The 141,921-nt window shown below is 40.0% G+C and overlaps 10 protein-coding genes across 19 annotated transcripts; 4 read left to right on the forward strand and 6 right to left on the reverse strand.

The window, feature by feature from the left end:
- Window positions 1-2,358: 2,358 nt before the first annotated feature.
- On the reverse strand, window positions 2,359-16,601 carry sin3b (SIN3 transcription regulator family member B). Its single transcript, XM_022738962.1, has 19 exons — window positions 16,491-16,601; window positions 15,204-15,310; window positions 14,605-14,758; window positions 12,801-13,166; window positions 12,218-12,373; window positions 11,465-11,593; window positions 11,195-11,284; window positions 10,888-11,006; window positions 10,401-10,614; window positions 9,760-9,876; window positions 9,329-9,567; window positions 8,543-8,726; window positions 7,293-8,163; window positions 5,854-6,023; window positions 5,585-5,758; window positions 4,855-4,947; window positions 4,662-4,756; window positions 3,860-4,058; window positions 2,359-3,705 (listed from the first exon to the last, which is right to left on the reverse strand). The coding sequence occupies exons 1-19, from the start codon at window positions 16,599-16,601 to the stop codon at window positions 3,469-3,471; spliced, it is 3,825 nt and encodes a 1,274-aa protein (XP_022594683.1). The 3' UTR covers window positions 2,359-3,468.
- Window positions 16,602-17,711: 1,110 nt separating this feature from the next.
- Window positions 17,712-26,056, reverse strand: haus5 (HAUS augmin like complex subunit 5). The gene is made up of 19 exons (XM_022770428.1): window positions 25,772-26,056; window positions 25,600-25,662; window positions 25,320-25,352; window positions 24,602-24,626; window positions 24,313-24,445; window positions 23,975-24,134; window positions 23,773-23,869; window positions 23,183-23,274; window positions 23,015-23,069; window positions 22,782-22,909; window positions 22,602-22,683; window positions 22,321-22,475; window positions 21,835-21,997; window positions 21,531-21,611; window positions 21,227-21,372; window positions 20,655-20,751; window positions 19,404-19,542; window positions 19,077-19,209; window positions 17,712-18,406 (listed from the first exon to the last, which is right to left on the reverse strand). The coding sequence occupies exons 1-19, from the start codon at window positions 25,867-25,869 to the stop codon at window positions 18,304-18,306; spliced, it is 1,983 nt and encodes a 660-aa protein (XP_022626149.1). The 5' UTR covers window positions 25,870-26,056; the 3' UTR covers window positions 17,712-18,303.
- Window positions 26,057-26,728: 672 nt separating this feature from the next.
- On the reverse strand, window positions 26,729-32,354 carry LOC111227553 (fizzy-related protein homolog). Of its 3 annotated transcripts, none has more exons than XM_022753212.1 (14): window positions 32,206-32,354; window positions 31,408-31,511; window positions 30,625-30,753; window positions 30,376-30,439; window positions 30,120-30,247; window positions 29,813-29,895; window positions 29,483-29,666; window positions 29,277-29,342; window positions 29,094-29,196; window positions 28,700-28,884; window positions 28,371-28,604; window positions 27,734-27,838; window positions 27,528-27,620; window positions 26,729-27,432 (listed from the first exon to the last, which is right to left on the reverse strand). In XM_022753212.1, exons 2-14 carry the CDS (start codon window positions 31,474-31,476, stop codon window positions 27,391-27,393), a joined length of 1,485 nt encoding a protein of 494 aa, XP_022608933.1. In that variant the 5' UTR covers window positions 31,477-31,511; window positions 32,206-32,354; the 3' UTR covers window positions 26,729-27,390. The 3 variants fall into 3 exon arrangements, with proteins under 3 accessions (XP_022608933.1, XP_022608850.1, XP_022609019.1); XM_022753129.1 differs by having other exon boundaries at window positions 30,120-30,250; XM_022753298.1 differs by lacking the exon at window positions 27,734-27,838 and having other exon boundaries at window positions 30,120-30,250.
- Window positions 32,355-40,780: 8,426 nt separating this feature from the next.
- On the reverse strand, window positions 40,781-46,268 carry LOC111216825 (retinal homeobox protein Rx1-like). Its single transcript, XM_022738442.1, has 3 exons — window positions 45,953-46,268; window positions 42,030-42,283; window positions 40,781-41,314 (listed from the first exon to the last, which is right to left on the reverse strand). Exons 1-3 carry the CDS (start codon window positions 46,266-46,268, stop codon window positions 40,820-40,822), a joined length of 1,065 nt encoding a protein of 354 aa, XP_022594163.1. The 3' UTR covers window positions 40,781-40,819.
- A 6,836-nt stretch (window positions 46,269-53,104) lies between these two features.
- On the reverse strand, window positions 53,105-63,681 carry matk (megakaryocyte-associated tyrosine kinase). Its single transcript, XM_022738612.1, has 13 exons — window positions 63,369-63,681; window positions 63,124-63,156; window positions 62,036-62,149; window positions 61,769-61,884; window positions 61,207-61,426; window positions 59,225-59,318; window positions 58,950-59,015; window positions 58,675-58,774; window positions 58,418-58,502; window positions 57,800-57,873; window positions 57,463-57,658; window positions 56,812-56,898; window positions 53,105-55,796 (listed from the first exon to the last, which is right to left on the reverse strand). The coding sequence occupies exons 2-13, from the start codon at window positions 63,130-63,132 to the stop codon at window positions 55,569-55,571; spliced, it is 1,389 nt and encodes a 462-aa protein (XP_022594333.1). The 5' UTR covers window positions 63,133-63,156; window positions 63,369-63,681; the 3' UTR covers window positions 53,105-55,568.
- A 101-nt stretch (window positions 63,682-63,782) lies between these two features.
- On the reverse strand, window positions 63,783-85,318 carry LOC111216955 (zinc finger RNA-binding protein-like). Of its 4 annotated transcripts, none has more exons than XM_022738647.1 (19): window positions 85,211-85,318; window positions 82,281-82,521; window positions 81,805-81,919; window positions 80,474-80,701; window positions 79,753-80,087; window positions 79,023-79,211; window positions 78,527-78,767; window positions 77,999-78,189; window positions 77,562-77,681; window positions 76,702-76,847; window positions 75,909-76,035; window positions 75,587-75,792; window positions 75,011-75,179; window positions 73,539-73,713; window positions 69,749-69,837; window positions 67,139-67,234; window positions 66,820-66,931; window positions 66,178-66,275; window positions 63,783-65,573 (listed from the first exon to the last, which is right to left on the reverse strand). In XM_022738647.1, exons 1-19 carry the CDS (start codon window positions 85,261-85,263, stop codon window positions 65,400-65,402), a joined length of 3,105 nt encoding a protein of 1,034 aa, XP_022594368.1. In that variant the 5' UTR covers window positions 85,264-85,318; the 3' UTR covers window positions 63,783-65,399. The 4 variants fall into 4 exon arrangements, with proteins under 4 accessions (XP_022594368.1, XP_022594360.1, XP_022594352.1 ...); XM_022738639.1 differs by having other exon boundaries at window positions 81,805-81,922; XM_022738631.1 differs by having other exon boundaries at window positions 82,266-82,521.
- A 2,576-nt stretch (window positions 85,319-87,894) lies between these two features.
- Window positions 87,895-99,207, forward strand: LOC111216649 (caytaxin-like). 3 transcript variants are annotated; one of them, XM_022738244.1, is made up of 13 exons: window positions 87,895-87,959; window positions 89,535-89,634; window positions 91,721-91,779; window positions 91,893-92,141; window positions 92,388-92,561; window positions 92,743-92,845; window positions 93,135-93,266; window positions 93,440-93,526; window positions 93,861-93,959; window positions 94,210-94,245; window positions 94,468-94,539; window positions 94,662-94,714; window positions 96,631-99,207. In XM_022738244.1, exons 2-12 carry the CDS (start codon window positions 89,558-89,560, stop codon window positions 94,693-94,695), a joined length of 1,122 nt encoding a protein of 373 aa, XP_022593965.1. In that variant the 5' UTR covers window positions 87,895-87,959; window positions 89,535-89,557; the 3' UTR covers window positions 94,696-94,714; window positions 96,631-99,207. The 3 variants fall into 3 exon arrangements, with proteins under 3 accessions (XP_022593965.1, XP_022593974.1, XP_022593982.1); XM_022738253.1 differs by lacking the exons at window positions 87,895-87,959; window positions 89,535-89,634 and adding an exon at window positions 90,348-90,607; XM_022738261.1 differs by lacking the exons at window positions 87,895-87,959; window positions 89,535-89,634 and adding an exon at window positions 90,348-90,539.
- Window positions 99,208-101,253: 2,046 nt separating this feature from the next.
- On the forward strand, window positions 101,254-105,243 carry LOC111223762 (nicotinamide riboside kinase 2-like). Of its 3 annotated transcripts, none has more exons than XM_022748136.1 (8): window positions 101,254-101,492; window positions 102,351-102,441; window positions 102,995-103,043; window positions 103,315-103,489; window positions 104,206-104,277; window positions 104,384-104,490; window positions 104,642-104,727; window positions 104,921-105,243. In XM_022748136.1, exons 1-7 carry the CDS (start codon window positions 101,467-101,469, stop codon window positions 104,725-104,727), a joined length of 606 nt encoding a protein of 201 aa, XP_022603857.1. In that variant the 5' UTR covers window positions 101,254-101,466; the 3' UTR covers window positions 104,921-105,243. The 3 variants fall into 3 exon arrangements, with proteins under 3 accessions (XP_022603857.1, XP_022603783.1, XP_022603935.1); XM_022748062.1 differs by having other exon boundaries at window positions 101,258-101,492; window positions 104,918-105,243; XM_022748214.1 differs by lacking the exons at window positions 101,254-101,492; window positions 102,995-103,043 and having other exon boundaries at window positions 102,356-102,441; window positions 104,918-105,243.
- A 1,531-nt stretch (window positions 105,244-106,774) lies between these two features.
- On the forward strand, window positions 106,775-115,386 carry LOC111232717 (protein-lysine 6-oxidase-like). Its single transcript, XM_022760386.1, has 8 exons — window positions 106,775-106,817; window positions 107,082-107,150; window positions 112,947-113,055; window positions 113,727-113,864; window positions 114,532-114,688; window positions 114,845-114,940; window positions 115,049-115,164; window positions 115,263-115,386. Exons 1-8 carry the CDS (start codon window positions 106,775-106,777, stop codon window positions 115,267-115,269), a joined length of 735 nt encoding a protein of 244 aa, XP_022616107.1. The 3' UTR covers window positions 115,270-115,386.
- Window positions 115,387-121,967: 6,581 nt separating this feature from the next.
- On the forward strand, window positions 121,968-134,629 carry mydgf (myeloid derived growth factor). Its single transcript, XM_022738576.1, has 6 exons — window positions 121,968-122,198; window positions 126,918-126,968; window positions 127,075-127,136; window positions 127,470-127,551; window positions 129,683-129,755; window positions 132,567-134,629. Exons 1-6 carry the CDS (start codon window positions 122,049-122,051, stop codon window positions 132,644-132,646), a joined length of 498 nt encoding a protein of 165 aa, XP_022594297.1. The 5' UTR covers window positions 121,968-122,048; the 3' UTR covers window positions 132,647-134,629.
- The last annotated feature ends 7,292 nt before the right edge of the window (window positions 134,630-141,921 follow it).

Here is a 141,921-nt window from a genome sequence, read left to right on the forward strand (position 1 = left end):
TTCAATGAGATGATGATAGCGATAAGCCCTGACATCCCATTTTGCTCATGGGTGAAAACCATAGCTGATTTTTGTTTCCACTGCTTGCTGTAACCCCCATGATGTTAAAGTGCTTGATGTGTGTGCATCCTCCCCCTCTCCTCTCTCCCCCGCTCTCTCGATGTTGTTCGTACCCTCTCTCTAATCTAGCTGAACGTGATAGTACCTGTAGTTTGGTAGATGGATGTTCCACTTTAATAAGATACAGAAAAAAGATAATAGAAGAAAATACATTGTGGCTAAATGTGATTTTAAGAGACATAAAGAAAGGAAAATGTCTTAACATTCTGAACCATCCACCCCGAGTCCCTTTTACAGAGTAGTTTGTACATGTCGAGTGTATAACACTGTTCTATGATGGTTTTCCTGATGGTATTTGTATTTCTGTATACACTTTGGTGATCCTGTCATATCTGGGTTTTATAAACCACGATTATTTTTAAAACTCGATCTGCCTCTTGTCTCTTTTCTTATCTTTTACTTTTTAACTGCTTCAACCTACTCTGACCTGTTCTTTTTTTGTCTTTAACCCGCCTAGTTTGAGTGGATGATTTCTGTCCTGCACAAGAAGCTTTGCTGTGAATCTTCCTATTTAGTGCGGGTTTGATGCACATCTGTGAATATAGATTCACACAAATGCAAAGACCTATTTCTGTAGCACTTGATTGTTGTGGTTGATGGTGTCTGTTTCCTCTTGTGCACTGGGCCTTTACAAGGCTTCTTCAGGGTTCACCAAGTTAAGAGCTTTATAATTCCTCATAGATTGCAATTTAATATCAGTTCAGAAAATATATGGGTTAATTCATTTTGAAACATTTAAGTTTTTGCTAAGATCTTCACTTGCCCACGATGACACAAAAAACTGTTTAACAATAGTGCCTACAGCAGACAAAAGAAAATATTTAAGACTTATATATTTAAAACTTTAGTACTGTCTATGGCTTTTTTGAAGAAACAATGTAACGTTTAAGTCATTTCAAGACCATAGTCATTTTCATTTTTGTTTCCTTTGTGGTTTCGTGGTTTTGATTGCTTCATATTTGTTGCTTAATGTCTCTGCTTTATTTTGCAGTGTACTTGAAGACTATAACCATGTTTACACCCAGTCTGGCTGGGCCCCCCCTCTTACCTCTACGAAGACGTGCAGCCTGGTGGTGAAGTGCCGTGCTGCAGGTCCTGTTCTTGAGGTTGAGGAACTCGTCCAAAAGTACTGGCAGTGTTTAGGGATTTGATGGGTTATTTTTCCTCATTCCTGGTGGGCAGACTGAGTCTGACGCTGTTATGTTCAGTGTGCCAACCGTGAAAAATGAATCATCCTGAGAAGCCTGGAAATCTTGCTTCTTGGCAAAGAGGAAACGCCCACAAAAATCAAAGGAGAACACAGCTAACTTTGTGTCAAATCACCATCCAACAAACCCTCATAATCCAACATAAAACACAACAGTCTTTTCCATCTTAGACGAAAAACACCTTGGATCTTGGAAACAACAGTTGTCAAAACAATCTCACCACAAAGTGGATTAGTGGCAGTTCTGGGGCTTTCAGCTCTATCACGAGCTTCCTCAGCAGACTGAGTTTGCCTAACTAAATCTAAACACTAGAGTGGCACTCAGAGCGCACACGTCCTCCAAGGCCAAACAATCCTACACGTCTCTCAGATCTGGATCAGCTTCAAATTGTACAAACTCAATAGATCTCAATGCATAACAACATATTTTTTTCACATCAAGATCCATACATTATTTCCAGACAAATTGGCAGAAATGTGAGAAAAAAAAGCACAATCATTCAATGTTAAGGAAAGTGATTTAAAAAAAAAAAAAAATCCTGGATCTGCCTCAAGGGGAGCCACACCAAAATTTAATGGGTTCTTCCCTGGCCCATGGCCCATCCCTTCACCAAGTTTCAGGAGTTTTGCGTAATCCTGCTGACAAAAAACAAACATAACCTCCTTTGTACCCGTAATAATCACAGTCTCAGCTTTTATCACCAACATGCTTGAAAAGTCCTTAAAGTGCTCAGAAAAAAAGAAATCTGAACATCTACACTTCTTAACAATTCCACCAAACTTGGTGGAGGGATGGAGCGTGGGCCAGGGAGGGCCCCATTGCAATGTGGGGCAGATCCGGATCATTTACTATGAATTAGTTTTTTCTCTGAAGTCTGGTCTATGTTGTTTCACACTGGCCTTAGCAGAGGTCTGTGCTCTACTGAGCACATTTTTATAGTTTTGCATGCAGCCACCTCACTGACTGTTTTGGTATCAACATACTGCAAAACCAATGTATCAATTGAGTTGCACTCAGTCAGTCTGTATGTTGAACTTCTCTCAAGCCAAAAAACAAACAACCTGTCAGTCAACATCTAAGAAGGTCACAACTAGGTTGTTTATTTTATGATAACTGATACAGGATAAATGTTATACATTCTATTTTAACACTGATATTTTGCTTTTATTTTCAATGTCAGTATGCAAAAAAAGACAATGCAAAGTAAACATTTGGTGAAATCATGAATATGATACATAATTTGACTGCTTCATCAATATTAAACCAATTAATTTTAAGGACTCTGTTGCCCTGGTGATAATTTGTTTCGCTACAACACAAAAAAGGGAAAGAAAATACAAAAAACAAACTGCAAACATCAAGAGTTGGCTGACAGCAAACACTGTAAAGAACCACATGATCTTTAGATGTATCAATCAACTCATGTAGATGCATATATATAAAAAAAAAAACAAAAAAAAAAAAAACAGGATCCCTGTTGTATATATGCACATACAGTAATGATGCAATTACTAGAGTTGAAGAGCCTGTACTGGACATACAAACAGACAAAATGAAGAGCAGGATACACATACATACACACGTTTACCATTATCTCTCCATATAAACACGCATGAACCAACCAACCAACCAACAAGCAGAAGGCTCTCTGGCTTTAGAAGCTAAAAACTACACTTGACTTAAAAAAGAAAAGGAAAAACAGACATTCACATTTCTGAAACAAATTTAATGATCTCATAACTTCTTGCCTGATCAACTGTCTCTGTCCATGAGTCTTATCAACTGTTAGTGCCACCAGAGAAGCTAGAATGATGAGGATGATGATCTCCATTTGTGCCATTGTGTCCAACTCGTCCCATCACTCAGGGCCGAGTTCACTCTCACTGATCACTGCACTGTCTGTGTTGGTCCTTTGCTCCACATCATCACTCCTCTCACTGTGCACTCATTCACTGACTCGCTGTGTTTTTCTGCTAGTTTCTTCATCCATGAGTGAAAGTGAGTGAGTGAACATGTTGTGGAGGAAGGTGGAGAAGTGTGACTGCAGCTGTTTATGTCTGTGTTTAGTGTATGAATGTCCTGTAAGTCCATGCATTTACCTGTGTGTTCGCATACTGCACGTCCATCTCTATGCAGGCCTCTACGGTGAGGCCGGGGCTTTGCTACCGCTGTAATGAACTTGGTATCTGTTGACCGTTTGCCCTTTCACCTCGGTCGACAGGCAGGTAGTCTTGCAGGGGATCATGTCCTCCTCCTCCTCGCCCATTAGCCAGTTCTGCACCGAGCGTTCAGCCGAGGATGTAACGTGATTGGCCAGCCAGCCCTGGTGCCACTTGTCAAAGCGTTCGTGCTGGCTCGCTGCCACTCTGTGCTGCGACTGTGGAGGAAGAGAAAACACAAAGCAGGATTTACCCAAGAGAGAATGTACAAGCAGGGTTAGATTTTCCAGATGTCACCCAGATTCACCAGAACACCTTTGACTCATCACAACATAAACTCATGTGTGAAATTAAATGCAGATTGCACCCTACCTTCCTGGCCTTGACCAGCGCTCCTCGGCGGTACATGTAATCCTCAGAGTTCATGACAAACACCATCTTGTGAGTGTTGAGTTTAAAGCGACAGTCCAAACTCCCAGCGTTTTCCACGCCCAGCTGGCGGTGCCACTCTCTCCTGCAGCGCATTGCCTCCACCTGCCGCACCTGCCAGCGACGGAAACGCCGCAGGTTCCTACGAGAACAGACACATTTGAGAAATTCATCACATCTTAAAAAGGTTCATTCAAATCACACTATCTGTCCAACAAAATCTGAGAGCAACTGAATGACATATGAAATAGACCCTGTTAAACTTTACGAATGTTATCTGAGATGACAGGAGCTCTAATGGCAATATGACACTGAAGTCAGATATGTGTGGGAACAGGTGATGGCCCACTTCCTCCGTTGTGCAAATTCCACCTAAAGCAGATGTTTTGCAGCAAATGAATGTACACTGAAAGTATATTAGATACAAAAGAAAGTTTGAATTCCTGCAGACTTTGATCACTAAGTTTTATTGAAAACGCAATGTTTTGTATGACCAAAATATTTTGTTTCTAACAAAACTTGCTGCTGACAGTGTGCAGAAATTCTAACTTTCTTCTGTTGTTGTAGTGCTGTAGTGCAATTTACTAAAAAGTGTAGGAAAACATGTAGGAAAGAGAAAAAAAGCCCCATGAGATCTGTTCCAAGTGCATGGATAGTTTGGTCCTAACCACTTAAAAGGAGAAGTGGTTTGGTCTAAATGTCTTTAAATCAGATATGTACAGACAGTAATGTCAAACTGTCATACCTGGGCAGAAATACGGGTTTGAAGAAGTAGCCCTCTGCTTGTGAGCACAGACTGGACTCTGTTCCTACAAACTGCTCCATGTAGCTCGACAGGCACTGAGGGAGAAAGAGGGCGAGTTCCATCAAGTTTAATAAATTCAATGCAACTTCAATCAGAAAAGCAAGCATTTAAACAATTTTAAAGTTGTGTTTACCTGTACATCTAATGGGTCATCAGCCTGGGCCTCCTCAGTGTCCAGCAGCTCAATGGTCATCGTCACATGGCCCTTGTTTTGGATAAACATCACCTGATGACCCAAGATGTAAAGAAACATAAGTAAAACAACCCAAATCAACTACAGGAATATAAAAGTTGTTTAAATCTATAAACACAACTTTGGTACAAGAGAAAGATGCAGACAGTTATGGCAGCTGATCCAATGATACATTTAAGTACATTTTTTAAAAAACCTGTTCCGCTGCTGTAGTACAACTGGCTGCTTATAACTAGTGTCACTTCTATGTCCAAATGAATACAGATTAAGCCCTAGGTATAACATTGGAGGTGAAATTGTGACTAACTAAGCAATAGAACTGAACATCTTCTGAAAAATGAAGAGAATTAACTATGAAGTAAAAAGATAAAAATGATGTGTGAAAATGATTCACCTTCAGCAGCTCTCTTTTTCTACAATCATGGTCATTATTCCTTAAACCCTCCATTACAAACACAGTTATTAGTGATGTACTTTGCTTTTCTGGGTGTATTTAGTGTTCTGAGATATAGAAAACTATCCTCTAAAATGACACATGTACACAGCATATTTCTACTGCAGAGAAAATGGAGGTTGATAATAGAAAATGATTTGACTACTTCAAATAGCAGCAAAATGTCACAGCCAAATATATAACCCAGCACAACATTCATCAGGACATTGTGCTCACCTTGAAGCAGTTCTCCTCAGCCATGACTCTCTCAGCTTTCCACTGGTAGCTCGTCTCCCAAGCGGCTCTGACACACTGTGAGGACAGGTTCCCCCCAGCTGCCCCCCGCTTCCTCTCAGCCAGGTAAAGATCAACCACCTGCAGGCACACCTCGTCACTCACTAGGTGCTGCAGCTGAACAATAAGAAGGTGGAGAGTTAGAAACAGAAATGTGGAAGAGGACAACCTTGGAAAAAAAAAAAAAAAGGTGAAAGTGAAATTTTGCTTACCTGCCGAATTATATTGTGGATGACCTTGTCAATGGTAAAGCCGATGTAGGCATGGATGGTGAACATCTCTCTCAGTGTGTCTTCATATTGTGTGGAGTCCAGGTTGCCATCCAGCAGACTGCGCACCATGTCCAGGAAGGCTGGGTAATACTCCTCTAATTCCACCTCACCTGTGGAAACAAAGGGATGTCACTTCTGTTACAACAGCATGTAATTACAACGTATTTAATGCAGCTATCGAGTGAGCAGTGTCAGCGTGGGTCTGTTGCCACAGCGAGGACAGGTTTTGGACACCATGTGCTCATCTTTACCATGAGTACAATACTGAAGTTCAAATGCAGTTTTCAACCAAAAGCAGTGATTTTAATTTGGCAGTGTGGATATCAATAGTCAAAACTGATGCCCGGTTTCTGCCATAGTGCTACAAAGATTAGCCAATTAATCCATCAAAAGAAAAGCAATCTGCAACTATTCTGATAATTGATTAAATGTTCAAGTAATTTTTCAAGCAAAAATACCAACATTTCATGGCCTTATATTATAGCAAATTAATTATTTTTGTGTTTTGGATTGTTGGTCGGACTAAACACACCTTGTACCTGGTAATGACGTCACCTTGTACTCAATGATATGTCAGTTTTCACCATTTTCTGATGTTTAATTGATTAACTGAGAAGATTATGAGCAGATTACTTGATGATTTTCTCTTATTTGCAGTAATTATATTGTTGTATTTTATGTTTCTATTTTTTTGTTTTTAAATAGTACATAATTATATTATTGTATTTTATCTTTCAGGTAAAAGTTGCTGTCACTAAGCAGCAGTTCAATGCTTTATTTGTCACATGCAGGTAGTGTACAGTAAGCAAAGCAGTGATATGAGGGTTGCACCAGCAGGGCAGACTGGAAAACTGGAAAAAAAAAAAAGATTTATTTTTCTCGATATTATGAAAAATATTTTTGAATGTTGCAATTCAATATTATTGAATACTGAAGCAAGCCTACTTAGAACACCAAAAACAGATATTGTGCTACCCTCTGCTGTTTCAAATGTTGACGAGGCAAAGAAAAAGAAAAGCATCAGTCTTTCTACAGATCTGGAATATTTTTCAATCAAGTCTTTCCCTTTATCATATAGTACCATGTGCTACAACACCATGTGTCCTGGAATAATTTAGGTGAACTGATATCATCAACAGTTTGATTTGAATGTGCCTTATGAATCAGTGCTCATTAATTACATTAATGAATTATCTCCCTGATGAGGTAATATGTATATTAAAGCTCTTAATCATAGGCCAAGGATGTGAAATAAAATAGCCTCCTCCTCTGAGCTTATTTGTCCTGTTGAGTCACATATGACAGCTGTTTGACCCAACTCAAGTTCAAGACATTAACCATTTCAACAATTTCTATGACCAACCAGTGGCTGAACTTACTGGGCTGTTTGAGGCGGAGCTCCATGGCGAGATCACATGCTTTTTCCCTCCGTCCCTCGGCCATCAGCAGCCTCTCTCTGCTCTGCTCAGCTCGGTGCTCCAGCAGCTGCCGTTCCGCCTGCCGGTAAACCCTGAGCAGCCGCGAACACAGAGTCTGGTGCAGCCGCAAGAAGAAATACCAGTTGTTGTTGACGAAGAAAAGGTTGTAGACGCCGTCCAGCTCCTTCTGGTGCTCTGCTTCAGGGTCACGCAGGTCCACCTTCTCCCCGGCTGCACCTGAACTCGTCTCCATAGGTGTAGATCCAGGGGTGGATGTGGTGGTTCCTGCAGGCTGACTCATGCTACTAGAGGTGGTGGAGGCCTCTGTGTCTGCAGGTTGGGATGGGCTGCAGCGCCTTCGCCTGGACTCACCGTTGAGCTGCTGCTGGGGTTGGGTCTGGGTCTGGGTCTGGGACTGGGCAGGTTGGGGTTGAGACTGACTACCTGTAGCTGCCGCTGCTCCTGATGCATTATTAGAATTACCATTTCCTCCCCCTGCTGCTGGTGCTGGTCCACCTCCTCCTCCCCTCTCTCCTCCCTCCTCAGGCTCAGCCTCCTCATCTGTCCAGTCTTCAGTATCACTGAGCTCACCGCGGCGGGAGAAGAACAGGTCAGGGACAAAGTGCTGGATGATGCGCTTGATGTGGTCCTTGTCGTCTTTGTGGATGGTGGGCTGACGTTTGACGTGGTAGATGATGAGCGAGGCAGCGTCCTCCAGGATCTGTTTGTCCTCGTACGTAAACACCATGTGAGGCTCGCTGGACGAGGCTGAACCAGAGCCGTTACGGCCCTGCTGGCCAACTCCACCTTCTTCTGTACTCTGCTCCTGACGCTGAGATAAACAGAAAAACACAGTTAAATGAGGTAAAATTCAGGAGGATACACTCCGACAGGCGGAGTTGGAAATTGAAAATCGTTGATTTTAATGAACCATTTTAATCGTGTTATTGACCTCAGGGAAATTAATCTCCTATCAACAGATATGACATTTTCCTCTAACAGCAGCACTACACAAAAGGATGAAAAAAAAATACCATTAAAATTATAATCATTAAAATATAGTAAATGATGTCTTATTTGTCCAACCTCTGGTGTGGCTTTACAAGCTAGCCCAAAAATTATACAGGAATGTCATGACACTGCACACTTAATTATCTTTTCATGTTATGATGGCCTCGTGTTAAGCTTGCAGATACGACGAGAGGCTTTACCTCATCATAGACGCTCTCAATCTCATTGAGAAGACTCTTTGAGCGCAGGGCCTTCATGTCATTCTGTTTGAAGTTGACTCCTTGGTGGTCGAGGGACTTCAGGTAGGCCTTCTCGTACTGCTCCCTCCATATCTTATTGAAACCCTGCTGGGCCTCTCTCCACTCCTCCTCCTTGGCTTTCAACCTGCAGAGAATGACACAACTTTCATGTAGATACTTCAGAAAACACAGGCATGTTCATGAATTTGTAATGTTAACACGTGCCAGAGCACTTGCTTGTCCAAATGTACAAAAGTTTCATTCTACAGAACAAAGTATCAATGTAAGGAAACGAGTTTTACAGAATTCATTCTTTACGTAGAAGCCTGCCATGTTTAAAACACAGATTTCCAAGTGCCTACGTGGAGTACACTGAGCACACAGACCATTTTTAACAGCTTTTGCTGGTATGGTTGACCCTTGTTAGCAGGGCGCACAACGATCCCTGCCTGTTGATACAAGGATCCTATTTATGCTATTGCCAAACCAACATTTCCATCATATTGTCACTTGATTAAACCTCCCTGCTGGTAGTGAAAATGTCTAAACTCAATGTGCACAAGCACAACAGTTCAATATGTGCTTAAAGTGTCCAGACAACATGTCCTATATGAAGAAGCTGGTGACATCTGAGATAGTAAGATCATAAACAGAGGAATTCAGCCTTTACATTTCTTTCAGTAAATGTTTAACAAGTGAGGAAATCTTAAATAATGCCAACACCAAAGAGAAAAAAACAGTCCTGACCTCTTCAGCACCACAGGCACAGCGGTGGCGGGACTCCTCTTCAGTCCCTCAATGATCTCAGGGGCTTTGTCACCATAGATACGATACACAGCACGACGCTGGATGACCTCAGAGGTGCCGCCCAGGCAGTCATCTAATCTGAATCGGTCTTGGTCCTCTGGTGAAAGGCGGGACAATTTCTTCTGGACGCTCTCTAACACCCTGATGGTGGCCAAGTTTGTCTCCAGAACCACGTCCAACTAAAAGTGGAGAATTACAGACGCAGAGGTTTGAAAAAGACAGTATGTACTGTATTTGTTCAACCTTATCTCTTCTTTTAAAAGAGCAGGGTCACAAAAAGATAAAAAACATATTGAGTAATTTGTGATGTTTATACAAACCTCTCTGCTTTACAAGACACATACACAGATTCCCTGTTAGGATGTACGTACCTCAAATCTTTCATCCTCACAGCGATGCAGCTGCTCCTCATAAGGAGTCTTCTTCGAGCTGACGAAGGTGGAGTCCTCTGACCAGGAGGGGAATGACACCCAGGTGTCATTCAACACCTACACACATACAGACACAAATCAGACACAAATCTCATTGATTAATCAATATCAACTGTATAACCCTTTCCAAAGGGAAATATTTGACAGGCTATTCTATCATTTGCTATATTAACACTAAATAAAGATAACCTGTGGAGTTTTTGACCACTAGTAGTGCTATAGAGAAATGTTTTTATGACTGGGTCCCCGTTTTGTTAGTACATGTGCACATTCATGAGTGCGCACAAACACAAGCATGCGGCTGACTTTTGATTTCACTGTATTTCACTGAGCTACAGGTGGTGATAATGTGCTGGAAAATGCAGCAATACACAAACAAGTGGCAGTGAAAACGAAAACATGGATGTCAACAATTGACGTTTCAAACTTTCATGTTTGTTTGACCTGGAGGATACACAGTGTGTTTTGCTGAGAATCACTGAATGTAAACAGAAACTCTGTTTACAAGAAAACTCCACAGGGCACCTTTAAGCAATGCACTGATCTAGTGATTACTCTTAGTAAAACGTAAGTGGATGTACCTCCTTGCATAGGGCAGTGCGCCCACTGCATTTAGGTTGCTGGTAGGTCTTGGGCAGTGCTCTGTAGCTGGACCCCAGGCGCTTGCAGGAGGCATAATCCACCTCCCTGCCCCCTCCCCCCTCCATGTAGCGATCCGACAGCCCTGACACAGCATGAGAGAGCTCTTTGTCCCCCAGAAATGACTTGAACTGTGTGTACAGTTCGGGAAACTTCCTGGAAGGAGATGGATGAAATCATGAATGACAGATAAATCAGGAATAGAACAGCTGACCAAAGAGCAAGTGATTCCCACAATATGATTCCACCAATCTAAAGGCAATGAGGTTTAAAATCTGTGTTGTATCACTACTATTGGAATATAACATTACAAATTCTTAAATAGAACTGAAAGTCTTTTTTTAAATCAGCATTTTGTGCAGTAATAGCATAAAGCCTCTTCTACAAGACCAGCATCATTTATCCAGCATCATCTTTCCATCCACTCACCCCAGGAAAGGAGTGACTAACTGTAGCAGCTCTGCTCCCGAAACAACTTCCTGGTTAAACAAGGCGATGCATCGCAGGAAGTTCTCATACACTTCCTGGCTTTTAAACAGTCGACGAACCTGAATGATGGGTGGGTTGATAAGGAAATTAGACCAATCACATTATAAAACTTTTAAAAAATATGTAAAGACAGCAATAGAGGAAAGAGGAGAAAAAAAGGGAAGTACACTGGCAGCTGGTCAACGGAACAGTATGAACCAAGGAAAAAGGAAATCCAACATTGCTGCAGAGGAAAATGATGCCTCACCTTATCAAAGAAGGAGAATTCCCTTAAAACTCCATGTTTCCCAACTGAAGCAAAGGACTGATCTTTGGTACAGGAATACTTCATTTTTTTCTAAATAAAAAAAAGACAACAGTACTTAATTATCTTTACAATTAAGCATCTGTTATCAAAGTTACTGTAGTTGGAGCTTTTGGGATGAAAGAAAGTGCTGTTGAACCTTTTGGAGATAAAGGACATGTATATGTGCACTGGTGCATAGCCTGAAGCAGGTATTCTATACACAGAATTTACCTTCAGCAGTGGGGACATGTGCTGCAGTAAAATGGGCCTGGGCCTCTTTTTGTTCTGCTTGGTTATCGTGTCGTCTTCCTCCGGCCTTTTCAGCTGCTCTTTCCCCCCTGTCAGTGAGCTCCCTGTGAACTACAGGAGAGGAAGCACACAGAAGTTGGGAAAGCTGATAAAACTATACTTCTCTAGACAAGGGCTGCAACTAACAATGATTTTCATTATTTTCCCAATTAATCATTTGATATATAAAGTGTCAGAAAACTGTGAAAATGCTCAAGGTGTCCCATTCAGCCGTTCACATTCTAGAAATCTTCATTTTACTTTCATCGATGAATAAAAATAGCACATATTCACATTTGAGAAGCAAAAACCATTTACTTTCTGACACTTTTGTTGAAAAATGTCTTAAACGATTAATCAATATCAAGATAGTTAACAATTAATAATGATAAATTGATTAATAATTTTGGTTCTTTTTTGGACTGATCTGTAATGCTTTGTCAACTTCTGAGGAAAAAACACTTGTTTTGCACTACATCTACTATTAAACATGAATATTATCAGCATGACATTTCAGAGCAGTAGCACAGAAATACAAAATGTCATTAGCAATTGTGACGCAAAAAACAGAAAGGGATAAAAGTACAAACAGTACCAAGACTGACCGCTAAATGTTTATGCCCCAACCTTTTTTTATTTGTCATCTGTTTTGAAAGTGGAACATTATCTATCTCTGTCAACTGTTGCTTGACTGACCAGTGATCTCTTGGCATCAGGCAGGAACTGTCCAAACTCAGCCAGCAGGTCTTCTTGCCCCTTAAAGAGACTGGCAACTTTAGAAAACACCTCATCTTCTGTCATCCCGCTGCTGCCCCGGCTGCCTCGACTCTCCTTCACCTCCAGCTGCTCTTTCTACAGGGTAGTAGGTAAGAAGCAGTGATCAGAGGTGAGGAACCAAACTTCATGCAAAGCCAGAGAGCCGAGGTGAAATTCTTTGGCCTGGCTACACATGGTCAATATTAGTGCAAGAAACACAATCATCGTCAATGTCCTCCAAGAACAGATTGCTGTGGAAATTTGACACTGCACAAAAGTACTTCAATTATGACTTTAATTACTTGGCTAATTTTTATTCAAAACACCATAAAGTAATTCAGAAGGGACTCAGCTTTGCTAAAACTCTACAACAGTCAAAATATTTGAGGTGGAATAGAAGGACAGTAAGAAAAGCTACAACTCAGTAACTAAATCCTACATTGCCTGTATTATATTATATTTTATTATGTTATAATACACAACTAAAAGTAACTTAAGTCACCACATTTTATTTCCACAGTACCTGATATGTATGAAGAATCTCTAGGAAGGCTCTGTAGATCTCCGGGTGATCCAGAAAGCGGTTTTTGATCTTGTTTACGTAGCTGATGGCACTGTCAAACTCTACTGGGCTTGTCTCTGAGGCAGGTGGGGATACAGACGAGGTGGTGGCCTGATTCTGACTCTCTCTGCTAGTTAGGGGAAGAGAAAGTCTGCTGGGAGGCTCTGGAGGTCCTGCTGAGGTTGAAGAAGGTAGGGACTCTGATGAGGCAGCCTTGGCTTCACTGGTCTGGGCAGGTCCAGCTTCAATGTGGGCGGCAGAGGCACTACCTGAGGTTGCAGGCACTGCAGAAGTGGTGAGACTCTTCCCCTGCTGGCCTGGGGATACCTGCACAGATGAAAAACCGTAAGAAGATGACGAGGTAGATGACGAGAGGTGCATTAAGCATTAATTGTAGCAAATTCTTGTTTACTTCAGTTACAATTTTGAAAAGAAAATTTGCTAGTAAACGCAAATGCAGGTGGTGGTTAAAATTTGGTGGTCAGCAATGTTAATGCACTACTACAATACACTACTGGTCTAACAATAAATATAGTGAACTTGATAGTAAAAATAGAGAGTGATTATGGACGCAGCGTCTCTATTACATTTCCTATCAAGAAGCCTCAAGCTGTAAAAAAAAAAAAATATTATTTTGCACTATTTTGTGTTTACTTCACTTCAGTAATATTAGACTTATACTGGGTGAGATGTGTACATCCAAGAAGCCACTTTTAATGACCACACTATTATGTCAAAAAAAAAAAAAATCATTGTGACACTCAGAGATGCGGCTACTTTGATACAAATTCCTACATCTGAACTATATTCAGTGACAAATTCTAAAATCAATGTTGCTGTCAAAAACATTTTCGATGCAACAACCTCCACTTCTGCTCCGGCTGCCCAATCAAATTCCTTAGTCAAGCCATCCGCTTCTCAAATAAGAATGTCAATGACATTTTCTCTTCTAGAAGAAAATGTCACTGGCATTTGGTTCTTGGTTATTTGTTGTTTGCTAATGCTTGAAATAAAACCATGGATTTATACTGCATATGAAACTGACAGAACTGAAACTAGCCTGTGCATTCCTTCTCACTTACTCTCAGCTAAAGGGCGCAAAATTTTGCTTAACGCATAAACAAAATATAAAATCATACCTAGTGTGAACGGAATTGAAACTGGATCTCCACTGAAGCAAACTGCATCTAATCAGTTTTGAAGAGCAGTGTATCAAATTGTTTTCAAACTTTTCGTTGCAATCATTTTTGTATTGGATTCTAGACAAGGTATATTTGTATCAAACTGTCCAAGACAGATAACGCTCTAACCCTACATATGTGTAATTCAGTGTGGCATATTTCAAATTTTTTCAAACCTTCGGATCTTCACTAAAATTCTATTTAAAGGTTGGAATGCGTTTGTTTCTTCAAATCAAATACAGGAAAATGAGGCACTCCAATGGTAAAAGAGTGAAAGAATCTCCTCCATTTCTGTGACTGTTATTTAAAATTAATAAACTGACAAATTAGCTGCCTTGTTTTCACATGAAGCTTTATTTGGAGTAATATTTTCAGACAGAGTACTGAACTGTTCTTCTGGGTGCAGAACAAGTGCACCTGTTTCATCTTAAGAATTTAAAGTTCTGTGGACTTAAATATAGAGTTATTTTCAGCATGCCATAAGTTTGTAGTGATGGATCCACTGAAAGTTTCAAAAGTGTGAACATTAATAAAGCACTAGTTTTGAGGATTTATTAACTTCAACTGTGACAAGACTGTCTTACCTGTGTAGAGAACGGAGATTGGAGGAAAGCCATTCCATTCTTGGGGACCTCTATCCGATATCCCGGTGGGAGAAAGGCATTGAAGCCTAAGACTAAGTCTGGGTGTCCATGGAAGAGCTGTGACACGCGGTTTATCACCCCTGGTGTGTCGATGCTATTCAGGAGAACAGATAGAAGATGTCAACAATTAACTACTAATCAAAGACAGTCTTACAGCTTAGTTTAAAAAGCAGTAACGCAGTCGAATTACTCATTATAACTTCTGTCATCCCACAATTAAAATTCATTTCAAGATAATATGAACTATTGCATAATTACAGTAGGAAGCCATCTGCAGATTCTTACTTATTGATAAAAGCTCTAAAATGTGTGGTTAATCCCTGGGTAGTGATGTTTTGCAACCTAATCAAATTCCACACACAAGCTCCACCATCACTATCTCAAGAGTATGTATGAGGAACCATCTCATTAAAAATGTATAACTAAAACTCGATAACTTCTGGTACTCTTGAGACTGATAGTGGGTAAGTAGCATCTGTTTCTGTGCATCTCTGTATTACACTTGTATATTCTTTGTTTGCATAAATTGGCATAAATACCTCTGCGACTTGAACTCTTTCATGATGTCGAGAAACTTGTTGTATATGCCAGGATCATTTGCAAAACGAATTTTGACTTGGTCCAGATATGACAAGGCATCTTCAACCTAAAACACAAAGGAAAAAACAAAAGATCATTAATGCAGCACAAAGCATAATCAGCCTCATCTGGAGCTGTGGAGAAGCTTTTTGACAAACATCCTGCTGTGCTGTTGATGAAGCAGGATCTCACAGAGATAGAGCTCTCAGATAGTTTAACGTGTATAGCAGGACAATGGTTGGTCCATACATCAATGCTGCATTGTGGCTCACTAATAATGGTATATATTGGCAGATGCTACCATCAAATTTCAAGTGGTGCCACTATACAAACAGAAATATTTGAATTTCCTAAGTGGGCATTTTCTAACATGAAGTTATATAAATAGGCAATGTTTGCTTTCTTCATTGTCAACTGAAGTGCTGTATCAACAAATGCACTAGTTAGCTGTACAAGCTGTACAAGTATCGCTATATAAATAAATAAAACGGGTGAATACAAGAAACGCCAAGCTGCTTTTGTTCACTGGATCTTTCTTTAATCACAACATCCTAGCTAGGTTAGGTTACGATAAACGACGTGTTCACACAAAGCATTGTCAGAAATAGTCCACATCTAAAGAGGGTTGTTGTAGCTAACGTTAGCCAACAGCCAGTCAACTGACGATAATAACTCCACTAACACTTACAACACCTACCCACATACAAATTTATACAATAGGTTTAGTCACAGCTGGTCTCTGGCCAACAGTGTCGTGTTGGCAAAAACAGTATAATAATATTCAAACACTGCGATAACAAAGAAATGTGTAATGAAGCTGCTAATGAACTGAAATAGCCGTTCTTGGCTAGCCTGGCTGACGTCCTCCACTTTGTTCAGGGTGGCTGAAAAAACGAACAAGGAGGAACTTCCCACAACCGAGGTTTGAGTTAACGTTTGCTCACAGTGGCTGTTATTGACATCGTAAATAAGAAACTACCACTAACTGTGCCGCTCGACTGTCACTCAGACATTCATTAATGAAACACAGCTTCCACATCTAACCTTAAATGTCAATGTTCGGCTGTTTAGCAATGAATTACTTTTAACAGGCCAGCGAGCTAACTATCGTTAGCCAGCCGTTCCTTTCACTACTCTCGACGTTAGGGGAGAAAGAGAAAAGCCTCAAATCCAATGCAATGATCCGACGAACAAAATGGTTCTGACTCTGAGGGACTTTTCCCTTGTCGTGTCCGTTGTCTTCTTACCTTCAGCTTCTGGAAGTGCTGCTGCTGCACTTGCTTTTGTGTTATAACGTAAGGCTTGTCTTGAATTTGGTTTATTTGCTTCGCGGTGCTGTGCGCCTGAATCTTCGCCATTATCCCGGCGACAGGAGGCTTGAGAGCCGCTACCACAACTTGAGAGGGAAGCTTCGGTGTTACCTCCAGTTGTTGGCTAGCCGACAAACCTTCCTCTCGGTCGGGAAGCCAGCCTGCCAGCGAGCAACCCTACTTTGCCTAGCTGGACAGTCTCGGCTCCGCGCAGAAAAGGACGGAGTGGAGGGTGATGACAGACAAGCTGCTACTCGCTGCGACTTTGATTCAACATCACCATCGAATTAAACAAGCTAAGGCAAGAAGCGTCGGGAAATAAGCAAAGGGACAATGGTTGCCGTTTATCGTATTTAAAATAACTATTGCCTGTCTCTTTAAATTCGGCGGCAGCGGTCTGTCTTGGCGTCCGGAAGCCAGAGTAGGAGTGAAAAATTGAAAAAAAAGGAGTGAAAAATTGAACTGCGCAGCCGCAACGATGGGAGGAGCTGAGTTCACAAGAATCAGATTGCTCCACTCCCCCTTCACTGCTACAAAGGAACAACGTTACTCCATGCAAACCGATAGCCACATACTTCACACTGTACCCGCAACTACAACATCAACGGTGGATTCAGCCGTCTGTGAGACAAATCGATACAAGGCTAATGATAATCTGCATCTTACTGGAGGCATATGAGCAAAATGCAGCATGGACTCAGCTTGGTCTTCAACACTAGAGCTGGAGAGGCAGTATTCAACAACTTCATTGCATTTTAATGCATTTCAACGAAGACAGGAGGAAATACTTGGATTTAAAATTATTTATTAGTAAACGAGATTCATATGGTAAAATATCAAGAGGAGTAATGATGAGAATAAACATCTTAGATAAAGTGTTGTTTAGTTACAACCACTACTGCTTCACAGTAGTGCTGCAATTAATGATTTTCATTTTCAATGAATTGAAAATAATAAAACCAAAAAACAAGTAATAAATGTCCTACAGCAGCTGGAGACATCATCTAATATCTTGTTTTGTCCAACCAACAGTCCAAGTCCTAAAAAATACACTATTTATTTGAGTGTAAGCCCAAGAAAAGCAGCAAATGTTCATACTTGAGAAGCTGGAACCAACAAATGTTTGGTATTTTTGCTAGAAGAATAACTAAAACAATTAATCATCAAAACATTTAACAAGTAACTAATCATTGCAGCTCTGCTTTACACTGCAGCGTATTTGTGCATTTGTTAACTACTGCAGCTATGTCCAGATTAGCCTGTTATGGTGCCTCAAGGCAAAACTTTTCTGTGGGCCCCCCTTGACCCCCACCTACCACCCTCTGAGCATGTGCCTTGCTGTCTCTATTAAGATCTGTGCAACCAAATCTCCCAAGCTGAAATACTTACAGTCTCAGTTTGTGATTAGATTAAACACATCTTTATTTGGGAATGTGGTCCTCTTGAGGACAATATAAACTAAAATAATTAATGTGTTACAAATTTTTATCCCAGGGCACCACCACAAGACAGGACCAGACAATTAGCTAATAATGAACTAAAGGAATAGTGATGCAAATAACACATTTGTAACTAATCAAACTGCCAAACCAGTAAAAATGGATGAAACAGTGGCCTCATGGTCTGGGGCCCCCAGGCAGTTGCCCACTTTGCTTGGTTGGTAATCAATCCTTAACTATATCATGGACATTTTGCCACTGAAAGGTGCTGAGCGGGATCTCCTTTATATTTTCAAACTATGAGGTGTCCCTTAACAGGCGTTGGCAGCTAGTTTCCATCTTTGTAGCCACTGCTGAAAAGTCAGTCCTCCTCTATTGACATCAGGGAGGACATGCTGGACTGGTTGATCCCACCTACAAGTATGAACACACCAAACAAAAAATAAGTAAACCAGAAACCCAGAAACTCAACACCTGAGCAAAAGCATAAATCCACAATAACACATTTATGTTCAGAAAAAAAATCGGCAAGAAAAACTTAGGTTCATAGTTCATAATTGCAGTTTGCTCAAAATCATTTATGTCAAAATTGAGTAAAACAGTACACCATACATTCATATCATTAAAGTATGATTTCACTGAAACACAAACAATAATACTGAATTATTGACCAGCCACAATTTGTTAATAGCATGACACTTTATCTCCACAATGCAGTCCGTTCAAGCAAATGAAGTGCCAGTAGTTAGATAATCAGATAGGTGTTAAACATATCTGAAGTTTAACACAGTTATCGAAATGACTTATGGTAAACACATCATCCTTCGCATTGTAAAACAGTTACTGCAAGTAAAGTTGTTAGAATACTAATGGATATTCAGAGCAGGCTGTTTGAATGAGAACATGTCACATTTGCAGATGTGGTTTAGGTAACATAGTTAGACAGACTAGTTTTGTGCTGCTTTCCCTAATGTCCTTCACTGTAAAGCTGTGCCAAGGTAGAGGCATCCCCAGATCTCAACAATGAATGAACTGAAACTGTTTTACAGTACAGTAGGTTATCTGCTTCAGGAATGTGCCTTACCAGTAAGAGATGGCAGTTTTGACTTGGTCCCCATAAGAGAGGCCCTGAGCACAACATTTGGTGAGGCCTCTGACTCTTGGGACGAGAGACTTTAGAAGCTTCCGATCCTCCTCCACGACTCTGGAAAGCAAGGCTAAGAAGCACAGTGAGGAAAAACAGTAGATTTGTTGTTACCAAAACTGATGATAGTTTCTAAAAATGTATTTTTGCCAAGGTAATATAAAGTCTGCATTAAAGACAGCATGTATACAAACAGCAAAATGCAGCACTTGTCACTGTGTCCCTTGAGCCTGATAAGAGCCTCTCTTGATTAGTTCCTCTGATTACCTTTTTGATCAGATGCATGCAGCATTTTGGCTTCCTTCTGTAGTTTCTGCAGAGCAGTAGACTGAAGTTGAAGTAACTGACGGAGAAAACGTAACTCAAGCTGCTGGGAACGCGCCTGGAAACACAACTCCTCTGGAGCCTGAAGAGCAAGAAGAAGGAGAAAAATTAGTCTGTGTTACAAGTCAGAGAAAGGGGAAAAGGACAAGTAATTCCATATAAAAAAGATAAAGTTACACAGTAGTGTTTGTAAAACTAGCAGATGTCCCTAAAAAGCAAACTCACAGCAGCCTAGAAGATACGAGGCTACTGCTGCTATGTCTCTGTGCAGTAAGACTGATTTTCATGGACATTATTTTTATCAGCTCTGTTAGTGAGAGGACTGGGGTCAAGCGATGGCAGTGAGAGTCAGCTGGTTAATTAAAACCACTCTAGGCAGGTGGAGTTTAAGGAGCAGTATGAAGTGTGGGAGCTTCTAACACAACTTTTATACGAATCCAGTGAGTGTCCACAGGTAAATCTCACATGCAAAGTTATGCAGTGAATTTTCATGAGGGTGGGAAGCAAAATTCATGGTTTAAAATGCATGGTTAGTTGCAATGTTAGATTCTGATGGTAATGTCACTGGAGCCAAAGGATATAAATAACAGACTGTTTTTTAATGATGAGCTGATTCCAATGATGTAATAAACAAAAGACATAGTACAACATTCAAACTGTGAGGTTTGATATCACAACTATGGGTTGGACAAGCTGCTTGACAGAGCAATTTTATCATAACCAATAACACAATTGATTTAAAAAGAAAACAGGTCTCTTGTGTTGTGTTTTTGCACATAGTCAGAACAGTACTAATACCATTACCATGTTATTCAATCTCAAAATCCATTTTCACATGGTCGTTATAGTTTACAATACATTTTTGGTCTATTATAAAGTAATTCATGCATATTAATGCTCACCTATTTTATTATATTTATCATATTTTTTCCATATAAAAAGAAAACATAATTTTCTCCTGTATTATTCAATAAGTTTAACTATTATAGGATTATAACAAATAGTTACTCAATAAAATCATAAAAAAAATAAGTTCAATTAAAAGGAAATTGCTTTGAACTGAATCATCAGCATGTAAATTATGAATCAAACGGATATAACCGAAGGACTGACATGCATGTATACCGCTGCTCTGGGCAAAAAGACAAAGGAGGGGAAGATCTTACTTTCTCAGCACTATATGTCAACTCTCACCTTGTACAGTGGGAAAGCCAGGCTCTGACACATTCTGCTGAAGGTTGAAGACTGCAAGCGATGGATGGACAACCACGATGCAGGGATCCTTTGAGTTCTTGAAATAAAAATTTAAAAAATTAAAAAAAACAGGAAAAAATGTCATTTTTCTACTTTTGTTCAGCACTTGATCAAGAGTATGATTAAAAACGTCTCTTCTTGTGATACACTTTCTAAATGAAAGTCAAATGCTTTAGTGCACTGCAGCTGGAGCCACAGGTGTACCACTGATGAAGGAGGATCATTTTCTGACAGATATTACTCTGCTTCTCTCATCTCCCTCCCTCTGTGAATTTGTAATTCATCTTTAAATCCAAAAGAACTCAACACAACTGAGGGAAAAAAAAAAGTTGGCAGCCTGTTTTGTGTAAGCCTTTCCGATTTATTACCAAATACAGTTTCAGTTTCTGGCAGTGAAATATGAACTCAGATATGAAGTCCTCAGTTTGGGTGTTGATTTAGGAACCTTTTTCTAAACTGGAACAAAAATAAAATTAGATTGCTTATATACAAAATAGACAACTTTCTCTTACCCTTCAACAGTCCTGCGGTCCAGAGTGAGAAGCGAAACCACTCCAAACTGTCTGGCCTCCTTAGAAATAGAGTTCCTTAGTCCGTTTGCTGCGGTGGTGACATCTTCAAACTGTGGCACCAACTTACCCTGGATGAATTCCTGTAACTGAAGCAAAACAGAGGGAGAGAAATCCTCAAGAAATTCCCGGAAATGTGATACTTTGTGGCAAAAGTTTGTTTTTTTTAGCTTAAAAACATCTCTTTCACCACAGCACAAAGTAAATACTTGTCTACTTAAGTGTCACAAATGGAGAACATCCACACCTGTCTGTGTAGATGGATCAGCTCTGTCTTGGCCATGGAGTTCCCCTTAATCAGACCTCTGATCTGCTCCTGTCTGAGAACCTGCAGAGACACAACACAATATGTTTCACGATATATGTTGCAGATATATTGACAGCTCTGCATTTTAAGTTCAGAAATCTGGCAATTCAAGATGTTTATCTCCAGAAAGTCAAAAGCAGACGTAACCAAATCCTATAGACTACATTTTTCTGAATAAACACTGATATAATGTATCTAAATGGATATAAAAACAAGAAGGAAATGGTTGTCAATTCACTCTCACCACTAGCTGCCTGAAGTCCAGGATGCTCTGCCACTGGCTGCGGAGGTTTCTCAGTGCCTCCTGTCGGCTTCTGGCATGTTGGTCCAGCTGTATACACCGGTCTCTGATGTGATCTCTGGCTGCTGCCTGCATCACACACTGGAGTTCCAGCTCTAGCGCTGACCTGATAGCAAAACACAGAGAAGGTTCAAGAAATTAAATGCAAATGTATTATGACAAAGAGCAAACACTAAATGTTCAATCTTAACTTAATAACAACTGATAATAACCTCCTACTCTTAAAATAATTTTCCTGACTTTTGTTTTCCATCACAGGAAATTACTAGACTAAAATATTTGTGGGATCCATACAGTAATGTGTCTGAAGGTGTCTGATGCCCCATTACTCAGAATAGAAAATGTTTCAGAGGATTTATTACATTTTTGCATACATCTCAGTCTGGATTTCATGACCTGATCAATAAACTCTACAGTAAGTGGACTCACTGTGCCAAGGTGTCATTATGGAGTTCATCTGCAATACCAGACACCTCCTGCTGAGCCTCCTTCTTGCGGGCCAGCAGCTGGTTTTTGAGCTGCTGGACTCTGGAGCGAGTCTGAGCCAGTTCCACCAAACTCTGCTCCACCTCTTCCCAGGCAGCCTGGAAACCCAGACAGAACCAACAAAAGAAAAATGCATTTGTCACAGATGTCAGAAAACATGAACGTGTCCTCGTTTTATATTATAATTTCATATTAAAGTGTATGTGAGTGTTTGTGTTTAGAACCTGTAAGAGGGTCTTAACCGGTGGCAACTCATTATCCTCTTCTGCTGACATGTCCAGCAGGTGATTGCTTTCATAGCGGAACCTGCAATGAACATGCCAAATACTGTAACACTGAAAACTTTGAATGAAATAGTCTGACATGAAAAGAGAACATCATAGTAATATGGTGGTATGCCTTACCGCAGAGCTGTCACATCGTGGGTCACATCCACAGAAGCCAGTTTGTTCTCTAGTTCCTTCTGTTCTCTGGAAGCTAAATATTGTAATGCTGAGAGGACATGGTTTGGAGGATAATCACCCAACAGGTTCTGATGCAATGACAAGCAACAGCATGTTAATTCAAAGTGAATATTACAGACATTATATACACAAGTAACAAAATATTTAGTGAAATTTGACAAAATTAGACCAACCTCCACAGCACTCAACCAGTACTGAAACATGGCAGTCCTCTGCTCACGAGTCATACTGAGAGGGAGAGAAGAAAGAAGCTATTAATTCAAGAAAGAAGTTGACAATACTCTGAAATACAGTTTGTGATTAGTTGATTTCTCAAATACTTTATCCAGTATAGTCCTTACCGTTTGGCTGCAGATTGCGCCGTTTTCAGTTCACTTTCTTGTAAAGACTGATAGAAGTGGACCCTGGCTTCACACAGCTCTCTCACTTCACGCTGACAGTGGAAAATAAAAGAAATTATGATCATTTTCTTCAATCAACAGCTGATGTATTACAGGCATCTTGGACTGCATTACTCAGATTTGTGTAAATCATTTTTTATCAACTGTTTTTTTTGCTTCCAAATGTGCAAATTTGGAAGACTGAATTTCCAAAAAGCTGTCAAAAGAAACAGAAACCAAGATAAATAATGGTGAAACCAGCAGTAATTCATTGCAGTTTCCTAACAAAGACAGCATTCAGTGTATGTCATTTTGATGAATTATTTTGTCTCCTCTGTCCACACACACTGTGTATATACACTGACACTGCAATCGCCAGACAAACTGAACTGAGGAAGCTTCTTGGATGTGAAACGTCTTCAAGTATCTACAACTTCCAGTTCTTCAATTCAACCCTTCTTGGATAACCACAACCTGGATGACTGAGATGCAACACACTACTCTTTAAACTCTGCTCAGTAAAATACAGACCAGATTTCGGCAGCTCTTACCAGGACCTGCGCCTCTGTTGTGGTTTTGGAGTTGAGGTTGTCACCATCATTGCCGCTTGAAGACTTATCATCGAACAGAACTTCTACCTCTGCTTTCCTGAAATACACAACACTTCCTTTTTTAAAATCTGAACTGCTATGTGATTATTATGGGTCTATAAATAAGTTAAATTTATTAGTTTCTATTTAACTTCAGCCTTACCTGGCCATCTGTTCCAGTGCCTGGCAGTGCCCCCTGATCTTTTGTGTATCGTCAGATAACATCTTGGAGCCCAAGATGCAGCGCTGCCTGAAGGCCTGGAGAAGCAGCTCTCTGCGCTGGCTTTCCTCCACCTGGCTCCAGGTACGACTGATAGACTGCTCTGTTGATTAAAGACAGTATAAAACAACGGTGTGCGAGATCACCCAGCATATTTTAGAACTATGAAACCCTTTTATATTGTGTACATAAAGTACTGAAAGTGTATAACACTAAGTGAATACTGTAAATACTGCAACTACCAAATGACACCCAGCCCTCACTGTATGAGATGGACTAACCTTGTGTGGCCAATTGTTCCTCTGTTCCACTGATCTGAGAGTCCAGGTGACTGATCTCAGCTCTCAGCTGCTCTATCTTCCTCTGTAGCTCTCTCTGCTTAGCAGCCTCACTCTGGTCCTCAGCCTGCTTCACCTGAGCAAGCAAAAACAGCACCAGACAGAAGCAAATTTCATCTAATCAGTGGCTTTCTTACTGAAATGAACAATTGCACATTGTGTATCATTAGTGTGATCATTCAGATTAATCAATCAGTACTACAACAGGGAAGGAAAACAAGTTGTAGCCTACCTCTTTGTCTTGAAGAACTTTGTACCTTGAAAATCATAGTGTCAAGGAAATTACCCAACAAATGTTGAGCTGACAGTGGTCATGGTAGCTGAGGAGATTCAGTGTATATTTGAGTGATACCAAGTATACCAATAAAACATATGTATAATTATTTTTGGGGGTGTTTATAAAATAGCCTAGTAGATAATTGTCCTAAGGTGGAGAGAAAGGGAGAGAAGGAATGGGATGCACCATAAAGGTCCCTAAGATTTCAACCAGGCACAACCAGGGAGCACCAGAACACCCAAAGAAAGCACACACTGTATATATACTGTCCTTTGCATGCAATGACAGGACGAGCTGGGTGACCATGTGGTGGCAGACACACTGATAGATTGATTGATAGAACATAAGTATTCAAAAAAAACTAAAAAGTATCTTGAGCAAGATACTGTCTCTGTTCTACCTGGGCATTTTACAGTTGAAAATAAACTTACAAACTATAGAATGGTGACACTGTTTAAAAGCATCCCTTTGGCATCTTTGTACAGTGCAATCAGAAAGTATTCAGCCTTTTACTAATTTATTAAAAGGAGAAAACTGAAATATCATTTTGACATAAGTAGTCAGATCCTTTGCTATGACTTGAAATTTAGCTCACTTGCCTCCCATTTACTTTGACAATTTCTACATTTGGATTGCTGCCTTTAAAACCTTCCTTCAGAGTGTGAAAGGATACCACTGAAGATTGCCACGCATGATCCTCACGTTCCTGGAAAAACAGAAACAATCGAGAAGCTGTAATCCATTATTTGCCCAGTCACAGGGAGCACAGAGGGAGAGACTGAAGTTTAGTTTAGAGACCAAGACATTTATCAGATGCCACGATGCTCTTTATGCTGAACAGACAAACAGGGGCTGGGTTGGTTATGGGATGACATACAAGAAAATCAGCAGTACTCTAACCATAGGTAAATGATCAAAAGGTTACAAAACAGCAAGGCAGTGTGAATGCTAACCTCTGTTGGAAAACGTGTTGGATGACATATTTCCATATTGACTTCCCCGTCCCAACACAGAGCCTGGAAAACAAATGACCGACATTACTTCAACGCTGCAAAGTGAGCATCGATTGTGAGGACCTCTACTGTTCAGTATTAACTGTGATAGTATAGACATACTGATACCCACGTTTTAAAATAGCTGTCATTTGGCAGGCTGTCCGGGGGCAGATTGAACTCCTCTGTCGCCCAACGCTTCAACTCCTGCACAAGATTTCTGTCCGCCATTCTGACAGACAATAACAACAAGCTAGTAGCTACGACCCCTGACAGCTAGCGAAGTTTGCTTGTGTCGTTGATCGAATTTAACCTGGCAAATTATAATCCTTTGACTTTCGTTGCTGTTTTTGAAGATGAATCTCTCCTTTATAAGCCTAAATTAACTTGAAAAATGCATTTTTATAAACCTGAAATTCTCAAATTTTCAACTTCCCGCCCGTTTGCGGTATTTCCGGTCAGTATATCCGTTGTGGCAGCGCCGCCCCTGGTTGTAGTCGGTTATTGCTGTTGTTGTTGTTATAGATTTACAATGTTATGTATTTTGTTTTATTCATAGGGTAATTCCACTTGATAAAAATAGTGACTCCCCATTAATTTCATACAGTTTCGAGAAAAACTATTTGAATATGGTGCCACATAAAAAAATCTAAAAATATAAATAAATAAATAGGTCGTGAAAATGTATCCTTTTTCACATATACACAGATATAATGTGCATAAACAAATACATCCAAAACTACTGTAGTCTGATCCACCAGTCATGCAATAAAAACTACCTTATAAATTTCTTATGTTCATTTTTTGATGAAACTGTTTTGGAGAGGTGTTGATTCATCTGAATAATACTGGAGGAAGCATTGCTGTTAAACTGACCTGCATTATAGTGTTATTTTTATTTAACCCTCACAGATATAAATGGTGTGGACAAAATACACTATGCAGCAATAATATGCAGCATTATACAATCTAATCTAACATAATTGCAACTAAATTTTATTAGGTCCAAAAATAAATGGTAATGGTATTTGTAATTGAAGAAATCAAATATACACAAAGTCACACACTGGTTATTCAGTTCCATCATCTTTTATTTCTTCCTTTACTACAGAGAATCAACCATGTAGTATATGTCTAGATGCACAGCATTAGACTTTCTGGCCACAGTGGCAAACTGCATTACTTCAGCCAACCACTCTTCAACCTTAGTAATCTAAGGATCACAGTAAACATACACATACTGTAGAAGCCTTAGTAGGTGATTAGGTTTAGTTTTTACATTTTAGTCATCTTTTTCTCCACTGAATCTCCATTCCTCCATGACAGATGATTCGTTCATTGAATGTTTTACCACATAACAAGTGCGTTAAATAAATTAGACCTGAGTTAAACAAAAACTGAAAATACTCTCTCCACAGTTCAGATTCCACAACAATGCAAACGGTATCACAATATTTTTAAGTAAGGCCTATGATCTCTTGTGAATACAAAACAAATGGAAATCAACCCACTTATACATTTTTAAAAAGTAAAAATGTTTTTACAATCATCATGAAGGCACACACGTCAAAAAGAATCTCCCAAAACAATTATTAGCGTTAAAAAAAAATAGCTCAGTTGTTCTCGCTGTCATTTCCTATGTGAAAAAATGCCACAAGATGCCTTAGATTGCAATGTTTGTCCTTAGCACCATGTTTATGAGCTGCCGAGTGATAACACCCAGGCACCACTCAAATTTGAATTTTTTTTAAGTTACCGTATCCTGGTGAAGAGATTTAAAACTGATACAGATTCCTGAAGAAAAAAAAAAGATACAGAAACTTTGGTTAATTATTTTGCAGATCCGGGGACAGTGCTGAATGCTATTCCCAAACAAAGTGCTTTCTCACCTTTGTTGACCTTGTTTTGCTGAATACGTTCCAGAAGCGTAGAGTCTCATCTCCAGCTCCTGTCACTATTGCCTCGCCATCCGGGGACATTGCCTAAAGAAAAACTTTAAACATTTATGAGGCTGCTACCAGACTTTCTGGCAAAGATGGCAGGCTTTTAGCATTAATACGACCATCACTGACATCACGTACAAACACACACTGACCAGGTAAAGGACTCTATAGGAGTGTCCTGTGAGCTTGGCCACCTGAGTGAGAGCTGGATATTTCCAGACCAAGATCTGGTTCTGAGAGTAGCCATGGGTGCTAACCTGGAAAGAGAGACAATAATTATAATTCACTGTGCTGTGTAAATTGTGCTTTGTGTAATTTAATATCAGTAAAACATTACCACATTCAGTTAGAAACTCTACAGTGAATTTTACATTGTGCGACAGGAAGAGGACACACTCCTTTCAGACCAAACGAGTAAAGTTTCTACGGTATCACAGTCAAATACTGAGAACAACTTTGAAGAACATTAGCACTAGACAGTGGCTACAATCGTCTCACACATAGTTTCAAGTGTTAATAGAAATATGCTGTGATATCCCAATTAAGAAAGATATATAGTGCCTTTAAGCCTTTAAGGGTATTTATAACCCTTGGATGTTTGAATTGTACTGGATGTTTTATAGAATTAAGCAGTGTCCTTAAAAAAAGTAAAACATCTTTACAAATTAATATAAATTAAGTGCAAATATCTTAAGAGACAAAATAACGAATTAAAGTATAACACTAAGTATAACACTATAACACAGGCGTAGGACTGTACATCAGCTGTGTGCATCTGAAGTGACTCACCAGCTCATTTGCATGCTTGGACCAGGCCAGGTTGCAGACCTGTGAGCCGGTGTCCATACACTGCAGCGGCTGCGACGTCAGCGTGTTCCAAAATCGAATACAGCGATCGGCAGTGCCGCCTCCAGAGGCCAGCAGGCCGTGCTGGTGGGGGGACCAGGCAATGGCTTTAACTGCAGCCAGGTGATCCATGTATGTCTGCACTGGGCTCAGTGAGGAGTGGTTCCAGACCAGCAGCTGAGATGACAAACACCGTCACCCTCATCAATGAATACAGTGAGTAAATGAACAAAGATGAGAAGAGGCAGGTTTGATAAATGTAACAACTGTACCTTATTGTCATTGCCACCAGATGCGAGCAGCTGATGGTCAGTGCTCCACTTTAAGCCACACACTTCCTGTCTGTGTCCCTGCAGCCGTCTTTCTGACTGCAGTGGAGGCGTCCGTATGTCTCTTTGAAGAATCATACGGTCACGGCTTCCCGACGACAACTGGTCTGCATTCCATGCTAACGCTCCTGTAGAGCACAGAGTCAAGTTTAATTTATACTTAGTCACACTTTAAACATTTTGCTGTAAGAAGGCAACTATCAAGAATGTCAAGCATTAATTCAGCCTAATGCTGACTGTGTCCAGTCTTTTCGATTCACATTATTTGTTTTTATTGTGTCTTGAGTATCACTGTTAAGCCACTCTATAACCCACATAACAAAGCAAATGTTCACACCAACTCTAGCCGTGTGTCCTTCCAAGGCAAAGAGTTTCTTCCCAGCACCAGCGTCCCAGATCTGAACGTATCCTTTGTGAGTCCCCACTGCCACCAGGTTGCCCTAAAAACGTGAAGAATAATTTCATTAACAGAAACTAACTGAATCGAAAGTTCTGATGGCAGTAAGTTATGTGTACTTACCCTTTCAGACCACCCAACTGATGTGACGGAGTCTCCTTCCACTGACAGATCACACAGCCTTGTTACCTGAGGAAAAGACAATTTAGTTAGAGATTAACTTTGCCACCGGACAGTGATTAATGCTGCCAAGAAGAGCAAAGCATAAACACGAAACAGTTCTAATTCAACTTCCAAAATTAGGTGTACAGATACACAGAGTGTAGTACCTGGCTGGTACAGGCACTCCACAGGTAAACACATGTGCCTAGCCCGACACTGAGCACGTTGAGAGAAGACCAGTCCACTAAGTTGAGGTAAAAGTCGTCCTGCAGCTCTGGAGCATCAAGCACTTTAAAGGGGATCTTTGAGATCTTGCGAGTTGGCTTCCTCGGTGAACGTAACAATTTTTGACTGTAGCAGGAAAAAGTCAGACTTTATAAAATCCTGATACCAATATGTACATTTCTCTTCATTCGCATGGTGACAACATTGATGAGTGATCAATAACAAAAGATCTATAAACCAAAATATTATTACCACAATATAAGTGCTTCTACCTTTTGTTGCTGACAGGTGATAGGGAGTAGGGGGAAATGCTGGTGCCGTCATCTGGAGATGACCTTTTTGTATTGAGTGAAAACTGCAAAGAACACAAAGGCAGACATCTTCATGTTCTCCACCAGCGTCAATAAAATAACATAAAACACAGAAGACAAGCTGTGCACTGAGTGAATAGTGGTGTTCTACTCTGACTTAGTTTTTCTGCCCCTGCTAAGGACCTTAAGGGCATGTCTCTGTTCTGACATGACAATAAATGTGCTATATAATCCAATATTTAAGAAGTATGAGATGAAATGTTCATACAGTGAAGAGACTCCTCTTCTCAGGGGTGGATGGCTGTAGACGTCTGTCTTCTGTCTGGGGGTCCTGAATCTTTTCTATTCCTGCTCCCAGAAGTTCATTTTTCAGTAAAGCAGAGTAGGCCAGCCCATCTGCTACATGCACACAAATATTATTTGATTCATAAGACAGTAAAAGCATTGACGCATAAAACCACAATTCTAGATGCACATAAGCAAGAAACAGAATTTACAAAATGACATTTACAAAATCTATTTACCTTTGATATTATCAGAAGAAGCATCCTTTGTTTTTCTGTTCTGACTTGGTGACTTCTCATTTTCCTAATCAAAATCACAAAGATACTGTCATTGATTTGAGTCGGACAGAACTACAAACTATACACTATAAACAACTTCACCCAGACACTTTTTAACATTTTGAATATTGAATTACACATGAATACTATATTTCTCTTACAACAGCACCGACACACTGCTCAGTAAATTCACCCACAACATGTCCATACATTGATCCTGTGGAAGTTGATGTTCCAGTTGGCCCCCGCTCTGGTTGGGATAAATCGGTCTCCAAGCTTACTGGGTGAGGATAACGGGGAACCAGTTGGTGTTCGACTGTGATGACTCCGTATCAATTTCTGTAAAACCAACATATTACTTTAAAGTGTATTTGCTTATGAATTTATGGAAGCGTGGTAACCAGTTGTAATATATATTGCTGTACAAAACTTTTAGGCATTTTAGATGTTTAGATTCTTATCTATCACACAGTGCTATCAGGGAGTTGACTGGTCCGGAAAAAAAAAAATTCCAAATTCGGTCTGCAGCATGACAATGAGCCCAAACATACAGTCAGAGTTATAAAGAGCTATGTTCCTCAACAAGACGAACAAGGAGACCTGCAACAGATGGTCAGGCCTCCATAGAGTCCTGATCACAATATCAGACAAATCATTCTTGGATTCTATGAAGAGACAGAAGACACTGAGACAGCCTGAATCCACAGAAGTACTGTGGCAAGTTCTCCAAGATGCTGGAACAACCAACCTGCCAAGTACCATGAAAGACTGTGCACAAGTGTAGCTAGGAAACTAGGATTTTTCTTTTCACTGAATTTTGTATGAAGTTAACTGATAAATAAAAAACAATTGTGGTTTATCCTCACCTCACGTTTAGTTCCTAATACCTTTGCTCAATACTGTAAACCATCTAACAAGACAAAAGTTCAGCATAGGTGTGATTAAGAAAAACAACTAACAGTAGGAGGAGGAGAACAGAAAGGCATTACTCACAACAGGACTCAAGTTGTCATTTTGAATGTTGATTTGGCGGAGGAGGCGATGTTCATATTCTGGATCCATCCTAGACCCTGATCCCACAGGCTGGGAAGATGGACCTGGCAAATACATTCATTAAAAACACAGTGTCTTTTTAGGGATTTCTAACCAGGGACTTGAACTTATATGTTGAAAAACCATGTCAGACATGAATTATTCAAATTCAAAGCAGAGTGAAGAACATGCCTGAAAATGACCACAATAAAACGATTAATTGCATATGGGATTGTTATTGGTGTTGTTCAACATTCACATTATACTGAATGATTATGAAGGTAGCCGAAAGATTATGCAGTATCCTAATCATACTGATTTAAATCTGTAAAACAATGTTTAGAATGACAGTCTACAATGTTGGTGGAAAATTATGACATTTCACAGGATATTTCAAAGCCTCTTTTAAAGACATCTATGTAGCACTTAGCTTGATAATCACACTTCGTTAAATATCCCATAGTTGTCTGCATTTCAGCGTAAATAATGATAATAGCATGACATATATCCTGTGTAACCTACTCAAGCGTTCCCACTCCACAGCAACAACAGATTCACCAACTCAGTTCTGACACGTCCAACTTTTAATAGTTAAGCTCGATGAACAAGATCGTGAAAAGCCCTGTAATGCTTATACATTTGGTGTGTTTATAATGTTTTTCTTCAGTCATGTTTGTACTAAAAAAAAGAAAAGCTAATGATAACTAGCATTAGCTAAGTTAGCTAGTGGTTAACTCATATTTGCAACAGACAACATACCAGCAACAACCGGCCAGCCTCTAAAACGGCAAACACCAGGAACAACAGTCGTCGCAGATATGTGGGATGAATTAAAGCGAGAAAGTGAAAGTTATTCGCTATCAGAGGAAGGTGAATGTTTAGTTGAGGTGGAAAAGTGCATTGTGGGGGTTTCGTCACCCCCTGTGACGTACGCGTCGCAAATAAAAACACGGAAACGCAACTTACGTTTGTCTCCAGTAGGAGTTTAATAATCGCGACCTGAATTTATTAAGTTAAGAGTTAAGTTGTTCTATACCTTAAATATGTTACTATCTATAAAATATAAGTGTAAACAGTGTAGTGTAAACTCATGTGCAACACAGAGGTCCACGTGTAGGGATGAGATCGTACAAGTCTGCAAATGCTATTGGGTTAAAGCCCAATATTAAGTTTTAGTTGAAGCGGTATTAATGAGGTGTCTACTCAACTTTATGGTAATCTTGGAGGCTGCAATATGTGGTGCTGTGGACTTGTATTGCGTTATGGTGATGTTGGTGTTTCTATTATTTTGTGCACCCCATTTATACCAGTAAGACAGGCTAAATAACAGACCGTTCTCTGTATAATGCAATAGTGTTCAACAGTACTACAAACTAAAGCCTCCTAAATGATCATACTGTTGAATCAACACCTCTCTAAAACTTTTTCGACACAAACTGAACATTAGGACTGTTGTGTTAGATTGCATTAGTTTTAGCTAGGTGTACCTAATAAACTGATAAGTGAGAAATGAGTGAGTTACAAATAAGGGACATCACATGAAATCAAATGTTACCCAGTTAAGAATCCCATGACAAAGTTTTTCAGCTCCAGGTGCAGGCTTATTGTCATTTCCATACATATGCATAACATGAATACAGGAAAAACAAAATGTCATGGACCTGAGTGCAACATAGAACAGACATAAAAACACCACAAAATCAATATCTGTTTAATTGATGACTGATACTGATGTAAATCGTTCATTTTGTAAAACTCAGTCTGACACACTGCCACATTTATTATGGATTTGTCCTCACACCAAAATATTTTGACTAGACCTTGGTTGTATTACTGCTTATGTATGTAATATTTTTTGTTTGTATTATTATAACATGTTATTACATGTTACATGTCACACATTTTCTTGTAAAGTTATTGATTTTATCAGCCAATTATCACACTCATAGATTTACAATTTCTGGCAGCAAACCTTTATTTTCTTTTGGGAATTTGACCTTTATTTCAAAACTCTTCCCTAAACAAGAATTCTTCAGAAGCTTTATCTGTGTGTATTGTAATTAGCTTCTTCAATTTGATTTGACTAAGAATCCTGACAGGCGTTTATTTTATTTTATTTTTTTATCTACATATCTTATCTCTATAATTGTTGTAATGGACTGTTTGTCCTTATCCTTATGCTTTCATTGGTTCAATATTTACTTCACAGTTCAAATTTAAACAACAAAAAAAAAAGGTTTCCTGTCATGTTGAAGTTTCAAACATAGAGGGCGTAATAGTTCCATTGTCAAACTCCTGTCGTGCAATGGTATAGCCTATACTTCACTTCCTAAAGAGTATGGGGCTTCTGATATCTAAATGAACCTATTTTAACCATCACTTATCTTGCATCTCAGTTTTTGCCTGTAGTCTGACAAACATGGGCAGGCCTTGACATGAAACACCTTTGTGTGCCTGTGTATGAATTCAGGACACCAACAGCAATAAAATAAAAAAAAACAACAACAAAAACCATGAGATAAAATAAACCTTTTCTTTGCAATAGACTTAAGGAGACACAGTATAAGAGATTGCATAAGCAACACAGGACATCTAGTGTCTTGACCAAAACTGATCCCGGCTGGAACACATTTGCATTGCCTTTTGAGTTATTCAAAAAAAATCAATAGTAGGACCCTTCAAGCTGTTGAAGAAACTTTAGCAAGGAAATTTATTTAAACGGATCTATGATAAAACTCCTACACAGTAGGAGTAGTGGTATAGGGACATTTTTAGAGTAACTCCAATAAAAAATGCAATGCGCTAAATTAAAAAGAAATTATAAGAGCTTCATGGAGCTATGGCACCCTATCATAAACCTCTTCCCCAGTGAGCTCAGTAACATGATCCAAAGAGGAAAAGCAACATTAGATTTTAGTCTGACACTTCTGTATGTCAGAAACAGATTAGCCTGTACACAATGGGAGTATGAATGTGTGAATGGTGTAGTCCAGGTCTGTAATCTAAACAGTTACATTGTGTTGTATGTTGTTTTTATACAAATAAACCATAATTATTTAAAGAAAATCCTGCTAAAACAGATATCAGTGAAATCCTGACTGTTCTGTGAAAAAAAGCTGCAGACTTGTAATGAAATATCTGATAATCTAATCAGCTGCGAAGCCTGGTTTTGGGTATTTTTAGGTCTGATGGCCCTGCATGCAATCCCTCCTTCTTTAGATTATACTGTAACAGGATTATTCATTTGTAATGTGTGTGTGCGTGCCTGTAATAAATGTTTTGAGTTTGTTTACACGTTTTGTGCTGATCCAAAAGCACTGCTGAACGTACCCTCCTGTCACCACCCTCCTCTGTACAATAGTCTCTGAAATGCAATGTTAATGACCATGTAGCTATGACAAAAGACTGAGCTCTGTGCCTTTAATGTTGGCAAGTGTAGTGATGATAATCACACACGGAGGGCACAGAGGGCCCCCTGTGAACTTCGCTGTGTGTTTTCTGGTGAGTGAGCCTATAGAAATGTACCACATCAGACACACAACATAGTTCTGCAAGTGTGACGAAGCACCCCCCACCTCCCACCCAACACACACCACCACCCCACACACACACACACACATACTCTGTCTGTCTGTCTGTCTCCTTCACACAGACACACCCACACAACACTGGCGCCAACTACCAACCCCCCTCCCCCCAACTGACCTCTAATTATGTCATGCGAAAAAGCTGTGTCCCATTGAAAAGCTCTCTTAATCAAACCCAATTAATTCCGCTATTTTCCCTTATTATCCTTTGCAGGGAACGCGTCTTTCCAATAAGACTGTTAACTCCAGCCGTGGCCCTTTCAGATCTGCTGGGGTGCAGGAGCGAAATAATAGACTGCACAATTAATCAATTAGTCATTAGGGACTCTGTTGTTCTTAATGAACACAGTAACCGTGTTGTGGAGGTGATTCAGGGCTTCCTCTAAACCGTTTGTCTTCCCCAACAACTTTTAACTTCAAAGACTGGCATCTTCATGACTGTGACCTTTACAGTGAGACTGCATTTGAATTGATCACCTTTCTGATTTTATATTGTTTTTGGTCATTCTAAGAAATATATTCTTTGTTGCTCTGCTCCTATAATCCCTAGGCCACCTGTAATTTCTTCACTAACTTGCAGAGCTGTTTTTGTTTTTTTTGGAGCTAGTCCAAGTCAAGTCTTTGAGAGCAAAATTAAACAATCCAAAGAGTACATAGTGCGTAGCACAGAGATGCTGTGATATATATTTTTTTTATTAAAAAAAAAAAAAAATCAACAAATCTCATTGCAGTCAAATCTCAAGTAAAGTATCAAGGTACTTTGCTAAAGAAGGGCATGAGATATAGTCAAAATCTCCGGGAATAGCTCAGTAACCAGATGTTGGGTTTGGAGTATTTAGCACATATATTCTACTATATCCCGAAGGTCAAGAATGAGTCTCAATGCCCCAGTCTCACGTCTTTATTCTACATATATTTCTGATTATATGAAGCCTTTTGCTACCCATACTTGCAGGTGAACACCTTATGAAAGGCACAAGACTTTTATTGGTCATGTTTCAACAGCAATCGCTTCATTGTTGTGTTAAGAGACAGATTAATGTTCAGATTTATTGTCCCAAGTATCAGGTCAGGAGGATTAACAACTGTGCTTGTGTGTTTTAGCACCACAAGAATCAGCGTTTTTGCCATCTTTATTGTTCGACATCAAGCAACATGAGAGCAGATTGATTTGCTGTACAATCCAGATGTCCACATTAGATTAGGCTATGTTTTGGATGAACACATATGTAATACTGTAAAAAAATAAATAAATAAATAAAAAAAAACAAAGAGAGATGCATCAGTCAGGAACACTGAGCTGAGACATTGTTAGCAGGATGTATTTGTATTTATGCAGGTAAAACAGGCACATGTTGGGAGAAGTTCAGGAACTTTATGAGAGAGTAATTTGCAAAAATAGCATCTATTATTTCATTTTGGATTTTGGGTAGTAGAGAATAACTCTCCATCCGCAATTGTTCATGTTGATCTACTGCAGCTCTTTTTCCCATGCTTTTCATTGTAGCACGCACTCCGGCTCAACGCATGCTTACCCCGGCCCCTGGCTGTGGCTATAGCCCCGACCTGGCCCCAGCTGAGCAGTGCCAAGCTGTCCAGTAGTTAGTGTCTGTTCAGGCCCGGCTCGGCCCGGCCTGGCCCGGGTACTAATCCCTGGGCTGTCAGAGGACCCCGCTCTGAACTCATCCTGCAACACAGGAAAACGCTCTAATTGGGGGATTTTCTACATCATTAACTCTGATGAGCAGCCATCCCACCCTCCCTCCCCTCTCTCTCTTCCTCTCCACTCTTACTTCCCCTCTCTCTGTCTCTCTCACTCCCACACTTTTACTCCAGCTTAATCTCTTTCTTAATGTTTCTCTTTTTACTTTCTCCCACTCTGACTTCCTCACATTCTCTGTCTCCCCTTTCATCCTTTCAAGTCCAAAGCATTTTTTTTCCATTTTCATCCACACAGGGTTATGGTTGTTCAGCTCTTTGAAAACACCTTTGAGATATGACCTCATCAAGTGCTACAGGTCTTTCTGGTCTTAAATGTGCAAATGTTATAGTCATAAAAAGTAAAGTGCTATTTCCATGATCCCTGAGATTTGAGTTCAAATATGGTCTTTCTTTTGTTCCTCTTTACAGATGAAGTTATGTCACATGATAACTGGTTTAACTTTTGTTTTATGCCAACAACTAGTCTGAGTTTGTGCCTTTAATATATTACATTTGAGTCACAGAGCTAAGCCTTGGATTTTCTGAAGAATAAATGCAGATTTCTGAAAAAAACAGAAGGTCGTTTAACAACAGCCTGAATGCTAAAAGACTCACATTCTGTTCACTGCACCCTACAAAAGATTTTAAAACATTTCTCAAATTGTTATTGAATACTTCCAATCCAGAAAGCTGCTGGAAATTACATATGTATGTATATATATATATATATATATATGAATAAAAAAACAGATATATTAATAAAAATATTGGAAATAAATATCAATATATACCAATATATCAGTTGTATAAATCAAGCAAAGACGTGTTTGTTTGAATTTGGAAAAAGATGCCCAATTTGAAAAACTAGGTCAAAAGCCTTATACTGCGCAGCAGACAAACTATTTCTCATCCAGATCCAAATGCCTTCAGATCAGCAGTAAGTGTTGTTAAAAACCCTCTGGGTTTCCTAAAATACCAGTGGGTATTTATTTTTGGCATAATTGGATGCTTAACCAAAAACACACTGTTGTGTAATGCAGTATCTAATCACCTCAGGACACTGGCCTGTTACTTCCACTGGCCTACCCATATGGCCCTTGAAGTGAGGTCCTTCCAGGCCTCCATCTGTCCAGGAAAGTGATTCACACGCTGAGGAGACCAGCTAGCACGGCGGCACCGGTCCCTCTGTGAACATGTGTTGCAGCGGCTGAGCCTGCCGGCCTGGGGGCAATTAGGGAGCCGGGCCCTGTGGTCAGAGGCCCCCCTGGGAAGCCCTGATTGATTGGAGTCTCATCTTCCTAACAGGCTGGCACCCTGCCATCAAGCCACGGAACAGCAGAGAGGATTGGGAGGGGTAAAAAAAAAAAAGAGAGAAAGAGCTCTTATATGACAGAGAGAGAGAGAGAGACCACAAGTGTTAGAGGAAAAGAAAGAAAAATGTCTCTGCCCATGTATGTCAGATGATAACGATTATACTGTCGTAATCTTGGATTGCTCTTTAGACTTAATGGGGTAAAAAAAAAAAAAACATAGCGACTATGTGGGAATGAGTGCACAGGTCAACATGAAAGCACTGCAGTGAGAAAGTGGAGATCCATATTCTATCAAACTATATTTATTTTCAGTAGATCTTCATTCTTTCCAGAATATGGACATCAATGATCCAGACAAAATCAAAAAGAAAGGAAACAATGATATTACTAAGACAGATATAACTACAACATGTAAGAAACAAAACAGCCATACAGGAAAGAATATCCTGTGCATTTTCACATAAAAAAATTAAAACTGGCAAACATCTAGTGCAGTTTTGTCCATTATCTAACCTTTGGCTTATTCTTGGTCCAAAATCACATTTATGTAGCATCCTAAAGAAGCTCTTAATGTGCAAGGTAATCCTCATTTCCTCTGTGGTCCTGGCATTGTCCAACAGGGAGTTTAAACATCACTAACCAACAACACTGAAAAAAAAAAAAAAACTACATGAGGACTGATCATGAGCAGCAGATGTAACACTATGTTTTCCCTCTCCGAACAGTACAACAATAGATTTTCCAACAAACCAGAAATGACTAAATATTGTTGTTATTGTTTTTGCTGCTGATGTAGCTGTATTCACTGTCAGCACAATTTTCACATTAAAGTGAAATATCACAACCATACAATGGGCAGTCTTGGGGAAAATGGGTCTCCTTTTAGAAAACAAAATATAAAAAATACAAAAGATTCTGAAATTGCACTTTAAGATTAAGGATTTTCTCTCCTTCTTGCTCCATAACCAAGACAGAAAAGTTACCATATAACTTTTGTGAGATGCTGTAGATCCTAAATATGTCAACACCAAATACTAATAAATTTAGCTCTACTCAAAAGAAATATAGGCAACTGTTTAGAATTGATCCTCTCTACCTTTAACACAATTAGAGCTTAACTCTGTAACAGATGGTAAAAGACCAATATTGTGTCACTAATGACCATAGCAGCTACAATCCATGTTTCTCCTCCTTTGATTGAGAAAGAGAAAAAAAACTTCCATGACAAAATGGTTACAAGGGCCTATTTAGTGCAGCCTGAGACCGTTTCCCCCCCTTCAGTTACAGACAAAGAGGATACACTTGGATCAATTGTGCCGAACAAAGACTAAACTATGTGGGGTGACGCATCACACAGGGCTCTTTCTGCTGCCCTGCACGTACACGCAGCCACCCAACACTGAGCTGCCAACAGGTTTTCACCTCCAACAGCCACTCAAGCAAAAAGAGGGTTACTCCACTCACCAGCCAGCCAGCCTGCCTGCCTGCCTGCCTGCCTTCCTTCCTTCCTTCCTTCCTTCCTTCCTTCCTTCCTTCCTTCCTTCCTTAAAGCATCTCAGCACAAACCAGAAAAGGATTATAATCGTGCAGGATTATTTTTGGTATATTCTCAGCCCTGGCCCACTTAGAAGGTGCCATCATATCTCTGACTCTAATACAATGATGTATTTTACACTGAAAACCATGAGCTGTCATCCTCCTCCAGTTATAACAGGTTATCTATAAACTGCAGGCTCAAATATCTAAACTGGGCAAGTAGCAACATAAACCATGAGTGGGAGAGATGAACTGAAAACCAGTTGCACAGTTGTTAGAGACCAAGAGATGAGTGAGAGAGACGTGCATTTACACAGTCGGAGACATTGCCTTGATTTTCTTTAAAAAGCTGCTCTCACATTAAACCGAGACTGGAGCTCCATTCATAAAGTACTCAGAGACTCTGATTAGCTGACCCATGAAAATTCGACAATTGGATTAATTAGTAAAAACACAAACTTGCCAATGAAAATGGGAAAAGCAAAGAATGATCATCAGAATGTGATGTTCTGTCCGAATCAATCAATCTGATGGTTGACACAAATAAAGGAAAAACTGATGAGAAAAGTTATAATACCTACAGCAGTGCTTCATTTAGGTGATTTTTTAAAATTATAGCATGTGTTCATGAACTGCTGTCCTCTGACGTGAGCTGTGACAAGGGACAAATAAAATTCGCTAGACATGGAGAAAAGGATTTAACCTTTTCTCACATACAGGTTCAATGACCCCTTGGAAAAGCAATATGCCAATATTGCCACTATCAGCAGATAAGCTGTTCACGAATGTGGGTAGACCTATGCATTCAGTTAAAGGGAAGCATGTGGTTTGTTTTAAAGAGTGGTCGATAAGGAAACAATGTTGTGTGCAGCAGTTCCTGGGTTGCAAATTGTTTTTTAGAGCCTGACAGTTGACAGCACCTAAAGCAATGCATAACACCTACAGTTTGGAGGGAGAACAAGTTAAATTGAACAATTCAGAGTTCACTTGTCTGCTTCGTGTCCTTGAGATGACAAAAATAAGGGGGGAAAAAAAGAAAGTCCAAACTAAAGTTCAAAAATCCTCAGTCTTCACAGTTCAAAATCCATTTCCTTTGATCCATGGGTAACAGACACAAACAGTCACTGCCATTTTTTCGAACATATGTATTCAATGTCTGCCACCTTGAAACCCAAGAAAAAAATTTCAGCATCTCCCTTTCCCGACATTACTCACATGGACTGCTAGGTTTGTTAGTCACATGGGTTGCCAGGTCTTGTCCATAGACTGGATGTGTTCCTTTGCTTTCATTCTCAGTGCAGCAATACTAGAGCTGCGCTGGTCCACGTCCTCCAGAGGGTATTTATCGGGGTACGGTGCTGGACACTGGTAAGGAGGAGGGGCCATGCTCTGCATCCCCTGACTCATGGACGGATGAGGATGAGAGTGAGGATGAGGATGAGGAGGATGAGGAGGATGAGGAGTGGAGTTGAGGAAGCTGTGGCTGGGGTAGCTGGGCTGGAGGCCTTGAGGTGGACCCATGAAGCCTGGGATGCTGTGGACCGGTGTGGCACTGGACAGAGGAGAGGTCAGCCAGGGGTCCAAAGGGAGAGAGTTGGTCATTGGACCCATGCTGGTGTGAACTGGTGCCGGGCGGTTGAAAGACAGCATGGGTGAGTCATGGAGCTTCATGGTGCTGGCATCCATTTTCTCCTGCCGACGCCATTTAGCTCTGCGGTTCTGGAACCAGACCTGGAAGACAAAATCAAGTTATTATTGACTGAACATAGATATAAAGAAGAAGTACATGAATTTCGGAAGTTGTTGAAGCTTCAAGCCCTGCAAGGATTGTCAGTATGTGTTGTCCCGTGAAAGGAGTGACGAAGATCCAGTTGAGATCAAAATGTGCAGTGTGCAGGTGTTCCTGCAGGTGTTATTCATTTCATCAGCACCATCCTCCAATAGCCTTGCAGCCACATGTGATGTGTGTACAATTACACTCCTTCAAGATTGTGGTGACCTATTCTCCATTAGCAGAGCCATAGCCTAAGCCCAAAGGCTTGGCACGATCCTGCAGTCCTTAAGTGCATCTCAAAGTTTGGAAACACAGCAATTTAACATGTGCTGTGAGTGTGAAGGCAAGATTAACACCTCCAGTTTCAACATGACAGCATAAAGCTATAAACAACACAAATCATAAACTATAACTGTCTGGTTACTGTGCCGCTGCTGTAAAACACAATGTAATAACAGCCCAACACAAGAGAAAACAATACAGCAACAAAAACAAACACTGACACCACAGACCCTGAATATTTACTTATGTAAACTGACAAAATATCTTAAGCTTCATCAATATTAGAACTCATGCAATGTACATATGGATCTCTGTGATGCTGGCTGTTATAACTATAGATTTGTTTGGATATGTTCAGGTTGGTGCCTCTGATGTTGTGGTTCCTCTTACCTGAACTCGGACTTCAGGGAGGTTCACCTTCATGGCCAGCTCCTCTCGGCTGTACACATCTGGGTAGTGGGACTTCTCAAAGGCACGCTCCAGCTCATGCAGCTGGTAGGTGGTGAAGGTGGTGCGGTTGCGCCTGTGTTTCTTTTTGGGCTGATCGTCCTTGCAAGGCTCCGGAGACTTTCCTTCATCACTGTCAGCGCTCTTCCTCAGCTCACTGAGTTCCTCATCGCACTTATTTGTGAATAAGCCAGTATCTGTTAAGCATACAAGAAAAATAAACCAGGAGTTGATATTTTCTTTGTATATTTTTTATTTGCAAATGTTTATCATATACTCGGTATTCTACATGTGTAGGTGCAGTCTGAATATATTGTATTAAAACTGAAATTTAGAGGAAAGGAAAAGCAGAATGGTTAGTTGAAATGAAGAATGTAGTTCCCACTTTCCAGTAGAGCAAACATTAGTTTGACACCTGCAACAATAGGCTACTGTAGGTCAGTGAAGCAAGCAATCCCCTGAACTTCAATGAAGCTCAAAAACATTCCTAATCGGATTTAGAAAACTTGTTTCCAGTGTTTATCTTCTCCAAAGGTAAACTGTCTTTTAAAAAAGACATTTGGAATCAACTGTTCACATTGTTATCACTGACACAGGACTGCAAAGCCACTGTTAGTCAATTCCCACAGTATAGTTATATGTTAGTAAGTATTAGTATTACGATCAAAGCAGTAGCCACAAGAAATATATTTTCCTCTAAAATGCATCCAAAACATGAGAATGTCAACAGTCCTGTGGACATTTAACAACACTAGCTAGTAACAAGCTTCCTTTTACTGCAACTGTCCTTCCTCATGATCTTACAAGACAAACAACTTCCCTTTGCCTTCCTCTCAATTGTTCTTCCTCCCATTCACTCCTAATCTTCAGTAATATCTTTGTATATCACTGTCAAAACCAGAGAGAAAGATAAACTATCACCTGGAAAAGAATGAGGTCTAACACTGTCAAAACAAGATTGTGTGCCGAATCAATATTAATCTGACTAGTACACAATTGAGTTAAGCAAAGTACAAAGACGATGATCCGGCAATCAGATCAGTTGCACTTGAGAAGCAGCTACTTTACGAGAGTCTACATCTGCCAGGATCAGACCTGAATCAGATCCCATAGGTCATTCAGGCTGTGTTGCATAAGTTGTAAATCACAGAAAGTATGTTAACTTTAAAATACTTTCCTGGCAGAGGCGTTAGGATTCTCAACGCAGTCTCCTGTATGAAATATAAATGTTTCTATCAAAATAGATAATAACAATTATTTGGCCAAATTATTCCCACAAGTGGAATAATTCAGAATTTTGCATAAAATAATAAGTCTACACTAATACTTGTCCGATGTAGTTATGAACTAACTACCATATAGTCCATGTGCTAGCTGTTTTCGGAGCATTCAGTCGACGCTCACTTTCTTCTTCAGTTTACTCAGTTGTCGCGAAAAAGCAAGTACATGGACTTTAAACCTGAAATAACTGATTAGTTGACTACTTAGGGGATTCAGAAAAAGGTTATGAGACATTTGTCACTGAACTTGTTAGGAAACAGCAACATTAATATTGATTTGGAGTCGTATTCCTGTCCACCTGATGAATGTAAGTGCAATATTCACTTTCTTTTGGCTCTGTTTTTGGCCTCTACCAACTCATGAGGGCAAATATCTGGCTCTTTAGCAAATGAAATGGTCCACTATATTCACCAGCTAATCGCTAACTGTGTGTCTGTCTGCAGTTTGATGCTCAGCAGGTAGTGTACAGTGGGTTTTTAGAGCTTTCAATGCAACGCTATGAGGGAGGTGAGAATGAATCAAAACAGTAAAGTTGCTAAAAGTTGACCTAAAACTTGATGTAAAAGCTCTATAAAGGTTTATCACTATGAGGGACGCCTTTCAAATTGTCACATTGTGTTCACATTGTCATTTGATGCACTGACATCAAACAAATATCACTTATAGCCGTTGTAAGTTACATTTAAGTTTCTAAAGTCAATAATGAGCCTTCATTTTTAACTACCGTAGACTTGATTGTTCATTTTTCTGATTATAGTAGGTTGTAGTTTGTATTTGTTCAATACATGTTGACAAGTCATTGTCCTTTCACTGCTTCAGTAAAAACAGAGGGTATATGTATGTAAATGTGAGCTTGTTTCTGTTAATAGGATGTGTTGATGGAGAGAAAGGAGGGGGTCACCGTGGCCTTTCAACTGGCAAACGGGAGCAGAGGCAAAGGCAAAGCAGGATTTTCGGGGGTTCATTTATCCACCTCTCATTAAGCAGCTATGACAAAGGCCAGGCTCTGACAAAGGCAGAGGTCAGGTCTGGTTCAGTGACCAGCTCTTGGCCTGTCAGCCCATCACAGCCGCCGGTCTGAAGGCTGCCCACTGTTTATCAGCCAGCAGAACATCTCAGTACAGAGAGGGGGGCCGACTGACACCGAACTCTGAAAAGTTGCTCATTCAGGGGGAACTGGGCTGACTTCACAGGATAGTTACATACAAAAGGGTGATGTCATTGGTGTTGATGTACGTTAATCAAGAAAAACTAACGTCCTCCTGGATTGAGCTACTAAATTTGTATCACTTATCATCACTTTACTGGTGAGGCTATGAGGATATATCCATCTCCAGTTCATGGAAATGATATTTGTGTTGTTTCTGCCCCAAAATCACCAACCACCTGCCAGATCCTGCATGTGAAAATGGCTTCAGATTAAACGTGATAAATTTGATCCTGAGATAGAACGATAACAACACCCGAATGAACTACTGTACAATCTAATCTGCACAGAAGAGAAGATTAGGGGAATTCCACAAGGGGATGGGATTGTGCTCAGGGACATAAACCCCCCTACACCATCTTGTTCTGTGATTTATCTCTCAATCTCAGCCGGCACAGTTCACACAGCTAATGCAACAGGCTCTACACAGCAACAGTATGTAACACACTGATTCTGGATCTGCCTGTGAGCGGTATGAAATGGAGCTGCACCAACACGTAGAATACAATTGTACTAAAATTGCCGCATTCAAATTGGTCAAATTTCTAATTAATTAGTTGCCACTGTCTAACAAACAATGGCTCAAATAATGAAACAAAAAAATTGACTATTGCATGTCACAGGTCTCATGTCCACAGAGACTTGGCTGCTGTTGTAAACACACAAGAACAGAACTGATTTCCCAACACTTTGTTTCTTTCAGAGAATTGGATAATTAATTACTAAAATGATGCTCCGTTGTTTGGTTAAATTGGTTTCATTTCTATTCAATAAGCTTTTGGTAATGGGAAAAAAATATCAGATTCAGATCCTAAAATTCAAGTAAATATATACACCTGCAGTGTATTGTGGATGTTTTTGTCTATATCTACATGTCTGTGTGATCTCTTTTAGTGGATATTTCATTGAACGTTTTAAAAGGTCTTTATGCATACTGCTTGATATGTTTCCTAATCTTTTTCATGACAAGCCTCATACTATTAAACCTAACCAGTTCATTCTGGTTTTTGAAAAAAAACTTTTGTTTGGACCATGAAAGACTGAACGGTCATGTTCAGAGGTCAAGTAGTGCTCAGAGACCTCAATAGCCTAATGTCAGTGCACTAAACTCAATTGTATCTTACTCATCTTTCCGAGACCAAAGGCGCTGCTGTATAATCAATACCCTTGACCATCACATATGTTTTGAGGCAAAAAATCAGATGATTAATAAACTTAAGCTCTGAAGCAATTGATGTGCACCTACTGGGGACCTCCTCCAAAATAAAATGAGTACCCGGTGAAGTGAAACTAAGTGCTCTGAGAGGTGATAATGCTATAATAAAATAAACTCTGTTTTTCCAGGATGGAGGCCAGCATCACCATCAGCTTCTCTCACCATGGTACTGCTGCTGCTGCTGCTGCTCTGTGCTGCCATTTCTCAGAGAGGAGAGGTGCCCACTGTAGGACGGGTGTGACGAGGGCTCCTGCTGCTTCCCAGACTCTGCCAGGCCTTCTATGTCCACTTTATGAGGTCCTGAGGCCCCAGCAGGACTGAGCAGGGGGTCCTGGTCTTTACTGAAACCGAGAATGACATCAATGCTGTGGACGCGGCCTCCTGCAGCGAAGCCCCCACCTTTCCCCATTTCGTGGAAGTTGCTGGGTGAGAGGCAGCTGTCGTCCACCATGCTCATGGTATCCAGTGATAAATGCATTCGAGCGTCTCGACACTCGCCTGGGCCTGAGGTCAGAGGAAAGGGGTTTAATCTAAGGGCTAAAGGTACAACAATGTGTCAGAGATCACCTGGTTACCCTAGATGACCGTGCTCATCCTTCTACCTAGCTGAACCTGATTATCCGCTGCATAGGTGGCAGGGGATCGAGACTCTGAAAGCTACAGTGCATAACGAAAAGTGTACTGATGGAAACTATAGGCGTTTTTAAAGAATCCCTCGTAGAATAGTGTGTAAATGACATTCTACTGATAATGTTGCTTATTTCTATCACTTTTCAAATTGTAAACTCATAACAAAACAAGTCTTAATGGTCACAAAACCATGTCATGTTAAGTACAGATAGTAGCCATAGATAGGATCCAAATCTTTAAAGACTAAGAAAACTTTTAGGAACTGTGAGTGCGATGTCTGAGGTTATGGGCTGGCAATTCATTCAGAGATTATATAACTTTTGAACAAAGTAATGCATGTTGGTCAATAAGAAATGAGGCGTCTGTGGCGGAAAAGGTACAGGACATCTGCATTCAGCACATCATGTTGATGTTAATTAATAAATAATGTCTCTTAATCAATAATGTCTCAAATAAATAAGAAATAAATAAAGTAAACTAAAATAAATTTACTCAATTGTAATCAGAAGGATTGTGTGAAAAATGGATTCTGTATTCCTTTATCTGTTATTTGTATTCTGGTATGTAATTAAAACAAAAGAGTAAACATCATGCCAAGAGCAGCAGGAGTATGTAGAGTTTTAATAAACTGTTCAGTCCATCCCAAAATTTACCTATTGAGCACACCATCTTTTTGGACTCACACATCTCCAGTTACTGACACTTGCATGACAAATGACATAGTTGAACTTCAGTGTCAGTGAAAAGTATGACAGCATACAGTAAAATGAAATCGTGTCATAGCTTACCTCTTGGAAGTAAATAGGTTGAACTGTTGAAACTGCTGGTGCCAGTGCTCCACCTGTTCACCCTCCAACCTCACTCTTCCACGGATCCGCTATGTGCTAAGCTCACAGTCACGTAGCCAGCTTTGCTTACCTTGCATCTCCTTAAATCATTTCTCTATGCGTGACAAACAGTCCCGACAAAAACACTCCAACAAAGTGCATGTAAATAAAACCACCCAGTGCAAAGAACATTCAACAAATGAGTTGAGACGCCATGCACTCCAGCTCAAAGAGGAGAGTGGAAGAGGAGAGAGACGGAGTGGGAGAGGTGGACAAAGCTGAGGGAGGGTGTAGGAGGTGAAACGAGAGGATTAGGAGAGGGTTATTAATTGGAATCCTTCCCCTTTAAGAGTGATTGGCAGCTGTTTTCTGCTCAAGTAATTGTTTTAAATGTTATTTCCATTCACCCCCACAGGAGGAGGCCCAGGCTAATGAACCCCGGACAAGACTTTCTTTCATAAATTTACTGTTTTAAAGACAAAAGAACCACTGAAAGTTTTCACTATGCACACCCAGCCCCCTTATTATTATTATTATTATTATGTGGAACTACATGGAAAAGGAAACTTTGTTATGATAATACATGATGTAAAATCCAGTGCAACATACAGATTATCTTCATATAACAAGCTGATAATGATAAAAGACCTCTTAATTTGGGGCAATGTGTCACAGAAATGTATCAGGTGGTTTAAACAATCTAACAAAACATTTTGTTTTTAGCTTTATTTAATTTACTAAAATTTTAAAAAGCATTACCAAGTGAGATATAGTCTTAAAAAAATATTTTCTAACACTTCTGTGTGTGATCTGTCTGTGTTTGATCTGTGTCTGCTAAACCATGGCAAAATGGCCGGAATAGATTTAAATGTAAATGTAATGTAAGTGATACTGCTATTAACTGTAAACTCAAAAATAAAGGTGTCACATGCAACCACTCAATTACTTATATGTTTAAAAAGGTAAAAATAGCAAATTTATGATTTAAAACAGTTCCGGCTTTGTTGTTTTAAATTTGCTTACATTACATACTACAGTAGCCTACCGTATATGAAAAAAGCAAAAATGAATAAAAGCTTTTGTGGCTTCAGAGGAAGCTAGGGGAAATCTGATAAATTTTCTGAAAGTGATGTCACTTGAGTCAGCGTCTGTTGATGCTACTACAAGTATATAAAAAAAAAATCTGCTGTTGTGGAGTTAGAAAGTGAGTTTACCAGACCTCTGTACTCCACTCCTCATCCCCTCTTGAGGCTAGCAGCTCAAGGCTACATTAGCCGCCACTAGCCTGACACAATCAAATCTCTGACCAAACTATCTGACTCAGCAGTCATGTTGCTCTGTGGGTTATATATGTGCCACGTTTTAACCAGAAAGAAGAATAAATGGAACTTAAAAACAATATCGCTATTTTGATACTTTTTTTCTCCATTGTGAGCTAGTCTGACAACGTTACAGGAGTACAATGCTAAATCAGTGTAGTAGCCTACTCTTTTACCTGATACAATCTGTACGTTTTGCTATTGCTACATAGCCAGTGTTAGCATTAACAGCTGTTTACTTACCAGTCTTGGCAAGAGCTTCAGTCGTTGTTGCATTTACAAGACAAGATGTTATAATACGTCCTCTGAGCAGCATTATTTCTTCAGCAAAATGACGAGAAAGATTGCACTGGAGCTAGCTGCCTAGCATGCTAACTTCAGTACAAGAAAAGAAGTAATAGATATAGCGCCAAAACAAGAGGGTTGCTTTCCACTGCTGGAGACAGTTCGTGGTGAGTAAAGTTAAAAGTTAAGTTTGATGCTTAACTCGCAACATGTCTTCTAGACTGGTAAATAAAAAACTTTTAATGCTAACATTGGCTATGTAGTGATAGCAAAACTTTGAAAAGGTTAACTGCCTCTGCACTACAAATAAGATATATATTTATTGGTATTTAGGCTACCTATTCAACAAGTGATAGATATAAAGCCTGGTTGTAACAGAGGGAAAAAGCTTCTTATGATATCAATGAAATTTCAGTTTCAATGTAATAAAATTAAAGTAAAAGTCACCTTCAAACAAAATATTTAAATACATGGTTTTCTTGTTAAATAATTTAAATGAATAACCATCCAAATTTCAGAGCAGAAAACCAGTGTAGCACAAGAAGAACATTATTTCTGCCTCAACAGCCCTTCAGTCCAAAGAGTCACCAACCAGTCTGTTGAAGAAATGACTCTCATTGTCAACAATCTGACAGAGTAATGATGGTCGAAGGTGCTTGTTTATCGGCTCATGATTTTGTTAATACATTTTTGTCCTTCCACTGTTTCTCTGTTATCCTAATTGAGCATAAATTGGTTAAGAAGGAGCAGTGTAGTTATCAAGCTGCTTAGTTTTATCAGATGACAATGTAAGTCCCCCTGATCCTATTAGGGGTAAAAAGCAGCTAATGTGTAAATGCGCAGTGTCAGCTTACTGAGGGAGGTGCAGAGAGAGGAGGCAGGAGAGAGAGAGGGGGAGGCAGAAATGGGGAGAGAAAAAAGGTGAGGTGGAGGGAAGAGTGAGGTGGCTATGTGACAGGGGGAGGTGAACTCATGTGATGTCTTGTCATGTAAAAGTGTACACACACACACACACACACACACACAACACACACACACACACACACACACACACACACACACACACACACACACACACACACACACACACACACACACAGTCTCATACAATCTTTCTTCCACAGACATGTAAACAAACAGTTGACAGAACGGTGCACCACTGCTGGCAGTTACATCTAAATAAAATCATTAACAACATTAATACAGTAATTACTCTAATACATTAATTCGGCTTGTGCTACGCTCTTTGCCAGAAATATTACTTCCACTCTTCCATCTTCCACCTTATATGGTCAGGTGTGTCTTTCCAATTCATGTCCAATCAGCTAAATTTAGAAACAGAGATAAACACACTGTGTGATCCGTTCCTTACACTTCCAGGCAAATTAAAAAAGAATAGTCAAAATCAGTTTTCCAGAGGCAAAGAGTTTTGACTTTAACTTTAACTGTAATGTGTTTTTTGTTAGACCCTTCGTCCTTGCTAAATGTGACTTCCGCACGTCGCACCTCCTGTTTGCAGCGCAGGTTTTCTGTTATCTATGTGTCTTTTATTTCCCTCCCCCATGTTGTGGGCATTTGTAAACCTTCAGTCACTGAATGATAACATTGAAGAAGCGGATTTTGATCCATTTGAGGATTATTAGAGCCCCGGGCTTAGAAGTCATGCTCAAAGTTATACTCTGACATTACAGTTAGCTCTTTAAAGCTCCTCTCAAGACTGAAGCCAAAGCAACTTCATTACTCCTCTGCTCAGGTGTACATCGGGACAGTAATAGTAAGGCTGGGGTGAGAGGTATCATTGCCTTACTGCTACACCTATATGGCCAGTTACACAGTATGCACAGTCAGTAAATTATTATATAGGCCTGTGTCTGTTGTACAGTTTTATCTGAATTATTATCTATTTAATCTTTGTTTAATTGCTGTTATTTAAAAATTCCATTTCAATTTCAGTCACACTTTGAGTAACATTAAGTTTACATATACAATAAAAATCCAATACAGTAAAAATGTGTCAAAATAAATTTTTCCCCATAGTCAGTCCCCTTGTCACGCAAGCAGCTCTAATGTCAGACATTGAGACAGATGATAAAGACAGACTGCTCTTAACCTTATTCTTGTAATTGAATTACTGCTGCCCCCCCAGCAGGGTAAGCTTTCACACTGTTCACAGAGACAGCATGTTTAAGTTCATCCTGTCCTGTTACCTGTTACAATGACTGTCAGCAGCAAAATATTTGCTGTTGTTATATGACAACAAAGTTGAAAAATGAGGATTATTTTTTCCCTAGTAAAGTTTGTTCTTCACCATTAGGATGTAAGTTGTTTCAGAAATATTTTAGCCTCCCAGCATTAACTTTATTCTTCTTGACATATTTAATTCAAATTGTCTCAATTTGAGTTGTGTCCCCAGGAACAATTACTACATGATGACTAGGAACATTAGAAAGACAGGCATGCATAAGAGAAAATGTGATTTTGAAATGCTGGCAATAATTGAAGACTGTGACAAAGATGATTAAGTGAAAACCTCATTTACTTTCCCTTTTTTGGTGCAGTAATTCCACTCATGGACAAGTATGATCTGTTGACTGTGAAGTGACCAATCCAAAACTTATTTGCACTGTGTTAAGCCTGACCTACTTGGTACTGTACAGTGTGTTCTGGGCTAAACATACTTCACACAGTTCTTAGGGCATTTTAGCAGGCAGTGAGCCTGTTGACTCCTGAATGGATTATTGATCCCTGTGGTATTACCAGTCAACTAATATAAAAATAATTTCTTTAGCATTCTAAACAGTAGCCATTGCAGATATCTTGAAGAGAATTGTGTGAATGTGCACCAATACCAATGCTTGTGCATTTTTTAGTAATCTGACGTCTTTAAGGTTTTCATGAGTAAGATCATGGAAAGAAAAGAGAGAAATGGTTCAACAGTTTTCGAAATACACTACTTGCATAACCATGAATGCCCACACCAACCTTCATGTACATCAATTAATAGCTATTGAGATATTTCTCTCGAGACCTCTGTGGTGGACCGACAAACCAAAGGATTCACTGACCAAATGGAGCCACACCACCACACCAGGGTGGCTAAACTAGTGTGGCTAACAGAGATGGAAAAATTATTCTTATCTTCTACCTAACTTATGTAACAGTAGCTATACCACCCTGTGAAAATCTGTTGCAAATGAAAGCTCTGCGTTCGAAATTTTAAAGTAAAATTGAAAAATCTGCTAAATTTAATTAAATCATTAAGTAATTTTACCTACTTTTATACTGTTGAGTATTTTAATCTGTGTCATATTTAAGAAAGTAGATAATATATTTAGTATGTAAAGTCATAATTTAAGAAAGATATAATTAAGTAAAAAGTACAATGTTTGTCTCTGAAATGTAGTGAAGTGGAAGTATAAAAGTAAAAGTGAAAAAAAGGAAAAGTACCTAAAAATTGTTACCGTGTCTCTTGTAACCAGAGAGAAGAGCTTTAATTAGCTCATTATTAATTTTATTATCTTGAATTTTTGCAACAGCCTGGCTGAATAGGAGATTTCTGAAGCAGAGGAAAGAAGCTCTCTAGGGATGAGCAGCTGCTGAGATGATTTTTCTGGTTTTCTAAGAAGAGCATATTATGTACTTACATTGGCTCAGTGAGCTGGACCTAACTTGACCTCAGACCTCTGAGATGACCACAATCTACTTAAAGGCAAGAGTATCATATTACAGACAGGGACTTTAATGTGATCTTAAATTGTCCAAATACAGTTGTTCCCCTAATAATTGGGGGACTATTGTGTAAAACATATACACACAATAAACATTGTTCCAATTTCCTACATGTAAATATCCTAAAATTAAAACTGAAAGTCAGCACTTTAAAACTTTAAAATCATCAACAAAAACATCTTACTGTCCTACCACTTATGGATAGCACTGAATGTCAACCTCTGTGTTTTCTCTCTTTAGGAAAAACTGAAAGCAACAACTCACAGCTCATTCTTATGCCAATGCTTCGACAGATTAGCTCTTCACTAAGTATTAGTAGAAGAGCACACCTTGGAAAGGCATTAGACTCTGAGAAAAACATCTCAGCTCACCCATTAACATATGGGTACCAGGATAAAAGCTTTGTCCTTAGATCCCTACATCAGTGCTACCAAAACACACACTGACAAAGAGCAAGGACAAAAATCCTCCACCCAATAATGTATAACTCATCTCCATCAATGACACCAAATCTTTTATTATCATTTTTTTTTTTTTTTAACATTTGGTTCCTTTATAAATCCTTGTGCAGAAGATTGCTGCTCATCCCATTAGAGAGCTTCGGGAAAACACAGCAGATTGAACAAATCGTGTCAGACCCTCACTCACACTGTATAACAGATAGAGGATCTATTTGGGGTCTGTCTCCTGGGACAGAGACAAATACTGGGCTTAATTTGGCTTAAAACAAATGACATCTTTAGTTTGGTCTTGTGACGTGACAATAATCCCAAAGAAAGAAAGCTTCATTTGTGGTGAGTGGTCTTACATTTCATTGCATTTCTATTAAAAAGAGGCTGACAATTACATATCGTGAAATGAGTGATACATATCCTGTAATAAATACAATAACTATGTATGTAAAATAAACAACTGCGGTCCAAAACCTTTTCTTTTCAAGATTAAGAAAGCACAAAACATTCTGTACCTGCAAAAAGAGCAAGAGATCCCAAGAGATGCTGGACGAGGACAGCGGATGAAACAAAGTCGCTCCTATAATCTCAAAATCCCAATAAACAGGGAAGAGAAAGTAGTAATAAATACCGTATTTCCCTTAGATTTAGTCTTACGAAACAAATTAAATTTGAATGAATTGAATCAAATTTGAATGAATTGAATCAAAGTCCGCCCCAAGTAGTGGAGGACAAAGTGGCAAAAATAGTATTAAAAAAGTTTTGACTGCTGGCCTTTGTAAAAGTAAAAAAAGCTACCCACTTTAGGAGAAATAACCAAAGGCATACAGAGTATCTGCAGCAGAGCATCTGCAGCAAATGAACTGTCAAATCCTCCCAATCTTCTTTGCACACGAGCAAAATGCCAACCATTCTTTAAACCCTTAAGTAAAAATCTTTACTTATTATTTACCAAAAATAACATTAAATATTTTTCATATTAAGCCCTGAGTCCATGGCATATTGCTGAGCATTAGCGCCGGGATACAAGCAGATTTTGTTGATCTGTGATTAAATCCAGGATAAACATTTTTCCTTGTTCTTCATTTCTCTCTTTCCATCCTCTTTCCTACATACAGTATGTTTCATCTTTTTCTGACATCTCTCCCTGACATTACATTCAAATAACCCATATTCACTGTTCATACAGGTATGATACTCACATGGCAATAAACGGCCTTTAAATCCCAGTTGCTCTCATCAGACCTGAACTGACATTCAAACATATGGCGTCATTCAAAATCAATGTACAGTCTTTCAAAAAATATTATGACGCTCTACTGTATTCATCATTCAAACAGGATTAAATATTGCATTTGTTGGGGACTATTTTCATCAAGGGATTAATACACATTTTGTACTTGAGTGAGTATTTACAGCAGCAGGACAACAGCAACTCCAGTTAACTACAGTGACCATGTTCATGGTAATGAAGGAACATGTCACCCAGTGCAACAATGTGGCTCACTGGTGTGTTTGTAATTATTGTGGACAATGATGGAAGTCTGTGGCACAGAGGAGTAAATTATACCAGGCTTTGGTTACACAGACAATACTTGTTAGAGGGATCAAGTCATTGTTGGTTTTAGGCTTTCAGGTAATTTGTTGACAATAAGAAAAGTGTACAATATCACCAGTTTTATCCTTTGATTTTCCCTTTTAAGTTTGACTATGCCTCACAAGAAGAAGAAAGAGTCTGCAGCTAGCTAATGGCTCTGTGTACTTAGGCACTGTGGTGCTTTAAGCTACAATGCTAACATCAGCATGCTAACATGTGCACAATGACAACAGCAACCTGCTGATTTAAGCAGGTATAATATTTACCATATTCACCATCTTAGTTTGATAATTAGCACTAAACAGAAAGTACAGATGAGGCTGTTGGGAATGTTTTGCACAAATTGGCTCGTAAACCAATTGGACAAAGTGAAATTTGACCAGATGATGGTGCAAGATTTAAAAAAAGGGTTTACCAAAGTTATTCAACCTAATTGTGAGGGAGGACATGGATTTATGTACCAAATTTCATGGCAATCCATCCAATCCTTGTTATGACATTTCACTTGTGGCACTAGAAAAGTTAAGAGATCGGTGAAGTCATTAGGACTTTTTCCTCTGGGGACCAGGAATGTCTGTATAAGGTTTCATAACAATCCATCAACAGTTGTTGAGATATTTCAGTCTCAATATTAAAATGACCATACCACGATCTGATTCACATTTTGCTTTGCTCAGACCTGCTAAAGCAAAGTTAGTATATTCATGGCTCCAATCATTAAACCTTTTCTCAGAGACATTACATGACGACCAGAATCATTGTCTCGTCCTGTGTGCTACATTAAAGGAATCCAGTCGTACTCTAAGTGTATGAGAACATTTACTCAGCGGGTTCGTCTTGTGTAATGCACACCAACCCTGGAGCAACAATGTGTGGATAAGCTGTCCAAGAGGCGGCACTCTTCTCCGCTCATTGTGAGTTCAAGATTTACGACCAAGATCAGCAACCAGATCCAGACCTGATCCCATCTCGACGCTCTGACCCAGGGCTAGAGCTGTGTTCACCCATCTCTCGCTCAAGTTTCTCCCTCAGTTTGTGGAAAGCAGGTCTTTTGCGTGGCTCCTGCTCCCAGCACATCGTCATTAGGGAGTAAACACCAGGAGGACAGTCTTCTGGAGCCTCCATGCGATATCCCCCCTCCACTCTCTCCTTCACCTCCTTCAGAGACTACATGATCAGGAGCAACAAGGAAAGGGGGAAGTGGAAAGTGTGGTGACATTAGTTTGCGGTATAAATTTGAAATATTGGTAAGTGAAATAAACATTTTAAACAAATTTCATTAGTTGGGCAGTATTACAATTAAACAAAACACTTAAACACTCTCTGAAACTTGATTACAAATAAAAAATGTTAGGCTCTTATCTGTACTGTGTGGGTGAATAAAGTGTGCACACAGACACTCATACTCTGCCTCTTTGTAATTTTGATCATCTCTCTGTTCGCTCTCTCAGCCAGCAGATAACAAATTACCAGGTGCACAGTTTAATTGAGGTCAAAATAAACATGGCCCAAATAAACCAACCTTCCTTAATGTTAAACAGGATGTAATAAGGAGATAATCATCTACATTTAAAAGGACACCACTTTATGTAAGGTGCAAAAGAGATCAAGAACACGCTACTTTAACTGTCCCTTCAATTAATGCTGCCTGATCCTGCTGCCCACACTGGAAAAGACTAGCTTCCTCCTTTCATCCAACAGAAGAACAGAAGAGGGACTTTAGTTAGCTCTGTCTCTCTGCTAAACCTCTATCCTCACTGACGCAGTACCATGATCAGAGTGACCTGAAGTGGGTTCCTGCTCAGACGCACTAATTTGATCCACTGACGACTGACCACTACGGCTTGGCAGCTTTTCCACTGACACACCTACTATGTGATAAGACATGTATCCTGAGATGACATGCTAACAGAATTACGTAACAAGCTTGATACTCCTTCCTGTTGGGTTTGGGGTGGGAGGTTAGTCAGGAAGATGACAAATATTTGTCAGAACTTAAATGTAGATTTCTTACAGGGTGACCTCTCTCAACATCAACCTTTGTCATTCATACACACAGAGAGCAATACGGACAAGATGGGGGTCTGTGGTTTCTAAAAACAAAGAGTTGTGCAGTAATTTGACTGTGTAAAGACAGAGGCACACACACACGCATACATCAACATTTGCATGTGCTACATACCATCTTAGGGTAAGGCAGACGACCGTATGAGAAGATCTCCCATAGAAGAACACCATAACTCCACACATCTGACTTTGTGGAGAATTTCTGCAGGATGGAAACAAACGTATGTAATGATGAAAGATTAAATAGCCCTTTCTAAAAGAAACTCAAAAACTCAGTGAGTAGGAAACTTTGAAATCCTGATGAATTAATGCACTGAATAAAACTTACACTGGAGAAAAATATGCATCAGGCCCCTACACCAACCCGGCCCTTATTACCTTATTAATTACAAGGCATTAATAAATGATTTGTTAGCCATTAATAGAATAATATTAAACAAACACTCTTTTTTTTGTTTCATTTTATTTTTAAATTAAGTAAAACATCTGTGTAAAACCCAGTGTTTCTTTGGTGGTTACTTTGTTTTGGGATTGTTAGGATTTAGTGATGATCACTAAATGAAAGAACTAGTTAGCACACTTTCCAGCAAAGAAAGAGAATCAGCTGCTGTTGAAATCAGCTGCTGGAGTATTTAGTTGAAATAACCATGAAAAATAATAATTATGGTTAATCAGTGAAGTATAGCAGGATGTAAAGATACAGAACAATAAAAGAAAAACAAATCCAGGGTAAAAGAAAAGCGGCATAGCAGTTATTCAAACTGACCTCTTTCCGCAGAGCTTCGGGGGCGGTCCATTTGATTGGCAGCTTGACATTATCTGACACCTTGGTGTCCATCTTGGTCAGGCCAAAGTCGCTGACCTTGGCCACACTGTCGTCAGAGACCAGGATGTTACGAGCTGCCAAGTCTCTGTGAACAAGCTTCTTAGACTCCAGGTACTCCATCCCTTCACACACATCACTGCAATATCAACATGCAAATACACACAAGCATTTCTCATTTGACTTTCATAAAACACACTGTACAATTGTACACTGTCCATCCCTCGCCACAGTATACACAATGTTTTGCTGTGGAGAACATTAGTAGAATTGAACTCACAGTGCGAAGCGGAGCAGCTGAACTGAGCTCACAACTGAACGTCCCCTTGTTCTGAGAAAGTTAACAAGGTTTCCCTGCAACACACAATACAATGAAAAATAAGGTTAATAGGGTTCAAAGAGTGAATAAACTAAGTTCTAAACACACGGTTTTTAAAATGTCACCTAAAGACTTACCATAGATGAGGACAAGCCACCAGCAGGCTTCTGGATTTTGGCCAGATTTCATTAACCAGGAGAGAAAGGCAGACAAGCTGCATAGCCATCTTTGCACCTTAGTTTGAATTTTTTGACTTGATTGCCCAGAACTAAATTCCTCATAACTAACTTAGTTTTCTAACCAGCTGCTGCTGCTGTGATTTTGCAAAAAAAAAAAAAGGCAGATTTATTCACAGCTGATGAATCCAGCTCTCTGTTTAGACAGAGGGTCTCCACAATGCTGTATATTATCTGATTAATATTGGTCAAATAGGGCAAGCCTATGGGGTTTCACTTACTATATTTGGTTTTATTTTGTGTTATGTATTTTTGAACAGTTGTGCTTAGCACAGTATATGTTTTATATTTATATTTTATAATTATCTTAATCTACCTCTGATAAATGATGTGCTTACTGTACCTTAATCATGAGCTCTGTGACAATATGAAGCCCTTTGTGAAGAATGACGCCCAACAACCGCACCAGGTTTTTATGCTGGAGTTTCCTGGAAGAAGTGAAACATTAAACTAATATAAGTCCAGAGCAACAGCAGGAATGGAAACACTGAGTTCAGAGTTCAAACACTTTGGGTGTTATTACCACTTAATACAAAGCTTCCTCAGATGATTAAAGAGATTTTGACAGAAGTTACAAAATGATGAAATCTTCAGACTCACGTCATAACTGCAGTCTCCTGCAGGAAGGCCTGAGCTGTGACGTCACATTTAATGGTCTTTACTGCCACCCTCTGGCCCATGTATTCCCCTTCATAAACAGCTGCAGTTGAGAACCACACATCATTTACCCGTCAAATATATATATATATATATATATATATATATATATATGTGTGTATATGTATATGTGCTCTAAGCTTGCTAAATCTTTTTCATTATACACCTTGTGGGGCACAAACATTGGCTGGTAAAAACAACAAGAGGGGAAAGCTCACCACCAAACTCCCCTTCTCCAATATTCTCTCCCAGTGTGAGCTTTGTGATGTCCAGCAGCCATCCAGCTGGAGAGGACAGAGACATGAACAATACTGTAAAGCTGCCGCACACCTTTAACTTGCTTTTATGCTCACTGCTATTCATAAGTGATATACTAAAAAAGATTCACGATTCATCCAAATGATTTTATAAAGAATCCCTCATCTTGTTAAAATGGTTTTCAGTTGTATATATATAATTTTTATTAGGGCACGAATCTTAACACCAGACTTACTTTTAGACAGCTCTAACTCAGCTGACTTGGTTCCTTGTTTTTGTTTGGGTTTCACAAGAGTTGTAGCAATAGAGCCTTTGTTCTTTGAGTAGAACTGCAAAACACAAAACCAGATATTCATGAAACATTCGGTTACTTATAGTAGTTTTTTCAAAATCTAGAATATCATTTCATCTGATATGTTCACACTTGGTTCAGTTTATATAATGCGTTGCCAGATACCGTGCATGAGGTTTATAAACAAAAGAAATGTACAAAGAATATACAGTTTGAGCTCTGCAAGAACACCTCCTCAGTTCTCAGGAAGTCATCTGTCCTGTGGTCAGGGCTGTGGCTCTACTAGAAACCAGAGACAGTAAAACACCAAGCAATATATACCCTTAGAAATCATCTGCTCGAGGGGAAGGAAAGGGTCTATGAGTGGGTGAACAATAGTACAAAAGGACAATAGTAGTAGTAGGTGCAGCGGATGGGGGTTTCATATCGTGGCAATAGCTAATCTGTCAATTGGAGGAACGGGCAGGCCTCTTGGCGATGGCCAAACAATGTGTCCATCAATTATAAAGTTAATCAAAGTTTGTTTGAACTCGTTAAAACTAAGCTATGTAATAAGCAAGTACCTTAAGTGCACCAGGATGAGCAATATTTCCCAGTTTTGTAACAACAATCCCTTGGCTGGGTCACCCAGACGTAGTGTGAGAGAGAGCAGTTATAAAGTTTAAAAATGTAACAGCACTGAGTGACATGTCTGAATCTCTGTGTGCTACGCGTCCTCGTCTACAGTTGATCTCTAAATCTCACATATTGAGGGTTTCTGTGGTACCTCGAGCAGTCGTATCAGGGTTCTGATTTAATTTCAGATGTAAGATTTTCAGGTTTAAATCCTGAAGTTTGCCTGAGTTCTGGGAAAAACCGCCACACAGTAAAGCATGAAGGCAGCGCCTGAATTAAAATGCACCAGTAAATTATGAACTCAGCTACAGTGACACATTAAAACCTGGTTTACTGTCAGCAGTGTGCAGGCACTGGGACAGTAGCAGTTACAGTGTAACATGATTCAGCCCAAATGTTAATCTTGACTATCCTCCTTCTGTTTCCTCACAGGACTAAGTCAGCCACTCTTACTCAGACCTGAGGTCATCTGCAGTTTGCTGATAAGCTGCATAATATGCTGCAGAACAAGAGCTGTTGTCTCAAAATACACCCTCACACAAACACAGGCCAAATACAGATAAACCAAAAAAAGTGCTGTGCGTCAAAAGTTTTCCTGTTCGTGCTTCAGTTCGACACATGCTATATATATTTATACTGGTGGTTTTCAGGCTGACACAAATACAGCAGCCATCACAGTTTCTATGGCAGCTGTTTCCAACCTTTTTTGGCTTATGACCCCTCAAAATGAGGCAGTGTCTACTTGTGACCTCTCGTCGCAGGTTATGGCCTTAGTGTGAACATGAGAGTTGGATGTGATGGATCGCCATAAATTGTTGCGCAGACATTCATGGCCCTCAGAGGATGAATCCTAATGACTTTGATGATCCTCTGACTTTTCCTCTAGCGCCACCATTAGGTTGACGTTTGAAGAAGAACTGAATGGACTGGATTGGATTGCCAGGAAATTTGGTATACAAAATGAATCCACTTCAGGATGAATTGTATTGAATGTTGTTAGTGTTTTCGACCACCCAGAGCAGAATCAACTGGCCAAGGAGCATACAGGAAAAATAGCTGAACTAAATTTAGGAGGTTGAATCTTATTAGGTTCTTTATGTGTGTTGAGTTGGGGAAGTTTTGTGAAGAAAGTGCAGGTGAATCTGTTAAATGACACTGACTTTTTGAATAATATAGACTACATTTAGTCAGTAGGCCATATGTGCATTTTTCTTTTCACCTTCACATAAAAGACCCTCAGAGATGTTGTGAACACAGCAGCTGTTTTTTTTTTTTTTTTTTCATCCACCAGTCAAGTCATTTTCTCTTACCTCTATCATGTCAATGAGGTTGTAGAAATACTGTGTGTGGTCGATGGTCAGCTTGTTGTCCTGAAAAATGACCCGGTAGTGGATGACATCTCCAGAGACACTGATGCACAAGACATAGTCGCCGGGATGGCGGATAGACTCTCGCACCAGGAACAGGCCATCCTCAGCTGGCTGCAGCTTACCCACCGCCTCTGGACCAGAGATCTTCCCATGAAACCAACTGATGAAAGACAGCACATGGTGAAAAGACCTTTGTCTCTGCAAATAAAGCTGATACAATATTCATTTGGGACCTAAAAAGGTCCCCAGCATCTCACAGATCCTAGTTTTTAACAGGCGGGAGGTGATTTCATGGATTTAACCAACATGCTGCAGCCAAACACACCAAAAAAGGAAGTTAGAGTGATTAAACCTCAGACAGTGTTTGTTTGCTCATCAGCCCATACTGTGTTGTCACAAGATGGATTTATGCTTACGTGAGCCCATAATGACACAGAGGCGAGCCTTCCTGTGACCAGCTCAAAGTTAAGAGGTGTAAAATTCAGAGGAAGAGGAGACATACGGCATGAGGCTGAGGCTCGGGTCGACACGTAGAGCCTCTCTTTCACGAACATTGGTGGAGCTGATGAGTCCCTCCTCTCCTGTGGTGTTGTGTCTCGCCTCGTAAAATCCCCTCCTCTGCAAAAGAGCAGTCAAAGGTCTCGTGTCATACGGTGAGAGGAGGAAGAGGAACATTTAGTAGTGCTCATGAAATGTGCTTTGTTTTCAGAGAGCAATCACTTCTCTTCTACTAAACAAATAACATGGCTTGATTAAAACATGACAGTACTGTGTTCATGTCAACAATAGTGAGGATGTCTCCTTTGTGGTACGCCAGTTCTCCAGGTTTGGGTTTTCTGTGGTCTCCCTTTGCTACGCACTGCGTACCTGCAGCCCAGTTCATCTGCAGAGGCAGAGAGAGAATAATGACATAGACATCAACTCTACACTATCTCTGGGACTGAAATAATGGAGTCAGACTTTTAACTTAAGGAAAAGGGCTTGCTGGTCACATTAAACAAGATATTTTTTATGTTTTGTGTTATGGGTCTGTTATTACCTATTAATTTCCTGAAGAGCAATATCATTTGGTATTATTTATAGTAAAGGTAAGGAGCAGGGCCTGGTAATTTAGTTTGCTGTGTTAAGTTTAATTGCCATTGTTGATTAGACAAGCCTACCTTCAAAGAATTGCTTAATTTAAACCCAAGTAAAAAACATGAACTCATAAATAATTAATTACTAATAACTTTATTTTTGCTGCTAAAGTGCTATTTCCATGTTCACCTTCACTGACTAAAAACTCTTGGTTATGCTACCTTTGCATTAAATTTGAATTAAAACATTGGAGGTGTATCAACTACACAAACAATCTCTATTTTGCCCAGAGTACCTATCAAACTGCATAATTGTTTCCATGAAAATTTGTGTGACTCTTTGCCTTATACTATTATATTTATCCTTTTTAACCAGTGACAGTGTTTATATGGTCTTGAATACTTAGTAGATCAAGAGATCTATGAGAATTTACAGAACCACTGACATCCCTTTCTGTGCCCCATGCACATGGAATAAATTGCAAATAAATTTAATCTCACTGTTGCTGTTCAGACGGTTAAACAGACTGATCTCAATCTATCAAATTTGATTCTAACAAAATGATTCATCTGGCTGTATTGACAAACTTCACTGTAGCTCAGACTTTTTTTTCACATTCATGTTAATCTAGATATACACTTTTTAATCTCTAAATATTTAACAGTATAACCACAGTAACTCAGAGATCATGGGGGCTTGGTCCAGGCCCTTACATTATTCTATATTCAATGTGAACTACCGTATTAGCAGTAAACAGCAGCTGGTCTTTGCAGTACATACCTTTGCCATGAACAGGGCTGGAGGGTCGAGCACCTGTCAAAGAGAAAAATGTATCTGAATAACATAAGACACAGTCATTAGTGTATTACACTGTCGAGGAAAACAACAATAGTGCAAAGATGTATTTGTGAGTAGACAGGTAATGACAGCATCGTGGCTGGCTGCTCCTAAAAGTAAGAGGCAGAAGAAAAACGCCCTGACAGCTTGTTTCGTCCGGTTTCTTGTCGACATGAATGTTTCAGTACCTGCGGATCTCCGTGGACAGACGCGGACAGCCTCTTCCTTCTCAGGACAGCTGCTGCTGGGTCAGTAAACTGGAAGAAAGCACCGCCACGACGAATTTCAAGTCCTCAGCAGCAGCAGTTTCTCTTGGTCTCATTCAGCTCCGATATCTGTTGTTGAATTTCTTCTAAATAACGAGTCAGCATTAAATTAAATTCATATCTCAGATGTGTTGACCGCTGCTGTTGCGGCGCGAGCGCAAACTCCGCCTGTCAAACCACTTCCTCGACATTTAGGAAAATGTAGTTCTATTTAATGAGGTGGCGCAAGAAGTGACGCTTTAGATGGCTTGCACGGTATTGCGTACAATGGCAATGTACAAATCGTGTAGTCCGTTACACGTCAACCATGATACGCACAAAACCCAGGAGACAAAGTGGCTTAAAAGTGTTTTAATATCTCCCCTTAATTTTAGGCAACACTACAAAGACATTCAAATAATAGGACAGCAACGTTCACACTTTCCGTTTAAACAATACAAAAAAATAGATCCTTCAGAAATAAAATAAGCAATACTTATATAGGATGCTCTTGGTAAATGAAAATCAAACTAAAACTGCACAATAATTTCTCTCACATCAACTTTTAAGCCAAAGAGTTGTGCAACAGTCCCTTCCCTGTCCTACATCTTTGTGAAATAAGATCATTACTATTAACCTGACAAAAAAACAACATGTTCCCCTTAGTCAGACCTCTGTAAAACACAACATGATGCAGGCACAAGGAAGAAAGTCAAAGGACGATAACCATTTGATCATTACAGTAGATATTCAGTCTTATTTTTCTGACTAAAGCTTCTCTCTTCTGCTCTGGAAGAAAAAAAATGATTACTAGGTATATTATTTAAAATGATAAAATTATGGTTGCATACAGTCACATTGTCATTTCTTAAGTGCTTCATTCCCTCAGCATGCTACAGACTGTGCAAGGTAAGACTTGTCTCATCCGAAACAGATTTACTCTCCAGTGTGACCTCCACAGAAAACCCCATGGGGGATCTTGCACAAAGCAGAGTTTGTGAGTCTTTGAAGGTGTCTGATGAAACCTTAATGACAAATTTTGAAGGGGGAGTTTTTTTTTTGTGTAGTCTTCTGCTTAGGCTGCAATTGGAGGGCATTTGGTTGGATTTCAAAACTCTTTCATCTAATTGCCCACAAGTTTTCAAAATGTATCAGGGATGTGTCAACAAAGGTTAACAGGAGTTCAGAGGGAGCAAAGAGGGTGTGAAGAGTTCAGGAAAGACTTGTCAGGTTCGCTCAACAGCATCACACTATATTATTACTAATGTGTCATCTTAGGCACAATGAACATCACAGTACTTTATGTATGTAAATCCTAAACAAATTCAGTCTTCTCTGATCTCTCTCTCTCTCGCTCAGTTTCAAACAACTTAAACCCAAACTTTTTTTTTTTGAAACACAGACTGAAAAACACATTTTAGTGTACACGTCATGCACCAACGTTACTTTAGTGACGCCTGACTCAAGAGTCGGATGGTAAAACTGAGCTGGCCTGAAGAGCATGAGAGTTCAAACTCTGGAAATAAAGCTTAAGGTGCTAATGATTTACTGGAGGCTTTAATATCATAGAAAACAATACAACTGTATGTGACAGTGGTGGTTTAACTATGGTGAATAAACATGGGAGTAATGGTCAGTAGTTAGTGTGCAATTATAATGAAATGGAATGATGCAATCAGTTATTTTCATGATTTTTTAACAGAGCCAATTTTCTGTGCACACTTTAAAATACACTACATCTGCAGGAAATCACAATACGGGAGAAGGATTTGCAGTACGAATTCTCAAACTTCAGTCCTCCTCCAACATATTATTCCTCTTAATTCAAGGGCAGACATGTAACATGTAAAGTCAGTTATATTCATATGTGTATAGCTGCGTGTTAAGATTTGTTTTGAAGATAAGAAAATTTTTTAAGTTGTGACATTCTACCAGTCTCTAAACTAGCAAACAGCTCTGCTCTGGAGGCAGAGGTCAAGCGCTCGCTGCTTCGTCCTTCTTGTCTTTTTTGCCCTCCCCCTCTCCCTCCCCTGTGTCGCTGACGTCCCGTCGACGTTTGCGGTTGCGAGCGCTGGCCTTGGACGCCGGCAGGGACTCCATGCCCAGAACCTTGTGGATCTGACGGAAAGCAAGCAGCCGCAGAGCATGCTGAAACCAAAGAAAACAGGAATGGGACATGTATGTTTTGTTTGGCTATTTTTGTTTTTATTCGACAACTGACAGCACAGAGGCACACAGAAAACAGGGGGAGCAAGGCTGTAAAATAAGAAAGGGATAATACCCAACAAGTGGTATATCCTTGCTGTCTGTCTTTCTCTCTCACACTTACCCGACACATCTCCCCATCTCTTGATTTTCTGTTCAGTTTTGCTCACATTTCCTCTCCAGTTCCCCTGCAGCTGCTCCTCAAACTCAGGCTACCAGCTCCTCTATTGCCAACATTATTTTAAAAGACCTGCTTTCTCTTACCGTTATTCAATGTAGACGTCCAGATTCACACAAATACCAAACACATTTGAAATTATTTTTGCGTGGTTCTCACTGAGCAGCTATTTTATTTTGTCAGCTGTTGTTAGTTACACCACTAGCTCCAAGCTCTTTACCTACTGTTTAATAAAGGCCCATTCATTTAGAACAGTAAATAACCAACTACGTCATAGGTGCCAGGTTAAACTGTGATTACTAAAAGTTAATCCAACTATTCAAGCCAATCAGAATAAGTGGCCATGGTATAAATGGTCTGTCTGGGTACCTGTGCGCTGGCAGTTATGTCCTCTCTAGCTTGAGGCATCATGCTTTCCAAAGCATCTGTTTGCTCCTTCTCACATGGGTCCATCAACCCTGGTCCATCTGAGTGAGGGAGGAGAAAACAAATAAATATATAAATTTAACAGTGAATTATTCCCCTTTCAAAGACAGATTATAAGAAAGAAATGACATGGGACAACGCTCTCTTGGATGTGCTAAAGCTCTGAATGAGCATTTCACATTCATCAAATGGAGACATCGCCTGATCCGATGCAGCGTTGCCAGATTGGGTGGTTTTCCACCTAAGCGAGCAACATTTTTTATTTGATTAGGTTTGTAAAAATGGTTTTGGGTGGGTTGTGATAGTTTGTGATACTTTTTGAAACATTTGGGCAGTTTCTGGTTTCCAGTCATCTGGCCAGTATGATGACTTATAATGACTGATAACTAATTACTGTCAAAACCACACGTCATTTCAGTTCACTATAACTACCACTCTTCCTAATCATTATTCCGTCATAGCTCTGTGATGAAAGACTTGTGAAAACTTACATCTGATCATATGAGTAAAAACTCTTATTGCGTAATTATACAGACACATAGATAAAATAATCTGTGTATTCATGTCTCATTATAATTGGCTGACCTGGCAGCAGGATGCCTGTGGAGATGCACTCCAGGACTCTGCGCATGGCTTCCCCCGGGCTCAGCGGGCCTGTAGCACTACTGATCACCTTCTCCACCAGCAGCTCCATCGCCTGGAGGGAGAAAGACCACGAGGAAGACGTTTGGTATCCTCAAGCTATTTCCTTACAAGAGATACTGATACAGCTTATCTCATGTATCAGTTTTCATAAATATTCTCATAATATTTTCCCTCATACAAAGTATACAGAGCAGACAGGTTCACAAAAAAAAAAATAAATTTAAAAGTCAAGACATAAAAGACAGATGAAGCCACTTACCCAGCTGGGCATCTTCCCCCAGGTGGGCACCCGCTGACATAAATCTCTCAACACCCGAATGATGATCACACACGACTGCAGCCCGTTGGCACGAGCCTTCAGAAATGAAGAAAAATATACATATCAATGAAAAGAATAAATAAAATATCATTTTTTATTCGATATTATAATAAAACATTTTCAGTGGAGTGCAAAAAGACCAAGGATTATACAGAGCAAGTTAAGAGCCCATAACGAGAAAAGAGGGTTGGGCCTTTCCGACCCTAGACTGTACCATTTATCCTTTGAAATGGATAAAATAGCAAAATACTGGGATGTGGGTGAGGATGAAGCAGCCCGGATGGATATTGAACATAAGCTGCGTTCACCATTCAACCCAATCAAAGCACTGTCTCAAACTGCCCGTAATATCACAAACCCAGTTCTTTTACACTCAAGTGATGTCTCGACCAGAAATAATAAAATTTACACATAATTAACAAAGATACTCCTCATTATGGCACGACCCTGTAATCTGTATTGGAAAAAATACTGTGTATTTGAAGCAGTGGCATTCCTGTGGTTTAAGCACTATCGGCGATCTATTTGAGGACGGTGTGTTCCTGTCATATGATAATGTAGTGGAGTGATTTACCTTGGTAGGAAAAAGAAATTTGAGGAAGTACTTACAGATAAGAGGTTATATTATGTCTATAATGTGGCTCACAACTACAAACTATTTTAAAACTAACTCCTCCTTGAGAATCCGAGTCTGTTAATCAGAATGAGAATACTTTATTGATCCCCAGGGGGAAATTAGATTACGTTACAGTTGCGCCCTCAAGAATGGAAACGTAACAGCAAAGAATAGAGAATAAGAATTAAACTTATAAAGATAAAATATACACATAAAATATAAGAACCATTAAGACAGATACCTACAAAATAATGCTATGAATCACAACCCTATTTAATTTGCTTATATAGAGCCCACGGTCTGTTTTTAACCTAAGAGGAAGTGAGATCAGCTCATTCAAATTCTCACATTTCTGCAGTATGAATGATCTCATCATCATTAAGTATAGACCCTTTTAGAATATTTTGACTTGTTAGAGCAGGATATATACAGGTATAACTAATAATACTGATGTTGGCTCCAATGCATTCGGGTAGACCAATACTAGGGCTGTGTCCCTGGAACACCTTAATGAAATAACACTGTTAATGTTATCTGTTGCACCTGTGTAAAATGTGTGTTCTTGTGATCACATGATAACAAATCCCTGAACTGTTAATAATTACTTGTTTTTAAGTTCAATTTAATGCCAGTTACCATTTTGCATAATTAGGTATTCTCAGATGTACTTGTTTTGTAAAATAACACTTGTTAAAGAGGACCTATTATGGCCATCTTTAGTGTTCATCATTTCATTCTTGGTGTCTACTTAAATAGATTTACATGCTTTAATGTTCTGAAAAGACATTTTTCTTCTTCTGTACATCTTTTACTATCCTCTATTCACCCTGTCTGAAATGCTGATAAAGCTCAGGGCCCTTTAAAGCCCCCCTCCTCCCTTCTGAAGCTGACCGGCAACTATGATGGCAACGATACAAACAAACGATTATGGTGGCAAGAGTCCGATCCTGAACCAGAAGATGACAGACCCGATCCACCTTCACAAGCTGGACTGGAGCAGAAAACAAGTGTAACCACTGTCCCGCAGCCGGAAGGAGGGTGAAATATGAAAAGAGCTGCGAATCAAGACGGTCTGCAAAGACTTCAGATGACAATATTCATAACTTGGAATACTTTTGAGAAACCCTTTTGATTTTTTATGTGTGGACACTTCCGGACTAAAGGAATATAAATAATGGAGGAACAGACAGACAGTCAACAGGTAGAGAGTCTCCACCGCTTCACCTCCTGCTGGTTTACGATGCCAGTAAATCTGAATGAATTCAACTTTAGTGCGCATAGTTACTGAAAAACTAACTCAGCGGTCAAACTGTAGATAAATTATCTGAGCTAACGAGGTACAGCATGTCAATACTGATGAACCTTTAAGCATTTATATCTTTGCTATGCTGCTTCTTACGTGATCAGGTCGCAGTAACGTGGTTAACATCACAAATCCACAATAACAATGCAGACCGACAGGCTGTGAGTCTGAGTCCCCTGTTCGGCCACATTAAGTGTGAATTACAGAAATAACCGTTGTGAAAATGAAGCGTTTAACTGGTTTCTGAAGGAGTCCTCCTTGAAGTGCGTGCTCACATTATAATGTTTGGAGCAGTGGAGAACCGTGGAAAAATAAAACAGATTTCTGCAGGCAGTTGAGAACATGGAGTAATGTCGGCATGGCTACAAAACTAAAGAAAACTCTTCATTATAAGTAGTTATGTTGGGGCTTGCTTGGGGTGAAAGGAGAAAATTGGGATTTTACCCTGAAAGTTACTGCCTTTGGTGGCGTAAACTGTGATCCTTCTGACTCTGGAGACCATCTACATTCACAAAAACCTATACAACACGTTATAAGTAAGGAAAAACTCAGAAAAGCATAATAGGTCCCCTTTAACACCTTTTAGGGTCACACACACAAAGACAGGACAAACACTTCAGGATGCATTTACCTGAAACCACTTGGCGTGACGGAGAGCAGCCAGGTATTCCAGACATTTCCTCTTATTCAGAAGATCGGTAGGGTCCTTCTCAGCCACACCTGGTGGAGATAACATGTACTGGCTCATGACTTACAGTCGAACTAAAGCAAAACCCAAGTGATGACTGCAATTCATAGTAAGTGTTGTTACTGTTGATGTACAGTAGGGATGTCACGAGAAACAATACTGTGGTGCCAAAATTCTGACAATGTGATGGCACTTGTTTTTTTTACAGTACTGTGGGTACTGGAGATGGGATCCTTTTGGGACTGACGAGCCAGTATAATGGCACTACAAGCGTCCTAGTCTGACAAGAAACTAGAAGAGAAGAAGAAGACAGGCAGACTGACTGTATGGAGGCGTGTGCGTGCATGTGAATGCACGAATGTAAGTGCAGCAGTCTCTGTTGTTTTCTGTTTTTTGCTCTGCTATCGAATTCGGTATTAAGAATTGTGGAATTTCATTGGTATTGGTACTGACTTCCGAATTCCTGGTATCACGACATCCCTAATGTACAGTTGCTGATCAGGGATGAGATTAAAAAGGCCCCTGGATGCTCATGTTTATCTGATGTGACCAGACATCTCCTGGAATCCTTGAAAACTTTCTGATTTGTTTCAATTTGTTTGGTGAGAAAAACAACGAGGGGAAGATATGAAAGAAAAGGCAAGACCATCAAATAAAGGAAGACTAGAGTCTATAAGTTTTACAGATATAGTCTGAGTGGAAAAAAATACCAAAAAAAATAAAAATAGCACAAATGTGTTTTTTTTTTAAGTGGAAGGTCATAGGTACATGCAAACATGAAGGAAATCCAAGGCATTCAGAGAAATGAGTGGTGGAGTTTTTGTCTTATTTCATCTTTAGTTTAAGGTAACTAATCCACATGTAATATTTTTGCAGATTTGGTGTACACCATACAGATTTTAAATGACTTCAAATGAGAACATCTTTCTCCAGAAAGACATTTTGACTTGTCAAACAGAGGTGTAACTAATAACTTCACTAATGTCCACTTTCCATCTGTGTTTTAACGTCACAGCTGTGGTACTGACCACGTTTGCTCACTGTCACAGCTGAATGAGGCAGTTCAAATGGAACGAAGCCATTGTTAATGTTATTATTTACACCTTTGTTTTTTCTGCTGTTGCAAGTCAAAATTTCTTTTGTGAGAAAGGTCCATCAAATATATCTATTTTATGTCATCAAGCTAATTGTAGCCTTTACTTCCTTTTTACCTCATTCATCATAATAACATTTCATGACTAATTTGAATGTCCAAATTCAGCTTCTTTCACACCACCATGTGAAATATTTAGTTATTATCAGCAGTTTTCCAATGAAGCCCGTTAGAATTTCCCTTTACTAAACTCCCACACTATGTGTTTTGGATTTCCTCTATTTCGCATTCGATCCTCTACTTTGAACGAGGGACTTTGACAGACATGTTACAGTAGATCCAAAGTATCTCATCTGCCACTTTAACAACTGAAACATGGACTTCATCTCTCCGGAGAACGGTCATCAAATTTGAGTTTTGGAAATAAGACCAGTTGTTGCATTCTCATTCTATACCAAATGTTTTTCATCGGCATTTATGTTAAAAGTAAAACTTCCCAAGCAGATAAAGGCAGCAAGAGCAAGGATATCATTCTCCCTTCATGCCTCCATAATTTAAAGGATAGGTTCACAATTTTTCAAATTTGTCTTCAAACAATACTGGATATTAAAAGATCCCTTCTTCATGTGCTTTCAACGGAAGTGATGGGGGACAAAATCCACAGCCCTTGTTCTGCGCAAATATGTAAATATGCATCCAAAAGTTCATCTTAACTTATAGGAGGCAGTCTAAGTTAGACAAATCAAGTGGATATCTTTCAAAGTTACAGTCTTTTTAGCATAAAATTCCCTCCTCGTGTGTGTACCTGTCCACTCCCAGGGGAAGAATAGCAACATAAAGAGGAAATTCTGCACAATAATATTGCAACTTTGGAAGATACCCTCCTCATTTGTATAATCCAGACTGCTGAAGCCTCATTTTAGCTTCAGATAAACTTTTGAATGTATTTTTGTACAGAATGAGGACTGTGGATTTTGTCATTTACACTGAAATCACATGAGGAAAAGATCTCTTAATGACCAGTAGGAACAGGAGGAATAATTACAGCAAGAAAAACCTACTGAGGCTGATACTGTTTTAAGACAGACTTGAAAATGTTCTAACCTATCCTTTAAAGCAACATTAACTTAAAAAAGCAAACCTATTACTGTGAAGTCAAATCAATTCAACACAATGTGACAAAGCCAAGGTTAACTGAGTGGTACTATAAATGTAGAATTCAAAGTTACGCTTGTGTCTGTGCTGGATTTCGACGTTCATGAATGAATAAAAAGCTTGTGCACAGATTTAGGACAATTACAGGACCAGTCACCTAAAATGACAAACGACAGCTTTGTCCAAAACATTCAATTTGGTTACTGGTGACTACGATGAGGTAATATTTCGCAATGCCAGCATTGGGGCTTTCCACACTTCCATGTTCCACTAGAACTGTAGAAACAAAAAAAGACTTTTTTACAGGGGAAATGCATAACAAAAACAAAGCCACTTGTTTGAAGTCTACACTACCATACCACTTAGAATCAAAGACCCATATTTATCACGCCTCTTAGAGCTGGGATGTTTAATTTTGCAGCAGCTGAGCCCCTCTTATGGTAGTGAACAAGAGGGTTTTCCTACTCTGGAAAGCTTAATAAACATGGGCAACCTGGTTGCTTTAACTTTTCTATTCTTAGTGGTATGTGTACAAGTGTGGTCTTCAGATTAGCCTTTGGCTTGCCTAGGTCTGCTGATACAGAATTACGGGCACTGATCAACAAACCCAAACAAAATTTAAAAATGTAAAAGACAACGGCCACAGAAAACATTTCTACCATGTTTTCCAAATGGGAAAAACACATTAAAAATGCTGACAGTTGTTGGAGCAGGCAGAGGAGTGTTTGCAACACAATGATCTTGAAAATTAGCTGCACTGTTGAATGGGGGGAAAATAAGGACAATGGATTCACTATAGTCATTTTATTATTATTTCAGTACTGATCATTGTGAGGCGATAAAATGACACTCCAACACCTTATCACTGATAATGCCACACTATGATGCAGGGATGGTAGACAAGGGAATGGGAAGTCGCTGGACCTCAAAATTCCCTCATTATCATTGCCAAAATGCAACAAGAATCAAAACTTTTCTCAAGCCTAAAAATATTTATTTTATTTGTAAAATAGTTAATCAGTAGAAGTATTTCCATCCCTGGGCATTATCTGAACACTGACCATCACTTCAGTCGACTATCATAGTTTTCCAAAGGTGTTATCTGAGCATGTGTTCATAAAATAAACACACACCCGAGTGGCACAGAAAGGTCGGAGAGCCCGGCTTTTGATTCCCATGTTGTGGAAAAGAAAGAAATTGGCAACTAGTGTAACCGCAAAAAATGGGGAAAATGAAAAGAGTGGGACAAATGAATATGTGAGTTCATTCTTATTTTAGGGGATAAAGGAAAAAAAAAAATCTTAAAAATTTTAAATGTGGTCTTAGTTAAAGTCCCACCTCTCATTCTGTGTAATTTAAGTTGTTCAGCCTAAAATTTAGGCTTCTAATGGGTGAAAAGGTGGAGCAAGGGTTACATATATGTAGTGTATTACACACATCGCTAACATTTGGTTGTCTGGTACTGAAAGCTTTGGCTTCTCTAACCTTTCTCAGCCGCTTTTCCTCCTGCCTGCTTGTCCTTCTCAGCAGCAGGGTCCTCCCTCATCAGCGGCGAGGTGAGAGAAATGGTCACCTGCATTTTGGGCTCCTTGCTTGAAAATATCACGATGTTCGCCTCCTCGGGGTGAGCCTGCACCTCATACTGATCTTCAGAAAATGTCTGCCGGTTAAAAGGACACTTGGGATTACTCACTACAGAGGAGGAGGGGTGTGGGGGCAAATAATGGCCTTGTTTGGCAAGGTTACAGGGCAATACTGTTATGTTTTTAACCCTGGGTTTTTACTCTTGAGGCTATTGGGATTATAGTTCCCTTATTCAAACGGGGTCAGAGACGAGAACAAAAGCATTTCTCAACAATAGTTAGGTTTAAGAGAGAAAATGGGGCAGTAAAGAAAAAATAGCCCCATCTCACTCTGTAGGATTCAGGTGTCATAACCAGGCAGTAAATCTAAAGATCAGTGAAAAGCACCTTCAGTGACGTTACAGCTAAAGCAGGAGGGAGGAAGAGTGAGGAATTACAACATCACAACCTTGTATTTGGTACCAAACCTCTGTTTTGTGGGCCTTAAATGGAGATTCACATGGGTTTTTCTCTTCAGCCAAGGGGCAGTTTAGTCATTTGTGAACATGGAAAAAAACCTCTCAAACCTAGAATCCACACAGTTCGCCTAAGACATAATGTCCTTGGGATGAAGCCTAGAAATCTTCTAACAACAATAAATGGAAAACAGACTGAATAGGGTTTAAAAACTAGTTTTACTCAGTCATGGGAATGTCGGTACCAGAAAACACATGGATCATTTATCCACAGAGAACTGAAATACCAAGAGTCAAGTCTAGATATTTCATTCTCGACAGGAAGACGTTCATAATTGTAATTATTAATGCATTTGTGGAGGAGAAGCTTTTATTTCTGGCGGTGGGGGACAGTTGTACATGTTCACTAATGGCAAATGAACTGCTCTAGCATAAGAGATAAACCCAACTAGCATGAAGTGAGTCTTCTTTCTGGTTTTGTCAAGTATGCTGCAGTTACTACATCACAGCGTTCAGTTAATATATTTTAGTTGCTCTCCTCTATAACAAAAGCGTTAAGAGTAAAAACTTCTGTTTCCCATTCTATTTGTTATGCAACTTTAAAACCCATTTCAGACCCTTGTCATCTTGCTCTTATGACACAAGTCATAAGGCAGTGGATGACAAACAATGTGTTCCTCTTTTTTTACTGCACCTGACAAGATGATATTTTAGATTTCAGTTCTTCTATATGATCCACAGACGGTAAACGTCAAAAAATATTACAATTTAAGATGAAACTTAAAATATGAAAATGTTAGAGTTGTGAATTCCCAAGTAACCATAATCCCTCCCTCCCTCAACCTCACACACAACATGGTAAGAACAAAACATTTCCTAAATAAAACGGTCTTTTAGTTTACATGTGAGGTTTTCTTACCGCCAATTCCTTGGGCAGCTGCTTGGCGATGTTCTTCAGTAAAGAGATGGTGGGTTTCTTAGCAGTCAGCAGGATGAGCTCCACATTTCTGTCCCCACGAAGCAGCAGGCCTTTGGCCAAGATGCCCACCCTCATTACACCTTTCAGCAGCCGGGCTGAGTTCTCAGTACTGTCAGAAATATAAAAAAAGAGTTCAAGATAAAGACTTGCTGGGCTGGTTGTGCAGACATTTTTAATTCAATATTATCTTGAGGTGAAACTTCAGCAGATGCTCTGTGGATCCCTTTTCTGTTTGCTGAAACTGATCTGTACTCAACTTGCTCAGCCAGCTAAAGCAGCTGCATTTGGAGCAACTTGATGGATCTTAAACAAAGACAGAGTCATAATGAATATTTCATTTATGCATGGCTTCCACTTTTTCCTAGACCACCACCTACTTGATACTCATGCATCTCTGCGTAGCTCTTTGTTTAAGTCACAACAATAAAAGTACCTTTAGGCTTCAACTAGCTTGATCCTTGTTTTTACCAAAATGCCCAGAAAAAAATGTGAATTATCTGCCAAAAGTCACTTTACCCTTTCTCCTCTCCTCCTTCAGTAACATCAGTGGCAACAGCTGGTGTCTCCTTCTCCAACAGGGAGTCAGACACCAGTTTCAGAGCTCTCTCAGAGTGGGAGACGATCCTCTGAACAGCCTGCAGCTCCTCTTCCACTGGGTAAATGGTGGAGTGCTTGGCCATGATGTGACGGTCATCAGGAGAGTCAGGCCGGCGCACACACGTCTTAAGGGAGACGGGAGAATCACTTAGCACTGACAAGACTGTGAGTTTTTTTTTCTTTTTTTTTTTTTTTTAAGAGTCTACGCAACAAACAAAAGATGTGAAGTTGTGACGCTCACCAGTAATGGGGGCACTGGCATACCGGGGCGGCTCATTAGAGGTGGAGGAGCCATCCTGCGTCTCTGCTCCCCCCAGTACATCTGCTCCTCCTCCATCCTCCTCCAGTACATGTCCTCCTCATATCGCCTGCAGGAGAGGGAAATGTTTTTCACATCATTCATTATAATTTGTTTATTCCCATAGGACAATGTTATGGTCACCATTAAAATTACTCAGTTCTCCATAAAAACGCACTTTACCAAAACAATTACTCTGATCTACCACTGATCATATAAAATAAATATTGTACTGAGGTCCTTTCTCAAAAGCATTGTGTTAGTTGAAGAGGTCTAAAGTTAGAAAATTTACATTCCCTCCTGTAACAGAATTAATAGACCTGGTATGACAAAAACGTCATCATACATATAGGAAACTGATTGGAGTGATTACTCCTAATCTGGCGATACAGTATTCATGGTAAAATCTCCACATGTAATTCATTTAATGACTTTCCTCTGATGGTTGAAAGACTGAATTTTACTGTACAATCAAGAAAGACTGTGTGACTAACCAAAGTCAGAGATTGAAAAAAATGGGAGAAGAGGCATGAAATTCCCTTTTTTCCAAGTGTACATGCGTCAGTCTAACAGTCAGCTGATGTACTTTAGGACTTCCCCTTTACTAATATTACCTATGTGAATGCATCTTTTCCTTTTAAATCTATTCTGTGCCGACCAAGGAAACTTGCAAACTTAATGTCAGAATGGGAACGAGTTTGGGTTTCTGACTAAGATGTTTGGCCACAAGTCTGACCTCATCTCCATGTGCCAACGCTGCTCGTCATCTCGCTGTCTCTTCAGCACCGCCTTCTGCTTCTGCTTCTTCAGCTTGCTCTCCTGCAGCTTCCTGGCGCGGTTACTGGGCTTGATCTCTACAGGAAGCTCTGGGTTCACTTTTTTCTACAGAAACACAGAGGACAGAACAAACCTAAGGCCAACGTGACGCGAATGTAATGTGTCAGTGGATATGAGATCCTGCATTTTGTCATGCCATTCCCACACTACTGCAGATACAATGAAGAATAGTCTTTTTCTCTCGATTCTGAGCTTTTATTTGCCGTTTAAAGTTGAGCTGTTTTAAGCAATCGGCAGAATGACAACCTTTTAAGGACAAGGTCGAGTAATTCCACACAGCAGCTATGTGAAGAAGCAAACTTTTGGAAGCTTCAAATTCTCTCTGAGACTGCTCATATTGGGCATCAATATCAATGTCAATCTAAAGACTTACTTGTCTTGACAATGTCAAGGAATTACTTTAAAAGATGGCATTTAAGACCTGCTATCGAATCGTCATTTAATGGACACGACGTCTTCTTACAGCAGATACAGGACCAAATGTAATTGAAGAAATTTGCATTATGTATTTGTCCATAGTAAAGCTACAGTGAAGTGATCACAGAAAGAGTTTAAGGGGGAAAAAAAGCTGCCAACCAAATTATCCAGACCTTGCTGTCAAACCAGTCTATCCAAGGAAGAGCAAGAGATCAGACTGAGTGTGGGCCTGAACGTATGTATCTCAACCTTGCTCATAGCTGTATGACATAACTCATTCTCTTCTTCATCTCTTCCTTGGGCAACCAACCACACAGGGAATGAACTCAGTGATGTTTTAACCTTGTATTGCAGTCTGTGCCTTCTTCCCTTCAGGTGCATGTCTTTAGCATTGGGGTCATTGAAGCTGCACTCACACAGTTTACAGTGAAATCGAATCACTTTGCCGTCTTCGTTACGGACCTGAGAAAGACAGGGCAGAATTCACAACCATGCAGGACAATGATAATTTTATACAGTGACACTGAAGATTTCATGCATAATTCAATTGCAGAGCTACAGGAATAATCATTACTACTTCCAACATATTTGCAAGTGAAACGTGACCAAAACTGGATATATGGGGATACTTAACAGATTACAACAAGGTACCAATTTTGAGATCCAAAGTATTATTTTAAAGACTCAGGACCAGCGTCTGTTCACTACTTTGTTACTTTGAGACTGATATAAACAGGTTTATATTGAAGACCATGATAATTTTATTCTAATCTCCCTACCTCCTCTACATAGTCGTGTCCCACTGGCTGGATGTCTCCCTGGCCTCCTGCTCTGTCGCCGTCCTCATCCTCACTCTGAGGCTCCGCCTTCTGAACTGACTGCAGCATGGGCCCCTCCACCTTGGCAGCCACCACCACCGCTGCTGCTGCTGCTGCTGCTGTCACTGTTGAAGTGCTGGCAGGCTTATTAGCTGTGAGGCAGGCAAGACATTACAGTTACGCTATATGCCCATTTGATTGAAAAAAAAATCATCTATTCTAGTCTATTGCAAAGGCTGATGAATAAGTTTCAGATTTCAGATTTACTATTTAAGGTCCTACAATTAAAGAAAGCATTTTGTCAGTATCTATGTGGTCAACCAACAATTTAATGCTAAGGCTAAGTGCACACTGTGCAGGTCTATTACAGAAGTACACATTAACTCTTTGTAAACTATTTGTAGTGAAGCTGTGGGTATTCAGAATCAAATGGATCAGATCAGGGGGGGAAAAGTCCTAATCATCTACATAACAAATCAACAAACTTACAAATGACAGTTATTTTAGAAGGAGCTGGTTTCTTGACTGGAGGTGCAGTTTTAGCCGTGGCGTTTACAGCCACCTGTTTGGGTGTTGCAGTAGAAGTTGTAGTGGTTGAGACTGAGGCAGGAGCAGAGGTGGAGACTGGAGGTTTCCCAGCTGTTGAGGTTGTTACAACTGGAGCAGAATTCACCAACACTGGCTCAGTGGAAGGTATGGGTTTGCCCAGCTTGGTATGAAGTTTCACCACCTTTCCAAGGTTCACAAAGAGAGACAGAGGGAGATACAACCATTTAAGGCTGCTGATACTTAATCCCATCCCAAATCCCTCAGGGAGGTTTTGTTCCAAGACTTGGCAGCTCAGATGGAACATCACATGAGTACACCACAGCAATGTCCAGTAACAAAAACACATCAGTTTCTTCTACAGCTGCCTACATTTCCATCAATAACAACAAACATTGAGAAACTAAGACTAGGACAAAAACATTACAGCTGTGCTAACCTTCTGGTGTTTGGCCCCACGGATATGGGCGGCGTAGGCATCCACTCCAGTGCAGGAGACGTCGCATAACTCACAGCGTAGCTGAGTCTGGACCCCTCTGGGCCCGTTGCTGGTCCCTGTCTGTCCCCCAGACTTCAGGGCTGCCTCTTTTTTCTTATGCTTCTGGCCCTCGAGGTGCTCCCGGTATGTCTGGTGCAGTAAATCAAACCAGTTAGCAAGATACGGTATCCAAACAGTGCAACAGTAGAAATAGTCATATTGTTATCAAGTGTTATTTTTCATTTGATTTGTATTTTGTTGATAAAATAAATCATATCAGATGACTGATGATAACAGTTATTTCATGTAGCCACTCAAACATGTACTCTGATCTCAAATGTTTGCACGGCACAATGACGCTGTTATGTTAAAAGAAATGGAATATTATATTCATAATTATGTTTTAATTAGTGTATAATCACATGAAGCTAAGAATCATTATGTTTTTGTTAGCTTAAAATAAGCCCCTCATATCTACATAGGGAGAGGCCCAGAACTAACAAACCAACCGCTGGCTCTAGACAGGACGTTTTTATGTTACCGGACGGCCACTGTAGCTTCTCCTACATGCTTGGAAAGGGAGGGGTGAGGGGTATTCAGGTGGTTGCAGTCTGAAACCTTACCACTAGATGACACTTAATTCTACACATTGGTCCTTTAATTCAACCTCTTATCATTTTTATTCTCCTACCTGAGGGCCTGCACAGCTGATCTTACAAATGTCACAGTAGTGGAGCTGCGGCTGCTTTGGAGGCCCTTTGGGCTTCTGCAGCTTGTTCTGGTGAAACGTTGGCTTTTTGTAGGTGTTTCCAGCCGGAGCTGTCACCATGTTGCTCCCTGAGTTGCTCCAGGATGAGCTTGTCAGTTGCTTGGGTGGCGGCTGGATGGGGGGCTGGGTCTGTTGGGGCTGCTGTGGCTGCTGAGGTGGAGGCTGTGGCTGGGCGAGAGTCTGCTGGGCCGGCTGGTAATAGGAGGGGGTGGATGTGGAGGTGTAGCCAGTTGAATCATAACTGGAGTAGCTAATGCCTGAGGGTGAGAGAGCAGAGGATGAGAGTGAGGATGGAGAGTTATTAGAGATAAGCAGGCAAGATCTGGGTCTAATATAAAAATCTGAGTCATGCAAACAAGAAGCTGCATTTTAATTTCACCAGGGGCAGCATCCAGGTCAAATAAAGACAGAGGAGGACAAAAACAATCCCAAAATTGATCCAACAATCCAACTAAAATTCTGTGACATGAGATTAAATCTTAATAATTTCAAATATCAACTGTAATTTATATTCAAACCCAACATTGCAGATAAGCAGCCCAGTGTCCACAGCCAGTAAACAGTTACTCCAACACGGTTGTCCATCTAATGGCCCAGCAAGCATGCTGGATCTTATCCTATGTTACGTCTTATTTAATCTTACCTGAGTAGGAGGTGGCTGCAACGGTGGAGCTGAAGGAGGAGCCGAGGGTGTAGGATGAAATAGGCGTTGGGGGCTGTTGGACACTGGTGGACACTGGGTAGATGTTGTAGCTGGTGGACACGGAGCTGGAGGGGGCCAGAGGCTTCAGGGCTGTTACTTGCCTCTGAGGAGGAGGAGGCTGGCTGTACACAGTGGAGGGCGCTGGACTGTAAGCACTCTTCACTCCCACTGATAGAGAGAGAGATGGGGGGGTAAAAGAGGAGAGAGCAGGGTAGAGGTGGAGAGGAAGGGTATCAGAGCATGGACAGAGCGAAAGAGATCTGAACCATGGGACTGCCTGTCAAAGTTTTTGGCAAGGCAAGCCGGATCCTCATTTCACTAGCAAATGAGCAGCTGACACATTTCACATATGTCATATTACTCTTCACAAGTGCAAAGTAAATAATACCAAGACTGATGACCGACAAATCCCCCAGCAAGACTCAGGTTTGTGTGTCATGTTCTAGAGTTAATTAGACCTGACACCCTAGTTATATAATAGTCAACAATAATTTTTGTGAAATTGATATAAAGTCTAAGTCTATAAAGACTTTGCAACTCACTCTTTTCTGTAGCTTGTTATAGTTGACTAGAAGAGTTTTAGATTCTTACACTAAAACTCTCTCTCCGCTCTCTTCTAGTCAACTATAACAAGCTACAGAAAAGAGTGAGATGCAAAGTCTGTTTTAATGCCTCCTCAGTTTTCTTCTCTGTGTTCTTACAACCCTGGCTGGGGTATTCTGCATCATTTCATTGTTGTATGTTTTACAACCATGGAGGAAATAAATTCCTGAACTAGAGTTGAAGAGGAGCTCAAAAAGACTAAGTCTGAAAAATGCTAACGGTCACAGGAAAGACAGGCGCCTCAGCTCACTGTATGTTAGACTCACAGATCACAGTAAACAGTATGGGATGTGTTTGAATTACTTCGAAACAAATTATGTGTTTGTTAGAATTAGTTCAAACCTGACTTTTTAAAGAAGTGACATCCCGAGAGTTTGAGGACTTTAAAGAACTGTGACAAAGATATTTTCTGAGCAGGACATTTTACAGATGAGAAATAAACTTGTCAGTGCTATCTAGTGGACAAACTATGTAATGGTGACACAACAAATAATTGGCTTTTCTGTACTTGTTGCTCTCAGGCATATAAATCTCAATAATAGGCTAAAATCAGGCCATAATATTTGCCATGTTGATATGATATTGTTTGGGCTCTAAACAATAATACTGAATTATCACTCAGCTGCAGCACTGACTGACACGATAATAATAAATATAAACTGACTCACCAGTCTGGTAGTAATTCTCTGTGGGTGTCCTCTGAGCTGGAGCTATACTCGTCTGGTAGTACTGTTTATTGTCATAGGTAGTCACAGCCGCAGGGCGTCCGTAGCTGTAGTTGTCCTGCTGGTGTTTATAAGAGAACATGCAATCCAATGGGAAAGCAGCATATTAAAGTAGATAACTGCAGCAAAATTCTATTTACAACAAGCACAGATATCTGAACACGACATTATTAAATACAGGCATAAGTTTTTTGTTTGTGAAAAATTAGATAATGGTGATGAAAGTCAATGCAGAAACTGCATGCATTGTTGTCTATCCTGGTGTCTTGGCAGCTTTAAATAATACTGTAAAAAGTCACGTTATATGACTTAAAACAAAAGCTGTTATAGAACATCAATAAGACCACATCACGCAATTTAATAGTGAACAGCAGAAATCATAAAGGAAGCAGAAATAGACTGACCGTGTCTGAGTATACCTGGTACGTCTGTGGGGTGGTGGTGGGCTGTGGTGGGGCCGGTGGGTCTGGTTGCCTGTAGGCATAGTCTGGAGGGGCCTGGTGGCTCTGATAAGTAGGGTAAGGAGCAGTGACCACAGGTCGCGCTGCCTGGACTGGAGCTGGAGAGTAGGATGCAGTCACTGCATGAGCCACAGCTGGAGCTTGCTGGACGCTGTAACTGGCTGTGGAGGGATGGGAGTAGGCTGGGGGTGGCTGGGCACTGACGGGGAGGAGAGGGAGGGAAATTAGGTGATGCAAGAAAAACATTCACTTTATCACAATCTTTATCCGAAGGGAAAACCCTGAACTTGTACAAGAAAAAAAAAAATCTGTTGGAACATTCAAACTAAATTAAGGCTTTTTAAGAAACCTTTTTCAGTGTCTAATTGCTGTGTTGAGCTTTTATCGTGGCAGTTTGAAAATCAAAGACAGCCTTCACAGCATCATCCATCTACGCCTGTGCAACATGTGTTCTGCTCAAAATATTTTTGCTTGCTTGTATAATGAGCACAGAAAAGGCAATCTGTGATCAAGTTACGTACATTAATACCAAGTGCTAAAACAAACTGCTAGATGATAGCTCAGTTATTTAAACCACAACCAACGCTGATGCCAAATTCCACAGTATACCTTGCACGGAAAGTGGCGTGGTAATCTGGATAATTTTACAGTTTATTCTGATCATTCACTTTTCGCAGCAAACTAGTTTCACTGCACTTGAACATTTTTTTTTTTTTTTTTTTTTTTTTTTTAAAATCACACTCACTTCAGAGTAAAGCTGCAACTAACGATTATCCTCATTACTGATTAATCTGCCAATTATTACCATAACTATGTGTTTTGTGAAATTGTCAAATGTCTCAATTTGTCCAACCAACTGTCCAAAACCCCAAGATATTCACTTTAATAATATACAAATCAAAGAAAAGCAGCAAATCATCACAGTTGAGAAGCTGGGATGAGGTAACACTTTGAAATTACTCAAAATAGTAGCTTAATAGTTGTCAATAAATAATTAGCCTACTAATGAATTGCTTCAGAGTAAACAAAACTTGCTTCAAATATACATTAAGACACTAAACACAACATGTCACCATCAGACAAAGAAAGAAAAAACTGAGATTACATTTATTAATATAATGCAACTGACTTAGCAGCCCTGCACTGACCTCTCTCTAATCCCTTATGTCAGTCAGAAAACACAGAAATATGAAAACGCCACAGCAGTCTTGTCATTAGCATGTTTTGAGATGCAGACAGCAGTTACTGGCAGCAACATCAGTGAGTGATGCTGTCAGCATTTTTCTTTATTAAGCTTTCTGTGTCAGGATGGACAAGAACAAGAGAGGGCTAAAATTAAACGATACCCTCAGGTCATAAAAGAGCGCACATGCTCTAAGAGTGATAACAGCACTGGTTTATCGTATAAAAATATACCAAATGCAAGCAAACACAGAACAGTAGAACAATAAAATATATAAAGGAAACAAATAAATACACACAAACAAAGACAACTGAGAAGAGACTGAAAAAAAAACAATTTTTCCTATGTTGACTTGTCTGCATACTGTCAATTTAGCCTGATTTACTGAATTTTCAAGCTCTAACAATTATAGTAACATTAGGGTCTGACGCCATCCCAGATATGTCACCAGTAAAAATAAACAGGCAAATCAATAAGTTTAGTCAGACACTGTGCTGTTGACCTACTTGTCCGCTGTGGCCCACCCCCACTACCAAAACTGCAACCAGAAAGCCTCTGTGTTACATGTTTTAAGTTCTGGACAAGCAATGCTTGCGCTTTTACTCATTGCTTATTAAATAGCTCAGAGTTAGGAACAACAGAGAGGCCTGGGCAATATAAAACTATATACTGAGAGACAATATACATTACTTATTTTTACTACTTACTATTGTTTATACCATTGTAAATATCCCTGTAATACCTGTGGGTGTGCCAGGTTACCAAGGGAAGATGCAATTCATGAGTAGACCTGCTTTATGGCAATAATGTATTTTTGGGGATTTTTACATCAATATGATCAAGTACATTCATTTCTCAGAAATGTAATTTGCTGAAATAGTCATTCCTGTCAATTACATATACAGTGATGTAAAATTTTATCCACATTTCCCGCATGTAACATACTGTAACCCTGCAAAGACTGGTCCAAACCAGGGGACTTAGGTGAATAAATTAATAAACAGGAACCGTGGAGAGAAATGCGGATAAATGATATAAGGCTGTGGTGCAGAGAAGTCAATCCTCTCCTACCAAAGACATAATAGGAAACCTTCACATTTCACTGAGTGATAATTACATGACTTGCTATTTATTTATACCTGTCAAACTCACAGGTTGTCACACAAACTTGCCAAGCACCAACCCATGCTGCTTGTTTATCTTGTGACCAGTGCTTATCTTCGTTTACCTAGTTTTTCCTTTGCAGCAGCGCGTCGTTATCAAACATGCAACTACAACAAATACTCTGTTTGTGAGACACAGGACCGTCAGTGGTGCCGAACCAGGGTTAGCCCTTTTAATCCTAAACGCCGGCCAAAACCTCACCCGTCACAACTGCAGCCAGCTCCCCCGACTTAACCAGCATCATGACACTTGCTGTAACTGGCCTTTTGTTAAAGTACACGAAGTGGTAAACAGTTGAACCAGCAGTAACAGCTTTCCGAGCGAAGACGACCGCACCGGGTTTCACCTAATGTCAGGCAGCATGTCGTGAACGCCGGCCTGCGGACTCAGCTCAGCGAGCTAACGTGGAGCTAACAAAGCTAGCTACGTCTCTCCACGCACTCAAGTCCCACTAACGACCCTGCCTCCGCCGATACACACCCGCGACTGATGACTGAGGCCCCGCAGACATGCTGACACCAGCCTGCTTCGCTTGAATTACCTGTACTGCGGACCGGCACCATGTGTGAAGCCGAAATAATTGCTTGCAGCCATCTTGGCATCTCCAGTACAGTAGAGTAAGAGAGGCAGGCAGCAGTGAGGCTGAGACTGACCGTCAAGATAGTTCACCCCCCAGTCACCCCACCAACACTGCTCTGATACACCGGAACTGCGTAACACAAGACTTAGATCTCTCTCTCTCTCTCTCTCTCTCTCTCTCTCTCTCTCCCCTCCCTCTCTCTCCCTCCCTCCCTCTCTCTCTCTCTCTCCTCTCCATCCCTCACTCACTCTCTCTCTCCTTCCCTCTCTCTCTCACTCTCTCCCTCCCTCTCTCTCTCTCTCTCTCTCTCTCTCTCCCTCTCTCTCTCTCTCTCTCTCTCTCTCTCTCTCAGTGGTGGAGTCAGTTTGCCAGTTTTTGCTATTGTAATGAATTAATTTTTTTTTTAATCCAACCCTTCAACCCAGAACATAAGATTGGATCCCTCTTTCAGAAAGACATTGTCCTGTATGTTTCTCATTACTGGGGAAGGTTTGCCTCAAATATCCAGTTGAAGAAAAGCTTTGAGATACTTGATGACAAACAAACTTAGAGGTGTTCTTCATCCCTGCGATCCAACAACACTCTGTTTGCAAAAGATAAGAAATGGCATTGATTTGAAATGCTCTTTCTGTGGACCTTACACAGCTTACACTTGTTTTGGATCTGTATTCAAAATCAGCTTTACTGGCCAAGTATGTTTACGTATAAAAGGAATTTTGCATTTATTTAGGCGAAACCTTCATAACCCTAAAATTTATTTTTTTAAATAATTAAAAATAATTAAAGTCATTCATTGAAAAAGCAGCAAATCCTTACATCCGAGAAACTAATTAAATCAATTAAGTCAATCAACAAATGATTTCAGCATTAATTTCAGATACTGTTGGGTAGTTTAATTTATGAGCATCATGTTTTATAAACTCTCCATATTTTTGTATGTAAATCTTAATTTGTAAGGTGTAATAAAATCTGCAGCAAAAATTGCATGTAAAAGTATGTTTCCCTCTGAATTGTTGTAAAGTCTAAATATAAAGTAGCTTGAAAAGAAAATACTCAGATGTAGTAGAAGTAGGTTACCTCAAGTTTGTAGCCAACTTAATTACAGTACTTTAGTAAATGTACTTAGTTACATTTCACCACTGCAGCGAATTGGTTATTATTATATTATTATTAACAAATGCGCCCAATGTCAATGTGTAATTTCAGATCTGTGACATGATTTAAAAATCACAAGATAGTTAGAAACACTGAACAATGAAAAGGAATGAAGAACAGAAAGTAAAGAGGATTATCACTCACTTCATTAAAACTAAATAGACAACAACAAAAAACATTTTGTCAATTTATAAGATTGTGTTTAAATCAAAATTAAGAACATAATGCTAAAATTATCCTCATGTACCCTACCTAAAAAAAATAATAAAAATAAAAATAAGTGTAAGCGAATCCGGAAGTAGGTGGAAGTGAATCCTCTCGCTTCACTTGTATATTCTCCTGCAGTATCTGCTAAATGTCAGTCACGCTTGCACCGACTATAGAGATGAAATCTAATGTAAACCAAACTACCAAGTAATGAGTCTGTTGGCAACATATTTTAATAGAACATCACTTTCAGCAGCGCTGTCACTGTTGCAATTAACTACCTGCAAATCGTAATCTTACAGATGGCTAATAAGGTAAAAATGACCTTGAGTTCTTAAAAGGCAGCACATCAGGAGCGGCACATAACTCCAGACAAAAATGAAGTTCAGATAATAATATAAACCTATTGATAATTATTACTACCGGGACATATAGGATTACATCAGACGCACAAAAAAACTAAATTAGAAAGAGACCTGTTATTGGAACATGCAGAATAAGTTAGCATCCTATGCAGGGAAACTGAAGGGACGATATGATTGGTTGGGTACAAATGAAGTAAGGGGCTGAATAATTAATGTGTGTTGGGAGAGTTGGGGTAGAGTAGGTATGAAAGATACTGGGGTGAGGAGACAGAGAGGGAGGGGAGATGCCATGGATGGGGAGAGATGCTGTTGCCAGGGAACAGCAGCCACATAGAGGACCAGTGAAAACCACAGCAGGGTTATCTAATGGAGTGAAGGGACACAGAGACTGGTGCTCATTTTTCTCCAAGTTGTTGTAGGGATCAATAAGCTGCTTCCATTGAGGGATCAGGACACAGATGAGAGGGTTTGAACTGATTTTGAGGTGAGGGGAAAAAGATGCTCCAGCCACAAGCAGAGAAAAGGGGATGAGATAGAGAGTGAGATCGTGTTGCCAGAGCAGATGTAGTCTCATTTAAGGAATTTTGTGTCTTGGTGGTGTGGCTGTAGGAGCTGAGAGGCAGGCTGTCGGCTCGCTCTTCACGGCCAGTCTTTCCCCAACAAAGGTGGCCAGAGGCGGAGGAGAGGAGGGGGGGAGCCCAGCACAGAGGTGCCCCCTGTCTTCAGACACCTGCTGCTGGCTAGTAGCAGACATCGAGGACACTGTACAACTGTGTCTGTGCGTGAGTGTGTGTGTGCATGTGAATTAGTCAAAGACAGAGAGGGCGAGGAGAGATTTCAGCCCGACCCATGCTTTTCTGTTGGTGAGGGAAGATCAGGACTTACTCCCTTTGAATCCTTGCATCCATCTGTGACTGAGGAGGAAGGGAGGAATCACAGGCACGGACCAGTGAGAGGTTTTCAGGGGATCTCGTACCGCTCATGTGAGTATAGCCACTGATTTAATGTCCTTGCATTTCTAATCTGCTTGCACTATTTACACCTTGCACTGACTAGACATTGGATGTCCACTTACACATGAAATCCATTTGCTCTTTTTTTCTCTATTGACTGTTCCATTTGCGATGACCTAGAAAGGCTGTGGGACCATTTTAATTTGTGGTGCTGCATATTTGGCTCCAATTCATTTAGTAGATTTTCATTCAAAATGAGTGGGTTGACAGGGGACAGCACTTGTACAGGAACTGAGTCTTTAAATGACATGTAATGGGTTATAGATGCATATAAATACAATAAATATAGTATAATATTAAATAAATATAGTCCATATTTGTCTTCAGGCAATGGTCAGTTTGTCCATAAAACAATTTTGTAGAAATCTTTAAATGGTTAATTGAAAAATTTCACATACAATTACTATTTCATGATTTTTCCAGCTGTCAAAATGTACAAACGTGGTGTGAAGAAGAAACCTCATCATTTTTGAGAAATAACTGATAATGATTTAGTCTCTTTTCATCATGCACCATTTTCTTTTTTTCCACCACTTTCTCTTTTGGGATTGTTGTCACATTTGATAGTAGATGACTTTGACCTGCTACAAACAAGAGTGTGTAGTTCCATAGTGGATTTGACCACATGCTGCAATCTCATGTTTGCTTTGTTCCTCGTGTGTAATATAGGACCTGTGGAAATGAATGATTTCCTCTGTGTGAGACATGGCTGCCCTCCAGTTTATACTCAGCCACGAGTGTCGCTGCCAAAACCACCAGAACCGCTGCACTCTTAGCAATTATATCGTAAAAATCCACTGCATGCAGAACTACAGAGACAACAGGATGTTAGGTCCAATTAAACAGTCACAGTGTTCCTCTCCCACCGTTCACAGCTAAAGCAGACCAGTTCTGCTGTTATTGATGTGTTACTATTGTGTACTGAATTACTCCTGTAATTTAGAGGAGAGGGGTGCATCCTAGTCACACTGTTCATTATGCAATCAGTCACTGTATTGCCCAAAGTATCACTATGTAAATTCTCCATTATTAGATCTGAAGTGAAGTTTTTCTTTCAATACTATTGTTGACATAAAACCTGAGTGTGACTAGAGATCAAAAAGGCAGCAGTCACATCAGTGAGCTAGGATTAAGGAGCAGTGAGGGAGGATTAGGCCTGAAAGTCGTCCTCCACACTGGCCTCTTGAATTCCACCAAGGAGCAAATTTGTACGTAATATTTGACTTTGAGGAGAGTGGAGCCCAGAAAATGGGCTCTGCCCGAGTCAGTCACATGCCTCTCACATGTGCTCCTGTGGGCAGGGGGGTAAAACCCATGTGACCAACAGCGTTTGCAGCCCACAAATTGTAATGAAAGAGAGCAAATTATTTGGACAAAAATCCTCCTACAATGCTGACTGTTCCCTTTTCCATTTAAGTCAACCACGTGTCCCTGCGGTGCAACCGCTGAGCTCACTGTCAAGTCAGTACCCTCGAGTTACCTGACAGTTTTCATCTGTTGTTGTGAATGGTGTTCATTAATAAATATTTCTCTTCACACCTGCAGGCCCCTGCTCTCCTCTCCGAGGGATGGGCACGACAGAGGCAACTCTACGAATGGAGAACATGGAAGTGAAAGACGAGTGGCAGGATGAAGACTTTCCCAGGTGGGATCCTTTTATTTTCTATTGGTCATCATCTATTCTGTCCTACTGATGTCAAATATAGGCAAGTGGTTGATGCTGAAAGTTGAGACTACTAAGTAAAAAAAATGGTAAAAAAAAAACGGTACATATTAGTTTGTGGGTGAATATCTCATTATTTAGGATTAATTATGCATTTAATTAGTCATGAATCGCCAATTAACTTTATGAGCCAGATGCATAATATTACTTCCAGTTCAGTGATATTTATGTTACTGAATATTTTTGTAATATTGACACAGTGATACTTGACAGCCTTATCTTGTTTATGTTCTGCTTTCCAAGCATCAATGGATTTGTGTAGATCGTAGCTGAAGGTTTTAATAACTGCAGAGTGCGACATTTGACTTCATGTTCACAGTGAAAGGCTCTGCAATAAGACGGCTGATCAACGATCTGCCACAGCAGGAGCAGAAACAGAGAGAAAGATAAATGAAGGAAAAAGAAAAGCGCACCATAGAAATTCATAAGGATTTAGAAAGCGTAGGAGAGGAATTTGATGTTCAGAGGTTTAAATGAGGAGCTTGCTGGGCAGGAACAGCGCACAAGAGAAGTGTGATGATAGTTAGCGCTGGGCTCCCTCCTCCCTCCTCCCTCCTCCCTCCTCCCTCCTCTGTCAGATGGGGAGGCAGGAAGCCAGGGAGCAGGTGCAGCGTCTGTCTGTAAATGGTCTCAGGCTACGTCATGTGACGCAATAGCAGTCAGCATCGCCAGGAAAATGGTGGCAGGTTTTGGTTAAAGACAAACAGAGGCGGAGGAACAGCCAGCAGCAAATGGATTATTAAGGTAGCCGCAGAGAGATGCTCTACTCCGGCCTGTCTCTTATCAGCTGAGAGGACAGGGAATGAGTAAGCAAACCAAATATAAAGGTGTGTGAGGTTTAAAAGCTCATTTGAATCGGCTTTGACAAAAGCAGCCCTTGTACTCTCTCCAGAAGGTAAGCATCATTGGTTCATCCTGATATTGATGTTTGTAGATGAAGGACAATGCGGCCATAAACAGGAACAAAAGAGATTATCTAGCTTTTGTTAAAATAAGAAATCCACATCAGTCTGTTGTGTTTATAGAAATGGCTTCATTTCTGACAAAGGAAGCGGTGGACTATAAATCACTGCAGGGGTCCCCAGGGAACAGATTCAGACCGTTCGTCAGTGCCTGTTTCTCTGGGCTAAAGCCAGTGTTGTTGGCTCAGGATGGGGCACACACTGTCACACACTGTCCTCCTGCAGATGGGTGGATGAAGCAGTTGGCTTTCACAGGAATGCAGCTAAAACCGCCTCTGCTGAAAAACACTGCGCTGTAGCTCTCTGCATCTTTTTTTTTTCTTTTTTTTTTTTACCATTTAGCTGTACAACTGTAACTCGGTGTTGTTGCTGATAGGCACAAAACAACACATGCATGTGTAAGCACATCCGTCATAATGTGCGTAGTTTGCTTCCATACAAATAAACACACGTCAGCACACAAACACACACACATGAGTATATGCAGAGGAACATTTGGACTTCTAGTCTGTGTGGGGTGTCAACGGTAAATAACTTGCAGTGTGAAGAGAAACAGAGCTTCACAACTTTGTCTGTATGCAGTGACACACAGAGGAGTTCTTCCTCCCTCTCTTCCACTCATTCTTTGTCTCCTATTCCTCCCCTTTCCCCCTCTCTGCTCTGCCTCACACCCTGCCCGGCAGCCATGTAATCTTCATCTCTCCCCAGAGAGACGTTAATTACCATCTGTATCCTCTTTTGCTTGCCGCTCTTTTTAGTGCTTAGCCAGATCAGTGACAACTCCCATGCCCTGACTGGCCCTTTGAGCACCATCCTAATCACTAGGTTGCATTTTACAGTGTTGTGAGGCCAAAGTTAGAGACAAGCATGGTACATGGTGAAGAACAGAGATCAGAAAAATATATATATATTAGCCAAAAGCTATAGTTACTTTTATTTTAGGTCCCAGTAAGTGGGCCAAATCATGATTGTTTGAACCCTGATGATTAAAATATATAATATTGTACTCAACAAACTCAGTACTTGTTATCTGTATTTCCCTCCAGACCACTACCAGAGTACGGAGACATGGATTCCTCCTGTGGTCTCACAGACGACAGAGCGTGTAAGTAACACTGACCACTGGATGATCGCTGATTGGAAACCCTGCTTCATGATTTAAGTTACAGCCTCTCCTCTCCTCTCCTCTCCTCTCCTCACCTGGTCTTGCTGCTGTAGCTCCCCCTAACTCCCTGAATGTGAGCCCACCCGGAGGAGGCGGCGGTGTGTCCTCATCCCACCGTAAACGCCGTACGTTGCTTGCCCCGGAGATGAACCTCTCCCTGGATCAGAGCGAGGGCTCTCTGCTGTCAGATGACTTCCTGGACACGCCAGATGACCTGGACATTAATGTTGATGACATCGATACTCCAGACGAGACAGACTCACTGGAGTTCATCACCAATGGCAATGAATTGGAGTGGGAAGGTCAGGGGTTAAAAATACATATGCTGGTTTATTTGCTGTTTTAACCCCTTTCATTACATATTATAATAACATATTATTTCCAAACTATGTTCAGTCCAATTCAAAATGTCACCACAAATTTGAGTTCTAATCCTGAATTAAAGTTAATCTAAATCCTTAGATTGAGACTAAAGGTAATCTGAATTTAACCGATCAAAACCTCTTTGAAAAGGAATTTACACCCAATCTGGGTTTGTATCTGTTCAGATGACACACCGGTGGCCTCAGCCAAAGCAGGTCCCGGCGGCGGGTCAGGAGACGTGGGTGAGGACGGGAACACCAACAACGGACGCCTCTGGAGAACAGTGATCATCGGAGAACAGGAGCATCGTATTGACATGCAGGTCATCAGGCCTTACCTGCGGGTCATCACACACGGAGGTCAGTGAAAGGGCAGAAATCAATCTGATGGTTTCTAGTAATACACAAACATTGTGTTATATGGACTAAAACATGCAACCTTTAACTTTTAAGATGTGTTATTGAGTTTACATGTAAAAGACGTATGTCACTGTTGTTGCTGAAACAGTATTCATGATTTACTGAAACTCTCTCTCATCAGGTTATTATGGAGAAGGTCTCAATGCCATCATTGTGTTCTCTGCCTGTTACCTGCCTGACAGCAGCTGTCCAGACTATCACTACATCATGGAAAACCTCTTCCTGTGAGTTTCACATGGCTGCCTTTTATTTTTCAAGTAAAGGGTTCGATGTCGTACATGAATGGATTACTGAACGTCTTGGTGCATAGAGGCTCCCAGATCAGAAAATACTGAGTTAGGATCATCTTGTTGGAAATACACAGGGCTTGGATTCATATCGGCATGTCCCACTCTTGTGTTTTTTATTGTTTTTTTGTTCCCAGTCCTTTTACATGTCTTAAAGTCCTTTCACGATGCTTTACCCTTACGTACAACTGTTTTGAAGTCACTGTTTCCCTCGTCTCTTCTCCAGGTATGTGGTGAGCAGTCTGGAGATGCTTGTGGCTGAAGATTACCTGATCATCTACATGAACGGAGCCACTCCTCGGAGTAAGATGCCTGGGATCAGCTGGCTCAAGAAATGTTACCAGATGATTGACAGAAGGTGAGAAAAAGAAAAACTGCAGAAAAAAAAAATTGCTCCATCATATTGATTTGTGTCCTGTGTATAAAACATTTCATAATACTTACAACTACATTGTATGCTCATCTTAAACTTGTAAACACTGCCCCCTCTCCGCTGACTGAATGGACTTGTTATTTGCGTTGTGACGGCAGATTGAGGAAGAACCTGAAGTCTCTGGTCATCGCTCATCCCACGTGGTTCATACGCACTGTCCTCGCCATCTCTCGGCCCTTTATCAGGTGATGCACACAGAAACAACAACTGAATGGTTATACCTCAGAGTGGGCAATCCACAAAACCTGGTACACAAGTTAAAGTGCTTTTTGTGGTACTAATCACAGTAAACTGATGAAGGCTGGACCGGGCTTTTAGATATAAATATCCCTGTCATACATAATTAAGTCACTTAAATTTTTTGGCAGTGACACAGAGTGCCTAGAACATTGTTGAAATGTTATTCCATGTTTGTAAAGACGTTTCATGTGTCGGTCCGTTTGTGCTCATCTGTTCATGACTTCAATAATGTAACCACTGTAACTGTTGTTGTCTTGTTGTTGTCTCGCCATCACACAGTGTGAAGTTCATGAATAAGATCCAGTATGTCCACAGCCTGGATGAACTGGCAGAGATCGTCCCCATGGAGCATGTCCATGTCCCGGAGTGTGTGGTGCAGTAAGTGTCTTTGACCACTGGATGGAGAAAATGAGCTGCAGGAGTGAATCTCAGCCTCCAGGCGGCAGATACTCCTGCTGTATGTCTTACCGGAAAATGATTATTCATGTTAATCTAATGGAGAACAAGTCTACTGTGATCTTATTCGAATAAATGTAAAATAAGATTACTATTCTAATTTAATGGAAATGGCTTAGGTGTTAGGATTTACTGTGTGAATTGGGAACATTACACTCTTACTCATTTTCAGATTTGACGAGGAGAGGATTAAAGCCCGGCGGGAAAGGTAAAATATATCTTTCATTTATCACTTGCACATAGATATTACCTATAAAGAATTGCACTCAAAGTGAACTATGGTTTAGGCACTTACTCTAAACCAGTTGGCAAACCAAATGGGCATCAGCCCAACTGCCTACAATAACTCTCTCTCCCTCTCTCTCTCTCTCTCTCTCTCTCTCTCTCTCTCTCCCTCCCTCTTTGTGTTCATGTGCATATGTGTGTGTAGGATGGAGCAGGAGCAGAGACAGCAGGAGCAGCATCAGTCAGTCCCACAGGAGCCAATTAAAAAGTCTGAGAGGTACTGGTCGTCTGTCATGAATTCACATTAGACGAGTAACTAGTTGGGGACATTCATCAGTTTCTGGCACACTGTCATCATTCCATCTTTTTTATAAAGCTCTCTTTTTTTCTTATTTCCAGGCCAAAGTCAGTGATTGTAGATCAAGGGTTATGAGAAGGACCATGATTTGCAGGTGAGGACAATATACTCCACCTCTGTATTTCTTATATTAGCCACAAGGTGGCTCTGTGCTCTGAAATGGATCCACCAGGTTACATTACCACCTTAATAGTGAGTAATTACACTTCCTAGTATATTGTTTTTCATATATATTTCAGTACAGATCAGAATCACATATTTCAGTGCACGTGTTTGCTGTTTACTTGCAAGTTCTTTGTTACACTAGATTGTATAACATACATTTAGTAAGAATTCAGATTTATCCATTTTCAGTAAAATTGTGCATGTAGCGACACATGCATGGGAAACACACCTTGTCAATTAATAACAAGTTGAAGTTGAGCAGAAATGAATATGAGTAACTGAATATTGACAATGTGTGAATATGCAATGTGATATTATAATCTTTTGCACAATAACAGGATGATTAGGTGCATCTATTCTTCATTAGACAAATGGGACTCATTACATTTGCATTCGCACAATGACCAGTGGAGAAAAAACTATGCCTACTCCTTTAGATGCTCATCTGATCTGGAGCGTTGTTGGGGACAGAGTGAATGTGGAGGTGAAGGATTTGTAGTTGTTTGTGCAGGGTGTGAGTTGGGGCAGATAGGGGTGTAACTCTATTTGTTAACCTGTTAACCATTCATATTCAGATTTGCATTGACCAACTGATATTCCTCCATTGTCAGGGAAGGTTATCTGAGTACCTGAAGTTGGTAATGTTTAGCAAACCTTTTCACACTGATGCCCAGCCATTACATGAAGTGGCTTTTTAGCTTTTAGAGTAGCTTCTTTTGAATGCCCTTTTCTTCTCTTCAGTGTGCTCCCTCTGCCTGATTATACATTATACAGCGATGAGCAAAGGTTTCTTAGAACATCTTTCACATTGTGTAGCAGGATTACATTTATTTTCTTTATTAGCTTGCAGCAACTTTTCACTTAAGCCAGAGTATATCGTTTATGTGAATTACACTGAGTGAAATATTTAAACTTAGACTGGTGTTGTGCATCATTTCATACACATTTCCCCAAAATTCAGCCTGAAACTATTGGTGCAATATCTTTTGAATCTTTGGGATCCCTGCAAGAATTCAAAACGTTCTGTTGTTTTAAAGAGTCTTTTTTTGCTGCACAGCATGAGCTTGTAGTCGAATTAACACACAGCAAACGTCCTGGAGGGAGATGTCCTTACAAAAGCTGATGAAACAAAGGCTGCATGATATGAATAACATTTTCATAGACTGCAGCAAACAGCAACCATAAATAAGTCGTATCCACTGCACTCTACTGAGTGTTAATGAGCTACTTACAGTAAGAGCTGGGTGATACCAGCTGGCTGAAAGATATACTGAGTCTGTCTTGGTCAACGGTCATAAGACTGAGACGCTGATGATAAAAATACATAAAACTGATATTATATTGATTTAAAACAATAAGCAGTGTACAGGAGTCATTCTTGGCCTTGCAGTATAAAAAAGAAGTTAAAACTCTATAGGCTAAATGGTGCCTTCACATAACTCCAGAGTTCATCTGAGAAGATCCTTTTAGATCAGGATCAACAAATTGAACAGATAGGCAAAGTCAGGAAGGTCTTCATTTCATTAAATTCAGAATTTGATTGCAACATGTGATTGATTTTAAAAATGCTGAATTTTAAATTTACAAACAAAATTATTTTCCGTAACACTGTATTCAAAATGATATTGTTACTAAAGACAGTTTCTGTACAAAAAAAGGATCAGGCGTAGACAAAGTTGCATGTACATATTTCTTGGAATTATTAGTTTGAATTTGATTTTGATACTTGTTTTTAATGTTTATATTTAACTTTAGCCTTAAGGGTAACATGTTTTTTTTTCATTTTTTATTTATTGTCCTGTTTTGTTATCATCATCCACAAACATTTTTCCTCTCTTCATGCAGGGTGCGACAGAAGTGTGGAGCATGAAGCCTTTGATTTATACCCATAAGAAGCAGAAGTCTATATATGCTTCCTTGTTTTATCAACATCCAGCTGAAGATTTGTGCCATCACTTTCCAATCAAAATGGTGAATGCTCCATCTCTATTCCCTCTGTCTGGAACCCCCTCGTTCTTTCTCCCAGAGAGGTTTATATACCCAGCTTCTAAGTGTATGAGGGAAGAAGCTGCTCTTTCGAGCTTAGTTTGCAAGAACTTGTTTCTTAATGGAAACTGTTGCTGAGTACATCAATTCATTACCCTGCTGTGTGGTATGACCTCGTGAGTAGCTCATATTGAAATGTTGCATCGTCATGAGGCTCTGTAAGGCCAGGACATGGACAGAAATTCTCTCTCAAAAATCGAACAAAATTAACTAAAACTGTAAAAAGAAAGACATTTTTGCAACATTTAGTGAAACACTAGTTGTTTCTCTCATGTCTTAATATCAGTCGACAGGTTACAGGCTTGTCTCTCGGTTTCTACGATTCTGAAGTTTGTTAGTAACAGAGTACGTCAACTGGATTGTCAGCCTAAATTCCAGGGTGTTTTTATGAGTTACTTGGAGATACAACATTTTAGCCTGACAGGAGGGATGTGTGCACATATTGTAACTTGACAGGACCAGAGATGTTAAACAGCAATGTCACTGATGTAACAAATGTCGAGCTTGGGTCTGTGTGAGTTCACCAGACCGCAGCGGTCACACACATTTATATTCATCCTGGTCTGTGTCAGTATAATGTGTATATAACAACGACAGTATTCCAGTCGATCCAGATGCCTTCATCGTTATTTTTTGCCTCATAACTGCTGTATCATAAGGTCTTTCCAAACTCTCTCATATGCTGTACTGACATTTTGAAAATGTTAAAATGTACTAACATTCACTGACATAGGGATCATTTGATACTGTTTTTTCTGATCCCGTCTGCTCTGTGATAGTTTCCTCTGTGCCCTTCCATCTGTACTGTACCTTGTGTTATGATGTGCCTCAGTCTTCTTGTGTGTAAAAAGGGGAGACATGATTTCCATTTGCTGAAAAAGAAGAAGAATCATATGTGTTGTAAATTATTTGTAGATGGAGAAGTGATATTTGTCTATTTTGTAGCATATGATTGTGGTCACATAAACAGATTTCATACATTACATGGACATGCACTGTATGTGATTTAGTTAGATTTTAGTATCACTATTAGTACCGCTATCTATTCTTAATAAGAAAAATACTAACCCTCAAAATACAAAACATACAGAATAATGAATGTAATCTGTATGAAAGTGACTATAATCCGGACAAAATACACAAATATTGCACATATGGTTCTTTTACACAGTTTCTAAAATGTACACCTTAAACATAAAGTGTTGAGATCATTTATAATAAACTACATCCTGACAGTGATCAGGATTTCAGTGATTTTCCGGGCACTTGTGTTCCAAGTGTGCATTAGACAACACTGAGTTTAAGATGTACATTTTACTTTAATTCGCACAGATCATTTTCATTACCACTGACTGTATCAGATATTAAGTGGCCTCTAAAAGGAAGGTCACGGCTAAGAAAGGTTGATGTTAATACAGATGGATGACCTTAATGTAGCTTGGGGTGGGGTCTCATTTGATCATTTATATTGTTTGTTTGCATGCATAATGCAGTATGGATTGGACATTTTCTGGAGATTCCTTGATTTTTATCTCGTCTTCCATTTGTTCGCAAGTCAGTCAACTTATTGTAGCAGGAGAGCAGAGGAGTAAGAAATTTTTATTTTTGTAAAGAACTACATACTTGTATTGCCTGTTGATATTGTTGTGCACTGCTGGATTTGGTCGTCGCATAACTTTTGAAGCATAGACTGTGATAGATTGGGAGGTGATGAGTCCTCTTAAATGTATTTGTGTTGTTGTAAAGGAGCATGACTGAATCATGCAGTTGTATTGTATGTTAGTACGGCATACGCTTCTTTGGTAAAGAAAATAGGACTCATGAAATGTCTGTTTCTAAAGTGCCATTTCAGTTCTGATTTTCCTCTTGTTCTGTTGCCTTTTTAGTGCGTGGATGTTTGAGAAAAGGTTAGCCTTGTAGGGTGTCATGACACCAAAACTGAGCAGTTACATCAACTATTTATCATCCACGATGGAGCTGTCCTAGCACAGCAACCACAGTTTGTCATTCTTTGAGGGAAGGTTTCTCTGTTTGTAGTTTGTTGGGTGAACTGAGTGCCTATTTTTGAACCAAATGTTCAAAGGAAATCCAGAATAAGTAAAGGAATGTAAAGTACAGCCTTTCCATTTATAGGTTCGCTATATCAAATTACATCCAATATCAAAAGCAAGGTTTGCATATAAATGGCTGATGTGAACTTTACAAAAATCAACATGTTCATTTTGACTATAAAAGCACAATAAACATACAATTTATTTGCCTTCCATTTATCTGCTGTAAAATGTTTGCTCAGATTTAAATGGGAAAGATGATCTATCATCTTTCTAGATTGCCATGATTGTTTTTGCCTTGTAAATATAACAGAATAAATTGTTCCTCCCAAATTCTGCTACGTTGTTTGCCTTTATACTTTCTGTTTACTCAAACAGAGAGGTAATCTGTAGTCTTTAGATGCATAAATTGGCCTGGAGAAACCATACTTACAAACTTTCACCTATGACTTTTATCCACTAGAGACCGTGTGTTATGGAGACAAAATCGAAGTAGTTCAGTAAAACTAAATCTACCAATAAAAGCCAATTACACATTTTGCTCTGCAGGATGTAGAAATATTGTAGATATGGTTAAAAAATGATAAAGAAAAAAACAGGTTTAAAAGAACATAAGAATCCCAGTGCACACCAGAATTTCGAATAATTTCACATTAACATCATAACACCACATGTTCCAGATAATGTTGTTAAGTCTGTCTGAAAATAATATTTTCTGATAAACTGAGAGCCTCATATTCAGTTTTTACCTGGGTGTGTGAGCAGGCAGCTGTTCGTCATAGTAACTCAAAAGGTGTTAGCTTGTAAGGATTACATAAGCATATCATGAAGACTGCATGTGCATGTATAGCATACATCTACATTACGGTGTATAATAAAACAGAGCAGTGCTCTCATAGGTCTGAACAGACACAGCAGGCATTCTGACTTTCTGACACAGGTGTGACGAATAACGATAATTGCTGCACTGTATTACAATAATTTGGGGAGCAAAGATTTCATTAACTTTCATTAGTTCCACCTGTGTAACATGAATGCCTGTTATTCTTAAAGCAAAGAGGGATGGACAGGTTTTCACAGGAAGGAGAAAAAAAAGCTGGAAATGCTCATCAAGCAAATGTGACTGTCATCAAAACATGACGATGACTATTGGTCTTGAATTTACTGTCAACATGGCAGCAGCTTTTGTTATTCTTTTTCCATAAAATCTATTTTTAAGTAATTTAGAATTGACCAGAACATGTTAAGCAACCTCCTGAACTCATTTTGCTAGAGTGACTTCTTAAGTTTGAATGTCAAGCAGAAAAGCCACATCTCTAGCTGAAAGAAGACATGTATATACTCAAGGACATGTTAAATTTGGTGCTGCCTTTTTTGAGTGAAGTAACCGTATCAGGAGGGCTGAGTACGACTCTGAAATACTTCTCTCTTGTGCTATGACATCATCAGTGTAAGATCGTCACAACCCCCCCCCCCAACACACACACACCCTTCTCCCTTACACGCTAATACTGACAGAGAGAGAGAGACCCTGACTGTTGACCCCTGACCCCTGAAGGCTGTGACAGGATTCACATTGCACATGTGCACAGACTCACAAATAGAAACATCCATGTTGCACTGACCAGGAAAGACAGCAAGGCTCTGGAAAGGAGGTAGCATTTTAAGAAGACATTGTACAGGTGAGTTATATTGACACACTCACAGTATATTCCACAGTATATGACCCAAAATGAATGCATTGTACATAATTCTCTCCAACTATTACTATGCCAGATAGAAGATTTGTTGCAGGAAATAAAACACTGAGCGTTCTGTATATCATTCTGGTTCACATGTGATGACATCTGTCCCCATTAGACTGATCTCTTCAAAGTCAGGCCCAAGTTTACTGACTCACAGAGGGGCTCACACTGCCCTCACACTTCTGATACACTTTACCCAACACATATAAGCTCAACTACAATATGACTATATTCACATAAAGTGTGTGCTTGTCAGTAAGAAGCTATAAAGTATAGTATTGACTTTAAGATGTTTAGGGATGACTTAAAAATGTGGACATATATATCTATATCTAGATATATTTATGTATCTATATTTATATATAGTTATAAATTACTTTAATAATGTGGTAGTTTTCCACAACAGCGTGATCATCAGGTGGATTACCTGCTGATCCTCCATCTCTGTGACACACACCAACAAGCTGCTGACGAATATGTCAGTGTGAAAGTTTGCGGGCTGTGATTGGTTGGTGGTCGGAGCTCTTTGCCGGATCTGATTGGCTGCTGCGACGACGTACAGAGTGGAAAAAAAGCGCGACCACGTCCGAGCACGAGAACGGTGGTGACGCAATAGGACGCAAGTTGGGTATAAATGGGAGTACCTCGAGCGCACAGTCTATGGAGCCCTAGAAGGAAGAGCTGCAGCTGCAAAGTTTAACTGTGTTTGGTTTTAAATTTAAAACTCCCCGAAGAGCTTAATTTGTGGGATTTTTTATTCTCGACCTTTGGTTAAAAGTAAGCTTGAAGACTGTTTCTTCAGCCGACGTTGAGCTGCACCGTTGAGGAGTGACGAAAATATGAAATACATTATAGGAATTGGCGGGTAAGTTTAACGTTTTTCTTTTTAAAAATCAAACCGCCAGTTGTTTGCTAATCTTTTTAATGTTTGCTAGCATCTGTAGTAATCTAAAATACTGCGACGTTATTGTGTTTAGACTTACTATTTGTTGAGTGGAGTTACTCGGTTTGTATAAGACAGTTGACTAAAAAGATCTTGTGTGCCATCATGTTATTGTTCCTGTCGGTATATTAAGTCAAAGTAGGGGTTTGGGCAAAGTTATCAATTTATGTAATAGTCTCTGGTCGATAGTTATTATCCCTTTAACCGCGTGTGTTATCAGCTGCCCGCCAGAAAGTTGCAAGGCTGGGCTGTTACACCGGTCTAAAGTCGTGTCCGGTGTGACTGGTTTGTTGTTATAAATCGAGCGGGACATTTGAAAATTCATCGCGAGACTCGTTTCAAAAGTGGAGGGAGAGGTAACATTAGTGTTGCCCCAAACCAAAAACAGTTTAATGTTAACATTATATATTAACTTTAAAATGATGAAATGACAAATGTATTTTATTTTGTTGAAACAAATGCTTTTTATTCTGTCCCATGGTTCTACTAAAACGGTGCGACTTTTAATCACACATCACACACCAAATTTTCTTACAATTATTTATGCTTTCGTTAACTGTATTTTAGCTACATGTGACTTTTTCTCATATATGTACTAAAATAACTAACTAAATATAAAATGTAAACAAAGGGCGCCACATTTGTTATGGCAGAAAGATGGCACAACTGATTTATTTCTAATCAAAATAATTTAGCTTTAAAAAGTGATAGTAGCTGGCAAGAGATAATCAATGTGTTTTTTTTGTTTTTTTTTAATCACTTTTTGACTTTTATTCACAGAGTCACTAATGGTGGAAAAACCACCCTGACAAATAAGTTGATCAAGACTTTGCCCAACTGCTGTGTTGTGCACCAAGATGACTTCTTCAAGGTGAGTTTTAGCAGATGGTTAATTAGAGTTTTAAATTATAGTTTGCCTCAATTTTCTCTTCAATGAACACTGCATGAGGCTTGCATGTAAGAAAAGTAATGGCTGCTATCCTGAGTTACATCCCATCCTGCCAAACTCTGCTCTCTACTGTAGATGTAGAATAGATTTGATATCTATGCAAAGTAGTTTATTTTACCTGGTTGTCTCTCCTTAATGCTTAAGTCATCTAACACACCTTAACTCAGTTAACTTTGCATTAATTCACCCTCCTTAATTTCTTCAGTTCTCAATCCCCTTAAGCACATTTAGATTATATACATTTTTGGCATTTCCCTTTTCTTCTCTTTTTCCTAATTTTATTAGAGTAATGTACTTTTGTAAATTGCTTACTTTATTTTTTGCATGCTCTTGCTATGTACCTTTTTTCCTCCTTTTGTGTGTGAGCGTGTGTGTGTGTGCACTCATTTGGCCATACTCTGGCATGTGAGTGGGATCTGCATGTGTTCAGAGCTGTGAGGTTGCAGCAATGTTTTATTGGTGACTGTTATTTCAGAAACCCGATCAGATAGAAGTCGGGAAGGACGGCTTTAGACAATGGGATGGTAAGACTTCACTGAGGACTGCCATTGACTCATTGTTTACCTTACATTCACATACCTGTCCCTTAAATGTAATATACTCCCACCACCCAAGACTGCATGTATTATAGTCACATGCCCACCATAATATCAAAATTAAGCTGATAATAACCTCCAGTAACTTGGAGAAAAACAACAAACACATTTCTGATATTTAACATTCTTTGCTTGTCTCTATTCTAATCTTCCATCTGTCCTTTCTGTCATCTTTTCTTCTATTGATCTTGCTCTACAGTGATCACAGCTTTGGATATGGAGGCCATGACTAACACAGTAAAAGGCTGGATCGAGAACCCTGTGAAGTTCGCCCGTTCTCATGGTGTCACTCTGTCCTCTGTCTCTGATGTGGCCAACCCTGATGAGCAGATCCATATCCTGATTGTGGAGGGCTTCCTGCTCTACAACTACCTGTAAGATTTTTTATTTATTTATTTTTTTTTTAATTCACGTGGTTTAACTCGTGTGTGTGTGTGTGCTAGCCTGGAGGAACTGATGGCTCAATTTCTATACTGTTTGAACAGCGTTAAGAAAGCTGAAGTTTCAACCTTGGTTGCACTGTCCCACACAAGTGACCTGCATGGATCTGTAATGATAATAATAATATCATCCAGTTTTTTATTAATAAGAAATGTGGTTAGTTCTTCCACACAAGTGTAGTTAGCACGTGTCTATTTGTGCAATTAATTCTGTGAAAGATCCTTTTTTCTAAATGTGACCTCAGAACTGTCAGTGAAGGGCAGCAGGCCATCTTGGTTTTTGTGAATTCTGAGAAATTCATGACAACAAACACATGATGGGCGGTGTCTTTTTCTTTAGTGTCACGTGGTAACTTTTGCATGCTTGCTATTGGCACATGTACATGGACCCCTGTATTTAGACTTGGGCAGGTCCTGCAGTTAAAGATAAGAGGTTCAGCAGTAAGAGGCTCTCTGAGTTGTACTTAAAGCTGGGTGCTGGGTGATTGGTATTCTGCGTTCTAGGGATGAGTGTTGAGCATACTGCAGAGATATAGATAACAGACAGCAGGAACCGTTGCATAAATATACTCCTTTACTCTGGTTTAGTCAAGGACATTATGTATCATTGCTGATGACCTTGTTCATCACCTTGTGCATCTCCCCTTCAGGCCCCTGCAGGATGTTTTCAACAAGTGCTATTACATCACGATTCCCTATGAGGAGTGCAAGTCGAGGAGAAGGTGAGTGAATGTGAAAACATTTGGTTGTATTTAATCCCACGTTTTCTCATGATCAAATCCTGTCATGGAAAGTGTACTTTCTCTAACTGTGTGTTATCATTTTCAGTACAAGGCAGTACACTGTCCCCGACCCTCCTGGCCTGTTTGATGGCCACGTGTGGCCCATGTACCTGAAGCACAGGAGAGAGATGGAGGACAGCAGCTTGCATATTGGTATGTTGCAGCTGATTTAGTTTAATCTCTCTCTTTTTTTTTTTTTTAACATATGTTCTTTCTGAAATTGGGTATAATCTGCTTGTTCAGAAATATTCTGACAGTGTTTGTTATGAAAACATTTCTCATCTGAGCACTTCCTGTGTTGCAGAGTACCTGGATGGTTTGAAAACGAAAGAGGAGATCTACAACCAGGTGTATGAAGACATTCAAAATAACCTGCTCAATCGTTTATAGGTGAGAAGTCAACTACTGTTAGTTTTTGTAGAATCATATAGTTAAGGAACAGAACAGAGAATTTTTATTTATACACACATATATATATATATATATATATATATGAGCCATGTTTTTGTGCACTTTATCAGATGACATTAAACCGTGCAACTGTGCCTAACACTAACACTTTTTTTTCTGTTTCTTACAGCAGGAAGACTCCTCTCCATCCCTGTACAGATTTTGTAAATAGTCCCAAGGATTTTTTTTTTTGTACATAGAACAAAACAATGTTAACTTATCATTGTCTTTTTTTCCAATCATCTTCAGATGATCAGTGTTTTTTGTTTTTTTCCTTTTAAAAGGTGATTGTTGTACTGATCCATGTTACTGTTATCTTAAACCACTGACTTGTACTGGACCATTTATCTGCCAACTGCATTCTCCTACAAATAAATGTATTAGCTGCTGTTGACATACAGTACATGAAGCATTTGTGTGTTTGTCACCCGTATAAAATATTTGCTGCTGACATAATGATAGTGTTGAATTTTATTATCTTGGTTATACTGAGTTGAATGGTACCTCGATCTGACTTTAATCAGGCTTTTATTGCTTATACTTTAACACTGTCGCATCTGTACAATGGTTGCAGGTGTGAATGAATTAATGTCATTTTACATTGATTATTCTGTCTTCAAATGATTAACATTACAGTGTTCATAGATGAATTAATTAGAACTCGAGGATGTCAAGTCTCATGTCAGAGCTGCAACAGGAACTGATTTCCTACAAGGGTTGAAAGACGATTAACATGCAGAAAAAGAACATTTGTCTCAATTGTTTTCATATACTAGGTGCTACTGGTAATACTGAATAGATTTACCCCTTCAGGCCTTTGAAGACTGTTTAATTGAAACGATCTGGGAAGGGAATATCGCTCTTAAGTTAAACTAGATGTGCAACCTTTGCGGAGGGCTTGCGAGTAGACATCAAGCTTTAAAGAGGCAGAAGCCAAAAAGGTTTGGGACTATTAGAGGGTGAACAAAGGCTGTGTTGTGAACTATAGAAAGAGAAAGTGGGTCAGTTTCAAGTGGGCTCACTACACATGGCCAAACTGGTGTGAAATTTAGCATAGTCATTTCCTGGATACCTGAATTACAGTATGCAAACAATCCATATGAACTACATCCAGGTTGAGCCAATTTTGCTTGCATCTATTTTAGAGATAGGAAAGGCCCTGTCACACACCTCTCTGTGCTCCTGGGGTTTTTCAACTCTGTAGCCCTGAAATAGCTGCCCTCACTTTCCTCAAGTAGATCCCTGAGTAGGTCATTTACTAACCACAAGATTTAGGCTATTATCACTAGATGTATAGCGCATGAGGCCTAGGGCACGTGCTGATATCACCTATGTTCCCACACATATAAATAGGCCAGAATAATTTCTCATTTCCCCTGAGGGAATACCTCATACTGTCAGAGTAGACTGTATGAACTTCAGCTTATCATACCACAGCTAGGCTAAATAAAGAACAGGTCAGGTAGGTGCATGTATTTTAAGGGTCTTCATTTTCAAAGTGGATGGGAGTCCAGTAATACTTTCATTAGAGGAACAAATGAGCATTTGTATGTCAAAGTAAGTCTAGGCTTTACAAGTGTTGGCACAGTTGTTGGACTTGCTCCTCGGGGAAGTGACTTCTCAGTCAGAAAGCAGAGGTGATTTGGGTAATTTTGAGTCCCTATACAGAAAACATGAAGTTATAAATTATTGGACAGCAATGGTTTACTTCAGGAACCTGTCAGTTTGTCAGTGGGGCTTGAAGTGCATTTAAAGTATGAACACACTTTCATAACCTCACTGTAACCATATTTTTTGACACCTGTTATGGTAACAACCAGTATCTCAGTTCCTCTCGACATCAGCTGTAGGTACATGTAATCTGTCATGCGCGTGTCATGTGGAAATGGAGTGACAAAGTGGTCACTGTGACACTCTAACAGGTGGAAGTCGACTAAACCAAACTGGCATGGACTCCCGGTGCTAAAAATGACAGCAGTATGTGCTGATGACTGTGAAACCACGCACTCAGGTGGATCTGCTCACCAAGGGTAAACCAGAGGATAAACCAGAGATCACAGTCCAGAGAATGCGCAATAACATTTCTGTATTTTAGATAACAGTCATACACATAAAAATATATCATCTTAACCAAAGGGTTTACATCAACTAATGCGTGTTTCACCACACGCAAACAGGCAAGTGTGAAACAGTGGCTTTATTATCCCAAGCTGCTTTACAGCAGAGGGGAAACTTAAGAAAAACAAATCCAGTCTAGACATTTTCCTGGACAAACCTGACCGCATTTTTCACAGCTTGGGTGAACCATGTGACTGAAGCACATCGGTCAGCAGTGTGGGCTTGTCTGAAGTCAGTAATATCAGGTACGTGAACATGACTGTGCCCGAGAGCAGAGTGTAACACCGAGGATGTAGGCTATTTTCTGTTTTTACGATGTCAGTGCTTAGATGATCCTCTGTTTGCAGCATTTGTGCGCACATACAGAACATTGCAGTGTAGGTTTGTGTGGGTGCATGTGTTACGAGTCATCCTGTTCTTTCTTTGCTTTGCAATCAACAGGTATTTTATTCATTGTTCATTTCTTTTGTCCAGCTGCTGTCTCCGAGATCAAGAATACACTAATATATATATATATATACTCAAATTGTGATTTGGGTTTTACAATAAGTGTCTATCAAGATTTTAAATTTACACTGTCAACGAATTAGAAAGTCTGGTATTTGTTTTTGATTCACCAGCCTGTTCTCAATGTGCGTCATGGGACACCAAGGTTTATTGCCTACTTGGAAAAAGTCTCATTCACATCCAGACCCAGTGGCGGAATATAACTATGTACATTTACAAGTGCTGTACTGAAGTACAGTTTTTAGGTCATTGTACTTTACTTGAGTTCTTCCATTTTATGCAACTTTGTTGTAGTCTACTACATTTCAAAAGGGAAATATTGTACTTTTTAATTCACTACATTCATCTAACAGCTATAATTAATAGTTGTGGTGCAGATAAAATGCCCACACACTGAGAATGGACTTCATAGTGAAGTAGCAGGAGTCAACATGCATCCAGAAATTAAACATTAATTATTAATTTTCTGGATTTTCAAAGGGGGAGAAAGAGCAGATCTAATTTCAAGATGTTTTAATTTACTTCAAAAAGTACCAGTTGGGCAGAAATGGCCTATGTTGATTTTATATCATTACATATATTATTGAATTTTTGTAACTGGTGCATTAACACATAAGCAGCATTTTAATGTTGCTTATGTAACTGCAGCAAAGTTTAACTACTTTATTGTGTTTAATGGATCATATTTTCAAACTGATCATGTGCTTTGTACATAAAATCTTAATATGCAAAGGGACTAGTAATTACGTCTGTTGTATAAAAGTAGTGAAGTAAAAAGAACAATATCCAGGTTAATCTGGTAATTATGACAACAGAGAAACTAAGGGCAGTGTTTATTGATGGTGTCAGATGTCATATGTGGGACATGAGTGCCAGGAGGTGGTGCCTTAAATCATGTGTGTCAACGAGTGCTTACACAGTGAGAGACCACCCGTCATGCTGGAGCAATGACACCCATCCGGTTACAACCTGCCTGATCCAACTAGACCTGCACCCCGTGATTGTACTGCGCGAATCACACACACACACAAACACAAACACACACACACACACACACACACACACACACACACACACTCACACACATATCCATGCTTCTCTACTCCTGTTTCTCACACTTATTCATGGATTTATACTCACACAGATTGCTGAAAGGCTCTGAGTGCCTGCCGGGGTATGTGGGTATATTTAGAAGGAGGTGGGGGTGGGGGTGGGGGGGTATCCAGTCTGACCTCCTCTAATCCTCACTGTGTTGGCCGACTTTGTCACCATGCACTCGGGACTGACACCACGTTACTGGCTACCTGTCTGCTGGCACGTCCCCGCAGCCACAGATGCTGTGACAGAGTATGCATGGGAAAAAGGAGGGGAAAGGTGAGGGGAATCTCACCTACTTCAAGGCAGTTGACAACCTCTTTATCATGTGTATAAAGCGACAGATAGATGCAACACAAAAGCCTGAACTACTTGTGACTGTCATCTGGTGACTGTGGTTTTCTGTGCTTTGTTCTGGTACTGTACGTGTGTTATGCAGGATTCCTGCAAACCTGGAACAATTCTTGAAAGTGTGCAGATTTGAGGAGACTATGATAAGGTGTTTTAAAAAAAAATAGACTTCTTGGGAAGCATTTGACTTTGTCTTTCGTATTTCTCAGCCCCGTGAACATCTTTCTGTCCGAGATGATGCCGACATTTAACATCCTGATTTAAAAAAGCACCTGTAATATCAGTTGTGGTTTACAGGCCTGTTATTCAACAGGATCATAAGTATTAAATGAGGCTTATTGGACCAAAACCATGACAGTGTTTCCAACCAAAACATGCCACTAGTAGAAAAAAACAAAACAACAAATTGAGTGTCACTTATCATTGAATTTAGTGTCAGGGTGTGTGTGGAACCAGTGGTACTAAATTGCGATCACCAACAAACCAATTTCTCCAGCCGTCTCATAGCAACATCGTAGTAGTGTTTTATAACCCACAGTGGGTGCTGACAGATCAGATGCCCTGTCCAACTGTGTGACGGACACGAAGCACTATACTGTTGAAGTGGGCCGCATTTTGAATTCATCCATCCTGTAAAAAGGTGCTGGAGAGTTAATCATAGAATATACAGTAAGATGTGAGACCTGTATAGATTTATGTTACACAAACATATACTGTGTGTTGAAGATTGATTTATATAAATGGTCTGTAGCCTAATATATGAAGGACGTCAAGCTCTTTACAACTTTACAGAGGTTAAGGGCTATAAATATAAACTGACTTTGAAGTGTGTCACAGCACAAGCTTTGATATGAAGTGTAGACATCTTTGGGGCAATAAGACAGATCTGTAGTGGGTGTTGTATATAATACACACATTGAAGAACGTACTTACGTTTCCATTGGTTGACAAGAGTTTTGAAAGTTGGAAAAAACTTTGATTCATGAATACAAGCTAGGAAAAAGGTTTATCTTGATCTCAAGTAAAAGTAGTTTTGAGTTGCATGTCAGCAGAGAGCTGCCGGTCTGTGAGGATCCACTGCCATCATGTGGTGAAGAGGGCGACTTGGCCTCAGTGTGAGGATTCAACAGGCTGAATACTTTTCAGTACAGGCATTACTGCACTTAAGACCACCAGTACCACTGAGCTCTATACTGCATCCACAGTGTGACAAGTACAAGGAAATTAAATTCCCTACAGATATTAATAAAGCTATTGTCCTTCTCAGGACTCCAGTGTTTCCATTGTGGTCATGTTCTTTGAGTTTATATAAAATCATAAGTGCACCCACTGGCACCTTCCTCTTGTAGAATAGCCATATTTCATCAGTTAGGACATACATATAAGTTTACCACAGGAATTATGATGGTTGAATTCAATGCGCCTGTGCTTCATGAGAGTTTAACATGAAACTCAGACAGAACTTCTCATGGCAGTGACTAGGCTACTACACTCTTTCTCACCTTGACATAATGTTAATAAAGAATAAAGAATGTGCTGAAATGGTTCAAAGGTGACAGGAGAGAGTGAGCGCCGCTCCTAGCTGTGGATGGGTGGATAAGTAACTCATATTACAGACACTAAAGACGTCTCAAACCAACCTCTCGGAGTGATGCTGTGCGCAACTGCGTGAAGGAGTCAAGTGTATGGAAAACACCTCCTCATCAGAAAACACCTCCTCATCACACATGTCAAACTCAAATGTTCGTCGTTAATGTCTCAGTGCTGTAAATCTTCGGATATAGACACCACCACACGGAGCCATGGAGAAGTTTCCCTTTCTTTTGATTTTTCTACTTGATGTTCTGGTGTGTTTGGGTACCGGTCAACAACATTTACGCGCACGTGTCGGACCTTGGAGACACCGGATTCAGTGGGAGAATAACGGTCAGCTGTACAGTTTACTGAGCACGGGGACTCAATATCGCTCCCCCGCACAAACTAGAAGACGCACCCAGCTTTTACTAACAACTAACAATTTTAACCGAGTTAACCCTTCCGTTACACCCAGTAGATCCACGAGAACCAGATCAAACCTCGAGGACGCAGCCCGGGTTCACTCTCACCAAAACGACCTCAGTCAAATGGATGCATCAGTTCTTGGTGCTGATGAGGGTCCGTATTTACTCGCCTCGGGACGACCAGGGACACCAACTCAGTCGCCGCCGCGCGTGACCTTTCCCGTGGCTTTGGGATACCGTTCACACCACACTCCGTCAAATAATAGCGCCACCCAGGAGTTCTCCGGCAGCGGAATCCCACGCGGAGGCCGGAGTGCAACCGGAGATGATGCCGGTGCACAACAGGCCCCTGCCCCGCCGGCAAGATCACCGGACTTTACGCACATCCGAGGCGGCCAGATAAGATCTGAGAACTCGGATTCAACTGCCTGGTCACCTGCTGGACGGGTCACCATGGCCGAGGATAGTGAGAACTTACATCGCATCCCGCAGCAAACGCGTCCGGGTGACGCTCGCAGTGCGCACAGAGCGCAGTCACTGACCAGAGTCACACCTGAGTTAAATGTTTCTCCCACAGCGCTGTCCAGTAATGCTGTAGAAATACACTTTCCTCGTCCAAGGCCGGATACAACACGGACTGCAGACGTGAGCGACCCACGAGATCCACACAGCATTCATCACAGGAACTCGGTTTTCTATAATGTTTACCCACCAGACCGCAGAAACAGGATCACTGCGCGCCCTCCACCAGGAACCGGCTATGGCACCAGATTCTTCCACAATGGTGAAGCAGGCAGATAAGATAGAGAAACCAAAGTGTATAAAAGTAGTTAGCACGGTACCCAGAGTATGAACATAATAAAAACGCCCTAAGACCATGTAAAATCAGAATAATCATCAAGTGCAACTTATTCTTGAAAAGCACTGAGTGGAGCTATGAGGCACAGATGCCTCACGCTCATTTCCACATTCAAAATTTAAATTCACCCAATTTATGGGCGTTTTAATGTATTTTTAATGAGAGTCAGAGTTAATACCCCCTTATGACAAAAGTAATGACTCCGGTATGAGAGCCTCTGAGCAAAGTTAATATTAATGGTTGGCTGGGAGCGAGTCATTAGTACTTATACAGCAAAGATGGAGAAACTACATCTCTAAGTTATGACAGTGTAAAGTTTCCAGACTTTTCTATTCAATATTCTGCTCAAGTAGGTAGATTACTGTTTATGCAGTGTATGGATATCTCCACAGATGAATTTTAGTACAATTTCCTTTAGCCCTTACAGTACCAGCTGAGCTAAGCACAATCCCACTGACATTTTTCAAATGGGTCAGAGCATGAGCCAACAGCCAAAGTTTTCCTTAACATCCTTTTTGTAATCTTTAGTCACAAATTGTTTTTTTCGATCTAAAAAATTGATCTGTTGCTTTTTAGTTATCCAGGATTTATGTTGTGCAGATTTCAGTGACACTGCATTCCTATGGGATTTTCAACATTAATAGTGTGTTTATGTGACTCACAACTAAATATAGTATGATACAGAAATAGCTGTCTCTCAAAAACTACGTTACATCAAAAGCTTGGTACCACTAGATTCAGAACAACTTCAATTTTAATAATAATACATGCTTTGAGTTTTAAAAAGAAAATCAAATTTGTCTATCAATTCCAGCATGATAAATGTGTGAAATCTAAATTTTGATTTTGTCATGTGTCTTGACAGGTTGGCAGCAGATTTTGTGTTTCCACCTCTAAAAGAAAAAGCTCTGTGCAGCTTTTCCTTAACATACTAAATGTAGTGGACTGTAATTAATGGGTTAAAGTATTTGATATTCAATGTTTAACATGATGTTCTCATTGACATCACATAAACAATGCAGTAATTTTTAATAGTTAAAATGTGATCTATTCCCTATATTTGTGTATCACATTAGCAGATAGACATAGATGTTATACTTAACAATAGATACATGTACACAGATAGATGCATCTCTTTTGATTATTCCCAATCATTAGATAGATACTGTGTTTGTAGCTGAGTCCTCACATATCAGTGATTTATCAATATGCATTGATTTTTCCTGCAGGTCTCCCAGACTTGGTTCCTGACCCTTATTACATCCAAGCTGCCTCTTACATCCAGAGAGTGCAGATGTATGCACTTCGCTGTGCTGCTGAGGAGAACTGTCTGTCCAGGTGCTCTCCTTTATTTGATCAGTCATTCAAGTAAAAAGCACTTAATCCCATAATCTGTTATTTAATCAAGATTTCTGTGTGTAATACGTAATGATTGTTGTATCGCACCGTGTCCCTGTGGTATGGCTGACATTTTGAAACGCATCGTCTCTCTGCTGTGTAATGAATCGTGTTTTTAGACACAGAAATCAATGGGGTTCACATGTATGAATAAAAAACAAGATAACCATTTAGAATTCCTTTGAGGTTGCCACATTAGGATGTGTGTTGGCCTCCGTCCCGTTTGGAAGCTGCAGCTGAGTGACAGAGTGGCTGGACACAAACCTGGCAACCGCCCGAGATTCTCTCCTCTGATCTGAGCAGCCACTTTGCCAAGTAAAATAAGCACTGAAATGAAAGGCAAAGCATTCCTGAGGTGAATGCAAAAGCTTGTGAGGCAAGACCAGAAACCACCTCTGTCACTTTGACAGTGGATCATCATTTGTCTAATGGCCAGTGAAGGACGAGAAGGAGTTCAGTGTGCAGTGAAGTATATACTGTGCAGACTATGTGAGGTAAAGATGCCACAAACTAAAAGGCGACCCCGGCTGCGCACTCAGGTTTTCACAGTGTCATTTCAGCTCAGAGTGAAAAATCTTGGCTCATTCATTTCCTGTTTCCTTTTCCTTCAGGTCTGCGTATCATCCGAGTGTGAGCGACCTTGACTACAGAGTCCTGCTGCGGTTCCCACAGCGAGTGAAGAACCAAGGAACAGCGGACTTCCTCCCGGTGAAGCCCAGGCATGAGTGGGAATGGCACAGCTGTCACCAGTGAGTTAGGAAAACTGTACATTTATGTAAATACACTACCCCATCCCTGCACACTGGTGTAGACACTTGGTTTTGACCTTCCAGATTTTACTGAATCAAAAGTTTTAAAAGGGCTTAAAAGTCAGTTGATGATAGGAAATTATAGTTTAAAATATTCCAGTGTTACCTTTACTTGTTTTAGGATCTCCATTAGCTGCTGTGATGTAGTCGCCCGTGTCCTCACAGATGTGAATAAGATAACAAAACAGTCGATCCACAGCACCTGTTTGGTGAAATAAATACAAACACCCTTCAAGCACTGAAAATGAATGAATGAAAAGAAGGGTAGATTTCTTGAAGACAAAACATTTCTGAGGTATATTTCTGAAGAACTTGTGCTGTGTTTGATATCTAAGAGCCAGTCAGGTTGCTCTGTTTTATGACAGTTAAAGGTTGTTCAGTTCCTTTTTAAGAGCTGATCAAACAATATTTTAAATGTGAGAAAATAAATGACTGTACAACTTTATCCAGAATAGAAAATGACTCACAAGAGGTTCAGTATCATGTATCATGCCACATTAATCATTTTTGGTCATTAAACCATGAGCAGACCAGGACAACAAGAGAATGACAGTTTCCAGAATAAAGCTGCAGTGCAGCTGTCGTTTGGATCTCTGTCTCTCTCCAGGCATTACCACAGTATGGAGGCCTTTAGTAACTACGACCTGCTGGACGTCTCCACTGGACAGAAGGTGGCTGAGGGACACAAAGCCAGTTTCTGTCTGGAGGACACCTCATGTGACCCGGGAATAAGACGGCGCTTTGCCTGCACTGCTCACACACAGGTTGGTCTGCACTGTCTATGATTTATTTATTTTTCCATTGATCCATCCATTCATTGTTCTTTATTAATTCAATGATTCATTAGTGCAGTTTTATGCCACTGACACATTAAGACACACATACTGTATAATGATAATGTAAGTTTGCATCTTTCTCAGGGTCTCGGTCCTGGTTGCTACGATACATATCACGCAAACATCGACTGCCAGTGGATTGACATCACTGATGTACCACCTGGAAACTACATACTCAAGGTGGGTGTGTGGAGCTGCTTTATGAATAGGACATGATAAAGAAAAGAAATCTATCCGGAATCAAATGAAATATTTACATTTCGTGGCTATTTCTGCTGTTTTTTTCAGGTGACAGTGAACCCATCTCAGCTGGTCCAGGAGTCTGATTTTTCCAACAACGAGGTTCTCTGCGACATCAGGTACACAGGAATCTACGTCCAGGCACGGAACTGCAGGATTACTGCGTAAGTGAAAGACGCACACTGTTCTCACCCTTTCATCAGAGAGATGAGAAACACAAACACAAGCTCGCCTCACTGATGTCTATTCTTTGTTTTGACAGAAGCTGACGTGACTGAAGACAAATATTTCCCCACAGAAATATATATTAATACTTTGTTGTTGCTCTCAGTGTACAGTTGCTACTCTGTTGTGCAGCTTAAATGTTTACTATTACCTAAATTTGTTTGTTTGTATTTATAACATATAATATATTGTAGCTACAGCCATGCTGGCTAGATGTTATCTTTGTTGTAAGAGTATTCATTTTCTCTGGGTTTTTTTTAAGCAATGCAAAATTTCAGGACCTTGACGAAAGCGCGTTACCATAATTTACAAACGTGAAAAAAAGAAAAGAAATTAAAACAAAAAAAAAATTCTTTCATTCATACTTTATAGACTGGAATGGTGCTTATATTGAAGGAAACGGTGGTGCTCTTCTCCCCTGAAATGTAACATTTTGTCATATTAGATAAAAGTTGTGATGTTTAATGACCAAATATGTATAAGTGGTATTACAATATAAGTGCAAATACTCCACTACTAATGTGTGTATTTATAGAAATAATTCTGTGCAGATTTCCCCAGCACAGTGTCAATGACAATGTGTAATTTGTTCTTTTTCAGTCTAGTGAAATGGTTTTGAATGCTTGAAAGGTTTTCAGCGTTTTTATCGTATTTTATAATAAAGTTTGTTTTTTATTTCTAGAAACCAAAGTACCATTGAAGACTGATGGCTTACTTTTTTTCCCCCCTTGACAACCCGGTGATCAAAACATAGGTTTAAATAATCACTAGCAATGGGATAATTTGAGCAAACACTCAAAAACATGAAGTCATTCCACAGCTTATGTCTATTAAAAACAACTTGAGTTAGAGTCTGGAGTGCTAAATGTCTTAAATGCTTTTGGAATAACACGCCTTGGAGAAATATGTGGGAATGATTCCACTCTGCATGTTTATGTCGCTCGGAAATAGCAGCAGAAGACGTACGGCCTCACACCACGGGCCTGCTGTTGTTGCTCTGTGTTTGTCATGTGTTACAGCAGATGAGTGATCAGGAAAACATTTATTCACCCGGCAGTGACTCCATATGAGGTGTCTGGGAATGCTTCACTCTATTTACACTTTGTCACCAGAATCATTAGGGGCACTGTGTGAGTGGTACGTGGAAATGTATAAATAATCGTCAAATTTTTTTTTTAACACAATTCATTCGTTTTGCTCTTTTACAACAGTACTGTTTACTGTCCAGCACAAATACATTACCTCATAGTCTTCCACTGTTAAATATATACCACAAGAGTAAGTGAAGTAAGAGGTGTTACTGTTTTTGACTGTTTGGACATTTGTGACAGCTCCTCGTTTCTCCTTCCCCTCGTAAGATGTCAACTCCAATCATTCTGTGTGAACAAACGGAGGAACTCCTCTAATGCGTTCCACTTAGCAAAGCTTCAAAAGGCTGTCATGGTTGTCTAAATGAAACATAACAACTGGGGAGATTTGTGCCTCAACAAAAACCCACTTGTGGTTTTCAGAAAGTGGGAGATTTCAGCAACTTTCACAAAAAAGCCTTGACGCAAAAGGGAATCAGTTTGAGGATGTTTATGAGATGAATATGAAGGCAGGTGGGCGCAGAGGTCACGGAGTCTGTTCTCTCTGCTGCTCTACAGCATCTGTGCTCCATACACTGTGCTGTTCACACAGCTATAACCACGAAGACATAGACATGACCCCCATGACCATGACCACCAACGTCTCCACCCTCATCGTGGTAATGCTAGTCTCTCCGTCTCTTTTTTAACAAGTTTGCGGTAGGAGTTGGTGTTGACCATCTGTTGTTGTTTTTTCTAATTATTTTTTACAAAGGCATCCAGAAAACCAGGAGAAAGTTTTAGAGAATTCTGAAAGGAGCATGGGATGCACAGTCAGTACAGTGGTGGAAGAAGTATTCAGATCCTTTACTTAAATAAAGGTACAACAATGTAAAAATACTGCATTGCAAGTAAAAGTCTTACATTCACAATGTTAAGGAGGTAAAAGTATAGAGGGATTATCAGCAAAATGTAGTATTTGTTGTGCAGAAATATTGCACGTGACTGAAATGTCATCATATATAACATTACTTGATTATTGATGCTGCGTTAGAAGCGTTTTGCTGTTGTAGCTGTTTGCTAATTTTAACTACAGTTAGTGAACTTAGTCCAGTGGCTCCTGACCGATTGATTAGACTCCTCCAAACACTCACAGGATATGTCTGGGGGATTGAGAGATGATTAATGGGGCAGGAAAAAGAAGAAAAAACTAAGGTCTGACATAAATTTGTAATAATTTTTCAGACTTTCAGAATTTATTTAGGCCTTGAACAATTATCTAAATAAAACGATATAAGAAGTTTAGGGGAGAAATGTGTCTTTGGTTGAACTGCTGACAACTCACAGGCATCTGAAACACGACGAGGAGCTTTAACACTTTTTTTTTGCAAGGGGCCACAAGCCAAAAAGGTTGGGAACCACTTGTTCAAATTTTAACAATGTGTGGTATTTTATAAGCCTATTACGTAGGTTTTAGGGAAAATCTTAATCTGAAAAGTATTCAGGGACTTTATCTGTCAGATAAATGTAAAAGTAGAATAAAAAGTACAATATACAATCTCCTGAAAAGCAGTGGAGTAGAAGTAGCCTAATGTAGTTTCTTTCTATCACTACACTGATGAAGGTACATGAATGCAAAAGATGAAAAAGTATCAGAAATTAAATTAAAATCTCAGTGCACCACATGTTGTATATCCACATCACACTGGGCTTGAACCCATTTTACAAATCCCCAGATTTCACTCATCCCTATCCAAACATGGCCTCCCTGTCGAGCCCACACCATCTTTGGTCAGGGAGCCCTCGAGGTGAGCCCCCTGATGTGAATTTGAGTGTGACAGAGGGTCAGGACAGAGCCTCCTCTGCCGCTCCAGGTGCTGTTTGCTCAGGGCAGGCCGACGTGCTAAGCCCGCAGGGCGTGCAGGATGGGCAGAGCTGTCGGTCGCCCCTGCCCGCATCTTGTGGAGATGACGGGGAGGAGAGAAATTCCACAGATCCGCAGACGGCCAGCAAAACCCGACTGCAAACTGCTGACATCAGCAGCACCAGGGCTACACCGTCCTTATCACGGGCTGACTGTGTGTGAGGCTGTGCCCAAAAGGCCTGACTGTCTGAGACTCCCAGTCAACAAGTGTCAGAGCCAACAGGCTAGACTGCAGTGACACATGATGGTGGAGTTTGTTCCCTGCACAACCATCAATAGTGACTGCTTTAGCCTTCACACTCCTGATGCTTCCCTTTTGCTTGTGCCCTAGGGTAGAATCAAAGGTAGATTTAACATTTTTCTTTTCTTCAGCATTTTCTTATACAATAGTCCTATGATTCTGAACTTGCTTCACTGAAGCGATATCGCATTTTATTAAAGCTGCGGTCATCGATGTTTTTGGATACTCAGGGCCAGCGCTTCAAGCCATAAGCACAACACTTTATTATCACCTTACAGAGTTGTTATGATGAATGTGCTAGCAAATAATTTCCAATTAACAAATCCAGCAGACACAAAGCAACATTAGTATTTATTCTGAGTCATGTTTCTGGCCACTTGATGAACATAAGTCCAGTAGTCACTCTCTCATTTTTAGCTCTGTTTTGCTCTCCACCAACTCATGAGGAAAATATCTGTCTCTGCTTCATCTTCTACTATGTTCTCTGACTAGTCACGAACTTATTCTATCTGCTGTTTGGTGATTGGCAGCTAGAGTCCAGTGGGTTTTTAGAGCTTCGGTGCTGAATGAAGCTCCAGAGTCTCTGGGGTTGGAAAAGTGAATCCATCTCTTACAGTGTGATCAACATTGTGCAAGTGTTCGTATGAGTCAGCATCCATCAGAGTTAATTTAACACTTTTAGATTGATTTGAACTCATCAGCTCCACGAGTGGGTAAAGAACAAGACAATCAACATTTGTCAACTATGACTAATCAGCCAATGATGTGACACTGTGGTGTTAATCAACCAAACAATGAGAGAGTGATTTTCCAGTGCTGAGTTTTCATCAGAGTTTTATTTTGGGTTGACAAGAACAGATTGGAACGCTGTTTTCTCCCCACAGAGCTGATTCAGCTCTGTAGCAGCTGTTCAGGAATTATAAAAGTGTTAAATTAACTCTGATGTGTACAAATCTGCACATATATTAGTAGTGACACACTGAAGTGTTGATTTTTAACGCTCCCTGCTGTGTGTATAAAGTCTGGAATATGAGCTTGTGTCATTAGTGAAATGATTTGACGCCACCTCTGTGCTAATGTTCTGTTTCTCCGTCTGGATATATGGTCTGTGTTTACTTTACAGAGAACTGTTTGTTTATAGCAAAGAGAAGAAGCTATTTGTGTGCGCACAGTGGAAATGACTGAATATTTTTCTCTCCTCCTGGTAATAGAAGAAGGAAGAAGAATCTTTGCCTAATGACCCCTGTGCTTTCCCTCCTGGAGCTGCTGTGTAAATATTAAAGGACTAAACAGGCGGTCTTAGTGAATGCATGCTGTTATTAATCCTGTTATTGTATTATTTTTGGGCTGGGAAGTAGGAATGGGCAGGGAGGAGGTCCGGATGAAACTGCAAACAGGGGAGGAGAAGGGTGGTGGGGGCGGACAGGTTATTCAGCTGAAACCCCTCCAGTTATTTTTGTTCTGAATTTTGGTTCTAAATGCCCGTATTGTTTTATGTTTTTTTTTTTACACATGAGTGTCGGACAATGTTAAGGGGTCGCCGCTCGTACCAGACATCTGTTCATCTGTCAGGCTTCCAAGAGAAGGATGTTTTATGGCTCCAGACACATACATATAAAAACACACGCACACATACATTCAGAAATGCAGGAGCAGACGTGAGACTCTCGGTGTCTACTGTAACACAAGATGTTGTTCTACTGTGAAAATAGGAGGAATGTACATGTACAGTCGTTTTTAAGATTGGACAGACATCTAACGCTTAGTTGTTGGAGAAATTCCTTGAGAGGATGATGGTCGTACCCACAGTTTACTATATTATGAACAATAGACCTGGATACAAGCGATACGAGGCACAGTTATTCAGAGCTAGCCATTCCTTCACAGCTTGTTTCATTCATCAGAGGATACAGAGCTTGGTATTCTGATAGTGTTTCACAAAAACAGCTTGGTTTTAAATCCCTTGAAGACATTGCCAAAGATGTTTTCCTTACAACTGGTAGAGGATTTTTAATAATTAAAAGAAAAATCAATATCTTTCTGTATTGTCCAAATGACAGTACCTAGTTTATAATTAATGTGTGGTGCAATGAACATTTAATATCAAATTAATTAACTGTACATACATAGCCTAATATGTAATATTCTTTTACTGTTAATTGTAAGTCTAAGCAGGCTGTATATACTGCACATATACTCTATTCATTATATTCATTAACAGATGTGCAAGTAACAATTTACTTTTTTGCCAGCTGTGATTATCAATATATTGTCTATTTAATAATCAAACCCAGGTAGTAAATAATAACAGACTGTGCACAAAAACTCAACACCCACTGATGAACCCTCGGACATCAGACTCATGTTGTGCTCTGTAAATAGCCTCCATTTATCTGTTTCCATCCAAACCTATAGGAACATTTTGTTTTCTACGTTTTGACGAGAAATGTCAGTGACGTTAATGCATCTCATAAATTTAAGAAGACAAGATGTACTCTCTGCCCTCTCCACTTTACACCTGCATATGACATCCTGGGCTGCAGCCAAGCAGTAAAAAAGAGATGCAGATATAACCACGTTAGCGCGTGTGTATAGTCTCCTGACATTTGCTCAGGTGTCATAGAAATAGATCTGATTTGTGTACGTGTAAGCATTATTTTAATGTTGCTGCTGATAAAAGTGGGGTAATTTCAAATACTTTATGTACTGCTGGGTATCTTAATCTATTAGAATCCATCATAATTCCTTCATTGATTATATTTTGTATTAATAATTTCAACTGGCAAAAAAACTAAAGAAATTGAAGCTGTTAAATAAATATAGTGGAATAAAAAGTGTAAATATTTGCTTCCCAAATGCAGTGATGTACAAATATGAAATAGCATAAAATGGAATAACTCAAGTAAATTTATATTTATTTATCTTTTATTTTTTTACTTTACACACTTTTTTTTATTTTTATCTATCCACAACAGCTGACCTCAAGATTTCCAGCTGGGACCATCCCTAGACCCAGCCACACTCCACCCTGACAGCCCAGGCTCCAACCACAAACCTGTACAAACGTACAAGCACCACAAAATTGTATTTAACTACTAGTACTTGAGTAAATGTGTGTAGTTAATTTACACGAATAGTGTGTCCTGATAATTCCATTTAACCTTTTGACACTTTCAAGGTGTGTGATTTTTCCTGGAGTGGTCTCACATAAATCCAAATGTAGATGTTCCATTGGTGGTCATACTGTCCTGTTACTGTAACAGTATAATAATACACCGCATATAATTGGTTGAAAGGGGGCGACACCGTGTGGTCAAGAGTATTACTGTACTATAATGATCGTGTAAAAATAATTTTATGATTATTATTTAATCCATAAACTGAACCAAACAGTGGTAACTTTTCTTATGCCATGTGATGGGGGAGCTACTGGTATTTTTTATTTTATTTTTTTTAATTATTTTTGTTTCTATTTTGTTTTTGTCTGATGTGTGACGCGGAGTGTGACGACACTCAGTCGACGGGGTACCTGAAACCCGGGGCTTCCACTCTCAACCAGCGCTTCACCGCTAACCACAAGAGCAGCAAGATATGGCGACTGAAATTAACTTCTGTGTTGTGAACCTGGCGTTTCTGCTCGTGTTCGTGTCGGTTGTTGCCTCCGATCCGGCTGAGCAGATGAAGACGGTGGAGTTCAACGTTAAACCCGGAGGAGTGGTGTACACTTTCTCCGAGGGAATAGTAAGTGACCGTGTCAAGTATCCTCTTTATTTTACATTGTTAGCTTAAGTCTTTAAACACCAACTTATTCACAGCTGCAGTGATGCTCAGTCTATATCTTTACCGTCCTCTGCAAGTTTCAGTGGAGTCCAGTCCACCGTGTATGATATTGTACTCGTTCCACTGTTCCTGAGTAGTCAGTCATCAAAAGACTAATAACAGTAGCAAGTATATTATGAATTGTACCATGTTTAATAGTCGTGTTTCAGTCATTAAACTTGCACATTTCATATATTTGACCATCATAACAGCACAAGAGAAAAAACTACATTCATTGTGGTCGCAGTGTGATGACGACACAACCCGTGAGAGGCTGACACGTCGCTGCCACAGCGGCTCCGCTCATTGGCTCACAGCTTGGATGAATGAGAGCTGCTGTGTTCGGGTTCATTTTCAAAGGAACGTTTAATGTGATGTCTGTGCATTAAGAGACTGATAACTTTTGTTTTTTACTGTCATTTATTCATTTCTATCTATTTTTCTAGTAATTGATCATGAATTAGTCCATAAAATAGGTTAAAATAATAACAAATGTAAATTAAAATAGGTTCTTTTTCACAGCAGACATTTTGACTGGTCCTAGCACACTGAAAAAAATGTGGAGTGTGATTTACTTACAAAAACCTCGGTAACAATATCCACACACAAATTCCTAGTAAATTTAACTTAGGATATTCTCAAGTAAAGTCTACATACCAATAAGTATTAAGTTTAACCAAGAAACACTTGTAAAGTTTACTAGCAAATTTCTGTTTTCATGAGTACATTTTTACTCATTCCCCTTCTGTAAAATTTACTCAGACTACCACTGCATTTACTTACAAATTTCTGTAAAAAAATACTTGCTTTTTCCTAAGCTTTTAAATGGCTGGACCTAGTTCTTAATTTAGCATTATTTCAGTAACATTTACTTGAAAAAGACTCTGTAACAATTTCCACACAGAAATTCTTTGTAATTTTTACTCTGGAAATTCTAATAAGAAACACATAACATGAAATAACCTTTTTAACAGTACCTTTATTTTCGAACACTGGTGAAAGAGGTCACTGCTTACAGTATTCCAACATACTGACTCTGGCGCTGGCATTACCAGATACATTTCAAAACAGTGTTGCCAGTTAGAATTTAAGAACAACTTTCACTAAAAGCCATCAGTGTGTGGCTGTTTATTGTGTGCTCTGACACATTTTTAAATGGGACATTTGACCTCTGATGTTTTGTATGTCAGAGAGCCTTGACAAGAACATTTACAAAGAAAATGTCCAATGAAAGGTATCACTTTAAAGTCAAACAACTGCAAGTACCATAAAGTGCAAAAACTACTTCAAACCTTCTTAGGTGGCCGCCAAGATGCTCAAAATATTGCCTCTCTGAATTAAAAAAACCAGAGCAGCATAGTTGACAACTAAATGAAAGGACTTCCCTTTGTGTCACCAACTCCACATGCTGCCGGGTCAAATGGGTCCGAAGGGCATTAAATGTTTTGAATGAACAAGGGCAATCAGTGTGAAGACAAGGGATTGACTGGCTGCGGCCACCATTTCCATGTTTTAGCCTGTAGTGTTTTAACAATTCTATCCTTTTGTCTGATTTGAAGCTACATATTTTACACACCCATCTCATGTTCTTGCACCTGGAAAATAATAAACACATACACAAATATCTCAAAACTAAATTTCTATGTTAAGTTAACCTATAACAGTACTAATTTGATCTTACCTTGAGTAAGCTGTCAAGGCCAATGTCCAGAGTCAATGTCCTTTATTCTGTGAAATATGTAGACAAGTAAAATTAACTTACATTATATGTACAAAAGTATTCAGACATCTTTGCAATTTAGAATTGGAGTAGAATTTAGAAGCTGTGATTCCATATGGCCTTGCATTACATCAATGTTAAAAGTTGATTGGAAATTTTAAAGTATGTAATCATGTGTTATTGTAAGACATTTATTGAACATATTTAAACACCATCTATAGCAGTCTTATAAAAAGGCACACTCTTGATCTGCTGTTTTAAAATTATTTATTCACAATCTGTATTTTAAATAACACAAATGAAATTATTTACCTTTATAAAGCCACTATTTATATATTTTTTAACAACTTTCCAATTAGTATTTATCTTTTTAGCCCCCCTTTTTAATTGTAATATACCTTATTCCTCTTTTAAACATACATGTAACATACTTATTTTAATATATTTCCCTTTCAAAACATTTAAATGAACTGTCTTGCCATTACTGTTTTAAATCATCATGTGAGTTTTAATGAACAAAATTAAATAAATCAGACTGTATTTGTATCACAATAATTTATGAGTGAATACTCTTATAACACACTGACTCCTAAGTCTGACTCCTAAGTAAACTGTGCCATCACTGCTTCACTAACAAACTGCATTTAATGTTACTGCAGTGATAGCAACTCAGCTTGGCTAGCCTCAATGTTAGACAATGCCTGTGTTAGCATAGCTGCTAGCGCCGTTTGCGATTAGCGTTAGCTTCGCGGCTAACACCCTTAACGATCTTTCAAACATTTTAAACCAATTACAGTGATACAGTCTCTACCACAGTAGTGTTAAAAGCTCAACAACTTCTACTGGTTTTAAGAGAAGTATCTGAACAAAGCAGGCATTGTGTTGTCAGTTCACCCAACAGGCTAATATCAACAAACAAAATGTTGCTTCCATTCTGTGTAAACGTTAACATTACCGGATCTCAAAACACAACAGGAACGCCCTACGTTTGACGAAAGTGGCACCTCACGTTCAGTGTAACACACACACTGGACAGTTATCACACTGTAGCCATGTTTACCTGTGCTCAGAAGCGTGTCTGTGTCCGCTGACCTCAGAAAAAGTACGTTATGACTCAAGTCCAAAGCGGTCCGCGGACGCGGGAAGAGCGGAGGAGCCCTTAGCTAGCTAGCTAGATAGCAGGCTAAAATATTCAAACACTGACGAGCCAACATAAAAATAAAAAGTAAATTAATCATATACATACCCCAAGGGTCCACGTCCATCAATTCTCATCAAATGAGCACCCAAATAATCCCCCAGTCGAGGTGTGTTGTCCAGTAACCCTGTTCTTGCTGCTGCCTCAGGAGTCAAAAGTACACGCACTCTGACCTCACCTGCTGAGCATGCGCAATATTGCAAGCTGACCTCCCATTACCCAAGTAAATTTTACTTGCTTATGTCAGGATGTACAGTCAATACAGTTGTTAAGTTAATATTACTTGGAGTGATGGATAATATTTACTTATCAAAATGAGGATACATAATTACAAACAAACATCAAGTAACACATTAAATAAAAGGTGACATTTTAAAGTAAAAGCACTGAAATAATATTTCCTTGTAAAATTTAAACAAATAATCAAGGTTATAATTACAAGACCAAAAAATCATTTTTTTCAGTGCAGGAAAAGCACAGGTGTTACTAATGGTAGAGTAGAGTGGCTCTGGGTAGGGCTGCATAATCTGGTGTAAGCCATTATTATCATATTACCGGTAATTAGGATATTTGCTGATATTCATAGGCAAATAGAAAGGCAAATGTATGCAAAATCACATTAAATAATCAAACTGATATTGAAAGCAGTGCCCTACATACCCATGAGACTAAACTATTTACAGTACTTTGTACAAGTTTTAGGCACTAAAAGTTAAGTGGGGATGCTTTTGAAAATAATGCCAGGTTTCAGTTAATTTCATACAAAGCGCAGTAACAAGAAAAAAAAAAAACTTTCATCAAATCAAGTTGATGTGACCACACTTTACCCTTTAAAACGGCACCAATTCCCCCCGGTATACTTGTGTAAAGTTTTTGAGGTACTTGGCAGGTTGGTTGTTCCAGTATCTTGGAGAAATTGCCACAGTTTTTCTGTGGACTCAGGCTGGCTGTCTCAGTGTCTTCCGTCTCTTCATGTGATCCCAGACTGCTGAGATCAGGGTTCTGTGAGGGCCAGACCATCTGCTGCAGGACTCCTTGTTCTTCTTGTCACTAAAGATGATTCTTAATGTCTCTGGCTGTGTGTTTGGGGTCATTGTAATGTCGTAAAATGAATTTGGGACTGATCAGACGCCACCCTGATGGCACTGTGTGATGGATAAGAATCTAAATTTGATTTATTGCTGAACCCTAGCTTAGAACTGATTCCTCATCCACAATACCAGGGATGTGAAACTGGCACATGTAAATTTAGGCTGCAACTAGAGATTTTCTTCATTATCCATTAATCTGCCGAATAATTCTTCAATTATTCAATAATTAATTTAGTCTACAAAACATAAAAGAAATGAAAAACCTTTAAAACAACTTTCACATATGACAAACTGGAATCAGCGAATGTTTGGCTAAAAAATAACTTAGTAGTTACCAATTATTTTTCTGTGGAACGATTAATTTACTAATCGTTTCATCTCTCAAGAAAATGCAGCCATGTATAGTGACAGTAGTTATGTAAGTTAGGTTATTTTTAACCATTAAATCAACACTGACAGCAGTCTGCATTGTCCCTCCTGTTAAGGTAAACCTGTGTGGCACAAACAATTAGTAGATTAATGGAACTTGTAAATGAATATCAATATCAAAGTAATTGATATGTTAATAATGAATGTAATATGCAGGCTCAACTATGCACTAACTACCAATATGTTTCACTCTTTTATTACAGAGGGATTATGAATGCTCATTCACTTATGCTTCACAAGGGGGAACCAATGAGGTGAGTCTCTCTCTCACTGTCAGCCAATTACTGATTCATCATATTATTGATTTTTAATTACAGCAGCTTTTAAGCACGAATGTTCGTCTGCTTTTGTGCCAAACAGCAATGGCTGATGAGTGTAGGTCTCAGTGATGATGACAGACTGTTTTCCTGTTCTGTGTGGAGGTGAGACGCGTGTACACACACACACACACACACACACACACACACACACACACACACACACACAGAGCTGTCTGTGGCAACTGAGACTCCTCTTCAGCTCAGTGACCCTGATGTTCAGTGTCTTCAGTGAAAATCTTTCCCATCTGTCTCTGTTTACACTGAGTTGAGTTCTTTGATTTTGGTTAATTGTGACAGTCACAGGAGTTATAAAAAGAGAAATAAACCAACAAAGTTTCCAACATCAAATGTATTCATGCCGGCTTTAATAAGTGGATGAATGTATGCAAATGACTTAAAGTTGATAACAAATATTTATTTTTTTGTTTCTGTCAGACCTCAGGGGAAATCGTACCTGTTTTTCACCCAGTTCAAAGCTGAACTGAAGGGAACCAAAATTGAATATGCCAACGCATATGTAAGTATAAAGAAACCCTGTTATATGCAAATGTTTTTATGGCGTCCTGGTTCTCAACTGCCAGTTTGACCGTCAGCAGCTGAATACTTAGTTTGGGTAACTGGTGGATATTTAATTTAACTGCTGCTGTTTAATGTTATAAAAACTGCCAGTAATGTCATCTAAACCATTCAGTATAGGAATTAAGGTAACCACATACAACATGGCTTGTATATTAGTCAGTTATGTCTTAGAATTAGCACCATTGTTATGTAGATCTCATACAGTAATATCATAAAACAAGTTTAATGTAAACGAAACATAAACAGAAATCTTATACATGTGTCTTTGCCTCTTTCTGCTGACTCAAACTTAAAACTCCAATTTCAGTGCAGGCTCCTCTTGTGAAATACTGGGCCTAATCCAGTCACTGCTATGTGGTGTATCTTTAAAAAATTGCACATCCCTAGTCCTCAATGTTGTAATTTGTTGGAAGCCAAATTGCACCACGACCTGCACAATATAGTTATTAATACTCCTGGTGTAAGACATGACGAACCCTCTCCTGTGTTTTCGCTCCTCAGCTTTTCTCCCACTGAGTGATTAGTTGGAGTGTTGGACAGCAAAAAGCTCACAGGACTTTTACTACCTAACAAAGACAAAGTGTAGTAAAGCGTTTTTCCTTGATATTACCTCGCAGTTTCAGGCACCCTGTCAGTGTAGAGATTAAAGCTTCTCTTAGCCGCCCCAAATAATTTTAGGGGGTAGAATTTAAAGTGTCTGCACAAATGTCAGAAAATCAAGGAAAAATATTCTTGACGATCATTTTTGCATAGCCTGCAAGTAATAAACCATCCACCTATGCACCAGCAATACAGGAATATATTTTCCAGGGTAAGTGATAAAATTAGAGGCAGATTTTTCCGTCTTGCAGTTTCCTAACTAAACGGATGGAAACAGCTGTCAGCGTGTTATCTTGGTTTCTGAGACAGCAAAGGATTAATGTATTGCTTATTTATCTGATTAAGCCCTTAAATTGGAAAATTGTTATCTCAATGTCCTAAAGCCCAAGCAGACCTCTACTAATTTCTTGTTTTGTGTGTTCAACAGTGCACAACCCAGAGACATTCAGTTGACGATGATATAAATCAGATAAATGCATTAAACAATTAATCAGTTGTCAAAATGTTTGCAGATTAATAATTGATCAATTGTTTCAGCTCTAAATTTAATATTCATTTAATTTTAAATGTATGCTTTTTTTTTTTTTTTACCCAACCATAAATCAGCGATATCAAACTCACAGCCAACAAAGTGTCTGCTTCTAAAAGTTTTCATTTTCCCAAATTATTCTGATTAAATGTTCTCCAGACGTCTGGCTGTGGAACACCAAGTGTCACTTCACATCATCATCTCAGAGACAGAGCAGTGCAGAACCTGGCTGACTGTAAAGTCCTGAGCAGAAGTGATTAAAACTTGCCGTCACTTGCTTTACTACACGTCCCCTCCTCTCATACTCCATGTCTCCATGGAAACCCATCACGCACTCCACATGTCCTTGTACATTTGGACGGTTTGAGCTACACTCCGACTCGTACCGTCACAACAAACCCAAGCAAACAGAAACAGTCAAAGTAACACAAAAACCTTTTATTTGTCCTGGAAGTCAGACTCAGAATCGTCGTGTCTTTGCACATAATGTTTCATGGAAGGTTAATGTCTGAGCTCAGTCACTTAGCGGAGGTCTGCCGTGTCTGATGTGGTCGTCGGTGAAGTGAAGCACACCTTGACACGCCTCCTTCCCCCAGCAAGGACAGTCCTGACATTCTGCCATTAGTGAGAGCACATGTTTCCTCCTCCTGCTCTGGCTCCGTGCCCTGCAAGTAGAAGACAAACACACAGAAAATAACTTCACTAAATGACGGGACAGGAATAACCTCGCATACACAAACAAAGACACCTGCCACCCCCACACAGCATCTCCTTGACCTTGTCGTCACATCCTCCAGCTTTCCTGGCTGGTCTGTTGCAAAAAAAACCAAAAAAAAAACCAAAATAAAAAAATTGTCGTCTGCTGTGCCGCCTCTCATCCTCTGTTTATTTTTCTTTCTCCCATCCTCCTCTTCATCACTGCTGCTGTTTGTGTCTCCAGTCACAGACAGCGGCGGCAGGACAGAGTGATGTGCCTTTGAAGCCGGAGGAATTTACCGTAGGAGACTCAACAGGTGAGAAATTGATTGTATTTCCAAGTGTTCAATCAGCTTTCTCTGCTTGTCGGGTCGATCTGTCACTCTTTCTCTCTCTCTGCCTCCCTCCTTCTCTCCGTCACGTTGCAAGTTCCCTGCTGATTTCCCTCTAAAGCATATGCTCCAGCTGTGAGTGGGTTGCCATTTTGTCCCTGTAGCATTATCTGTTGTTATTCAGTTCCTACAGAAAATCCCCACGGTGGCTTCGGTTCCAGACTGTGATTAGCAACAAGTCACACCGAAGAGCAATTTACTGTAACTTCCATTTTCAGCAGATTAGACGTTACAGTGCAGAGGCTTACATACTTACAAACTCACCAACTATCACAGGCATAAGGATAATCCCGTCTCTGGAAAACAATTCCAGTCATAATTTTTAGGGATTTTAGATGCCGTAGAAGTACTTCAGGGACCTCGGTCACAAACTATTAATATGTTCACGTTTAGCAGGCTGCAGATTCTCCACAAGGGGGGAGCTGTTCAGTCATGGACAGACCAGCTTTTCCACAGACAAACCAGCATCACCTACAGGCAAAGAAAGTAACAGTTGTTGCTTTGTGCCACCTGCAGGCGATGAGTATTACAACTGAAGCTTTTTATATCTGCTGTCATGTGAAGTTAATTACTGAACTGAAGGAATTGGTAGCCTCGGCCAAGCTAGCTGTTTTCACCTGCCCCTAGCCTTTATGGTAAGATAAGCTCACCACGTCCTGACTCCACCTCTGTACTTGACGCATAGACACAAGATTGAAACCGATCCTTTCACGTCATTCTTGGATAATGTTGCACGGTATACGAATACTAGACAGGTATCACATTACCCTGCTGTTAGAAATGGTACTATGCCCTATTTTATTAATACTGATTCTTTAAGAATGAAAGTTTTCTAAAAGGAGCCGTATTTCTTGCATCAGTGTATGACAGTGGGGCAGTGTGTGTGTGTGTGTGTGTGTGTGTGTGTGCGTGCGTGTGTGCGCAGCGCTCTGCTTCCACTGACCATGAAGGTGACAAAAGGAGAGGCATGGGTGCAAATACAGGTGCTCTTGCTGACGGTCCATGGGTTGTCGACAAAACGAAACATGGCATTGTTTCAGTTACATAGCTGACAGTCAGACGAAGCCCACGGACACCACAAAGCCCTCCTGTCTGTAAAATATATTCTAAATTTCCGCTGACCAAAAGGAGCCAAAAACATCCAACTCGACAAAGCATCTCGCAGAGAGACATGCCAACCTGTTTAAAGAATTCAAAGAGCGACAGGTTAGCGAATGTGATAATAACATAATGACATCATGTCCATGCCGTCAAGTATAAGTCAAACAAGTGATTTATTTTGTGACAAGAAACCTTTTTTTAACCATCACAGTTTGATGAATCAATAAAGAGTAACTGGTAACGTTAACTTAACCATAACATGCAAGCTGCTAAAAATCAGGCGAAATGATCAGTTTATATTTAGTGAGTGCTGGTAATGGCAATAATGGCATGCACATTTTCGTCAGTAATTATTCTGTTACTATCAAACATGCTCATCAGAGCACAGACCTCCCCCAAGGAGGTGTACTGAGTCGTATTAAATGCTGTTTAAAAAGGGATATTTTGGCCTCAAATATCAAAGAGATCACATAAACTCAAGGATAGGGGACGTCAGATTACTACATACCATGTAAAAGCTTTCATAACATTATGATCCTGTTCTAATTATTTACAATAATTCAATTATTAAATGTTATAAATATACTAATTCATTGTTAAAAACACACCTACGTGTATGAAAAACATACACACTCATAATGAACATAAATGATGTTAACTGTACGTCTGGGACTCTGGCAGCTCCCAGGATTATTAGGCTGCACTCTGCAGTAGTGCACTAAAGTAGACTAAACACAAACGACTCAATACACCTCCTTGGTCTGCACTCTACTGAGCACATTTTCTAGTTTCTATTTAGTCAAATTGGATTTAAAGATGACAATGAGAACACATGCTGGTGGTATGGCGATATTTAGGCAGGCGTTGTGTCAAAGTCATATTTTGGTATCGTGATAACACTGTGGAAATCTCCCAAAATGCTGAACTATTCTGAACATTTTCAGACACATGAACGTGAGACAGGTGTTGTTGGACTGGAGAAATTATCACCCCACCCAGAGCTAATTACTCAGTTCCACTACTCAACAAAAGATGTATATAAATTAATACAGTTAACACCAATGTTCACATTAAAATATTAAGCACTAAGAACAACATTGTCAGCCTGCATTGATAACTTTTTTCTCTTTGTATCACACCGCTGTTTATCTATCTTTGGACAAATAAAATCTGGTGAGGACCTCCCACTCCTTTCATCCAAAGTTATCTGGAGAAGAGCAGATACACTGTGAGCAGAATAAACACAAAGCTTTTCCTTAGTCAGCAGAAAATATGCTCTAGTGAACAGAACTGTTACAATGAATATCTAAACCATAAAACCTCAATCGCACAATCAGCAGCCCTAAGAAGAAAACAAATGCAGTCATAGCGTTCATTGCCTGCAGGTGGCACAAGTGTCAAAGTTGCAGCAGCTAGTACTTTCCTCGCTTTTAGATGTTGCACATCTACAGTACATCTGCTGGGCGAATGTCCCCAACAGGCAGTGCAGGTTGGACTGGATCTGCAGGTCTGAAAGCGCTAGCTCTGCAGGTCTGCGGTCATATGATGCTGGCTGGGTTCAGGTGCTTTGCATCACTGACACTGTGTGTTTGTATTTCTGTTAATATATTGTCTGTTCTCCCGTCTGACCTCTAGTGACCCACAATGATGGAAAATTCAACGCTCAACTCTCCAAACTGACCGCCATCGGAAAGACGCGACACGATGAGCTGTAATTGATCAGAAGTTGGACTCGGCTTTGGTCATGTTTCGACCAATCGGAGCAACTTGTTGAGCTGAGTCGGTCCTCTGTTCCAGCTCAGCGGTCAATGAAGGATGGATGTCGGAGACTTTTTCCCGAGTGACAACCAAAATTTGAAGTAGGATGACACTGATATCACCTTTGCAGCACTGTGTGTCAGTACAATAATTACCTGGTATTTTTGTACCATAATGGATTTATGCTACTTGGGACAAAAAGAATAAAACAGCGAGGTGACAGTTGATTATCTTGTTTGTTTGTTTGTTTTTACATAATATCCTAGTTTAAATTCTGCCATAAGTTAAAGTGCTTCCATAGTTGTTTCTTAGTTTCTGAGGCTGTAAGATTTCCAGAGAATAAATCTGCCCTGATCCACTGGGGACGAATGTGAATGTATAGAGGTTCGGTGTTTGGGGGTTTGTAGAGTATAGATAACATATTTAGAGTAGGGAGGGATTTATCCATCTTGTGTAATCCTGAGAAGAAAGTGACTAATCCCAAATATCGTCATTGCACAAACATAAACAATTACATTTTCCTCAGTCTCGTTCTGTTGTGAGCTGCTGTTGAGAGGTCGTCATCTCTCTCTCTGTTTCTCTTCATCTGTTCCACATTACTGAAAGCACCACATTCGATCCCCCCGAAAAAAATCACAGATCAGTATTATTTGTGATAAGTTTTTGTGGTGTTCTTGTTTTTGGCCCGAAGCAATACTTGTAATTGAGCAGATAACAGCTTCATCATATGGTGTTAAGAGAATAATAAATAGTGTACACTGAAGATCATGTTTTTGAACACACTGTATGGCATTTTTGGATAAAGCTCAAAGAATATATAATAAGTGTAAAATAATATGTAAATTAAATAGAAAATATAAGAAGGCATGAAGTTTCCAAAGTCCCGAGAGATAATCTTTTTTTTGTGCAACAAACTGAACATAGTTCACACACATCAGAAAGTCTTATTGATCAGCAAATCAGATCAAAGACTCTGTCTGCACGAGAACCAAGAAATAAACCCCACAGTCGATCACTTGAACTCATTTTCTGATGTTTTGGTCCTTAGACCTTTATCGAGTAATATGCAGATTTTACATGAACATCTGAGGACCCAAAAATCAATAATAAAGTGAGTACAAGTGATCAACAGTGTCTGATTTCCTGCTTCTTGCACATTAGACAAAAATGCATCAATGTTTTGGACATGTGGAGCTCTTTAGGGAGAAATAACTTGAATTAGTCACATTTTATTAGAAATATCATCACCGTCAGTACACACCTGTAGCTGGCAACAGTGTTCACAAAAATCCCTTATTTCTTTCATGTTCTTGGGTACTGTTTTCTAATTTTAGGTTATTTTAGTGAACCTTCAGTGGCATTGTGTACAATGTGACCAAAAAGCTAAAACAGTGAGTGCACAGACGTGGCTCTTGAACTTTCATCCTTCACAGTCACGTGTGGATCAGCGAGGATATTGTGCATGTTTCAGAAGTGCATCATTATTATAGGCCTCCCCCCTCCCTCCTCTCCCTGCTCTTATGTAGCGAGTAGGATTGCCTTTATCTTCCTTACACTGATCCAACCCGCTTAGATCCAGAGGATGAGTTCTGGGGATTGATTTCAGATTTGAGGATTGTGCTGATTTGATTCTGCGGTCGGATTACTTTCTGAGGTTCGTACCTTGTTTGGTCTCGGTTTGGTTTCTCTCATCTGTCTAGATGTGATCCCCTGGAGTTTGGGAAATGCTCAGCAGGGATGTTTGTGTGTCCCTTTTGTCACCATCGAGGCTTCCTCCGGGATCACAACAGGAAATAAGCACGTCCAGATCCTGACCCGGAGTGGAAAAAACACACGAGATGTTACTTATTTTGTACATGTTTTCTTTTTTCTACTTCTTGATTGTTCTGATTCATGATGAAATGTGATGGATGTTTCAATAAAGACATGTTGTCACCGTTCTGGAGATAAGTCAGAGTTTTCTGTCTTGTTATGTCAGTCATAATCTGATTGAACCACCTACATCTTCGTTAAAGGGTAAACATGAAAAGAGAGGAGAAATCTGAGTGCCAGCAAAGAGGCATTAAATATTCTGAGCACTGTCAGAGCCGGGCCAGAGCGAACATGGCGGAGAGCATTTTTCTGCCCCTGTCATATCTGTCCAAAATAACTGTAGTTTTAGTACCAGCACGAATGTATTCCTAAGTTAAACTCAGTTTGTGTGCAGCGTAAAGGAAAGCCAGGTTGTCTTCATATGAGACTTAACATTAAAATAAACATCATGAAGAATTCACTTGAAAACGTATTCTGCAAGCGTACTCAATTAACATATATTGTCCTCGGATAAATGTTTGCATGCGATAAAGCGCCTCCATCGTTTCTTCTTAATTTCTGGGGAGAAAGGCTTTGCAGGGAGGATATACTAAATCCAGAGGCACATATGGGAGTGTATAGTGTGGTGATCTTTGTGGGCTTATGGAGATATAGAATCAGGAGGGATTTATTCATCTTATGTTAAGCCAAGAGAAAATCAGTATTCTTGATTGTTCTCAAATTGGCATCGTGGAATTTATGATACAGCAACTACACGCAATTTAGCAGTGTTTCAATGTAAAATGTAGCCGTGACTGTAACTATAAAACTATGAATTTTAGGTCGAGAAAATCTGTGAGTTTCAACAACATCACAACAAGCTGAGCCAAGAAACTCCCACAGAGTCTTCTATTTGTGATTAAAGCATCTTATAGCAAAGCTGTGACTATTTCAGACTCTCATTTCCAGCTTTGTGACCTTGTGGAAGAATATTTCACACTTTGTTCTCAAGATGGTTGTTCCATTGAGTAATAAGTCTTTGTAGCATAATAGTTCTTTGTTTAGTATCAGTTCAGTCTGTCTCTGAAACTCAGAGCTGCCTCTATGCTTTCATCCAAACCCTAAACACACATATCACTACTGTTAACCATCTGGTGTCAGCAGAGATGCTTACTTTCAACTTTCCCCCCACAGCAGGACTGTTAGGAAAATACATACACTTGATGCTGCGGTCTTAGATTACGATGGCAAGCATTAAAGAGCTTTGATCAGAAACATTTTTAGCAATGCTACCAGCATGAAGCCGGTCTGTCCACCACTTTGGTCCGTACTGAAGTAGCTCAACAACTATTGGATGGATTTCCATGAAATTTTATACTGACATTCATTATTCCCAGAAGACCAGTCCTACTGACTTTGGTGATTCCCTGCCTTTTCCTGTTGTATAATGCTTCATAACCTTTTTGGCGTTTGGAAGTCTGAAAAAATATGCACAGCTTTGTGTGGCATTTCCTTTTCTGTTCATCATCTCACAGCTCCACAGATTTACCTTCTGATCCATCATCATCATCATCATCATCATCATCATCATCATCATCATCATGTAAAAATTAACACTCCCATCAGCCTCAGTGGTCCTTTATGTCTACTGCTAATTAACAAATGTTAGAAACCCACTAAGATGAGTTGGTGAAGCTGCTTAACATAAGCATGTTAGCATGCTAATGTTAGCATTTAGCACCTCTGTGCCTAAGACACTGGAAGAGCAACAACATATTCTATAATTTTCTATAATTTTCTTAATGTCGACAAGTTCCCTGAAAAGACCAGGACTAATAATGAATAGCTCCTTCTGACAAGTGTTATTTTGTGCATCTTTTGTTGTTCGGTGCCTGATACAGCTCATTCCTCTTTGCCACCGACCTCCACTGCTGTCCAAAAACTATTAAAAACACATCAGTGAGCCGCAATGTTGCATATTGCTTCCCTTCGAACATGAGCACTGTGATTAATTTTGAGTCAATACCACATACACCGTCCTGCTGCCAGAAATCCTCACAAGAGTATCGAATGTGTATTAATCCAAAGTTGAAAATAGACCCAACAAACGCACCATTTACTCCTGTTTGAGAAACGTTTTCTAAAATGGGGGCCTGTTTTTAGGAAATCACAGAGCATTTCTTAAAAATAAATACAACAATATATCTATATTTAATAACAAATGGGCTTGAGGCCAGACACGAGTGAGGAAGGCAGAATGTAATGAGAGACGGACTAACACATTAATGGTTTTGGTCGCTGGCATTTTCATTTGATTCATTTACAATCAGAAACACATAGAATAACACTAGCTTAATCCTTACAGAAAGAGACAGATCAAGGCACTGAAATGCACTAGAGTAACATTTTTCTGAGAGGATGACATTGTATGAGCCAAATGAATGAGCCATCGATTTGCTGTGCTGTATTCATGTAATCAATCTGACTGGCCTTGCAGTGTTGTTTTTTTCTCTCTCTTTCCTCTCACACACACCTGCCCCCTGTTTCTCTCTCTTTGCATCTCCTGACATTTGGAGGGGAACAGATGGAGATTGTGGCCGGGTCGGTCAAGCCAGAGGCAGCAAAGGAGATGGGATTTCTGTAACACCAGGGGCCCGGTGAAGGCTACATCGAATGGCCAGCTGCCCCCTGTCTCCCCTGACGCACACCCCGACGCCAGGCTGGTGACCCAGTCAGCACAGAACCACTCGGCCTGTTCGCTTCTTATCGGGCTTTGCTAAGTTTCTCATAATATGAGACCTTTTCCGTCTCCAGATCTATCACAGATCTCGGGCCCCTGTGTGTGTGCCTTTTTCACCGCTGAGCCAGAGTATCCCACTGAGCTCTGAGTTCTCCTTACACCATTACGAGTCCTGACAGCAATTATCTGACCCAGACATTACTGATACATGTGAATGGAAGTGTCTGGCTGCATAGGATGAAGTGCACAAAAGCAATCAGTTCTTACTTTGTCTTGTCATCTTGGAATAATTACAATTTCCCTCATATTTCTATCTAATTAGCCCTTCTCCTTTGCCCTTTAACTGTGCAATCTGTGGGAATCTGAGAGCTGGAGTGCAAAATGAGCATCTGTATAGAGGCTCTTGTTACCAGAGCAGTAACCCAGACAGATGTTATGATGCCCTGTGTATGTTCAGTGTATGTACTCTAGAGGTTTGTCTGGAAGGGGAGAGGGAAAAGGACGTCAGCAGAGTCAAGCTGTTCCTCCAGACATACTCACCCCAAGTTGCATCTACGTCCTGTCACCTTGGAAACTTGGTCTCAGCTCAACTTGGCGAGCCTTAAATCACTCTCCACTCTTGCGGACTCGCGGCTGGTGCTGTGAATATGGCTCTGTTCGATCAGCCTCCTCCCTCCTGCTGCAATGTCTCACACTGTGGTCGAGAGCAGCCTTCTTTTCTCTGGATACGGAGGAGCTTTGCGGGGCTCCTTCGCTCTCTTTGTGTGTTCAGAGAATCTGTGGTGGGGGTAAGGTGGAGGTTTGCGACCTCTGCGGCTCTGTGCTACGGGTGGTTTAGCTGTGGCTGCAGAGGCGGCACACACTTGTGAAGCTGTATGAGCAGGTGCTTCTGAGGACGCTCGACTCTCTCTGTCAGCGTTGGACACAGCTTGAGTTTCTGTATCGGTGGGTGGGCAGCTGGCACGCGGAGGCTGAGTCGATGATGGAGAGAGCAAGCCAGCAGATGGGTGGTCACTTTGTGGGGTCTGATAGGACCCAACTTTGGTCTCTATGATGACAGATGGGCTAAGGGCGGGGGGTGCTTGAGACTTCGGAGACAGAGGGGAAGAAGGGGAGACAGGGCTGACCCTGAATGGGGAGGATGGAGCAGGGGAGTGAGGCTGAGAACCAGGGCTGTTGGGGGGATGAAGGTTTACTGTTAGAGGGGAGAGACCAGGAGTGGGAGGCCGTACAGGGAGGATTCTTTGGGGAGGCAGTGTAAGGTCATCGGAGGTGAGGCTTTGAGGTTGAGGTGGACTAGATGAAGGGAGACTGTTGTACGGCATCGGCCCACTTTGTCTGGGAGGAGACCCGAGACTACAGGTGAACCGGAGAGTTCGACTCCTCTCTGATGAAACACCAGAGGACACCGGGCACAACTGCACACTTGGTGGAGATTGGCCCCTGCTATGATGATCTCTCCTGAGGGTGCCAGATGAGTGTGTGGTTCCTGGCTGGTCTTCAGGCTCTGAAGGCCTCTGATGGGTGCTGCCTAACGTCACCTCGCTGGAGCTGGAACCCGAACTGGAGCTGCTGTCGCTGGGAGGCTTGGCACCGTCGCCTCCTCTAGTCCCCTGCTGCTCCTCCTCATTCAGATCAATGGACGAAGTTAGATAGTCAATCTGCTGCACCACCTAGAAAATAAGAGCACCGATGGATAAAAAATACAGTATGATGATGAATAAAAAGACTGGTAACTGGAGATGGGAACACAACTGATTTTACACCTGAAGATCAGTTTACTTCTCATGAGTACCACTTGTTCTCTGTAGGTCTGAATGGGGATTTCTAATCAGAGTCCTGCTTTACAACCCGGAGGCATGGAGTTTGTTATGAGGGTGTTTACCAGACAGCGAGGGTGTAATCATTGAGTTGCATTATGGGAAATGTGACCCAAACTAGGGACTGAATGTCAGAATATCTTAACTACTGCTGCTTCGCTGAGCATTTTGTTTTTAATTTCTGTTTTGTGAGTCCCCCGACTTTATGAAAGTGCAAAATCACTGGAGTATCTTTGGAGACTTTCACATAGGGCTGCAACTTGTGATTATATCCATTGTTGTTTTATCAGATTATTTATTTCTCAATTAATAGTCAATAAATTGTAAGAAGACAGTGAAAAATGTTGGTCACACTTTCCCAGAGCTCAAGATGAGGTTTTGTTCAACCAACAGTCAAAGCTGTTCAATTTACAGTTAAATGTTAAACAGATAAATGCAACAAACCTTCACATTTGAGAAGCTCGAGCCGGAGAATATTTGGCATTTTACATGATAACTGACTCACACGAATATGAACATTTCTGTTGGTTAATTTTCAGTTGATTCTTAAACACTGTACTATTGATACAAACAGTGTTCTTTCAATGGGAGACACGAAGGCACTCGCGCTGTCGCCTTAAAGTTTTCGGTAATTCATTTTTCTGCATCAGGCTGAATTCATAATTTGGAGCATTTTAGCAGTGAACTCTCACCATACGTTTAGCTCTAATCTGTAAGTGTGTCACATGGAGTTTGTACTACTTAGAGTAAAACTGTTTACCTCAGCCCAGAAAGGATGAGATTACCATTATGGGAAATGTGTGAGCTAAATTTAGGTGGGTTTCCCTTCTAATACCTCTCACTGGGAGAGTGAAAAGCACACTGTATAATATATCATACACAGGCATATATGTCTCCATGCACGCATTCAAATGAGTGCAGAGCGTGGAGTGTGTGCACAACACACCTACAGAGACAAATTCTTAACACAAAGACACAGTCGGGTTGCTACACACACACACACACACGTGGAAAATGGATAGATTGGAGAAAATTACACTGGGGAAAATGTTTGACCTATCTCTCCACCTGCTCTATGTGCACAGATAAATCCTCAGCCCCCGCTAGAACAGATGAATTATTGTTTTGTTCTCTATGTTCAACAACATCCTTGCTGATGTCAAAAGATGACCTGGTTTGTCTTTTTTCTATTTTTTTTATGATGTAGCTTTTTGGGCGAGGCATTTCATGTTACTTTGAAGTACAGCGTGTATATGCACATCAAGTGACTCTGGGCAGGTGCTGCTTGTTAATGTCAGGAATCAGAAGAGATAAAAGAGCAGAGGACCCTGGTTTTCATCTGCTGCTCCCGAGAGTGTTTATTAAAAACGTTTTTTGACCCCTCAGGTCTTCACGTCTAGCACCGATGAGCGCTGAGGGATGTTTTTTCATGGCTTTTCATTTAACTCTTTCAGTTTAACTCTGTTGTTGTTTCCCTTTCGCGTTCTCAGTCGTAATGCAGTTTTTTTATCTGCCGAAATGCATTAGCTGTCACAGCTGAAGGGAGCAACGCAGACAGACACGTAAGGTTCAGCAAAGGAACTTTCAGCGAAGAAACTGGAACATAAGCAGTTGATCAACAACAAGTTCTGGCTGGGGAAACGAGGAAACTGGTGAACAGGTGTGTGAGTGGGCCGGGAAGGTAATTGGTGGCAGGTGAGCAGGTGAGCAGGTGCGTGTGGCAGTTGGGTCACTGGGATAGGGAGAAAAGTCTGAGGACATCTGCTGGGCGGAGAGAGAGCGGCAGTAGATGGAGGCCAAAATAAACAGGGCGGGAGACAGGAATCCTAACAGGAGGGACGGTAAGTCGACCAAGAGAGCCCAGAGACCAATCATGACATTAGCAGATCGCTATGTGAAGTCATGTGAGAGCTTGCTTCTTGTGATGTTTTCTTCTCTTGCTGTGTGAGAGAGAGGTCGTAAGTGTTCCTGTAATATTTGTATAGCCTGTCTAAAATGCTTTGAAGGCTCACTCCAATTCCTTTTTATAACAGTGATTGATTATTAAATAAAACTGAGGGTTGCTGCTCATGCAACAGAATGATAAAACAGGGCTTTGAAATAAATATGCGACCAAAGTCTTCTCTGGTGCCTTATCTTCCTTTGATCTGTCATCTCCGTTGTGAAAATTTGGGAATTTCTATCACAGTGCCTGCTTGCCCCCCCCCCCCTCTTATTGTGTAGCCTATGTGCTCTTTCATCAGTGTTATATTAATACTGTCACACAAAACCTCACAGGCAGGATGATGAGGTTAGTTCCTCGGGTTTAGCTACAACCCCTGTAGATGCAGATCAAATGCCAAGAGCTGAGATTTTCATGTCACTTTTACTGGATGAGGAATACGAGGCAGAGATACTCAAAGACATAAATGGATTATAAAAAGCATCGGACCCTATCCAGCTGTGCCTGGAGCAGCATCTGTCCATAAGGAGGGAGAGTGGAGGAAGAGATGAGAGGGGATGTTAGAGGAGCAAAGACAGAACGAGAGATGCAGAGATGAAGGCTTTGCCTAATGTCACACAGCATCGTCTCAGCAATCTCTGAACGCATCAGGCAAATGGGGCATAACTATTGTCTCATTCACCTCAATGAAAATGTGGGCTTGAATTGAGCATGAGTGCAATATATGTTTGGAGACGGATGACAGTGGAGAGTTGGAGAAACAGTTTGCATACTGTGGTGGATTCATGCAGCGTTGCTGCTGACTTTTTAATGCATGTTAAATTCTGCTGAGGATGTGCATTTGTAGCCTGCATTGTTATCTGTGGGAGTACAAACCCTCCAGGTTTTTTAGCATGAGGACGAACATTTCCTGCAAGAGGAAATTGTCTGAATTAATAT

The sequence above is a fragment of the Seriola dumerili genome, unplaced genomic scaffold (assembly GCF_002260705.1).
Source record: "Seriola dumerili isolate Sdu_G_001 unplaced genomic scaffold, Sdu_1.0 BDQW01000002.1, whole genome shotgun sequence".
NCBI lineage: Eukaryota > Metazoa > Chordata > Actinopteri > Carangiformes > Carangidae > Seriola > Seriola dumerili.

Excerpts from the sequence above, each read along its gene's own strand:
- LOC111223762 (XM_022748136.1), top strand. The coding sequence starts at position 101,467 with ATGAAATACATTATAGGAATTGGCGG. Across the intron at positions 101,493-102,350 it reads TACATTATAGGAATTGGCGG|AGTCACTAATGGTGGAAAAA; the intron begins GTAAGTTTAACG and ends TTTTATTCACAG. Across the intron at positions 104,278-104,383 it reads GAGTGCAAGTCGAGGAGAAG|TACAAGGCAGTACACTGTCC; the intron begins GTGAGTGAATGT and ends TATCATTTTCAG.
- sin3b (XM_022738962.1), bottom strand. The coding sequence starts at position 16,601 with ATGGCGAAGATTCAGGCGCACAGCACCGCGAAGCAAATAAACCAAATT. Across the intron at positions 9,568-9,759 it reads GTGAGGATGAAAGATTTGAG|TTGGACGTGGTTCTGGAGAC; the intron begins GTACGTACATCC and ends CTCCACTTTTAG. Across the intron at positions 3,706-3,859 it reads CGCTGGTCAAGGCCAGGAAG|TCGCAGCACAGAGTGGCAGC; the intron begins GTAGGGTGCAAT and ends CTTCCTCCACAG.
- LOC111216955 (XM_022738624.1), bottom strand. The coding sequence starts at position 85,263 with ATGGCTGCAAGCAATTATTTCGGCTTCACACATGGTGCCGGTCCGCAG. Across the intron at positions 76,848-77,561 it reads GGCACAGACTGCAATACAAG|AAAAAAGTGAACCCAGAGCT; the intron begins GTTAAAACATCA and ends GTGTTTCTGTAG. Across the intron at positions 73,714-75,010 it reads AGCTGCCCAAGGAATTGGCG|ACATTTTCTGAAGATCAGTA; the intron begins GTAAGAAAACCT and ends TTTAACCGGCAG.
- LOC111232717 (XM_022760386.1), top strand. The coding sequence starts at position 106,775 with ATGACTGTGAAACCACGCACTCAGGTGGATCTGCTCACCAAGG. Across the intron at positions 113,056-113,726 it reads GAGGAGAACTGTCTGTCCAG|GTCTGCGTATCATCCGAGTG; the intron begins GTGCTCTCCTTT and ends CTTTTCCTTCAG. Across the intron at positions 114,941-115,048 it reads CTGGAAACTACATACTCAAG|GTGACAGTGAACCCATCTCA; the intron begins GTGGGTGTGTGG and ends TGTTTTTTTCAG.
- LOC111216649 (XM_022738244.1), top strand. The coding sequence starts at position 89,558 with ATGGGCACGACAGAGGCAACTCTACGAATGGAGAACATGGAAGTGAAA. Across the intron at positions 91,780-91,892 it reads TCTCACAGACGACAGAGCGT|CTCCCCCTAACTCCCTGAAT; the intron begins GTAAGTAACACT and ends TTGCTGCTGTAG. Across the intron at positions 93,527-93,860 it reads ATCTCTCGGCCCTTTATCAG|TGTGAAGTTCATGAATAAGA; the intron begins GTGATGCACACA and ends GCCATCACACAG.
- matk (XM_022738612.1), bottom strand. Across the intron at positions 61,885-62,035 it reads CTATTGTTGACATGAACACA|AGGAGGGGATTTTACGAGGC; the intron begins GTACTGTCATGT and ends GCTCTTTTGCAG. Across the intron at positions 55,797-56,811 it reads GTCTGCCTTACCCTAAGATG|TCTCTGAAGGAGGTGAAGGA; the intron begins GTATGTAGCACA and ends CTGATCATGTAG.
- haus5 (XM_022770428.1), bottom strand. The coding sequence starts at position 25,869 with ATGGCGGACAGAAATCTTGTGCAGGAGTTGAAGCGTTGGGCGACAGAG. Across the intron at positions 24,135-24,312 it reads GGAACAATTGGCCACACAAG|AGCAGTCTATCAGTCGTACC; the intron begins GTTAGTCCATCT and ends TTTAATCAACAG. Across the intron at positions 22,684-22,781 it reads CACGATGTGACAGCTCTGCG|GTTCCGCTATGAAAGCAATC; the intron begins GTAAGGCATACC and ends TGTTCATTGCAG.
- LOC111216825 (XM_022738442.1), bottom strand. The coding sequence starts at position 46,268 with ATGCATTTATCACTGGATACCATGAGCATGGTGGACGACAGCTGCCTC. Across the intron at positions 42,284-45,952 it reads GCAGCAGCAGCAGTACCATG|ATACTGGCTTATTCACAAAT; the intron begins GTGAGAGAAGCT and ends TATGCTTAACAG. Across the intron at positions 41,315-42,029 it reads TCCCTGAAGTCCGAGTTCAG|GTCTGGTTCCAGAACCGCAG; the intron begins GTAAGAGGAACC and ends TTTGTCTTCCAG.
- LOC111227553 (XM_022753129.1), bottom strand. The coding sequence starts at position 31,476 with ATGGATCCAGAATATGAACATCGCCTCCTCCGCCAAATCAACATTCAA. Across the intron at positions 30,440-30,624 it reads TCAACTTCCACAGGATCAAT|GAAAATGAGAAGTCACCAAG; the intron begins GTATGGACATGT and ends GATTTTGATTAG. Across the intron at positions 28,885-29,093 it reads AGGACACACGGCTAGAGTTG|GAGCGTTAGCATGGAATGCA; the intron begins GTGTGAACATTT and ends TGTGCTCTACAG.
- mydgf (XM_022738576.1), top strand. The coding sequence starts at position 122,049 with ATGGCGACTGAAATTAACTTCTGTGTTGTGAACCTGGCGTTTCTGCTC. Across the intron at positions 127,137-127,469 it reads TTTTCCTGTTCTGTGTGGAG|ACCTCAGGGGAAATCGTACC; the intron begins GTGAGACGCGTG and ends TGTTTCTGTCAG. Across the intron at positions 127,552-129,682 it reads TTGAATATGCCAACGCATAT|TCACAGACAGCGGCGGCAGG; the intron begins GTAAGTATAAAG and ends TTGTGTCTCCAG.